This window comes from Mytilus californianus, unplaced genomic scaffold (genome assembly GCF_021869535.1).
Source record: "Mytilus californianus isolate M0D057914Y unplaced genomic scaffold, xbMytCali1.0.p SCAF_14, whole genome shotgun sequence".
NCBI classification, from domain to species: Eukaryota; Metazoa; Mollusca; class Bivalvia; order Mytilida; family Mytilidae; genus Mytilus; species Mytilus californianus.
Window position 1 is genome coordinate 12402088 of NW_026262626.1, and position 144179 is coordinate 12546266.

The window sequence follows — 144179 nt, forward strand, 5'->3', positions numbered from 1 at the left end:
AATATCATACTTTTCTGAAAAAAAAATATTCTTCTTCAAAAATTAATTAAATTCTTCCAGTTTCAATAACAAGGGAATGATCACTAATTCTAAATTTGCATATAAGCTTTCTTGTATCAAGATTAGGGTATGTCAAATAAAAATTCTTGTTTATATTCAGTTTGTATAAAAAAAAGTTTACTATTTTTATCAAGAGATGATATCTTATTGTCATATATTTCTTTATATCTTTGCGGAAATTCATTTTTATAGTATTTTTTACTGTTTCTTACAGGCTCTGTATTTGTTTTAGATTCATGTTTGGATTTGCTAATAGTATTATCGGACCTTGTATGATTTACATATGAGTACCATGAGTATATACCTTGTTCATGAAGTGACTTTGAAAGAGAATAACACTTTGTAAGTAAATTAGATGCGTTTTCACTCAAAGGTCGGTCTTCAAACAAAAGTGACTGTGTGGCAATGAAACAATAAAGGGGGAATCTTCCTTATTCGGATATAGAGGCTATGTTACTGGCACATTTCTTTATTCCAAGTGTAAATTTACAAAACTTATTGTGAATTTTTCGGGGGGGACTCTTATCTATAAAATTGAGTTTATCCAAAGGAGAATTTTTTTTTTCTTTTTCTAGTAATTGCATTATAGTAATATCTGTACACATCCATATACCAAATTTCATAATGATATGTAAGAATAGGACGGACTAAAGAATCAAATAAATGAACAGATAAATTTGCTGGCAATTGGTTTAGACCACTTGTATAGTTTTTGATAGAGTACATATTAACTTTAAGAGCTTTTTTCGAAAGTGCTTCAGCAGATGACAATAAATTTCCATTTTGTGAGAGCAAGTTGCCTAAGAACTTAAATTCATTTACTGATTGTAGAACAGTGTGCTTGTAATTAAATATTGTATTTTGCGTCTTTTTATGACGATGAACAAGAACCATAGCTTTAGTCTTTTTACAATTAACAGTGAGTTGCCATTTATCACATTAGGAAGACAATTTATCTAAGCTTTCCTGAAGACCTTCTTTTGATTATGACATTATTAATAAATCATCTGCAAACATTAAACTTCCAATAACAGAACTTTCTAAGGTTAGTGGTTGACAATCATTTCCTGAGAATAAATTTGGAACATCATTTATATATATGTTAAAAAGGGTAGGGCTTAAAGAATCCCCTTGCTTAACTCCTCTTTTTATATCAAAGTAGTCAGTAAACCAATTGTTTATTTTCAGTGCTGACATTGTCTTAGAATACTTACATGTAATCATATTAATCATCTTATTGCCGACTCCTGAAGACAAAATTTTAAAAAATAAAGCTTTACGCCACAGAATCAAAAGCTTTGAGCAAGTCAATGTTTATAACATAAAGTTTATTCTTAAGGATGCCATAGACAATGTTAAGCTGAAGTTGGGAAGTGTTGAACGTACAAACTCTGATATAAAAGATACGACAATAACATGATTCGGGAGCACGGTTGTAAAAATTGGCGTGCAGGGATATTTTCTTTTCAATTTCAAGAAAATAAAATCTAGCGCACTTGCATTAAAAGGACGCCCTATAACGCAATGTTTAGGGGAGAGACAAAGGGTTGCCTTGTAACATCCTCTTTGTCTGGTGAAATGATTTTACTTCTTAACACAAAAGATGATCTTAAATATATATCTGACACATGGTTCTTGGATAATGTTGGAGGTATTGAAATTTATAGGATAGTATCAGTTCCATAGTCAGTATTTCGGTACCGATATGAGCTAAAACAACTCTTTTAGAATTTTCCATTGATAAATTAGGAAATTATTCAGAAAATGAGGCATGCCTAAGAAGATTTTGGCTATTCTATTTTAAAATGCTTTTGATCAAATAGCTTTGCTTATTATCCGTTACCCAGGTTCCGATTAAACAGCGATATATCAGATGTCCATTCCTAGTAATGAAGTTCTTGTGATATTGATATAAAATGGAACATAACTAACTAATGATGCTTCACCGTTAAGCAGGCCGCATAAAGCATTTTGTAAAGGAGTAAGAGCAGAAATAGTCGGCTCCAAGTCAGTCTAATGTGTCCGGGTAGAGTGCCCAGAATTCTTGCAAACTATTACCGTGTGAAATTGCACATTAAAAATCCGGCTTAGCGTGTCGGTCTAGTACAAAGCATGGTTCATATTCCTATCTTATTAACATGTTCTCGTCCTGAATATGCATTTAATTTGCAACTGGACGTTAAGGTACCACTATACCAAACGACGTAACGTTATGAGTTATCTTTCATAGATACCAGTCAATAGAGCAGGTTCCGTCGTGTTTCTGGCTGTTGACGACACGATACATGTAGGCGTTACTTTTATTGCGAAATGAAAAAATAATGAATTAATCGTTTATTCTTATAAACATTTTTAATAGTAACTTTGCATATATGCAGAGTGCTGAGGGATTTGATGCAATATACGTTATTTGACATTGATTGCTTCGTCGTCTTCCTCCCATTCTTCAATCTTCTCCTTCATTTTTTTAAATGTTCTGTTCCTATTGATAAGTTAGCATTTGTACAATTTATCTATATGTGTTCTTATGCATAACAGAGTGAGATTTTTATTCTGGGTTGATTTTTTTGTAACACATTCTTATTAATGATGCACACCGTTTCCCAATGAAATTTTGTTTTGAAATTAGAAATCCAAATTTTAGAAACGCATGATAATGTATGAAAATACGCGGAATTGTACCACAATTAATGCAATTCCGCTAAGAAACCCATTGTTTTAAAATGGTCACCCCGAAACTCTGCTAGCAAAATAGAAACAGGAAATTTATTTTGAAAAGAATACGGATAGAATTTAACGAAAAAAAAGCACCGTACAAGCACACGTGGAAACTCAGACAGAAAATGGATTGTTGGCATGGAATGAAAAAAGAAGAGAAATTGAACTTGGTGATTTAGTTCAACAACTTTCTTTATGTTTCAAGTGTAAACAGTCTTTGAAATTTATTGGACTGTACGGCAGAAATCCGATATGGTTTCGGAAGCTTGTCTAAAATAAACTACTACCATTATAATCGTATAAGCACAGTCTACACAGGACAGCTACATCGGAGTGTGGAGAAAGTTAACAAAGGCTTAAACATATGGGAGGTCAACACTAAATGTGCACCCGGTTAGGACGAAATAAAATTGAATCATTCAGATCCATTACATTTTTTTTTCAAATCCATTCTGAAATAAGTTATTTTCTCGATATTTACAATCAAAAGATTCATTAAAAACCTGTGGCCCCACAATAAATGAATGATCTGTGCTTCGAAAAAGGTAAATCTAGAAAATAGCTTCGAATATTTCATTCAAACGGCAAAAAACAAGCTGATTAAAAGAACGGAGTTAAAATACCCCCCGCGTTGCATATATTCTATCTGTCCATGGACATAATAACTAAAACAAAATCTGCTCTTTAATTTTTTTTTTTTATAAATATCGGTAATAGAGAAATGAAGGCTTGAGAGCAAATACAATGCAATTTCCTATATACTTAATATTTCCAAGGGGCATAAGACCGGGCAGACAAACGGACGGACGGAATGACGGACGCCCGGTATTTCTATGTCCCCCACAACGCGTTGCGCGGGGGACAAAAAAAAACAACGAGATCTTAAAATCATTTTTATTTTAGATTCATATGAATTTACACTTCGGTTTACGGGAACGAGTGTGATTTTGGTGTTTCAGTTTGACATAATGTACAGGTACAGCTGATAAAAAACGCACCTTTTCACAAAGTGGGGAGACAAAACGACTCAATGACGATTAGCAAAGGTGCCTTTTTGGGGGATATGCATAGTGCTCACATAGGCGTCGGGAAAAGCCCGAGAGTATTTGCAGTCTTATAAGGAGTTTTTACAACAAGTATACAAGAGTGTATGTAAATTAAAAGGGTTGTTATTTCTTTGTGTGCATAAATGGAGATGTGGGATATACAATAAAACAGCAACTGAGTAATTAACGACACACAAAATCAAAGATATCTAGATAACACGTGACTAATCAGGATGGACGAGTAATTTTGTGACTTCTAATTTGTAGTTTAAGTAAAGATGCGTTGGTCCCATGAATAGGAAGTTAATAAGTATATTTAGTATAGCAAGTATTAAATATATCAAATTATAACATCACATGTTCACCAAAAAAGTCAGATTTTAACTATAACAGCAACATATTTCAGTCTCCTAGAACGTATTTGTTAGTCTTTTAACTTCTTGTATTTCAGGAAAAAACTCAAACCATTATGAAATAAGGAGATGTGGTATGATTGCCAATGAGACAACTTTCCATCAAAGACCAAATGACGTAGTCTGTTAGCCTGCTTATATTGCTACATGTGAGATCTCCCAAGTACCATTTCACTATGAACTGCTTGTTCAAAAAGATATTTTGTCACCAAATGCCATAAAATAGAACATCATCATATATGCTAATATATATTTTGCTCCCTCGACAAAATGCTGGGAGCATATTGTTTTACCCGCGTCCGTTCGATAGTCCGTCCCGCACTTGGTATATAGGGTTTATACGGCTGATTTCTTTTTTTTTAAGCTTAAACTTCTAAATGATGTACCTGGTGTTAGTACATATACAAATGATGCGCATCTTGTCAGATTTTTATTTTTTTTAGTGACAAGTTGTTGAGTTTGGCATTTTGTTATTATATTGCGCCGAGTGTTTTACCTATATTGAGGGTGGATATATATTCTCAGGATATTTTTTGTTTTAATAATTTTCCACAAATGACAGCATGTTGAACTCTTGTCCTTTTAAGTGAAATTTTGCATACAGTTTGCAAGGATTTCCGACTAACTACTCACACAACTTATACATTTACACCACATAGAGAATAATATATTTAGAATGTGCATTTTATCAGGATGGTAATTTCCTTTATAATTTTCACAATTAACAGATTTTTTGACCTTTTTTGACGGCTGCATCAAATACGTCTTTTAGACAACTATTTCAATTGTATCGTCATGCAAATGCATGAAATATTTGCCACTGGACGTTAATCAACAATCAATCAATTCAAATTGTACTTCAACACCACTGTTTACCAAATTAATTTTTTGAAGCACTTAATTTTATTCATGCATGTATACATAGGTAACATCAACTTTGTCTAGTTTGGTAGGGTTTAGTTGAAGATTCAGTTTTGAAAAGCTAAAAGTGCACCCAGTTAGGACGAAATGAAATTAACTCAGTAGAATGTTATATTGAATTGATAGGGAATTTAATAAAATAACGAACACCATTCAGACCCCGTTACATATTTTTTCAAATACCCTCTGAATAAAAATAACGTTATTCTGTATTCAGTGATGTCACACGTTTTCTGTCAAATTCTAAGCGTATCGGTCAACTTTGAAGCAATGTATCTTAAAACAAGGATGGTGACATATGTGTTTCTATACGTGCATGGATGCAGTATACAGTCCTGGATATCATGTTAGTTTTTAGTCTTAGTTTCTCCGTATATAAGAACATAGCCATCCATTGAAAAATCTGAAAAACATAAGTTTAAAAAAAGGCATTTTCCCTATACATCTACAATGTATGTAAATTTGTCGCCAAAATTGACGTTTTCTTATAAAAATTACAAAAAAAAACAAAAATGGTGATCCCCATTTTCAATTTCATATTCCGATGTAACTCGAATCAAAGTACAAGTGTGCAAAAAACAATTAGAAATCGGGAGATATGCCATTTGGTATCGTGGTACCTTAAATATACACGGTCTCTAAGCGGTCGCTTTTAACCAGTGATATTCCTAGAAATGTGCAGGAGGTAAGATAACAAAGTTATGTAGGAATTGATTTTTTCCAACATGAAGAGTAACTCTTTGTTCAATTGTCTTTTGAATAGACAAGCACCTTAAATAAGTAATCACCTTTTCTGGAGATAGAACATTTCACGACAAACATTGTAGTTTTAAAAATTAATCCCTTTATTTCTATTGGAGATAGATCATGGATTTTTCAATTGATATCGGGAATGCTAATGGTGCTAAAAAGCACTCGTAGATTGAGTTCAAACCATGCAAACAATTTAAGCATAGTACTACTAAGAAAATTTTAATAACAAATATTTTACAGCAAAAATACTTGACAAAATTGGAGATACAACACTTTAAAACTATTTTTCTTTTAAGTTCCGGTGTCCAACTAGGTTAATAAGCTATTATAAATTCAATAGGGGTGGGGGAAGAACAGTATAGTTCTGACAAAAACTCGTAGAATGTAGACATCTCGTATTATAGATATATAGGAATATAGATCATTTCACCTGGATATCATATACATAGCTAGCTTCATTTTATCAGAAGTGGAATATCACACTATCAGAATCACACGACGTTATGATATTGGCGGGTATTGATGACAATTTCAATGTAAAAAAAACAGTTGCGGTGCTAATTGCTCAATCTTTTAGTTTTTTTTCTTGTGTTGTGTTTTTTGGACGATTGTTTGTCTTTTCTCTATTCGTCTTTTTTTTCAGATAAAGGTGTCGTCTGCTTTAGCGATTTTTTGTTTTTTATTGTCAAATCAATTCGTATCTTCTCTTTTTAAAACGATTGCTTCACCGTGAGATGTTTATTAAATATATTGATTTTAAATATTTTTAAGCTTTTTATCTACATATATTTTAACGCCTTTGTTCACGATGAATGTTTGTCATGGATGTTAGATTTTTAGTTACAAGAAAAGTCTTCTATTTAGTACATGCTCCTATTGAAACAGTTTGACTTCGTATACATTAGTATGACGACCGATTTAGTCATAACAGGACACGCTTAGTCTGTCAAGCCACTGGCTGGAGTTCATGCAAATTGCTATGCCCCGCCGTAGGCAATGGGGGCATTAAATGTTACATTTGATCGTCCTTCCGACCTTCCCATTTTCGTTTCCGCACTCTAACTGAAGTTTTCCCTCATCCAAATTTTATGAAACTCATACACAATGCTAAGAACCAAAACTTGCAGACAGAGTTTGGGCAGTGGTTCACTTGCCGTTCTAGAGTTGTGCACCTTTAACTTGGAAAATTGCAATGCTTGATTGGTACATTCGTGTCCACAGACACATTCTTCTTTTATTTATTGATTTGAACTTTGTTAAACTACTGTTGCCTTCAACTCATGCACTTGAATATTGTGATATAGACTTGTTATTTTTTTGAACATTGTTAAACTACTGTTGCCTTCAACTCATGTACTTGAATATTGATTTGAACATTGTTAAACTACTGTTGCCTTCAACTCATGCACTTGAATATTGTGATATAGACTTGTTATTTTATTAATCTAAAATTGGGAAAGTGTCAGTTAGAATACAGTAAAAATATTTTTATTAAATACAAAGATATATTCGGAAACGTTCATATGTCAAGGGAGCGGTGCTTTGAATTAAATGTTTTTTTCTCGGTTTTACTATTTTGCCTGAAGTAATAATCACTGACATTAACTAGTCTTCCGAAATGTCCTTCAATGATGCATATAAATTTTAAGAAAAAGTTCAATCGAGCTTAATTTCAACAAGAAAAAAACCAACAAAACGCAACCATAAACAATGCCTTCTAGATGTCTTTCGAGGTTTAAGACTTGTATTGTTTCGTTGACTTATACTCCACATGTATTTCATTCCTATGCGAATATTATTATATAACCTTCAGATGTAGCATACCTTATATCATTAGGTACATTTAGTTACCAGAAAGAGGAAAGAATACCAAAAAATGTGCAAACAAAAAGCATAAGTCGAAAAGAAACCGACAACAGCATGGCAAAAACCGACGAAAAGAGAAACAAAACTTTACAAACACTACATGGAAACTGAAAGGCTGACTAACACGAGCTCCATCTAAAATCGAAGTTGAACTCCGGAAGGGTATTCAGATTTGTTCCACATGTGCCACATAAAGTTTGTAGTCCAATCCCTTATTGTATATGATATCGAATATACAAAAATGACACTATACGTAAATGGTGAATCGAATAAAGTTATACATGTACCTATGACATACAATTAGTTTATATGTCGTGATCAATTATTTGTCTCGTGAATAAAAACAACACAAATTTAGAATTGGCGAATTTGTCATGGCTTTAACTTCACAACAACATCATAACAACAATCAGATTTTCAAGAGGCCAAAGAATAAATCATTCAATGACAATATAATTATGTTTTTCTTTGATTCAGTAAAGGGCAACCAGCACTGAAGAGGTGGTAATTGGGCTTCCAGCACCTAAATAAGATAAATTCCGCCATACACATTGATTGTTCAAATGGATCACAGCACCATCCATCATATGTCATAATGATCAAATTATTATTCTTCAAAGCCATGACGATTTGGTAAAGACTGCATACAAAATCTGTAATTATAAAAAATATCAGCAGCAAACAAATAATTTTTAGGGTAGGGTGTGGTGGGTTATTTTGTCCTTCAACTCCGTCATAAGTTTGTTAAACAATGAAACAATATGTCTGAAACAACTGGTTTTATTATTGTCATAATTCCCGCCTTTTAATGCACGAGCTAATTGCGTATCGCTTGGGTACAGAAAAATATATAATATAAAACCGGTTTAATATGTCGCTTGCAACAATCAAAACTTTTAAAAAGGGAGATAAATCAAATACTTATCAATTCAATAAATAAATTTAATTTATATTGATTAAATTACATTAATTAACAGGTTGTGAGCATCTACGATTATAGATGATAATAAAATAATTACAATAGACAAAGAAAACTTTGATAAAGTACCCAACCTGACATAAGCAAATATAGATAAGTGTGTCAAATGTTATTTTGTCGAATCACACAATAAGCGGTTTTCTTAGAGCAAAGAATTGTAAAACCTAACCAATTTCATATAATTATTAAGGATCTTGTAAACAACATGTGTAATATTCTTTTTTCTCTTACAGAAACAATGAATATGTTGCTGCTGTTATTATTTACCACAATTTTTCACGTTGTATATTGGCACCGCTGTAAAATTATTGATAGCAGTTTCAAAATAGCTAGTTGTCGTAAACTTCATTTAAGGAAAATTCCACAAAATCTGTCGGAAGACATTGATATTTTGGATCTTGGTGAAAACAGCTTTGTTACAATTTCGAATGAATCCTTCGGCCGTTATAGCAATTTAAAAGTCCTATAATTAGTTACATGCAACATTGAAAGCGTGGAGTCAGGAGTATTTAAGGGCATACGATACAGTTACAGGGGAGGTATTGACGTTGCTAACCTAAAATGTTATTTTCGCGACGTCAAACTGTGGCATATCGGGAAAAGATGCATATGTCGACTGATTTTTATCATTCAGACTGATTTAACTTGAAAACGAGTTCATGTACTCCTCTTTTTAAAAATTACATTAGGTTTGATTACGTATAAAGATTATTTGTACCAATTTTTATAAAAAAGTCACCGATGAAATTTTTTTCAAATTAGATAAATATACAGCAAAAATTACCGTTTTTTCTAAAATCATGAAACTTTGATAAAAATCAATTATTTCCAAAGAATTTTTTACAAATTTAGAGCATACTTATGTAAAGAAGATTTTCAAAATATTTTTACAAAAATCCGCTTTTGTTTATCTTTTGAAACAAAAAAGTTAGGTATGTCAATCCAAAGGATAGAAATGCCCAAAAAACATTATTGACCTCGACTTTAGTTCAAATATAGAATCGGCTGATAAAATAGGACACTTGTTGTATCCAGGAGCGGTATTTCAGCACTTAAAAAAGCTACAAAACTTGTCCATAGATTTGTATGGATATCCCGTTTTTTGGACCTGAATTCAAGCACTTACCATTGAAGTATATCAAGTTCCAGAGCTGTTGTCTTTAAAATTTAAGAAATGACACATTCAACAATTTTCCAGATACTTTGTCAGAAATACATTTGTCGAAATGTTATTTTATCAATACTTTTCAAATTGGAGTTAATGCATTGCAACCGTTTAACTCGCTTTCTATTCTTGACATGTCATTGACTTGCGTTACTCTAACGAAAGGGATAGAACTATTGTATCCATTAAGAAATAGTACAATGCGATTGGTAGATCTATCACACATGATAAATTCAAAATACAACAGATTTGATTTGCTTTTTATGACATCTTCCTCACACCGGAAATGATGAAACATTTGAACACAATGTGCGTTCAAATTCTTATCTTAGCAGATAACAACATTGTTGATCTTCTTCCTCGCTCATTGTTTGGTTCAAAACATCCGGAATGATTTGAACATCTTGATTTAAAAGGCAATCGTTTCGGATTATTTTTTATCAAATATGAACTTCCACTTTATGCTCCTAGACTTTCACGTCTTAGAGTATTCGATTTTTCATACTTGGCGTTAACATATTTGGATGCAATTTACATGCCAGCAACGACCAGTGTCGAGGCATATCATCCACATATCAAAAAGAAAAAGAAACAAAACAATTGTGAAGGTGACACTTCCGTCAATGTAACTATTCCATCAAAACTAGAAGTATTGCGTATAAACCATGTTTTAGGAGCGCCTCTTCTTCCAAAGTTAACTATTATGAATAATATAACTAGTATATCAAATGCTTTCCTGATCTATTTGTACAATCAAGACATACAGTTAAATTTAAGACATCTCAGGAATTGACTGTGAACTTAACTTTAAGAAGAAAAACCTGCCTTACTTTCCTGTGCTCAAAGAACTGTACATAAGGGATGCACATTTCTATCGTGCTATAGATAAGAACATTAATATATTTACAAATACTCCAAATTTAAAGCGTTTGGATTTATACTCTAACTATATGTTTACTTTGCCATCATCATTCATAAGGCATTTGGACATTCTAATTCACCTACGACTTTCAGAAAATCGTCTGAGACATATTTCTACTGTTATTACAGATCTGCCAAGACTAAAATCGCTGATTTGAAAAGGAATAGAATATTTACTCTCTTCCCAGAGTTTACTTCAGGGCTTAATGCCCAGCAAGTTAACTTGGAAATTTTTCCCTCAAGATACAGAAAAATGATTTCTCTTGTTTGTGTGAACACAGAGAATTTCTTCGATGTTTGAATAGTACAATGGTACATTTGGACATTAAGACGTACTATTGTCGATTGATCAGTGGATTCTTAAGTAACACTGACACGGTTTTAATGAATGACAATGTAATTTTTAGTAATTGCGATGCTTTCGTTTGGTTACAAGTTGGCGTCATACTTGTTCGTTACAGGCCTGCTACCTTCCATTTTTTGCTATTTTTTTCTCGAACGAAAAAAAACAAAACAAAAAAAGCATAGCACGGGTCGCCGTCGTAACATTTTCGTTGCCAAACGACGGCGTACCCACAAAAATAAGTCTCGTTCTTTATGGTTCTTCTTTCTACTATAGTAATATACAACTTCCGATGGAGAATCATATTTTTCTGCTACCGGAAGTTTCGAGGAATGAGGTAAATAGCTTGAAGTTGAATTATGATTATGACGTATTCATTTCTTATGGATATGATGGATTTACATGGGTTCTTGAGACTTTAATAGAGCAACTGAAACAAAATGGGGTTTCCGAGTATGTATAGAAGATAAGAATTTCATAAGTGGCAGATCGACGTTTGGACAAATAGTTATTGCATGTTTGCGCCTGTCCCAAGTCAAGAGCCTTTGGCCTTTGTTAGTCTTGTATGTGTTTTTAATTTTAGTTCATTTATATGTTTAGGAGTTTAGTATGACGTCCATTTTCACGGAACTAGTACACATTTTTGTTTAGAAGCCTTTGGGTGCGTGATTTTCTCGCTGCTGTGTTGAAGACCCATTGATGGCCTTCGGCTGTGTTTTTACTCTTTGGACGGGTTGTTGTCTCTTTGACACATTTCCCATTTCCGTCCTCTATTTTATTGCTATCAACAGAAGTCGCCAAATCATTTTCATCGTGACCATCGATTTTATGTCTAAACTTTGTATAGCGTATGAAATAGACCGGACAAAAGAAACAAGGTCATCACGTTCGCTACTGAATATAATTGTTATAGCCCTAGACATAAACATTGAAGACATACCACGAGAATTACAGTCACTATGGAGTGATGTTGTTGTTATTGAATGGCCTCGACATTCAAATGATGTTAATTTGGCTTTAGACAATCTGAAAACAAGACTTCTGCTGAATTTTTGAGACACATCTGATGAAAATTTTCGTATCTGCTATAAAAGGATAGAATGAGCAATGCTAAATAAATTTTACTTTTCATTTGTTAATTTATAAAACAAAATAAAAGTGGTAGAATTTAAGACTTTTACTGTATGACAGCTAAACAGGGAGCTGAAAAACAAAAGGAGGACAACTAATACCCTATGAGAATTCTTCCGATAGAGAGGTGCAACAACTTTTTATAATTGAGTTCAATAGCTTATAATTTCGGATTGTTGTTACTAGTCTTAGTGAAAACGCAACCATCATGTACAATTATCTAGCTATCACCCAAGTGCTAGTAAATCAATATCAAATACTTTTTAGAGAGAGACAAAATTAATTTTGACGTAAACGTATTTTGAACATACGACTCATTATCTGAAATTAAAATAGATTTACCGGAGATCACTCCAGGTTTTTGGTGGGGTTCGTATTGCTCAGTCTTTAGTTTTTATACGTTGTGTTTTGTGTACTGTTGTTTGTCTGTTTGTCTTTTTTTTTTAGTCACGGCGTTGTCAGTTTATTTTCGACTTATGAGTTTAAATGTCCCTTTGGTACCTTTTGCCTCTCTTTTATATGTTAATATATGTATTTCCATTATTATGGTATATTATTTACAAAATGATTAGTGTCTGCCTACCATGATGTATAGATGGCGTGATTTTATATTATTAGCTTAACATTGCAAATTAATACAGAAAAGGGTTTTATTAACATCATCTACAATGTTTAGGGGCCTCGGTGGCCGAGTGGTCTAAGTAGTTACTACTGTAATCACTAGCCAGTCAACACTGAGGTTGTGAGTTCGAACCCCGCTCGTGCGGGTGCACTCGACTCCAATCTTAATTGACTAGGATTGTCAGTTTTCCTATCGAAGGTCGGTGGTTTTCTCCGGGCTTCCTCCACCAATAAAAACTGGCCGCCACAAAATATCCCAAAAGCGGTGCTTAAAAGTGGCGTTAAACACCAAAAAAATCAAAAATCAAATCAAATCTACAATGTTTGTGTGTGTGTCTCTCTTTGTCAATTAATGTTGTCTGTGTTTATGTGCCGTGGTCAATACAATTCAAACCTGGCTCCATTTAACATTGCATGAACATTTCTTTATTAATTCTGTGCGACCGAAGTGCATTTCTGTACTAACTTTCATCAGGGACACTCAAACCCCCCCCCCCCCCCCCCCCCAAAAAAAAAAGCCAGGGGTGTATAAAAACTATAAACGTGAGGTATATGACACAACTACATTTGTATTTCATAACGCTATATAATATAACTAGATGTGACGGAACGACACGAATGGACCCGCTCGCAACAAAAGCCTGAAGCCATAATTAAAAGTGGTAATTTGAGAATGAAAGTCCGTATAACTGTTATTTTCACGAAATTTTCAAGATTCCAAAGCCAGTGATTTCGGCACAAATCAGCGGAGCAGGACCAAACGTAAACTAGCGGAGTAGAACCAAACGTAAACTCAATCTGAAATTCATCATAGTAGACTCACATACTTAAAATCAGCTCAATATGTGAGTCGTTTAGAAAAAAAAATTCGTATAACTGTTAATTTCACGATATTTTCAATGTCCAAAGCCCGTAATTTCGGCAAAAATCAATGGAGCGGAACTAAACGTAAACTCGATCTGTAACTAATCCTAGTAGATTCACATACTAAAATCAGCTCAATATGTGAAGGCGTTTAGACAAAAATCCGTATAACTGTTATTTTCACAAAAAAGTCCTAAGCCCGTAATTTCGGCAAACATCAGCATAGCGGAACTAATCGTAAACTCGATCTGTAACTCATCGTTGAAGAATAAAGGCAACAGTATTATACCGCTGTTCTATAGTCATAATTCGATTAAGCAAAAAAAAAAAAAATCCGGGTAACAAACTTAAACCGAGGGAAACACATCAACTATATAAGAGGAAAACAGAACAACAGAAATACTGAACTACAACAAAAGCAAACGCCAACATACATAAAAACGGACTGTAGATAACAAATGCCATATTCCTGACTTGGTACAGGACATTTAAAGAAAAAATGGTGGGTTGAACCTGGTTTTATGGCTAGCCAAACCTCCCGCTCATATGGCAATGTTGAAAATATCGCTAAAATGACAATACTACGTGACAGGAATACAGTACAAACAAACGCTAGAACACTCAGCATAGAGAAATACATAAATAAATAATATAATAGTTCATTACAATATGTTTACCGTAGAATAACAACGGACACCTCCCATAAATTTACGACAGCACACCAGGACACCACAGACGAAATATAAACTGCGCGTCACATGAATGGATCAACATCACAAAAGGTGACGTATTTTTGTGACGTTTATATTATATGTATTACAGGTAAATTTCTAAAAATAAAATAGACACGTACAAGAATATTAAATTGGTATTGAGTTTGTAATGGTGTTATTTTATGTATTTTGTAATCATGGCATACTTGTTGGCATGACACGGGTTATGTTCTTCTCATATATGTTATGATGGTATGATACTAAACCCCTAACGGGAAGGATTGTGCCTGATATTCATATGATGAAGACATAATCTTTCAATCAGTTTAATTGAAGTCTGGAGCTGGCATGTCAGTTAACTGCTAGTAGTCTGTTGTTATTTATGTATTAATGTCATTTTGTTTATTTTCTTTGGTTACATCTTCTGACATCAGACTCGGACTTCTCTTGAACTGAATTTTAATGTGCGTATTGTTATGCGTTTACTTTTCTACATTGGCTAGAGGTATAGGGGGAGGGTTGAGATCTCATAAACATGTTTAACCCCGCCGCATTTTTGCGCCTGTCCCAAGTCAGGAGCCTCTAGCCTTTGTTAGTCTTGTATTATTTTTAATTTTAGTTTCTTGTGTACAATTTGGAGTTTAGTATGGCGTTCATTATCACTGAACTAGTATATATATTTGTTTAGGGGCCAGCTGAAGGACGCCTCCGGGTGCGGGAATTTCTCGCTGCATTGAAGACCTGTTGGTGGCCTTCTGCTGTTGTCTGTTCTGTGGTCGGGTTGTTGTCTCTTTGACACATTCCCCATTTCCATTCTCAATTTTATTGAAAATATTAAAATGAAATTCTGTTTGTAATGGTGTTATTATTTGTATTTTCTGACCATGTCAGTTTTTCTTCTAAATCAAAACTGTGCATAAACAAAAAAACTCATGTGCATATAGTTGTTTTAAACTTAAAATCATATAAATGAAGTAGCTGATGTTAATCTTAACTTTTACATACATATATAGAAAATAGAAATAAAATAACTGTGATATAAGGCAAGATCATATAGGACCAAACAGTAAACACAGAAAAACAAACAACATAAAACAAAAACCCTGTAGACGAACTACGAGTATCTCGACTATACTGACAAATTAAAACAAATGTAAACTGTACCGAAAATACAGAATTAAAACCACAAACGAAATAAACAGACAACAACTCAGCACAAAATGACCCACCGGACCCACACGTATAAGAAGGTACAACAAAATGCCCGAAAGCGGGATATATAAATACCGAACCACGTCGTCTCCAACAGCGAACATAAGATATAACAAAATATCCAACCGGACTTACAAAAGAAACATCATAACTAAATACAGTTTTGTGCATGAATGTTGGATATATAAATACCGAGACACGTCGTATAGCAATGTGAATTCACACTCGGCAAAACAGTCATATTCGGGAATAGGTCACGTTCGGTACGTATACTAAGCAGACCAGACGACGTAGATGGTAAACCACAATCTAAGACGTGGTAAAAATGTCGTTAGTTAGTTAAGACACAGACACATCGTATAGATCAGCCAATTCGTGATGGTGTCCATAAAATTTACGGGAGTGTCATTTGTAATCTTTCCTCCTCATAACTCTGTTGGAGCAGTTTCTCCGTAAGGAGCACACTCCTGTATATGAAATCCGTATAGTGTGAACATGCACGAGCATAACGTATCAATTGAGATATGTAAACACCATACGACGGGGGCAGAAGGTATGTTACTGCTGAGAAATGGGAAATTGATAATTGGGAAGTTGAAATCATCCCGTTCGTCATAAATTTTAGTCTGAAGTCGTCCATCTGTGCCAATATTGAGGAAAAGATCAAGGTATGAAGCATTCCTTCTATTATCTGTAGTATCCTTTATTTCAAGTTCACTGGATATATGAGATGCAAATACTGACTGAAATATGGGTTATTCAGTGATAGGACATCATCAATATATCTGAAAGTAAAATTCAAGAATTTCGCAAGGTGCGTTTTTTTTTCTTTTAGAAAGTTCTGAATGAATTCTGCTTCATACGAGTACAAACACAAATTGGCTAGTAGGGGTGAACAATTAGTATCCATTGGAATACCGACTGTCTGTTGAAATATCAATCCTCCAAACTCAACAAATATATTGTCGATCAAAAAGTCCAGAATTTGATAATATCATCTTCAGTGTATTTTTTGATAGAATCAGTGTGGTTCTTCACAAAATAAGAATTGTGATAACCCGAAACAAGAAATTTATATCTACGATTCCCATTTTTATAGAAAAAGCTCTGTTTAATGAGATGGTGAAGTCGATCTTTCAATTGAGCATGGGGTATAGTAGTGTAAAGCGTAGAAAAATCAAGCTCAATATGTGAAGGCGTTTAGAAAAAAAATCCGTATAACTGTTATTTTCACAAAATTTTCAAACTCCAAAGCCCGTTATATCGGCAAAAATAAGCGGAGCAGAAACAAACATAAACTCGATCTGTAACTCATCATAGTAGACTCACATACTAAAAATCAGCTCAATATGTAGATGCGTTTAGAAAAAAAGTCCGTATAACTGTTCGTTGCGGAATGACGGAATGATGGAATGACAGAATGACAGAATGACAGATAAGGGTAAACTTTATAAAAACCGCAAGCACAAACCAAACGATAATGAATACTAGTTAACAATACCGTGAAAATAATTGCATGTAGTGACTAAAAGCAAGAGAAAAATTTAAGAAATCATGCTGTCTTACACAGTCATAGCTTATATGATGCATGACTTTTGTGATAATTATCATCATTATACTTTATGCAAATTTCTTATATTATCCATTCATTTCATTGGACACGCGGCATTTGTTAATTTTCACTAACCTTTCATAAATATAATAAAAAAACATACTGCCCGTGGATAAACGTGTACTGTCAATAAGGATATCAATACTTAAGTTAGGTATGTTGAATTTTTTTGTAAATATTATGATAAAAGGTTCCATCATGTCAGTGCATGTCCATGGCTGTAAAATGAGACTTTCTGCATGAAAAAAAATCACCATCAAAATAACTTTATATAGATATAGACTTAATACATGTAATAGAGAGTACCATTATGATGGTCTTCAGTGACAAAAGTTAAAAGCTTTAAAAAATATGTCACACCAGATAGATACATGTATTTTCAGTAACACTTAACAAATATTTTGTTTTTTTAAACCTAGATTTACAGAATGGACTTTGACTTATCAGAGTGGACGGTGGATAGCAATGCGGTACAGTTAAATAAACAATTATTTGATTCTGCAGGCGGTCCCTTAATTAATGACTTATTTCAAAAGGTAGGGAAAAGTGTAAAAAATGCTGTCTTTTCATTTATATATTTTATGTGAAAAAAAGTAGGTTATGGGTATGCTTCAGTGAGAAAGCTTTGCTTTCTTTTCTTATTAAAATCAATATTTTAATTCTAAGTGACTCTCAGTTTTGTATTAGAAATGAGTATGAAATTACTTAGTTATTCAAGAGTGTAGCAATGAATAACATTTTCTGTTATATGTTACTTGTAAAATGGCACAAATGTAGTTTTCAATTTTTGGCGCAAATGAAAAATTGGATTTTGTAAAAATTGGCGCAAATGCAATGTGCCCATTCTGTACAACCTGGTAGTTTGAGTCTTCAATCCAATTTAAATTTTAAAAGTTATCTCATATTATTTATATTATAGAAGAATGATTTTATGAAAGCTTTATGTAAGAAAGTTTAATCCAGAAAATTGTTGATATTCTGTCAATAGTCAATGTCACACTACAACAATGTTTATTTTATGCTGAAAAATGATTTGTTTAAGCAATTTTTTTTTATATGAAAAAATCTTAAGCTCCTTTCCCATTTTCCAGATGACAATAGATGTATTCAGTGATTACAAAAAGTAGTATTATTCTGGAGATGGGGAAGTAAAAACTTGTATACATGGGATTAAACAATGGCATGACCTTCTTATGGTGTCTTCAAACACTGTCAATAGATACTGTTCTGTTTACAGTAATTTTTCATAGTGGTGTATATAAACATTAAGAAAATTATATATCATGGTTTTATTTATGAAATTGTAAATTTCATTTGACAAATGTGTATTTTACAGCATCAACTTACTCCCTCACCTGGTGTGAAGGTAAAAAAGAAAAAAAGACCAAATCAGTTCTAGGTAGAACTGTCAGGATCAGTTCTAGGGTAGAACTGTCTAAAACTGTTCTAGGTAGAACTGTCCAAACCTGTCAGGATTGTAGAACAGTTCTAAATGACGTCACTGCAATTTTTTAATATATATTATATTATTTTGACCTATTTATATTTAAGACAAAGAGTTCTTAAAACTGTTCTATGGATAGATCTGACTAAATGAATTCTAGCCGTAGAACTGACCAAATCAGTTCTAATCGTAGAACTGTTCTAGCCGTAAAACTGTTCTAGTCGTAGAACTGACCAAATCAGTTCTAGGTTAGAACTGTTCTAGCTAGAACTGTCTAAAAGGTGTCAGGATGACAGTTCTACATACTGTCCTAGAACAGTTCTCCTGAAAAGTTATTTATATGTTTGGATCAATGCCAATCTTGACTTGTGTGGTCAAGCGTAGAGTTTCCTACACTGACCTCTGAGTATAGCTGTCTATAGGTTATTGCGACCAGCAGTCTAAGAATATCTGTTTTTCAAGTTTTCGCAGCCAGACCCTTGAAAGTTGTGGAGTTGGGTGTAGCCCGTCGGTGTATAGTGAGAAGGCTGTTTTTATTTTTGGCGTTGGAGGGCCTGTTCTTCCTTGTGTGCGCACCTTACAGGATTTGTATATATCTTTGTTGAAGTCTGGAGTTGTAGCCTTTGCTTCCTGATTTAATTGTTTGATACGCGTGTTTACATTAAGGATTCTTGATCTGAGTTCCTTATCATGATCTGTAAAATCTGGCAGACTCTGGGGTGATTTATTTCTAAAGCTAAATATTACACTGTTATATTTTGAGATGGAGAATAGTGGCGTCGGTAATATGGTAACTGATGAGGGTGGATACTGTTTTAAGAGCTGACTTATTTGCTGGTAATGGTTTATAGTGTCGTCTGATGTATCTTGTTGATGTAATGCTATTGTTCCATCTTTAAAATTAGTTTTAGATGTGAAGTCACACGTGCCTACCCAAATATAGAGGTGTATATTAACTAATAATCTAATTTTGTTAGGAAGGTTTTCTTGTAGCCACTTTAATGTTTGTTCTGTAGTGCGACCAGTCACCTTTGGCACACCACCACAAGATGTTGTTTTCTACTTGTGTCATCAGACAATTTTTCAGCCTGAAACCCTTGCTGTCGGAGATGATAACTGGGACACTGAATTTACGAGAGTTTGCAGGGACCTCTACCGCATGATGGTCATTGAGGTACTTGTTCAGCTTACATAAACTCATGTAGAGAACAAGAATTAACGTGAATTATACTATTATAAGTAAATCAGTAAATCAGTTTAATAAAAGTATATTTATATAATTCAAAGATGGCGCCAATTATTTTCGTAAAAAAATGGCGGCGATGTTGAAAAAGAGACGATTTGATATTTCGTAAATTACTTTGTTATATTAAATCACTCAGTTGATATAGCTGATAAATAAGTGTAAGTTCAGTCTTGAAGGCTATTAGGAAAGCTATAAGCAGTTATAACAGGGAATAAGGGGCAGCCAGCCCTCCGATGGTTCAGCGAGAGACCATCAAAGTTCAACAGTACGAAATAATAAAAATATGAGGCGTAATCTTATTATGTACAGTTCAAAAGTTACATAAACACTAAAACGTGTTTCTTATCAATGTTTTCAGTGAAAATATTTGTGCGGAATTTATGAAAACTTAGAAAAACTCTATTTTTTGTGCTCTGGTGAAAAACGTGACTGCTTTGTTCTTGTCTCGTTCTCATTGTTTGCTACCAAAACTTTTTACTGAATTTCGTGTTAAAACTCCTTGTAGCAAAATATGTTTGAGTGTAAAAAAAATTCATTGGAATAAGATGATAATTCTATTCTCAGACTTGGGTTGCCTGTTGTGTGATTTTGTGTCCTGTCATGATAATGATAATATTGTAATTTGTAAAAAAATACTTTTATTTACTTGAACTAAACAATCGTGAATACAGTAGACAGCGAACGGTAAAACGTTTAATACCTTCCAGATTAATAGCAGTTATCAACAATTAATCTTAGAACGAAAAACCACCGTTTGAAGGAGCAACAGGTCCAACATGTCTGCACGGCAAGAAGCATTGTACTTTCCTTTGGCCCAGGTTAATAAAGCTCAAATTTATTATTTACATCATTTCTTTTCCTCCCCACAAAAAATAACATCATTTATATCTACATAATACTTCTTAACTTCAATATGTTGAAAATTACAAAATAACAAAATTATTTCTAAGAGGACAACCATTGGATTTTTTAGTTGAAAAGGAAGGGGAGGAGGATTTTGAAAAGGAATAGCTGTGCCTGGTGAGAACTGCAATGAAATAGATGACTTTGCACAAGACAGGATGCCAAAAAATATTCTGCAACATAAAATGCAGAATAGTTAAGGATACAAAAGTGAAAACAAATTTTATCACGGCAAAGAAAAATAATCATGCGTAGCAACAGATGAAAATAACATAACTGAGCAGTTTGGATAGAAAAAAATCAACCTGAAACCTACCCCCTCCTTCCGCGGATGAAAATAAGCATACGTATCAACAGATGAAAATAAATGACCAATTCAGAAAAAAAACACCTCCCCTCCCTCCCTCCCCGCCCCCCCCCCCCCCTTAGGAAATCAAATGGTCGTCCCCCTAATCTGCGGTATTTGACAAGGTTAAAAAGGTCATATATATAAACATGTAAATATCGAACAAGTACACAGCATGTACATACAAAATCACTTGTAGTGTTTTTTTGCTATATATTTCATATGAACTGTTGACTTAGAGATATGTCTCGCCTGCCGGCATAAAATTCAAAAAAGACAATCTGATGGATAGCAACATTGCTTATTAATTCAGTCGCCTTACCATGATCTAGTGGGCAGGGCCTGAAAATGGTCGACAAACTGAGATGTTCAGACAGAAAATAATGTATCTTTATAGAAAATATATGTCTATTGTAAGTAGTTCCTATCAATCTAACTTAAGCAGAAAACTTAATATTGAAAACTGCTAATTAACTCAAAGTCACTGGACCTAGGGGGCAGGGCCTCAAAATAGTTCTCAAACTGATATGTACTGATATTAATGCAACTTGATAGATAATATCATTGATCTATCACAAGTAGTTCTTATCAAACCAACTTTCGCAGAAAACTTAATAATTGTTGACGCCGTCATCGCCGTCGCCGGAAAAGCAATCCCTGTGTCTCGCTTTCCGCAACTTTCGTCACAGGTGAGACAATATAACCATTTTTTTGAAAGGGAAAACATGTTATTTGGTGTAACTTAAAGGGTTACAGAACACCTAAGTTAGTTAACTCTTTAAAAATCAGCCAGGGGCGTAGCTACCCGGAGGCACGGCAGCAGGTGCATCCACGTCGTTTTCACCAAAAAAAAACAAAACAAAAAAAAAAAAAAAACAAAAAAAAAAAAAAGAGAGAGAGAGAGAGTGAGGGACAAAGTTAACATATAGGAATTGGTCTTTCTATGTATGCATTTTAAAAACTACACAAAGAATAAAAGCAAGAGGAATACACATGCAGCGGAATTTTTAATCCTGTAAGACATGTATGTGTACGATAATTACATACAACTGGTGTAAACTTAGAGGAGCTTTTTATATTACGGGCATTGTTTAGAAAATACCAGCTACATAGTTGTTGGTACCACAACCATACCGTATACTCGCTTTGAGTGTAAAAAAAACATAATCCCTCTAGGGTTAACAAAAAAACTTGAAGATTATTATTTTCCGCTTCGCCCCAAAGCACACATCTTACTAGAATGAAGACTCTTCAACTCGTATCGATCCGGGAATAATGACTGTAACCTTGTGAACTAGTTCACTAATGACTAAGTATGTAGGTCTTGACAACACAAATAGTTCATTTTCACATCACGTCAACGTATCTCGTCCTGTGTGCATGTAATATTTGCTACCGGACATTAATAACCATTTAATCAATCAATAGTTTCCGTATACTAGTAGATGAGAAGTTGGAACTGTTGTTATTATAAAAAAAAAGTACACATTTTCCAGTACATGTTTTACGTTTTTTATTTATTTTACAAAAAAAAACTTTTATATAGATTCGATAATTCGAAGTCGTTTCTATATGGGCCGGCTATACGAATGGTTGATTGTAAAACCATTTAAATAAATTGTTAATTCTAACTCGTTTTACTGGACTATTAGGTCATTCAATTTTAAAAAGAACTGTCTGTCAGAGTAGGACACTAAACTGCTGATTCTTTTTCGAAAGATACACCAAACTTTTATTACACGTATCTTCACTGTTATCATCTAGATATTGCCATACAACTGGTCGAATGCATATGCATTTGTAAATTAGCTGGCTAATTAAAAACGCAGATCATGAAAAAGATCGTGATCAAAGTACCATTTACTCTGAAAAAGTTCATTAATTTCAACTTCGAATATTCCTAACTACGTAAAATTCGAAATTCCCATCTCTCTCTTGTAGAGTTTACCCACAAAATGTTTAAACATCTAAATACATATGTTAAGCAAAATATATGAGAATGTTTCCACCAAGTATTTGGTATCCATGATGTTTTGCTAACAGAAACTCCACATATAGTATTGTGTTTATGTTTATTGTTTGTTTTTTTAAATCTACTTTGCTCAATACAATTGTGAAATACTAGCATATGGAACTAATCTCCGTGATTTTAAAAGCTTTCACGTACAAAAAAAGGCAAGCGACAATGTTAAGTCTTCATTCGACTCGAAGTTAAACAAATAGTTGACCAAAAAACCACAACAAAAATGTCCAAGTTTTATTTCGGTTGTGATTGTTTTGAAACGCTATATATGCGGAGCCCAGACCCCTCGCCCTATAGTTTGTGATTCCACTTCATTAAGAAGGTAGCTACGCCCCTGTCAGCTTAACTTTTTAATCACATACTGTTCGTATAGAGAAATCAAGCTTGTCAATGATCAAAGTTAGTGTTTGTCAAACTGCTATATATCCACAGAAATTATTCCTGTAAACTTTGTGGTTCAAATTTCTTGAAATTTTCGTATTTTTGTCAACAGGCCAAAGTAAATATTTTGTAAACATTTTATGAAAATTAAACGAGGCAAAACTATTTTAGTCAAAGTGTTGGGTACCCTCTATAAATATATATCTTAAAAATATAAGTAGCACTGAGTTAGATCCATCTTTCATAAATACACTTTTTTTACACTAAATGTATCTCCTTGTCGCAAATTAGTATTAAAGATCGTTTCTTTATGTTTTTAAAATTTACGATATCAAAAACATTTCCTGTCATAGAATTTTTATACATGTACGTGTACATTTACCGTGAAAGGACACTTTCCAAGATATATACACTGTCAAAATGTTTTAACTTGCTCTGGTTATATTAATTGATTTGCAACTAAGTGTAGCCCATCTTAACTGCTTGTAAATAGATTTTATGCATAAAATATGATGTATGTGAAGTTAGCAGCCGGTTCGTTATTCGATATTCGATATTCAATATCCAACCGGCTGCTAGCAGTCGGTTGGATATTCAAAATTTAGTTGAAAATCATAAAAAAATTAAATACTTGATAATATTAAAAGCGCGATTTTCATAGTTAAGAGGACTGATAAGATACGTAGGAAATCGTTTAATGACCTCTTCAAGCTGTCGTAAATTTTCTAAGTTGCATATTTGTCTTTATGTAATATAGATTTTTATCAATAAAACAACTTCAAATATGTACTTTTATATATGATATTTCTTAACACAAATGGAAAAACCTATAACTCTAGAAACATTTAGAAATATGAATAGAAATATTTATGGAAAGCCCAAAAAAGAAATATATAGTAAAAACCTACCTGAGACCGCTTAAATGAGGGTGAGACCCCCCTGGTCTTTCAATGTCCATAAAATTCAACTTAATCATAGACTCTGTATATGTAAAGGTTGTATTAGATTGATTTCCCAGAATGATGTCATCTTCGATATCTACGGAGGGCTTAGATTGTCACTTTTCAGCTAAAAATTGTCAAAATTTTAGGACAAAGGACACAGGGCAATGATGAGATCCCCCTGATCTCTCAATCTTTCTAATATTATACAGACATTTAGTTAATAGGTAGATACAAACGTGACTAAAAGGAATTTGGGTAAACTTCCTGTCTTCTATGTTTACGGAGCGCCCAAAGTGCAAGTTGGATATTCAAAATATATAGTGAAAACCTACCTGAGACCGCTTAAATGAGGGTGAGACCCCCCTGGTCTTTCAATGTCCATAAAATTCAACTTAACCATAGACTCTGTATATGTAAAGGTTTTATTAGAAGGATTTCCCAGAAAAATGTCATCTTCGATATCTACGGAGGGCTTAGATTGTCACTTTTCAGCTAAAAATTGTAAATTTTTGGACAAAGGGCACAGGGCAATGGTGAGAGCTCCCTGTTTTCTTAATCTTTCTAATATTATGCAGACATTTAGTTAATAGGTACATGTAGATACAAACGTGACTAAAAGGAATTTGGGTACACTTTCTGTCTTCTATGTTTACGGAGCGCCCAAAGTGTCAGTTAGATATTAAAAATATATAGTGAAAACCTACCTGAGACCGCTTAAATGAAGGTGAGACCCCCCTGGTCTTTCAATGTCCATAAAATTCAACTTAATCATAGACTCTGTATATGTAAAGGTTGTATTACAAGGATTTTCCAGAATAATGTCATCTTCGATATCTACGGAGGGCTTAGATTGTCACTTTTCAGCTAAAAATTGTCAAAATTTTAGGACAAAGGGCACAGGGCAATGGTGAGAGCCCCCTGATCTCTCAATCTTTCTAATATTATGCAAACATTTAGTTAATAGGTAGATACAAACTTGACTAAACGGAATTTGGGTACACTTCCTGTCTTCTATGTTTACGGAGCGCCCAAAGTGCCAGTTGGATATTCAAAATATAAAGTGAAAACCTACCTTTGACCGCTTAAATGAGGATGAGAGAGATCAGGGGGCTCTCACCATTGCCCTGTGCCCTTTGTCCTAAATTTTTGACAATTTTTAGCTGAAAAGTGACAATCTAAGCCCTCCGTAGATATCGAAGATGACATTTTTCTGAGAAATCCTGTTGATACAATCTTTGTTTATACAGAGTCTATGAATTCGTCGCATTTTATGGACATTGAAAGAACAGGGGGGTCTCACTGTCATTTAAGCGGTCTAAGGTAGGTTTTCGCTATATATTTTCAACTGGCACTTTGGGCCCTCCGTAAACATAGAAGACAAGAAGTGTACCCAAATTCCTTTTAGTCACGTTTGTATCTACCTATTAACTAACTGTTTGCTTAATATTAAGCAGATTGAGAGATCATGGGGCTCTCACCATTGCCCTGTGCCCTTTGGCCTGAAATTTTGACAATTTTTAGCTGAAAGTGACAATCTAAGCCCTCCGTAGATATCGAAGATGACATTGTTCTGGGAAATCCTTTTGATACAATCTTTTTTTATACAGAGTTTATGAATTCGTCGAATTTTATGGACATTGAAAGAACAGGGGGTCTCACCGTTATTAAAGCGGTCTAAGGTAGGTTTTCGCTATATATTTTGAATATCAAACTGGCACTTTGGGCGCTCCGTAAACATAGAAGACAGGAAGTGTACCCAATTCCTTTTAGTCAAGTGTGTATCTATCTATTAACTAACTGTCTGCTTAATATAAGCCGATTGAGAGATCAGGGGGCTCTTACCATTGCCCTGTGCCCTTTGTCCTGAAACTTTGACAATTTTTAGTTGAAAAGTGACAATCTAAGCCCTCCGTAGATATCGAAGATGACATTATTCTGGAAAATTCTTTTGATACAATCTTTTTTTGTACAGAGTCTATGAATTCGTCGAATTTTATGGACATTGAAAGAACAGGGGGGTCTCACCGTCATTTAAGCGGTCTCAGGTAGGTTTTCGCTATATATTTTGAATATCAAACTGGCACTTTGGGCCCTCCGTAAACATAGAAGACAGGAAGTGTACCCAAATTCCTTTTAGTCACGTTTGTATCTACCTATTAACTAACTGTCTGCTTAATATTAGGCAGATTGAGAGATCAGGGGGCTCTCATCATTGCCCTGTGCCCTTTGTCCTGAAATTATGACAATTTTAATTTAGCTGAACATTGACAATCTAAGCCCGCCGTAGATATCGAAGATGACATTTTTCTGAGAAATCCTTTTGATCCAATCTTTATTTATACAGAGTCTATGAATTCGTCGAATTCTATGGACATTGAAAGACCAGGGGTCTAACCCTTAATTAAGCGGTCTAAGGTAGGTTTTCGCTATATATTTTGAATATCCAACTGGTTTTTTGGGTCCTCCGTAAACATAGAAGACAAGAAGTGTACCCAAATTCCTTTAAGTCACGTTTGTATCTACCTATTAACTAACTGTCTGCTTAATATTAGGCAGATTGAGAGCTCAGGGGGATCAGGGGGCTCTCACCATTTCCCTGTGCCCTTTGTCCTGAAATTTTGACAATTTTTAGCTGAAAATTGACAATCAAAGCCCTCCGTAGATATCGAAGATGACATTATTCTGGGAAATCCTTTTGAAACAATCTTTATTTATACAGAGTCTATGAATTTGTCGAATTTTATGGACATTGAAAGAACAGGGGGGTCTCACCGTCATTAAAGCGGTCTCAGGTAGGTTTTCGCTATGTATTTCTTTTTTGGGGCTTTCCATATATATTTCTATTTATATTTCTAAATTTTTTCTAGAGTGATCGGTTTTAGTTTTTGTTTTAAGAAATATTTGATATAAAATTACAGTTTTGATGTCGTTTTATTGATAAAAATCTATATTACATAAAGACAAATATGCAATTACATTTATTTATTTATTAAGCATTGATAAGGGTTTATATTTGAGGACACCGAGAGTTTAAGACAACTTGAAGGGGTCATAAAACGATTTCCTACGTATCTTTTCACTCCTTTCAACTATAAAAATCATGCTTTTAATGTTATCAAATATTATATTTTTTATGATTTTCAACTAAATTTGAATATCGAACCGACTGCTAACAGCCGGTTGGATTATGAATATCGATTATCGAATAACGAACCGGCTGCTAACTTCACATCCATTAAAATATGTTAAATATGATAATTTTTAGTAAGGCCATCATTAAATCAAAGTTGATTGGCTGTTTCTTGACCCATAATGTATCAACTGGTTAGATAGGTATGCAATTCTGTTTCTCAAATATCCTTAAAAGACACATGTTTAAAACATGTTTACATTTAAAACATGAGAAAAGAGTAAAAAGAAATGTATAAACCAATATCATATTGAAGTGCCAATTTTGTTAAGGTTGGACAGGAAACTGTAAACAAACAATTTTCTATTTATTGCTTGGGATGTCTTTTAAAAAAGTCATACATTCCTTATTTGAATGAAGAAATTGTCTTTTATACTTTTAGTTGCAAAAGAGGGACGAAAGATACCAGAGGGACAGTCGAACTCATAGATCGAAAACAAACTGACAACGCCATGGCCAAAAATAAAAAAAAACAAACAGACAAATAATAGTACAGATGACACAACATAGGAAACTAAAGACTAAGCAACACGAACCCCACCAAAAACTGGGGGTGATCTCAGGTGCTCCGGAAGGGTAAGCAAATCCTGCTCCACATGTGGCACCCGTCGTGTTGCTTATGTTATTACAAATCCGGTAAATAGTCTAATTCGGTAGGTCACATTCGTGAAAAGGGAAGGGTATTGTAGTTACGACATAAGGAACATATCCGATATCATCTGTGAAACGGTTATTCCATAAATGCAATTTACAACTGATACAATAGCACCAGACCACTTAGATGATCCACAAATGATGCCATTCCAAAGAAATGGACTAGAAGATCAGCAAAAGAGGTAAAAAAATTAAATTTTTGACAATACTCTGTTCAAGCAGAGGACAAAAAAAATATTCTGAATCCAAATTTTCCCCATGCCTTATAGTGTTATATTTTGACTAAATAATTTTGATTAATAGCATTGAAGTGCTTCACGTGTAAAAAATCTGTCTCAAACAAAAACCATACTCCCCCCTTTGGAGCTAAATTGTTGCTCCCTTATTGTTTTCTGCTGAAAATGAATTTATTGGTGATTTATATAAATGACAATGCTTACAATCATTAACTTGTGCATTTTCGTATCCATTTTTCTTTCTTTGCAAATTTTACAAAATTTAAAACAATAAGACATTTGTTTAATTTCAAAACTATGAATACTGTTATACAATCCATAACTTCATTAAATTAATTTTTTGTTGATTTTCATGAAAAGGTGGAGGATTTGGAATATATTTTTCATCAATATCTAAAAGTTGTAGCTGTTTTTTTTATTTAGTGTTGCAAACAACGCTTTCTGTTTGTTGAATTATTTTTACTTTCTAAATTAGCTGTTTGTTCATATTGTATTCCCAGTTTCCTGCATCTCATATATATGTGATCAGCAAGAGGATCATTCTGGTTGTTAAAAGAAGAGTTTGAATTTACAGTGAGCCTGTTTAGAATAATGTTTTGATCAGGTTTTTCATTTACATCTAAGCATATAAGGAACCATAAATAGGATTGTTAAGTTGATAATCTAAAGATTTTGCTATTTTCTAGGATGTTATTTAAAATTTGAGGGGAGAACACTGCTCAGCAGTATAAATATATTCCGGATCATCTTCTTTTTGTGGGTTAATTTCTACATCAATTTCATGTACTAATTCAGAGTCGGTTTTATGTCATTTCTTGCATAATTTGTTTTATTAGCTTACTTTTCAAGTTTTTATACGACGGCAAAATAAAATTGAGAATCGAAATGGGGAATATGTCAAAAATTTGCTTTCGAGTAATGCTATCATGTCGCTGTTGCTGTCCGAAGACACATTTGGTTTCCGGACAATAACTTTAAGTAAATGGATCTCTATGACAATGTATGAAATTGTACCAGAAGGTTCAATACACAAAAGGAAGGTTAGAATTGATTTTGGGGTTTATGGTACCAACAGTTTAGGAGTCAGTGGTCAAAAACAACATTTTTGGTTTTTTTTCCATAATTTTTGGGTTTTTTCTCCAAAAATTTACCATTTTTACATTGATTATTTCTCATTTATGTATAAATGCAACAAATACTGATATGGCAGGTGATACACACCAAACAGTGTGTGTACATTATTTTATCGGTAATTTGTGCATTTTTCCTTTGATGTGTACTCCTTGTCCTTGATAATGTCGACGTCATTATCAGTGAACTGGTCATGATAAAGAAAATATATTGGGTTAGTTCGCAATTGACATGCACAAGTGCACCGCAAAAGGATCTTCTTTCCCTTTAATTCACAAAATTACACATGTTTTTTTTCGCAGAAATGCACACGTTATTTCATGAATGAAACACTTGTCATTGTTTGAAACTTTCAGTAATCAGCTAATAATAAAACGTTAGTTTAGCCTTTTTGAACGATTCACTGATTGTGTGAAAATTTGAACAGCAAATGTACGATAAACCTGATAAAATTGCAGAATTATTGATAGCTTTCCTTACTATTCACAAGGACATATCACTAACATATCTTCCATGCTATTCCGATTTGCCTGAGTTTTTATTCCTACATAGTCTGGCATGGCTGGTGCTGTTCCAAGTTGTCTTCTTTTTCTGCATGTTTCTTGAGAAGTATTTGTTTGACCTGGTCAGTCACTATAAAGTGTTACAATTCATATTTAGACGCAACACATAAATAGTGACCAAAAAGGTACCGCTTTCACATGCATGCCATGAGAGAATCTAGAAAAAAAATTAAATGTACACATTTTCAACATTTTTGTGGGACTATCATATGAAATTAAGGAGATATGTAGTTGGAGACTGCTGCTGAATAGAAATGTTTGGGCTCACCCGATACCTGTTTTCAAATTAGTCCATATTAAAGTTTGAAGGGTCCAAAATTAAAATATGTTTGATTTCAACTGACATAAAATTTTTTGTGTTTTTTTATATGCTAAATCTACATCTGTGGTTGTATCAGGCTGTGCTTGGCGAAGCATTTTATTGCTGTTTTGTTTGTACTTTATTTTATTTTGGTCATGAAAAATTAACTTGTAGTTGTGAAGTTGCTAACATTTTTAAAAGATGATAATTAGATAACTTCGCATGGTGACGACACTGATGTTTTCGTAGATTTACTTTTTCCCAGGAATGCTTCATCTGTTGATACATGTATATTCTCACTGTGAACGATTTGTATATATTTAAATATATTAACATATGTTGAAAGACGTGTATAATGTCAAATCATAACAATACAAATTGTTTTGTCTCAAAAAAAACTTGTGATTTCTGCAGTTATTTTTGTTGAATACATACATAAATATAGGTTGAAAATTGGGTACTTGGTGCAATTTAGGTACTGTGACGTTATAGCCATAATTGTTTATTGCTTTAATTGGTTGAAATGTGCACCTGATTAAAGTATTAGGTAAAGTGAAAATGTTTTGATCAGGTTTAAACTGACGCATAAAATATACAGGTGACTGCGGGAGGCAAATATTTATATTGCCTCCAAATAATGTGTCTGCAGCTTGAATTTCAAAGGATGTATGAAGCCCACATACTTCCAAGTAACATGCTCTATACCTATCAAAAGTCATGGTATTATCATGGGTTATCATAACTTCATCGTAATTCCCATAAAATCCAATTTTGGACAATATGGGAGCATACAAATTATACCTAAATGTATCACTCAGACTCAAGTCTCCTTTTACTATGATTAAACTTAGAGAGTGAAAAAAAACAGTCTCCATCTCCTGGGACTGTTTAAGGTAGATATGTGTCATAATTAATGACAAGATTTGTTGAGAGTTTGTCAAAGGAAGTACAGTGACAGTATACAAAATTAAAAGATTGTGAATTTGAATATATATATTTTTTTTTTAAACTTTTGTTAAGTTTTGAATTTCACCTGCATTTGTCTGTTAGCTAGGAATAACAGTGACCACATACCACAGTATAACCAACTTCATTATCACTGTAACTTGATATGGATTATGGGAAATTCTGTAGCAGATTTTACTATCTTCACCTCCGGCTACGTTTCTCCTTAAATTTATTGCTTGCAGAGGGTTTTTCTGTGTTCCCATGGCTGGACGGAACTTTTAAACTACAAATGTTATCATTAATTATGATATTGTGACTTTTAAATGAAGTACCTGTGGTAATTTAGGAGATTTGTCACTGATAGTGGAAAAATGAAGCAGACGATGAAATATATGTTACATGGCGTAAGATGTTGTTGTCCAAACTTCGGTTATTTCCGTGGTACAATAAAATTTAAATAAACTGCACAAGTTACTAAAATTTCTAAATTCTTGTTTTTGTAAACAAATAAAAATTCATGTCGTATTTAACATCGAATTTATTCCGTTTTGTCCCGTTTTTTCAAGATCGCGATTAAACGAGAATCTGGTAGCCATTAAAAATATAAGGGTTAAACTAATGTCCTGAAATAAACTGGCCACCCGCTGATTGATACTTCGACACAAACAACGGGTCAGTGGTAAATTGATATCGGCTGATTAGACCATCGCATTGGTCAATTGACTTTTCAGTGACTCTAGAGATATTCCGATACGCAGCGTCCTAGATAAACATGGCGGACTTTGAAAAGAAAATTAGACTCGTGAATGAAATAAAGTTAGTTTTGACAACCATTAACAAATTAAGGGGCACTGAATTTAGAATTTTGAAACCAGCTCAGTTTCTGTGTATCAGAGAAGCGTTGATTCGGGACACATTAGCCGTTCTACCAACAGGATATGGAAAATCATTAATATTTGAGACACTGCCGTATTTCAGAAATTCATCTATTCTGGTAATTTCTCCGCTGAATTCTATCATAGAGGAACAGTTAGTACGCTATGGAGATAAAGCTGTACATTTGAACTCAGATATTGTACGTTGCTTAAAAACTGGTGTATTATCTGAGGACTGTCAAGCTGACATTGAAAAATTGAAAAGTTGCAATTTTTCATACATCTTGGGTCACCCAGAACAATTTATTGATAAAGCCGTGTTTGGACTTTTTAAGTCAGAGAAATGGCAGAGTAAAATCTCACATATAGTTGTGGATGAAGCACACTGTGTAGTTCAATGGGGTCATGGATTCAGGGAAAAATTCACTGAACTTGTAAAACTGAGGTCAATGTTTCCAAATGCAAGAATGTTGGCTTTGACTGCAACTGCTACAACCAAAATGCAAAATGAAATAAGAAAACAGCTTGGAATGAAGAGCGCATTGACTGTCCAATCATCAATGGACCGACCAAACATAAAATTGACATTGGTCAAAAGACCAGCTGGATGTGGTGGAAAAAACACTGTCCAGGAATCATATGATTTTATCTATCAACCATTAGTTGATGAACTACGGGCAGACAAGTCAAGTTTTGAAAGGACAATAGTTTATTCGAAAATAAATTGGTGTGGCTATGGTTATGAGGAAGTGGTCAGGCCATTGAAAAATGGAGACAAAGAGGACAATATTGAGAAATGTGTTGCCCAGTTTCACAGCCCATGTACATCAGAGGTAAATGTCTTATAACTTTCTTTGGTGTCATTAAAGAAACTATTCAAATTCAAAAGAAATTAAAGGTTTCTGTCCCATATCATCAAAATAAGAAATTATTTAAATTGCTAAAAATATATTTATTTTCCAGGCTCCATTTATGCATGTACATGTATGTTCAGCTGGGTCTGTCCAGTCATCCACTTTATCACACCATTAATTTTAAAACGAGATTTTAAATCAAATATGACAAATCAAAATTACTTTTAAAGCTGAACCGTAACAGTATAATTCTATATAGCTATATATATATATATAGTTCCATGTACATTGAGATTTAAAATGAACGACAGCTCTGTCAAGCCTGTCTGTATGATGTACCACACCATCAACAATTTTGAAAACTGAACCAGAACATTTACAACAAACATGTTACTGTACTGTTACTCATTTAGTCTGAGATTAAGAGTTGTCACTTCAGCAATCATACTTTTTTTTTTGTTTTTTTTATTGTTAATACAGGTATATTGCATCGGTCTGACAATGTACATGTACCCATAATTTTTTTTTGTGTTATTATAGTATGATAAATTTTCAAATATTTCTATTTTTTCAATTTTCTAGATGAAGAGCAAAGTTTTGAGTGACATGGCAAGTCCTGGAAGTGACCTTAAACTGCTTTTTGCAACGGAAGCATTTAGTATGGGTACAGATTCACCAAATGTTAGAAGGGTTATTCATGCTGGAGTTCCAAAAACACTAGAAAGTATGTTTCAAATACAATTGCAAATTAAGTAGTCTATAATAAGATATAAAATTTCACTGATCACTCGAGATGAATTTCATTGAAAATTGGATTTTGTCCTCTAACTATATGCTTTCAGATATCACACCGAACAAAAAAAAAAGCCTCATTTTCGACCTGTACACTTGACAAGTTTACGATAAAAATTAAAACAAACAGACAAGTTACTTGCATATTTATAGTTTTTTAATATATATACATGAATGTATTTCAAAACATCATAATTCAATGGTACAAAAAAAGCAATAAATAATATGCATATATATATATATATACAATGTCTATACATATGTACAATTAAATTCATCAATTTATACACACACAAAAAAACAAGTTAAATACTGTAATACAGTATTGGAATGTCCATTTATAAAATTTTGTATAAATTTATCGTTTTATACAAAAATCTACCAGTAAAAACCTTTGTTAACGTTTCAAAATTTGGAATGTTCTTAATTTAAATTAACCTATATATATGTACATGTATGTTATACATGTGTTTTTACATGTATGCAAACATAAACAATGATAGATAACAATTAACAGGTTAATTTATTTTCATTTCAGTATACATACAAGAAATAGGCAGAGCTGGAAGAGATGGTAAATCATCAACAGCTATTTTGTACTATAACAAATCTGATATTTCACAAGCTGTTCCTGGTATGACAGATGGAATGAGAGATTATTGCAATTCAAAAACTTGTCGACGTGCCTATTTATGTGAACATTTTGGTTGTGAATTCAGTGAAATGAATTTCAAGCATGAATGTTGTGATTTATGTGAAATGGAATGCACATGTAATCAGTGTTCTGAAACAAAAAGTGAAATTCCAAGTGAAATGGAACAAAGAGACAATATCATTGATGTGCCACAATCTGCTACTGATGTTGGTTTAAAATGTTCAATATTAGCAACTGTTATCGACTATTTTGAATCAGAAAACGAATGTCTTAACATGCCAAATGCAGCAATTTATACAGGTCTCACCAAAGAGCTTGCAAATTTGATATCTGAGAACTATCAAGCCTACCTTTCTGGTACCATTATACTAGAACAATATCCTAAAATTGGTCCAGAAATTGCAGAAAACATTTCAATCATTGTTCAAAGTATTGTGCTAAACAATTCATATTATTAAAATCTTAATTAATCATCATTATTTATTATTGTATTTTTGCAGACCAGCAGTTGTATAGATATGGTTTTAGGCTTAACCAATTTGATTTGTACTTTTTTAATTCATGCACTAATGCTGGGGAAAAAAAACCATTAAGGTGATCAAAAGTATTTTTTCTGCATTTAATAAAGAAATGTCAAGTCAAAGTATAAAGAATGGAACTGTGGAATGTGTCAAAGAGACATCAACCTAACCAAAATATACAAATTCAACCGAATGCTATCAATGTGACTTAAGTTTATTCTTATGAATCTTGTGTCATACAATGTAAAATGCATGTTTAAAGACTTTGAAAGTGATGCCACGATGTCTTGATCTTTATTCCATACAACTATAGGAGCCAAAAAGAATATTTGAATTGTAATTGAAAGTATAGCATATATATATAGCTGCAGTGCGGAAACATGCCCCCAAACACCACACTGAGGAATAAACCTTATTTATTAAGATAACTTTTTAGAAAAAAATGATTTGAAAAAGAGAGGATCTTGGATAAACAAAACAAATTTTATCACATTTTAAAAAACATATAGATCGATTCTTTATATCTATATATATATATATACATTACATGCATATTGGTAACACATTAAATAAAATGCTCCGCTGGGGCGCAGCTTGATACGACCGCAGAGGTCGAACCCTGAACAGTTGGGGCAAGTATGGACACAACATTCAAGCTTCATACAGCACTGAATTTGGATTGTAATTAAATATTTGACACAGCATAGGTTTCTGATACAGAATGAATGTGGTCTAAGAACTTAAAATTTTTTAATTTACCTATTCAAACCATATCATTATTATTTGCTTTTATATATATAAATCAAAAATAACCAATTTAAAATGGAAAATTTTAAAGAAAAAAAAAAGGAAACCCCCCCCCCCCCAAATTTTTTGAACCCCCTTATGATTCATCACCCCCAAACTCAATCCCAGCCTTCCCTTTGTGGTATGGTACCTTGCAGTACAATTTCAGAGAGATCCATACACTTGAACACAAGTTATTGTCTGGAAACTAGAAACATGCTTGTTTTTTGGCCCCAAATTCCTCAACGTTTAGGGCAATTACCCCCAAACTCAAACCCATCTTTTTCTTTATGATATGGAACCTTGCAGTACAATTTCATAAAGATCCATACACTTACACAAAAGTTATTGTCCTGAAACTAGAAAAATGCTTGTTTTTTGCCCCTTAATGGCCCCTAATTCCTAACATTTTGAGGCAATTACCCCCCAAATCAATCCCAGCCTTCCCTTTGTGGTATGGCACCTTGCAGTACAATTTCAGAGAGATCCATACACTTAAACTAAATTTAGAGTGCGAAAACCAATGTGTCTTCGGACGACGACGCCAACGTCATACCAATATACGATTTTGCAGTCGTATAAAAATGTTAAAGTTAGCATGATGAGTAGAGAATTAATTTCCGAGTTCAGTAGCATGTTTGTATACATTGCTTTCTATCCAAGAATGAAAATGATGCACATCCAAGAGCTTGTCCATTCTACTAGATATTGTTTTAAATGAGTCATGAGATCTGCCTGCTGTAAAAGTGAAAGGATTTACATTTTGCAGGTCGAATATTATGTCCAATTCATCCTTGATGGCATCAATGCTGGAATGTTTTTTACAACGGATGATTACTCCTGAAGTTTTGTCAAAATTTTCAGCTATATCCTTTATTGCTGGAAGAGCACTTGTTCTTGTCGTTATGTTTTTATCGGTCTTATTTGAAAACATGTGTTTAATGTTACGTTTTACGGACTTCACAATGTATTCCATTTGTAAATCACATGGTATATGGCTGTCTATTTTCCCTTTAGTGTTCACGAATAGTCCATAAAACTCTTCATGTGCCTCCTGCTCTGACAATATGCACAACTGATGAACCAATAATCTTAAAATTTCATAGGCATACTTGGACAAGTTGTTGTTTGCCTTGAAATGTATCATGCAAACTTTCAATAGTCGTAGACCACGATCCCTATCTGGCAGTTTGCAAAGATCCAGTATTGCCTTGAACTGTAACCCAAGTTCAAGACATAAATGTCCATAATTTTTCACTTTGTCTTCTTGCGGTGTTTGTGATTTCTGCGCCTTTTTAATTACATAGGACCGTCTCTTTCCATTACTTAGTTGAATTGGAATGACAACACCATCAACTGAAATGATAAAATTATTTGTAAAATACATTCGAAATTTATTAAAGGGGCATGTTCACCTATTTGACACAAATTCTCATATTAGATTTATAACAATCATATACACAATGTTAAACATTTATCCAAATTATAAAAAGTGTAAAATAATCAATTTACATTGAATTTTTTTTTTCTCTTCCTATTTTGAGTTTTTATTATCTTCACAAAATTGCAATTGAATGAGAATAAACATGATAAATTGATTTTAATAATCATAATTCCTATTCCGGATATTGTTTTTATTCAACATTCCATTATTTTTTTTTAATTTCTCAAAATATTTGTTTCTGTATTAACCATGTTAACCTTTTGCCCATTTTGTTTACTGATCAATTAAATATTAAAATTATATCAGAATTTCACTATAAGAAGCTACAAAATGTATAATGTACCACTGATTTCAAGACTTCAAATAAAACCTTAAATGCTCAAATTAAGAAGTAAGGAAACAAACTCCATTTCTCGATTTCAGTAAACTTTTTATGTATATTAATGATTTAACATACCTTCAACATTATCCTCTTGGTTTTGTTTGTTCTCTTTATCCCACACATAGATTTCAACAATTTTTTGGAACATATCCATCACCCATTCCTTCTTTTGGTCCTCTGTACAAACATTGTCTGGTAATACATTTTTTCTTGGTGCAGAAAACACACTTTCCATATCAAAAAAATGGGTAATGGCCTCAACAATATATGCATCTGTGAATGACACAATAAAGTCCTTATCTGCATCAAAATGCTCATTAACATTTGGGTTCAAACTCGTTCTTAGAACCCTATTTGCTTCACATTTTAGGGTGCCTTGTTCCTGCAGTCCTTCTTCACTATGCAAACGTTTGAACATCAATTTTACATAGTTCATTTGCATGTGAAACAATTCGAAAGTTATTGGTGATAAATGTTCGAATCTATTGGATGGTGTGGCAGCTCCTGATCTTAATCTCTTTGCTCCAGAATACCGTTCACGCGTCAACTGGTCACCCCCACAATGAACGTGCGTATTGTTGTTAAAGTCCAATCCAGCTTTTTCATAAGTGTCACTTAGGAAATTTTCATAATAGTCCATAATCTGAACAACATCATCATATTTCTGTTCATTCAAATGGAGCACGGGTAAAGGAACAACCTTGTTTTTCTTCTTCAATTGCTCACTATATTGACCAACAATCTGTTTTGTAATTAATTTTTCAAAAATCTTAAAGTAAGGAATATGTTTGAAGGCAACATGAAGCATATGTATGGCATATTCCTCCTTGATATGCTTCCATTCTTCCGACGAAGGAAGGAAAAGCTGATGGTCTACTTCATAGAAAAGTTTTTGAGGTTTAATTCTGCTTATATTGTCAAAAGATAGGGTCTGAACAATCACAGCGGATCCAAAAGCATGATGCATTTTACCATGGTTGTCTTGTCTCTCGTCGTGAACATTTGTCTTCCAATTAATGTTGTCTCCTACCAAGCGAATCCTTTTCTCATCTTTCAGAGCATCAATGACAGTGGAGTTGAAATTTCCAGAAAATTTGTCCAATATGGTCAAACCATGACCATAGCTCAAACAGACACCTATAGGTTGCAATCTGTCAAATACCTGTTGATGATAAATTCACTTGTTAAAAATGATTTTGTACCAATGAAAACAACTTGACAACATTTTTTATATTCATTCTATTTGCACCGGTGAATAGGCTGTTTTAACCACAGTTGCTTGTGGAGTGGACCTCCCCCTTTTTTATTTTTTGTGTCTACTATTTTTTATTTAAGGAATGACTGTAATATTTTTTCTGTCTATGAAGAAATAACATCAAAAATGTGGTGCACACTGAATAACCCGCGTAGCGGGTTATTTTAAAGTGTGCACCACATTTTTTATGTTATTTCGAATAGACAGAAAAAATATTACAGTCATTTCTTATAATTTAATTCTAAATTCCATTTTAAACCTGAGTAAACCATGAAAAAACGTTGATGACGTCACGGTCACATGACAAAATTATGTATATGAGCTGATAAACAAAACAACGTCAGCCAATGAGAAGACGCGTTACATCCAAAATTAAATTATTTGAAAATATTTTTTCATATAAACTTATTTTAACTTATTCAGAGTGTTCTTACTCTTAAATTAACTTAATATCAATGCAATTTAACCGTTTCTTTGTATGTCATGTACGTTGCACCTCTATTCTTATTTTCCATAACGGTTTAACCTACTTTTGTATTACAGTGTAGAAATCTTGTATTCACCCATTCCACATTAAAACAAATGTCATTTAATTCCACTATGTACATTACATGTATGTAGTCATTCAAATGCTTTGTTTGTAAAGCTTCAGTTAAAAATAATTGACATACTCAAATTACCTTTGACATTTATTGTCCTATCAGAATAAAAATATAATTCATGGTTGCCAGCTTAAGTTTAATTTATTTAAAAAAAAAAACAGCATAAAAATGCCTCCTATTATGTACAATATACCTAAAAATTATGGCTACATGACCTTGAATTATTGCTTAAATAATATTTTAATGCATTCAATTTACAGAAATACATACTTCTTCACTGCTGTTTCATTTCTTTGATTCATGCTTGAATGAATAAAACTTCAATTTTCATACATGCATTCAGTCCCTGAAAAATAATCAGCATACTGGAGAATGTTACATGCAATGCTGTTAACAATGGTTAATGTGCAAATCAACGGAAAAAAATATTAAAAATGTGTAAGCACGATGGCTCAAACCAAATAATCTTGTGCTTGTGTTGTGTGTTATCTGCTTTCCACATATTTGTGCAAGCAAACAAATATTGGCAAACATTAATGAACTCTCAAAAGTCAGATACAACCTGTACAACATTGTACATGAAAGGAAAACAAATATACATGTATGTATAAAATTGAGAATGGAAATGGGGAATGTGTCAAAGAGACAACAACCCGACAATAGAGCAGACAACAGCCGAAGGCCACCAATGGGTCTTCAATGCAGCGAGAAACTCCAGCACCCGGAGGCGTCCTTCAGCTGGCCCCAAATGCTTTCAAGTTTGACCTTTTATTCTGCATTGCAATATTTAATTTCTTATCAGGAAACTTAATTATTTCTGAATTTACAGTTTTATATATGATATCATTTTTACACTAGTCATTTTTAATAGAGCTTTTCATAGCTTGACCTGTAATTGCGTTAACTTTTATATTAAGTCTTCGAATTTAGCACAAGACTGCCAGCCTCTAGCCTGTGAAAATCTTTTCTGTCTTGTTGATTTTTGTGAATTTTGTAATACAATCTTGAGAAAAATGTGGAGAATAATGAATTTGGTCCTGGAAATGCCAAACCACAATTTATGACTGTATATTTACTACTTTAGGTCTTTGAAGGAATGTTGTTGCATTGGCAATCATATACCACATCTTCTTATGTTTTAATATTACCATTACATACATGTGCATGTAATGTACATGTACATACTGAGATTGATAACTTTTAGAGACATTGTGTCAGTCATGACAGTCTTAAGCCAAGGACAGACATACAAAAACCAGGTGTGATCTCATGCTGTTTTTTAATTAACGTTACCTGAATCAAGCTACATGTGTAGGAGCATGATATTTGTTTTAAATATATATGTCAAATATGAATAAATTACTTAACAGATAAACTGTTAGATAACATAACCATGATAACTTTAAACCTTGTTTACAATTATGTAGTATTAGAAATTTTGCTTCTTTTACAAATATTATTATCCAAACATTTTGCCAAAGGGGAGGAAGAAAATATTATTTATATGAATTTTGCATTTTTTTTTTTTTAAACTGAGCTTTTTTCATCTAATTTTCTTCATCATATATTTGTATGTAGGTAGAATGTACATTTTTAAAATGATAATTCTAATTTTCTGTCATGACTAGTATTTACTGTTGAGCATACATGTATACATATACATGTACATATACATGTATGAATGTAATCCTCTGATAAAAATTATTAATTTGGTGAGTTAAAACATTTCAAAAGGCAATGGGTTAAATTTTCAAGCAGGTTCACATACATTGTATCAGGTATAAAAAAAACTGAAAAAAAAATGTTTGTTTATCCGCTTTTTACCCAACCTAATGTCCAAATTACATGTACATACAATTTTGATCTGACAATAGAAAGAAATTGTATTTCAAAATTTCAGAACTCAATTTGTTCGAATATTATTGAATTTTGATTTCGTGTCAGATTGATATACATGTATATATGTGTGTTACAGAAATAGATTAGTCATCACACTGTTTCACACATTATATATACATGTACATGTGTATGTCAGCTGCATGTTAATGTACATTGTATGTACATGTACAATGTACTTGAACATGTCATTTGTGCATATATATACATGAATTTGGTACATGTAAGTCACTGAGTTGTTAAACAAACATTTTTTTTTAACCATTCAATTAAAATCAACAAGCTATATATAGCAAATAAATTACCTTTTGATCACACAGGTTGTCAAACAGGTTGATGCTTATAACTCTCTGCACCTTACTCAGTTCATGATTTCTGCCCTGTGCAAGAACGGAATACAAAAATCCAATTCTTGGAGTTAGAGATGCAACTCGTTCTACTTTAGTCTTTTGTTCCAAACTGTCAGGGACTAAAAATGCCAGCAAAACATCAACAAGAAGAGGGAATTCTGTCACTGCCTCATTTACAATACTGTCCCAAGTAAACTGTTTTAAGTCTTCAAAATCCTTTGTCATTAATGTGCTTATTTTTCCATGCTTTCTGTTTTTCAAAATTTTGTGTTCTTTTGATAACTCCGAAAACAGTTCTTCTTTCACAAGAGTTTTAATTTCAGCAAATTGTAATATGGTGTTAACCAAAGTTTTCCGTGATCTTGTTGGCAAAACAGAAATAACAGTTGAGAATTCCTCAGAAGACAAAATGTCACAAATTTCTGGTTGTTCAAATAATTTCTTGTGTAAATCATTATTTTCTGATGTTTTCAATGATGATTCAGAAGGTTTTTTTTTCTTTCTTGAACATGCTTTCTTTCTGTTGAATTTCTCTGAAGCACTGCTTGCATAGTTGTGCTCTTGAAGTGGCAACTCATGTTTTTTGCTTAATTTTAATTCTGAACCTCTGTTTTCTGGTTTTGGAGTTGACGTTATACTGTAATTTAAATAAAATAATACATATAAATAATAAGGTAAAATATCAATTTAAAATATTCAGATACATGTACACTGTACATTTACACACATGATTCAGACATGACAGGTCATGCAGTTAGTACATGTACATGTATATAAAAAAATATTTTCTATATTAGGTACAAATAACATAAATAATGAGATGTGGTATGAGTGACAATGACACAACTCTCCATCCAAGACGCAATGTATTAAAAGCTAGCAATTATAAGTACGGCCTTCAACAAGGAGCCTTAAAAAAAATTGCTCACACCGAACAGCAAGCTACATTGTATAAAGGGTAACAGGAATGACTGAATTACACCATTATTATCAGAATAACACTTGTACTGACGGAATAAGACTCGAAACTTTAATATTAACACATATTGGTGACTTTTAAACATTGATTAAAAGGGCCCCAAAATGAACAGGAAATTCAAGGGTTTAAAGTTTGAGGGGCCGGACAGTCCCCTTTTCTTAAGAGGGATATATCATAGATGCAAAACTGTAATATTAAAGAATTGAACTTACCATTTACTTTGCACTGTACTTTTGTTGATGTCTGCTATGGTGCCAGGGGTTGTACTATAACTCTGGAAACTTGGTTTTGGAAGAATAGGTGTTAATAATGTAATGTATCCAGAATCTGAAGAATTAGAAAAACTCAGCCTCGGAGTTGTTGGTATCACATTCAGCACAGAACTGTCATTTTCTTTATCCTCTGTAATGATGCTGCATGTTCCACTATCTGGAGTATTTGGGAAAAGTTCAGTTTTAGCTCTTACTTCTATCGACTCACTCCGTCTTTTTGTTGCCTTAGATAAATGTTCTGACATGCAACGTTTACCACCTACTAAATCTAACTTTTCATTACATTTTGAACGAAATTCTGAAACTTGTTTGTCTATACTCAGTAGTTTTCTTTCACAGTTTCTACAAACGACACCTTCTAAAACATCTATTTCGCCGTATTTCAGAAGCAATGTTGACAAATTTTTCTTAAGACCAGCATCAGAATTTAGGTGTCTCCAAGTCGATCCATTTGGTAAATCAACAATCTTGCATACAGTACATATATTCTTTCCAATTTTACGAGGAGTCATATTTACTTGTTCGGCGCCATTTTCAATGTTTATAACTATCAACTCTCGTAATTAACGAGAGATAACGGTACAGCCTTAATCGTGGCTGTCTTATATTAGCGCTGACCTGTTGTTTGTGTAGATAAGATTGAAACAACAGCAGGGGTCCAGTTTAGTCCTGAAATTGTCCTTACGGATATTCCAATGATAATTTCGTTTTCAATATTTGAAGAATTGACCTTATATTTGGAGCCAAGCAAGAATACAATGTTTATTTAATAAATATAATGAAAAAAAAGAAAACAAATATTTTTAAGAGTTAGATAACTTGACTTGATCTACTTCGAAAATTTAAAAAAAAAATCGTACGAGATTTAACGAGAGTGACGAAACTTTTTAGATTGCTCATGTAGTGAGAGTTATCGTTCTTTATTCCAATTCGATGCTTCTACCATAAGTGCCAGCTAAAGCTGGCATATTAATGCGTTCCAGTTATGTCAATAGAGAGAAAATTTCAGAAGGCAGAAGTTAATTGCTACAAATCAACTAGTCATTAGATACAAAACTTATCTATACTTACTTCAGTTATTCCTCTTCTACAAAAGCTGGCTTTCGATGTATTACCAATCCCCGGCACTTCTCCTACTCCAATACCTTTCATAGGCCTGCCAACAAAACTGACATGTTTCGCTGTAACACTTGCTTTCTCAATTGTTGTGATTAAAACGAAGATCTGAAGACGCTGTAAGTTGGACAAAATATGTGTTAGACTGTTAGTCTTTACCTAAAGCTATGTTCAATGTGGTTTCTGGTGTATTATAGTACAGTTTATAAGAGAGTTCCGGGATAGTTGTTGTTTCAATGTGGAGTTTGAAAAGTGACATAATTGATAGCATTCGTATTTCACATAAAGGGAATTAAGCAAAAGGAACGAATTAAATAGATTTACGCGTCAAACTTTCTATCAAATTTTGCTATGCTTATCCGCTTATCCTCATGAAAACCTACCTTTAGGTAACATCACCAATCAGTTGATGTTTTTATAAAGCGACGTTGTATCGATTTCAACAATGCATAGATTTCTGACGTTATCACATGTTGTTTGTATGTAATTATAGAATAACTAATCGAAGAATTCAAATAGAGAAAAATATTCAACGAGTGACCGAACAACACATTAATTCATGAATGCGCGTAGCGCATGAGTTAATTATCAGTGTTGTTCGGTCACGAGTTGAATATTTTTCGATATTTGAATTCTTTGATTAGTTATTCTTTTTATTACATTGGCAAATGCTTTTTTTTATGAAATTAAAGTAGAAAATGTAAGGAACTATTATCTTTTTCTACGCATTCATAATTTGTTTTGATCCGACGTTATCGACGTCTTGACAACGCCTATTGTTGTATGACGTCAGAGGAGTGAAATAACCACGTTTATTTCACATGTGAAATTATCGGTTTTTATTTCACTGGGAAATCAATGTAAATCATTGCAACCAATGTAATAAAATGAAATCTCGGAACAGAAGTTTTAATACCTGTACTACTAAAAACGACCTCGACTCTTTTGTCTGCAATCACATATGTCATTTAGTCTCTGGTGGATATTTGTCTCATTGGCAATCACATTTTCTTATTTTTATATTCAGTCCTACTCTTCGTCTAACATATTTATGTAAGAAAAAAACATCCGTTTTTGTAAGACTAAAGGTCACATTTGAGTGGTCAAAATCGGTAGGCTCAATAGCCGTTTTGGTCAACTTTATCAGTTATGACATGTTCATAACGTCACAATGAAATTACAAATGACATATCTGGTTATTGCAGGTGATCCAAAAAGAAAATCGGAGATATTCCGAATGACGAAATATACTGGAATGGTCAACAGAGATGCGTTCGGAATCCGCTTCCCTACGCGACATTTATCTTAAACGTGACGATGATGTCCTATTTTGTTTTGCTGAAAAATGACTAAGTTCCCAATTCTATAATAGCTTTGCATAACTTCAACATAAATGTATGTGCATTTTTCTGTGTGGTGTCTGGTATCTGGGTTGAGAACTGTGAGAGAAGTTGATTACACAAATTAGTTACTTACTTTTCCCACGCACGCCCGCACGCCCTCCCGGTCATCACCATATTTTAAGCCGGGTTGGGACTTCGTCCAACCCGGCCAAAACAATATATATATAGAAGTACAAATCCAGGTAAACATTACACAAATAAGTTACTTACTTTTCCGTCGCACGCCCGCACGCCCACCGGTCATCACCATATGTTAATTAATTTTATTATAATAAACTAACAGATTACAGATGTTACAGTAGGTACAACAGCAAACAATGGGGAATAAATATCTCAGAATAGAATCAGAGGCGGATTTAGGGGGGTCCCCCTTATGGAGCTACATATATGCTAAATGCGTAGACTTTGCATGTCTAACTCCTTACGTTGCCTAGTTTGCCCCCCTTTCAAAATCGTTGATCCGCATCTGAAAATTACCTTTTTTGTTCAAAGTTTCTATAAAGAAAGATGATAACAAAATTTAGATTAAATTATTATAATTTATGAATAGAAAAAAATGGATCAAAGATTCAAATGGTCGGGTTGTGCAGAGTGTTTTATTAAACAGTGGAGAATTGTCATTCCCAAAGATTAAAATAGATAAAAAAATATCAAATGGAGAAATGAAAAAAAATCTTTAAACAACTCGATAATGAAAGGTGCACAGCTCAATAAGGTTGTGAAGTTCCAAAAGATCTGGGATAAAAAAAAAATGGTTATCATCTTTTAAAAATTTTGCTGATTAAAGGTCTGGAAAATTAGGTAAAAATCGTCAAACAATTCCAATATAGAAAGTGCACAACTGCAATGAATGTGCCATTATTCTATGAAAAATCAAGGATGCAGTAGGAGTTGTTTACACCAATTATAGTGCATTTTTTTGATTTTTTTTTTCTTCATGAAGATAAACGAATTCCGTAAGATCGAAGCAATGGTAAAACAAATTCCTCAAACAATTTCATACAAGTAGGTTAAAAACTTCGGCACGTGTTATCAATTCTATAAATACATGTAGCAGTTGCCTAACTTCAACATAATTATGTGCAATATTTCTGTCTGGTATCTAGGTTAAGAACTACCTAGGAGAAGTTGATTAAATAAATTATGTGATTATTTTCCAACACACGCCCGCATGCCCAACCCGGACAAAAAGTAAAATAAAAAAAAAAACTTTTAGAAGGAAGATTGAGCAAAAAGAGCCAAATAAGTTTAAGAAGAAATTCATTTCTTTTACATAGGGAAATTAAGTTTATTTTGATTTTTTTTTATAAATACACAATTTATAGAGTTAATTAATATAGATTAAATATCACATGTATCAAGCCAAGATGATAAATCCCGACACTATACAAATAAACTTGAATCCTTTTTCAAAACGGTTCCGTTCTAAAACCGAGTACAGGGGACTCTCAAGTTTGAATTCAATAAAGGGCACAATTAACAATAACATTTTTGTGTTGTTTGTTTGTTTGGTTGGTTTTTTTTCTTTTAGGGGATGTTGTCTTTAGTTTTTTATTTCTGTTTCATCCGGATACGTATTTCTTCAGAATACGAACGGATCTGGTCGTAGCTTACTTTGTTTTTTTGAACTAGTCTTTTTCTTTTGAAATAAATATCATTTTTCGTACATGTTATCTATGCTTGCACAAGATGTTGTTACTTTACCTGTCCAGACACATCAACGTCGTCTATGCAAGTCATTAAGGCCGTGTTTGATTACAAAGAATCCGGAACCGGGTTTGAAAACCAAAACGCTATTTTACAAGAAACCAAAACCGGATTTTCTCCGATTCAAGAAACGGTAAAACCTGCCCTGAAACAAGATTTATCGGATTCAAGATGAGCGGGGTTTAACCGGTTCTCTTATCATAGACCAGTCCATCTATAGACAGGTGTTTGGGATAAACTCATCAATGAAGTCAGTGTCCAGTAATGGTCATTGATCCGGTTAAAATATGTAAACACTATATGTGTATTCGCAAAGTAAATAGTGTGACACAGCCGTTGATTTTCTTGTAAAACGGAGTATAAAAATATGTTAAAATTGTCACATTTTGGAAATTATGGATATGAAAGTATAACTATGACGACGGCAGTTGCTAAATAAGCATTTGTCGCTATTCTATAACGTTTTGATATACTTTTTTTCTTCATTTTATTCCGAATGCATTTTTTGGGGGGCGGGGACAGGGAATTCTCCATATAGTAGAGCCTCGCTATCCAGGGTAGCTTCTGCAGTTCTCTTTGTAGAGGCATTTAGTGGAGTGGCCGTCGGTTGCTGAACCTGCGACTCGAAAAACTTTGACACGTTGTAAACTATTAAAATTTGACTGAGAGGAAAGTATCTTTTTACGCTCTGCCATGATTCGTAATACAGAATGGTTTACCCGAACTAGCAGATGTGCTTAAATAGAAAATCTAATAAGCAGTAAAACATACACGCGCAAATCGAAAAATTCTTTTTTTGAAAGCTGTATATTATGATCATATTTAAGTAAGGAAAAATACGGTGTAAATATTTTATTTTTTATATATAATTTTCATAAATCACGTTTAATATTGATCTTGCAAATAGAAAGGTTTTAAACAGAACTATACAATAGTCGATACTTTAAAATACCTAGCTATAGCACATATAAATGCTATCAATTTTAAACTATTTTATTCGTCCCATATCATCATGATAATACTCTCAGTTCTTTTGTATATCCGTTTGGTGACACTGATAGGTAATTAGAAATCAGTAATACTAATTATAATGACAATCATCCTTACCACACACATGAAAGCCATATATATATAACTGTACTGAACTGAAAATAAAGATATAATTATTAAATCAGAATAGGGTTCTTTTCCTAATGTGCACAGAGTCTTTTTGTAGACGAATATATTCTAAATAAGTCTAAATCTACAAGAAAATTTTGTAACCGCTGCCATTTCTACCCGACGATATATAAGTTGTTATTTGAAAAGACATGCAATTTGCCGCCAAAGGAGTTATCTTATCTACGCGCTCGTTCGCATTTTGTCTTTATTTTGCCTACAAGCAGTTTCCCGAGGGAAATAAGGGGTTATTTTTACGACGTGCATTTTCCCTTACACTTATTCTGCCTACGCGCAGTTACCCGCGGGAAAGAGGGGTTAATTGTGCTGATTATTTTATTAGTGGTTTATAGTAAAGTATATTAATATCATAGTTGTGTGTACGGTTTAGATACATTATTGTTTCGTTAGATTTTTTTTCAATACAGAATGGCTTTGGTTTTGCTGATTTTTTAATACAATCCTGTCTTGTCCTATAGTATAGAGGACATACTAGTATTCATTTTCATCGTGTTTTTTTTTAGTTATTGCCAAGCTCAGTTTTTCATTGGTCTTCCACTGAAAAGCTGAATGGACAAAACTACCGACGGTTGCTGTTTATGTGTATTCGTTGTTTATAACATAATTTTTTCAGCGGACACAGGCTTTTACCTCCGCCATGAGGGGTTTTTTTACAACATTGTCACCTATCATGCACACAAATTCTTCAAACAATGATCTGCTTACACAGAACACAGATCTGAAGTCATCTATATTATAGAAAGGTAGCTCATTTTTAACATAACCTTTAATACGTGGTTTTTTGTCCCTCTTTGTTCTTCCAGCAGCAATTAAATTAATCATTGGTACAAAATTTAATCATCATCGAAAAGAAAATCAAGCACAGGATAACTTGTACTATCCATATTCATTAATTTGATTTAGAATATTCTTTGGTCTCCTGATGAAATCAAACACTGAAACTAAAATCGGTTTTCTTTAACAAAACCCGTATTTAGTTTTAGCGTTTGATTTCATTTGTAAGTTTTTGAAAAACCAGATTATGAAACCGTATCTGGTTCTCTTGTAATTAAACACGACCTAACTGTTGTGATTTAAATGAGATCATTTTGATTAGACGGTGTAAATAGGGGAATTCCGTTATTCCAAAAATAAACGATTTTCACATTTTCGGGAAATTGATCATTTCTAAAAAATGTCGAATTTCGAAATTGAAGAAAACTTACTAGTCGATTGTTTGTAAAAGAAATAGAATGATTTGTGTTATTTCAATAACAGAAACCCATTGAAAATAATAACAGACGTTTCAGTTAGGTGATATACTATTGCCTTTGACGGGGATTAAACAAGACAATTCATTACAAACTGTACATCTAATTTGTTCTCACATCATCTTACAATAACTAAACAACAAAACAGTGTTACTGGTCCGACCTTACACCATAATAACATGGAATAGCCCGACCTGGAACCGGATTCAACCGTACTACATAACATAGGTTTAATTAAAAGAGGACTTTAATGCATTTAATCACTGCATGAAAACATGCATTTACATCAATTTGGGCAGGTATGTTGTTACAATCAGGGAAAATGCTGTCAAATATGTGTGTTATATTAACAATCATTTGTCTATTTAGTTCAAGTATATACAATTCTGCGTTTTATTTGCGAAAACTGTGTTGCTTCAAAGTTTGATACAGAGATATAAATATTTGCAAAATATATTTACAAAGGTATAGTAGATCATAGTACTGCAACCAGAGTTCATTTTTTAAAACTTTAATGTGCCGGAAGAACACACACCTAAATTATGTATCGATGGAAAGAGGAAAATGTGTACAATAAGAAAAGTTTGGTCGTTAAAACCCAGAGTGGTCACATTTTTGTGAAATTGGGGTCAAAGGTCAAGCCTAAAAATATCATTAATTCAACCACGAGGAAAAAAAGGAGAAATTTTCTGATATATATCTTTAGAATGCTACAAAAACGATTTAATCACAAGCATATGCTGCAAAGGATGTCAAAACGACAAATTTGACTATTTATAGGAAGAGCTGCCATTACAAAATGGCGTTAATCTTGAACCTTCTGATTTTTTTTCCATTTATGACATAGCAAATGTAGAAGTGGCCTTGACCTTTTCACATCCATTAACTTTCCAAATGCTTATCATTTTTCACTTCAGCATATAACAGAATTAATTTCTAAACTGTAAAACACCAGTTTATCAAGTTATTTCAATAATTTTTCTTTCTTTAAAAAAAACAAAATTCAAGCGCTGAAACAGTGTTTTTAATTTTGCATCCAAAAGGGTGGGTATTTCTGAAAAATTTTATCTGCATGGTTATAGATAAATAAAGATTGTGTATTTGCAAAGTCGGACAGACCAGTTACATAACACAAAAAATATCATAGTCAACCGAGGCGAATGCGAGGTTTAAGAAATAGACTCATCATTTTTTTTAGGGAAGTGATTGATAATAATGCTAATTTGCTAATGTTGTAATTTAAAATCGGTCAAGACCCTTATAAAACTTGTCCTTAATCTTAAAGGTTGGTGACGATTGACATCCCCACTGTCTGAACTCTTCAAGGCGTTGCATCAGAATGGTTCTCACGACACTCAGAGTCTCGTTTATAGATTTATTATTGTGCTGGCCACTTTTGAAATTTGAGACCACCTCAGACAGTAATGACCAGTCATCAAATCATTGTCTCTGCACCATTGTAAGAAAGCGGATAACCACAAAGCAACCAACGCCTCATACAGAACAGATAGTGCTCTTACAGCACGGTTGAGATGTTTCCCACACATCATCTGATCAACGGTCCCTACTGCATATACAGATGAGTCAATTAATAAATCCTTCAGACCACCATCACTCCAAAGTTTCCCAATCGACGCAATGAAACATGAGAGAGTATGAAAGCCACCTAAACGAAGAATGTGCGTTTTTTTATGTTTCTGGCATTGCCCATTCTACCTGTTTCGCAATTGCATAGAGCTGTTGGTCGAATTTTTGAATCGAATACTTCTGACCCATAGACTTTGTCATATCTGAACATCGTTTCATAGTCGTGTAAACTGTTGACATATCACTTGGTTTTACGTCTACAATTGGAGCGTACAACACCACAAAAAATCAGGCAGAAAAGTCAGAAAGAGTGCTGTTATATCCGGTCCAAAATGGAATAAGTTGATGGCCAAACGTTTCTAACTGAACAGGAAAGTTTCCAATATCTCTTGACATGGAGCGCAAAATTATCCAAAGAATCTCCGATGTGTTTTCGATTTTTTCAGCACAATTTGAAATGTTTTTGAAAGCATTCGGAACACGAACAGGAACTCCTCTTACCTTTGGTTTTATGAAAGGTAGAACAGCCGGAAACGATGATGCATTGTTAGTTAACTGAAACGTTCTATCTTGACCTCTCTTCACTTTCATCTGACGTAAACTCGAATCAATTGTAGACTGACAAACCTGAAAGACTGCTCGTGCCATGGAATGGAACGTGTCCTTACCATCAATTGTCTCCATGTTGAGGTCTATATTGTCGGCACCTTCTTGTATCAAAGACCCCCCTTTTGAAACAATGCCGTCTGGGACGTAAATACCGTATTGAATACGGTCAACCTCGGGCATGGCAATGCTTGTCAGGTATAATCTTACCTCTAAATAGGAAGCACAAAATCCATCTGAATACAAAGTTTCTATCAATGTTCGTGACCCATATTCATGATATAACTGCACGGCCAGTCCCAAATGGAATGGGGTGAATGTTGATTTTGCTACAGATTCTGTAATAGCCATACATTTACGCATTTTATTTTTTAATATGGACAACATACGGTTCAGAAGCGCCTTTGTGTGATTTTTCATCAATCAACCAACAAATGAACTTTAGAAGCGATGCGGGCATCTTTTCCATAGAAGCACCCAACGAGGCTTCATTGGCACTAGGGTAGTCATCAGAGGAAATAGCAAGGTTTTCAATATCGCGCCTAAGAGCGGTAGCGGCAGTGTAAAGTAATTGATCTTCATTTAATGTATCCTTGATATCTGCAGACACACCTTGGTGTAGTTCTGAAAGTCTTAACATAGACTTCAATTTTCCAGCAGCAGATATGGCCTCCCCTAAATAAGCTCAGAGCTAAACACTATATTTGACATCCTTGTCCCCGCTGTGTCTGAATTGTAATTGAGCTGCCATAATAACTAATTAGTTTGTTCTGAAGTTTAACAGATGGGTAAGTATCGGAGAGAAGAACAGATCATCATTAACAATCGTTATTAATGATTTGCAAGCAAGTTCGTGTTCTGATTCTCCAGTTACTGTATTGCCTGATTGCACAGGTGTTGACTTCAATAAATACTTGGTAATGCATGCTGAATGGTAGACTGCATTTGAAAAAAATCTGTACTCGCGGCTATCTTTACCATGGATAAATCATTACTCACATTAGCGCACCTCTAAAAACTGTCAACACGTTCACGCGACTCGATTTTGTGTAGTTTTCTGTCCTTTTTAACGGTTTTGTTTTTGCACAAAAAACATTTTTTCATATCCAAACTACAAGGAGGAAACTGAGCGCGAGTTCGTAAAAATGTATCAAGTTGTGAGGATACATGTGGATCAGATTGATCACATAATTATTTGGCTTTCTGTTTCTAATGTAAAGACGCTACAATTTTGCCTGATGGTGTATATCTTGTAACATGACCGATGATACACAAGTCTTTCATCCAAGGAAAGCAGATTATCAAGAGAAGCTAGTTGTTGCATCACCCTGTCGCACACCAAATCTCTGCGAATATCCATAGCTTCAATAACACTTTTTCCCCGACAGCTCGCATGCATATTAATTGCTCTGGAGTTGAACATTGACACACAATGCAATTTTCCCCACACATTATCATTCTTTCTCATATTGCAACTAGTAGGAGTAAACTTTACAGGACTACCATAACTAACCATTATCCGGAAAAAAATCTTATCCAAAGGATTCGGTTAACTTTTATAAAAAGTCAAAATTTAATGAACAAAAATATAATTTATTTACAGAAAATACACAAAAGAACAACAATATAAAATCAAATCACACTTCAAAATCTCAAAAATGATTAATTAATCAAAGAAAATTTACAAAATCACATCGAAACTATCAAATTCATTGTGAAGCAAAACAACCTATTAGGTGGCACGGTAGTATTTACATTCCGGAATTTAGGTTGCTCCTTTGTGTACCCTACTTTTAAAAGTCAATATATCTGAACAGTGTGATTGGACAAAAAAATACAGTATCTACTGAACATACTTTCCCAAACTGAGGGATGAATCAGGTGTAGAAAAATATGAAATAATTTTACATGCAGGTGAAAATGAATTTTGAGAATTTTTTAAATTTTGTATTCACTGCATGATAAAAGACCTAAAAGCACAAGTGGCCTTATATTTATAAAGATAGCAAAAAATGTAAACGGTCATGCTACATATTCAAATTCATTTCTGAATATTATAATGAAAGTACTTCAGTTAAATGTGTATGTAGAATTTTGGGCAGTGTTAGAAAGTGGTGAAAATTCTAAAAAGGATATCATTATCCCTATGGGAAGGAAATATACTACCGTGCCACCATGAACGAACTTGATAGATGATAACTATAAATGATGGAGCTGATTGACGGATATGAAATTTCCGTAATAAAAAAAAGTACAAGTGATGTTTTTATTTTTGAGTTTTTGACAGAACTGTTAAGAATTTGACCATCTAAATTTGCATGCAGTATCACAATAATATATTGTTTCCTCTCAAATGTCAAATACTATTTTTGAATCATATACGTTTTCTCGTTTTCAAAGAAAAATGCGTTAAATTTCCATCTAAAAAACTGCCAACTTTAAGTTTAAAAGTTTTATTCGGGGATGGTATTATATTTATTTCTTCATCATTCCGATGATCCTTGATGATATGTGCATCGAAAATATATACGAACAGGGAAACATTCTTTTGGGGGGATTTTAAGGTGACTACCCAAAACCGTAAATTTAGGGGTACCCGATAAACAGGCTAAATACAAAAATGTGACCAAAGAAACTTTGTACGACCAGACGGAAATCAAAATATAGATATTATTCTTTCATTTAAAACAATTGCCAGCCATGTGTTATTCCGGTACATTAAACTCGTTCATTAAGCGTCTTTTTCGTGGTCAGTAGCAGTACTAGTATGTACAGTTTTGAGAGATCACAGTTTACAAAACATTTAAAACCAAAGTAAATGCTGTCAAATAGTTATGTGATATTTGAAAACATTTTTCAGTGTCGATCATACATGTATATGTTAATCTATGCATTTTATTTGCCAATAATTTCTTGCGTAAAAGTTGTATTGGAAATATTTATATTTGCAAAATAGTTTTGAGAGTCCGCGGTTTAATTTAATTTTGTATTTGTCGTTTTTATTTGTAAAGATTTGCATGCTATTTAGGAAACCCAAAAAGATTTTTAATCATCTATATAGACTCAAACTTATTCATAAGAACAGGCAGAATTTATACCCAAACTTTAAATTTTCTTTAATATAGTTTCATTATTTAATAAATTTTGGAAAGATGTTTCCTTTTGGCATGTGTAAAAATTCATTTGCGATAATACTCCAGAGGTGGAATGCACATTAATGGAGGAAGAAGAAGCCATATACACTTATGTGGAATGAACAAGGACAATGTAAAAACGTATTGCTAAAAATATAAACAAACATGTCGGAGTTTCAAAATAATCTAAATTTGAGATAAATAGTTAGAGCTTAAAAATGTATCTGGTCTAGATACGTAATGTCTATTAATATGCTGGTGAAGTGTGGGACAATTGTGGTATTTGCTATTCTAACAAATTAGAAAAAAAATATATGTTTTTCCTTGTGCATCAGTAGGTGGTTTGCTCATATGATGCAATGAAAGTGGCACCATTAATCCTGTGTTATTATTTAAAGAACAGACGTTTACACATATATAACTTTTAAAACGATACTGATCACAGAGACATTTAAAACCTCAAAGACGACTTTTAGATTCAAGCTTATAATATGAAAAAAACAAACTGGCAATGCTATTGCAAAAAAAAAGACAAAAAGAAAAACAACAGCACACAATACACGAGATAGAAAATTAAAGGCTGAGCAACAGGAACCCGACAATAAAACCGGGGTGATTTCAGGTTTCCGGAAGGGTAAGACGATCATGCTCTACATGTGGCACCCGTCGTGTTGCTCGTGTAAGTACAGACCTGGTGGTAAGTCTAATTCATAAAGTTATATTAAAGAGCGTATAGTTTTTTCTTCTCTTTTGTAAAAGAGAGGCGAAAGATACCAAGCAGAGGGACATTCAAACTCAAAAGTTGAAAACAAACTGACAAAAAAAAGACCAAGAGACGAACTATAGTACACAAAACACAACATAGAGAACTAAAGACTGAGCAACATGAACCCCACCAAAAACTTAGGTTGTTCTCAGATGCTCTGGAAGAGTAAGCAGTTCCTGCTCCACATGTGGCACCCGTCGTATTGCTCATGCTAGTACAAACCCGGTAATAAGTCTAAATCGGTAGGTCACATTCGGGAAAAAGGGACGGGATTGTAGTTACGACATTAGGAACATATCCGCTATCATCTGTGAAACGAATATTTCATAACGGTCAACCAACACGTGATGGCATCTGTAAAACTTACGAAGGGATGATTTCAACTTCAACACATTGAACTCTTGGTTGAATAGCTTCCTTGTGAGCTGCAACCCTCTACCAAGGAAATCATTATAGGAAATACAAGCCCTGGAATATCGTATCAACTGGGAGATATATACTCCGTATGCAGGCGATGCTGGAATGGTGCTACAAAGAAATGGAAAGTTCACAATTGGGAAGCTGAAATCATCTCTTTTGTCGTAAAGTTTTGTTTTCAACCGACTTTCATTGTCAATTTCTAGATGTAAGTCAAGATATGTACCATTATATCTGTTTCAATAGCAACTCAAAAGTCATTTCTCATCAGTAACATCGTTAGCAGCATGTGCTCCTTACCAAAAAACTGCGCCAACATAGTTATGAAGAAAAAACAAATAAAATCGACACTATATAAAGTCGACGGTAATTGTATAATTACACCCAAAGTTAATTCTCTCTATATTTACCCTACAATCAGCCAACTATTGTAGAAATAACATGTATAAAAATAATGTTTTGCTTTTTCTTGCATAATATACAAATAAACTATTGTTCTATCCTGCTGCGATGTTAAACGAAGGGTAATATTAAATTATTGTTTGCGCTAAGCTCATTTTTGGATATTCTTAGCGGTCCACAATAAAGTATAGAAAAAATATGATATACACATACAAGCAACAACCTTTGAATTACAGACTCCCGACTTGGCATTTTAATGGCTTGTTTTATCCTGCAAAAACAAATATATGATTCTAGTTAATCATACTTGAGCGTCCAATATGCACGAAATAGACCATACAAAAAATGTTTTTGCCGAGGCTCGACAAGATTTCTGTGCGAATAATATGTGATTCTGAAATATATTAACCTTCAAGAGGAACGCTCGTGACCTTCGGTTTGTAAGCCAAGATATGAATCGCATGAAAACATAAAGAAAAAGAGCCAAAACAGTCTAATGGAAAGCTTGCTTGAGGAAGTTTCAGCAGAGTTACATAATCTGGAAATAAGAAAGAACAAAAGTATCATTTAGATCAAGAAAAACCGAAGTAAATGGTAGAGTCCGAGAATACCATCCCATCTGTAAGTTACAGAGCCGAAGCCGAAGGTATCGACCCTGTGACAGTAAAAAGCAAAGAGTAAAATTTTCGTGTTTCTAGAATCATATGACTAAGGACTGACAAGTATAAACATTTATCTATTTATTGGTGAATGATAAGAAAATTAAATGGTTTGTGATATGTCTATACTTTTCGTTTCTAAAGATGCTGTTCGGCCCACTCATTTAAAGCGTTGAATGCATCAGTCTGTTGCTTTTCGTTCATTCCGAATTTCTGAAGAAAGTTTTTGCACTTTTCTTTGTCCATATTACGTATTAGGAAATGGCCCAAAAGCTGTTGTGCCTAAAATAAGAGAAAGTATTACGTTTTACAAAATTGTCTAAGCAAAAAGGAATACCAATAAACTGGACTTTTATTTCTTTCTGGGTTTTTTTAAAAAGAGATTAAAAAAAGTATACGAGTCTTAAGATCAAAATGAACTTAGAGTGCTCTAGTTAATAAACAAGCATAACAACAATAGCATTCTTATCAAATAATTGATGCTAGTAGACAAGATAGTTTCATAACATCCCTTTGTGTAAGCATTTTATTGGCTATGCTTCTATATATCTATATATATATATATATATGTTACGGTGAATTTGTAGAATTAGGGATTATGTATCATCACTGGTAACTTTAGTGATTATATATAATTACTAAAATTTTCAGGAATTATATATAATCACCAGAAAAATGTCAGGGAGTATGCATAATAACTGGAATGAAGAGACAATGAATAAAAGTACAATAACTCATTGTATAAAATCTTTAGAAACATAAATATCAAAATCTTAAGCACAATATTCTTATACAAATCAATTATTTTTACAAACTACATTGTACATTTGGTCGATATGTACTATGTGGGTCTGGATAGGGGGTTCCTTATTTTTTTATTCTTTAATTATTTAGAACATTTTTCTCTATACTTTATTTATTATTCTCTATTCTGTATATTTTAGCACACTGTTATTCTCTATTCTTATTTATTCTCTATTTTTGTCTATTCTTTATTGTTTAACCCTTTTATTTTGCACTGTTTATCCTTTATGTTCTCTATTCTGTAAACCACATCCAGACTCTTTACTATTGAATATTGGCTCTGATTATCCTTTTTATTTTTGCAACAACAAAAAACACCCAAAAACCCCCTTAGACTTTACATATTGAATCTGCACATGGAAGAGAAATAAAGTGTGCATTCGAAATATCTGAAGGTACTTAAAAAGTCAATCAAACACCTCAATTTGATTCCTTGTGTATTATCTAAGCATAATTTCATGTTTCGTAGTCAGCCATTATCCTTTCAGCCCTTTTATGAACGATGGCCATTATGTTTTTTTTTTGTTTTTTTGTTGTTGTTTTTTTTTTTGGTCTCCCTTTCCATGAACAACATCCGGAATTGGTATTACAGCCTCCTCCAAAATTGTGTTCAATCTTTCAAGCATGTGTTCTGTTTGTGTTTCTGGATGTTTAGTGTATTTCTTTGCTTAGTTCGAATTCCTTGTTTGTTAACTTTCACCCCCTTTATTTTACAGAAAATTACATGATCTATGCATTTATATTGGTAATTTTAATTTCAATTTAAGATACTTACTTGTTTATGCGTTAAAGTGGTTTATCGCAGTTAAATAGAATATCACCAGAGAAACTGTTCATTTTATTAAGATTTGATAAATGGACAGGGAATGAAAACTGTCCACTTAACCCATAAAGAGGTTATGATTTATTTATCTGTATTTGATTTTTTTTTACCAAACAGATAATCTTTGTATTATTGATTATCCCTGAAACATTCCAGGGAATTTGTAAAATAATTCTTAAAATTTTCAGTGATTATGTAAAATCATTGGTCATTTTCAGAGATTATATATACTCACTAATGATGTTAGTGATTATGTAAAATCCCTGAAAAAACAGGGATTCTACATAATCCTTGATTATACAAATTCACTGCAACATATATAAGATAAAGACAAAATGTAGTTATTCTTACTTTAGTGATTTCCTCTTTACTGAGTCTTTCTTTTGATTTATCACCGATTCCTGGTACATCTTCAACTCCAACACCTTTAATAGATTTACTTGTAAAAGTTGCATGTTTTGCTGATGGTGTCGCCATTGTCGTGGAAATATTGAAGATCTGACTGATCTGTAAGTTAAAGAAAATATATACTAGTCATTAGCAGATGCATGAAACTCACTCTATATTATTCCTCTGTGGAACGATAACTTTAAATTCCCCAGTAGAAAGTTTCTTTTCCCGACAACTCTCAACTGCAATGTCATATGAACTTAATATCTTTAAACGTAACTGCAACTTTATTTGTACAATCTGAACACTCTTTCGAGTTAAAAAATTAAAGCTTTAATGGCTATAATAAAGATATCGATAAACATCATTATTCGCGTATCTTTAATAAATACGAGTAATATGACAAAACTGAGAAACTTTCCTTTTTCTGCTAATTATTGTTGTTCAAAATCAGCACCAACTCTTGAGTTTTTTTACGCTCCCTTTTAAATTGTCCGGTTTTCGCTGTATTTGTTGTCGTGTATAGGGTGCCATAAGAGGATATCTATAACGATATATTTTATCAGCCAGAAAAACTATCCCTTCAGGAAAGTCAAGCTCTGTATTTCTACCAGTTGACCTCATCGTTGCTTACTGCTGCTCGTCATTTTGATGTCCCAGAAACCCGGAATCAATATAACAAATGTTGCCTAAATTATCGATAACGACCTTAATATGGATGCAATGAAAATGGCAATGTCCCGATAAATAAAGCTTCTGAGTTTCAATTAGTGACCTGTAAATTTCCATTGAGTTACCGTCAATAGCGTCCCCTGCCATTTGGAGTTTTTCCCAGTTTTTCATTTTTGCTCTCCATTCATTTAGAGATGGCAACTGTACAAGATTGAGAAAATGTTGGTAAAACATGGAAATGCATCAATTAATTTCATCATGTTTTGTGGTGACGCTTACGTCAAAAATTAAAGTTAACATATGATAATACGGATATGATCTTAGCTGAAGCATGAACAACTTTACTCTATTTATAGGATAAGTGTGTGTGGCCTACCAGTGTTACGCTGGAATATATCATTTCCAATTTGTTTTAAAATTTATAAAAGGATTTTGGGTGATTCTCCACTTGTTTGATAAAAGTAGTATCTTTGACGTAAAAACATTTGATAAAAAGACTATCTTTGACGTGAAAACATTTGAAAAAAGGACTATCTTTCACGTGAAAACATTTGATAAAAGGAGTATTTTTGGCGTGAAAACATCTGATAAAAGAACTATCTTTGACGTGAAAACATTTGATAAAAGGAGTATCTTTGACGTGAAAACATTTGATAAAAGGAGTATCTTTCACGTGAAAACATTTGATAAAAGGAGTATCTTTCACGTGAAAACATTTGGTAAAAGGAGTATTTTTGACGTGAAAAAATTTGATAAAAGAACTATCTTTGACGTGAAAACATTTGATAAAAGGAGTATCTTTGACGTGAAAACATTTGATAAAAGGAGTATCTTTGACGTGAAAACATTTGATAAAAGGAGTATCTCTGACGTGAAAACATTTGATAAAAGGAGTATCTCTGACGTGAAAACATTTGGTAAAAGGAGTATCTTTGACGTGAAAACATCTGATAAAAGGAGTATCTTTGACGTGAAAACATTTGATAAAAGGAGTTATGATTGTGGCCTGTTATATATTCCTGGCATGAAGTGATATTTCTCGTATCACACTGCACTCTCTCATTGTTTTCGTTTATTAAACATGTAGCCACATCTTTCGAGACATTGTGTATTATGGGATGACCAACAGGTAAGATTACCTGTGAATAATTTTCAACCTATAAGTTATTGTGAACTTTTATTTCCGAAAATGTCTAATATTAAGAATAAAACAAGGAAAGTTGAAGTTTCAAATGTCCTCTTAACATGATTAACAGGATGTTTTTCTCTTTACTTTTACATTAAAAAAATATATATTAAATCTACTAATGTTTTTAGGTCTCCTAATATAAAAATTAGGTAAAGCGTATTTTTTTAGGTAAACTATTTCTATCATATTCATATTACCTAACATAAAACCAAGAGGATAAGGTACGATTGTTAATGATACTTTGGGTCCTCAATGCTCTTCAACTTCGTGCTTTTGATTCGAGCGTCACTGATGAGTCTTTTGTAAACGAAACTCGAGTCTGACGAACAAGATGTTAATCCTGGTATCTATGATAAGTTTATTTTGGTATTTTTTAAATACTCCGTCGTAAATTTGTAAAGTAATGTGAAGAATGAGCAGGAATTAATGTTACTTGGGTTTGTACTTTCATGAGCAGAACGACGGTTGCCACATGTGGAGCAGGATCTGCTTACTTTTCCGGAGCACCGGAAATCACTTCCAGTTTTAATGGGGTTTTTTGTTGCTCAATTTTAGTTTTCTATGTTGTTTTTTGTAGACTATTATTTTTCTTTTGGTTGTTTTCTTTTCTTTTTTTTTTTTTGCCAAGGCATTGTCAGTTAGTTTCGACTTATGATTTTTTTTTATTCCTTTGGTATCTTTCGCCCTCTTTTACGTGTCATTTGGACCACTTCAAAACACCTCGTGGGTGTTGTCTTCAACCCGAAATAACAGAATCCTTATGTAATGTGTACAAAATGTGACAAAACAGTCCACTAAAATAGCAAAACAAAAATCTTTGATTTCAAATCGATGAAAATTACTTACATGCGCAAATTCTACAAGAAAATTGCAGTTTCACTATCCTTTTCTGTACTTAATTTTGTAGTTTTGGTCTATCAAATTGAAAGTCCAATATGATAAAATGCGACTGTTCCAGGTATTTTTCTACCTGTACCATGCATGATGGGTCACATACGTATTTGGGACGTTTTAAAAAAATGTTGAATTTTCAGTACACCTTCTTTTATATGTTTTTTTTTTTTTAATTTTTCATGGACAAATGCAGATGTAAGTGTTTAGATATAGGTTAACAGGATTTATGAGTCGGAAAATCAATAATGAATACGATTTATTATATCTATTTTGATCAGATTAAAATATATTTAAGTCCGATTTTTGCGTAATTTATGTGCGTACAGTGTCAGGGTAACACATTACAAATGATTTTTTTCCTATTTTCTGTTTGCATTGATATCTGCAACGGATTATTTTGGAGTATAAAAGATAACTCTAACTAAAAATCACAGCTTCTTTATTAGTATATGTAACATGTGTTCTTTATAAACTCAGCGTACATCCTGTTACCGACACTAGATCAACAGTTAAATCCCCCCCCTTTATGAATATAGAACTATTCATCGATGATTTCAAAACTACGAAGGGTCCTAAAAAGTTAACGCACCACGTTTCTAACAGTCTAGAGAAAAGAAAATTTAAGACATTTTATGAAAATCATTAGTGGTTACCCTTATCTCACGTCTATGCTGTTACCAACAAATTTATTAATTCCAACAATATTATACTTGTAAAAAGTGCAATAACGTGATGAAAACCCAAATCACAACAGAGAAACCTTATAACTGCATCAGAGGGGATAGTTATTTCACAACATCATTCATATTTGAAGAAATTTGTCTATCCTGTTACAATGGTTAGAGCAACATGAGAGACCAGATTTGACTGAAACGTCTTTAAAAAGTATATAATTACATAAACTTTTACACATAATGAAATATTTGGTTGTTTGAGATCATTTTAAGGTTACAACGTCTTAATCTTCGCAATTTAGCATATACAAAATGCAATACTGTTATTGGTAACAGGATAGACAAAAAGGGTAACAGGATAGACAAAAAGGGTAACAGGATAGACAAAAAGGGTAACAGGACAGAATGTGATATCATGGTGATATCGTTAACGTACTTTCCTGTTACCAAAATCAAAACGACAAAAGTAAGCCATTATGTGAGGGAATTATTTGATGTTAGATTTATTAGAAAGAGTAAAAAATGCTGAACATTATGAATTGCTATATGAGACTAGCCTTACTGATGGTTAGTTTTATGACCTTTGAAAACCAATTGTTAGAGTTATTTTTCAGTTCAACATTGAACATTGACTAATAATCTATCATTACACAGAATGAAAATATATAGAAGTTTTTACTCTTGAAAACCATCTTATTGACCATGAAAAACAAGCTTAAAATTTTATCGAAATCTTTTCTAAATAACCAAAAATATCTTTTGAACATGGTAGCGATAGACAAAATATTGCACCACCTATCAAAAATGTTTCCATACATTTTTGTATGACATTATCAAGATTGTATCTTTTCATAAGTTGTTCCATAAGTATTGTTTGTTTTGATTTGCTTATGAAGAGGTTGGTTTGAATTAGTAATTTAAATTCAATTTTGCTATATCAAGATTCGACATTTGTTGAAAATGACCCAACTTTCATTAAACCCATTTGCGTCAAGGCAAAGTATATAATTGAGCATGTATATCATGCGTGTATAATATTTATTACACATTAAACATGTTAAAGTAGATTGACATGTGATAACACATACATGAAGCTATCATGTGACCTTCTAATTTTAAACATTTTTATTCAATATTCAATTAATTTTACCGTATAATGGTATTATTCTACATTTGTAAATGGAGGCTTAGCAGTTTTTCTAGTTTCTTTTTTATATGTTTTTTTTTCTGGCAAATCTGTAATTAGATTTGCACTACAGGAATCGGGGTTGAATTAAAACAAGTACTTGCTACATATACAAGAGGGTCTGGAGGGGGAGGTGTCCTTTATTTCTTTTTTTAAATTATATCTTAGACCATTAGCAAGTCTATTCTTCATTTGTTTTGTGCATTTTTCTCTATTCTTTACATTTCAAAACACCATTTTAAAATATGTTCTTTATTGTTGTTTGCCAATTTATTTCTTTTCTTTTATTTCATAGCCAATTATTCTTCTTATTATTTTTTTTCCCTATTTTTCTCTACCCTGCAAACTCCATCCAGACCCTCGATCAACTATATAAACTAAACAGGATGTGAGTAAAACAGTCGACTATATCATATCCACACGATGTCACTCTAGTATTACATTTTAATAAATAAAATAATAAAATTTAAATCATTATCGAAAAGAAAATCAAGAACAAGATAACTTGTACTAACCATATTCATTAATTTGATTTAAAATATTCTTTGGTCTCCAAATGAAATTAAACACAGAAACTAAAACCGGTTTTCTTTAACAAAACCCGTATTTAGTTTTAGCGTTTGATTTCATTTGTAATTTTTTGAAAAACCGGATTATGAAAACCGTATCTGGTTCTCTTGTAATCAAACAGGGAAAACGGTACTATTTATTCTGCCATAGGCGACAATACTAACATTTTCTAAATTTACCACTTTTTATAATAAAAACCTGGATAAAACAGTTATGTGTGGTGTTAGCACTTTATTATTCTATTTTAAAAATTGAAGCCAAATAGTATCATGACCAATTTCCAACGGAGCTTGTTTATGTTATCCATGCCCACCGTCATTTTACACCAAATTTATGAAATTTTGGAAGCCTTTTCAAATAATTCTCTAGAAAATATTTCAATAGGTATTAAAATTTATATTGTAAATATACACACTGCAGTTATTCATAGATAAATAAAAAAATATATTGTACCCTTACATCCAATCACAGCGCTCCTAATTTGACTTCCTTCACCTGCCTGGGAAAATGTAATAGTACCGTTTTCCCTATACTGTGACATTAAGATATGAAGAATTCTTATGACACCATTAATGCAATACTGGGTTATTGTGAAAACCTTGGCTATAATAAATACTTGTATGTCCCCATTACTTAAAGAAACATGGATCATTTTATGTCCCCACCCCTACATGCTGGTTTACCTCTTTCTCTACTTCTTTCATAAAGGCTTAATAAACAACCTGTATTCAATCATATCTTATCTTTTAAAAAAAAAATTATAAACAGTTCCATTTAAACAGATAAAAATGACATTTCCATTCAATTTGTATTCATTTTATCCAAAATTTATCACATAAGTACAAATTCAAGATTTTTCATACTAATCTCCATTCCATGCTTTAGTATATGCCATATTGTGGTTCAAAATTTCAGAGCTTGTTATAAAATCCATTATTCTGTCTTGAGATGATAAAAACAAAGATATTAGACACTTAAAACATTAAATATGCAAAGTACTCAGCTGTTAAGTTGCCTTTGTTGCCTGAATTAATCTATGAAAAAGCAGAATTATGTCCCTTGGGAGTATTGATTTCCAACAAAAGTCCTTTCACACAGAAGAAAATGAAAAATAATATATGCCTGATATAACAATAGATAGCAACTACAAAATGAAGCACTATTGAAATATTTGCTGCATGAATTGCCAAGAATGTGAACAATTCTTTACACAGGATAGCATAAATTCTATCTAAATTTAGCCTCAAGTGGGCCTCTTTCTTTCTTAAATGGACAATTTCAACACTGAAAATGCTTCTAGTATGACCAAATATTGCCTAACCCCATAAACAGTACAAACTTAACCCGACAATTTGCCATTTTAATAGATTATGCCTAGAGAAATACCCAAGTGATACATTTAGGGAATTACACAGCAAAAGAGGCAAATATTTCAGTTAAAAATATTTGTCGCGACTTGAATTCTGGTGTTTTCAATTGAATTAATCATTGCGAAAGGTGAAAACAACTACAAAAGAACCATAGTTTGGTGCATTTTATACAATATAGTTAATATTGAAATCCTAGAATAAAGTTTTATATCAGTACCCATCAATTTGACTTATTATGATGACTCAGCACTTTTCTCAACACAGTATTGTTCTCAGTTAAAAATTTCTATTCTTTGTGATAAAAATCAAATGTACTTATCAAATGCTTCAAAATAGTAAAATATGACTGAAGTTTGATTGATTTTGATTTCCCTTGCTATCTTGAGTATAGGGAAAACGGTACTATTTATTCTGCCATAGGCGACAATACTAACATTTTCTAAATTTACCACTTTTTATAATAAAAACCTGGATAAAACAGTTATGTGTGGTGTTAGTACTTTATTATTCTATTTTAAAAATTGAAGCCAAATAGTATCATGACCAATTTCCAACGGAGCTTGTTTATGTTATCCATGCCCACCGTCATTTTACACCAAATTTATGAAATTTTGGAAGCCTTTTCAAATAATTCTCTAGAAAATATTTCAATAGGTATTAAAATTTATATTGTAAATATACACACTGCAGTTATTCATAGATAAATAAAAAAATATATTGTACCCTTACATCCAATCACAGCGCTCCTAATTTGACTTCCTTCACCTGCCTTGGGTACACGAAAGGCCAACCTAATGCTGGGAAAATGTAATAGTACCGTTTTCCCAACACGACCTTACTGTTGTGAATTAAATGAGAGCACTTTGATTGGATGGTGTAAATACGGGAATTCCGTTATTCCAAAAATAAATGATTTTCACATTTTCGGGAAATTGATCATTTCTAAAAAATGTCGAATTTCAGAATTGAAGCAAACTTGCTAGTCGATTGTTTGTAAAAGAAGTAGTATGATTTTTGTTATTTCAATAACAGAAACCCATTGAAAATAATAACAGACGTACATTTAGGTGATATAATATTGCCTTTGACGGGGAATAATCAAGACAATTCATTACAAACTGTACATCTAATTTTACAAGCACAGTAAATATAGATAAATATTTGTGTAGAATTTACAATCCTTGGCTATGTAGTTCATGTATGTAAAGATATGCATTTTACTTGCGAAAACTTTTTTGCATTCAAGTTTGTTACAAAGATGTTAATATTTGCTAAATATCTTTACAGAGGTATGTATAATTTTGAGCGACCGCAGTTTACACAACATGTACATTTACAAAAAGGGTAAATGCTGTCAAATATTTGTGTTATATGTGCAATCCTTTTTTTTTTTTTGTAGTTCAAGAATATAAAGTTATGCGTTTTATTTGCAAAAGCTTTCTTGCTTCAAAGTTTGATACAGATATATTGTTATTTTTTTAAATATATTTACAGAGGAATGTTTAGTTTTGAGAGACCGCAGTTTACACAACATTTACAACTAGGTTAAATACTGTCAAATATTTGTGTTATATTTGCAATCATTTGTCTGCATAGTTCAAGTATGTACAGTTGTGCGTTTTATTTGCGAAAACTTTCTTGCATAAAAGTTGTTTTGGAAATATTTATATTTGCAAAATAGTTTTGATAGTCCGCGGTTTAATTTTGTATTTGTCGTTTTTATTTGTAAAGATTTGCATTCTATTTAGGAAACCCAACAATATTTTTTGTCATCTAACATGTCTAAATAGAATCAAACTTATTCATAAGAGGAGGTCAGAGTTGTTACCCAAACTTTAAATTTTCTTAAGTATAGTTTCAATATCTAATAAATTTTGGAAAGATGTTTCCTTTGGCATGTGAAAATAGTCATTTGCGATATTACCCTAGAGGTGGAATGCAAATTACTGGAAAGAAGTAAAAGAAGACATATACGTACACTTATGTGTACCCAACGTGAAATGAACAAGCACAATGTAAAAACGTATTGCTAAAAATATACACAAACATGTCGGCGTTTCAAAAAAATCTAAATTTGAGATGAATAGTTAGAGTTTAAAAAATGCATCTGGTCTAGATACGTCATGTCGTTTAATATACGTGTGAAGTGTGGGACAATTGTAGTATTTGCTATTCTAACAATTTAAAAAAAAATATATGTTTTCCTCATACATCAGTAGGTGGATTGATCATATGATGCATTGAAAGTTACACCATGAATCCTGTGTTATTATCTTAAGAACAGAGATTTGCACACATATACCTTTTGAAACGATACTGACCTTTGGACCACTTCAAAACACCTCGTGGGTGTTGTCTTCAACCCGAAATAACAGAATCCTTATGTAATGTGTATGCAATGTGACAAAAGAGTCCACTAAAATAGCAAAAAAAAATCTTTGATTTCAAATCGATAAAAATTACTTACGTTCGCAAATTCTACAAGAAAATTGCAGTTTCACTATCCTTTTCTGTACTTAATTTTGTATTGTTGATCTATCAAATTGAAAGTCCTATATGATAAAATACGACTGTTCCAGGTATTTTTCTACCTGTACCGTGCATCATGGGTCACATACGTATTTGGGTCATTTTCAAAAAATGTCGAATTTTCAGTAAACCTACATTGTATGTTATTTTTTTTTAATTTTTCATGGAGAAATGCAGATGTAAGTGTTTAAAAATAGGTTAACAGGATTTACGAGTCGGAACACCAATAATAAATACGATTTATTATATCTATTTTGATCAGATTAAAATATATTTGGTCCAATTTTTGCGTAATTTATGTGCGTACACTGTCAGGGTAACACATTACAAATGATGTTTTTCTATTTTCTGTTTGCATTGATATCTGCAAAGGGAATTATTTTGGAGTGTTAAAGATAACTCTATAGCTAAAAATCACAGCTTCTTTACTAGTAAATGTAACATTTGTTCTACAAACTAAATTCAATCAGCGTACATGAAGTTCATGTCCATCCTGTTACCGACACTAGATCAACAGTTAAATCCCCCCCCCCCCCCCGCCCCCTTATGAATATAGAACTATTCATCGATGATTTCAAAACTACGAAGCATCCTAAAAAGTTTACGCACCACGTTTCATGCATAACAGTCTAGAGAAAAGAAAATTTAAGACATTTTATGAAAAACATTAGTGGGCACCCTTTTATCACGTCTATGCTGTTATCAACAAATTTATCCATTCCAACAGTATTACACTTGTAAAAAGTGCAATAACGTGATGAACACCAAAAACACAACAGAAAAACCTTATCACTCCATCAGAGGGAGTAGTTATTTCACAACAGCATTCATATTTGAAGAAATTTGTCTATCCTGTTATGTCTATCCCGTTACTATGATAACAGTTACAGGATAGACAAGATTTGACTGAAACGTCTTTAAAAAGTATATACATTTTTTTAATTACATAAAATTGTACACATAATTAAATATTTGGTTGTTTGAGATCATTTAAAAGTTACAGCGTCTTAATCTTCGCAATTTAGCATATACAAAATGCAATACTGTTATCGGTAACAGGATAGGCAAAAAGGGTAACATGATAGAATTTGATATGGTGATATCGTTAACGTACGTTCCTGTTACAAAAAAAAACGACAAAAGTAAACCAACATGTGAGGGAATTACTTGATGTTATATTTATTAGAAAGAGGAAAAATGCTGAACATTGAGAATTGCTATATTAGACTAGAGTTGCTGGTGGTTAGTTTTATGACCTTTGAAAACCAATTTTTAGAGGTATTTTTCAGTTCACCATTGAAAATTGACAAATAATCAATCATTAAACAGAATGAAAATATAGAAGTTTTTACTCTTGAAAACTATCTTATTGACCATGAAAAACAAGCTTAAAATTTTATCGAAATCTTTTCTAAATAACTAAAAACATCTTTTGAATATGGTAGCGATAGACAAAATATTGCACCACCTATCAAAAAATTATTCCATGTATTTTTGTATGACATTATCAAGATTGTATCTTTTCATAAATTGTTCCAAAAGTATTGTTTGTTTTGATTTGCTTATGAAGAGGTTGGTTTGAACTTTTAATTTTAATTCAATTTTGCTATATCAAAATTCGACATTAATTTTACCGTCTAATGATATTCCCTCAAATGGAGGCTTAGTAGTTTTTCTAGTTTCTTTTTATATGTTTTTATGGCAAATCTTTAAAAAGATATGCACTATAGAAATCGGGGTTGAATTAAAACAAGTACTTGCTACATATACAAGAGGGTCTGGAGGGGGAGATGTCCTTTATTTCATTTTTTATTTATATTTTAGACCATTTACCAGTCTATTATTCATTTTTTTGTGCATTATTCTCTATTCTTTACATTTCAAAACACCATTTTTCTATATTCTTTTTTTTTCTTTGCCAATTTATTTCTATTCCTTATTTCATAGCTAATTATTCTTCTTTTTTTTTGCCTATTTCTCTCTACCCTGCAAACTCTATTCAGACCCTCGATATACTATAAAAACTAAACAGGATGTGAGTAAAACAGTCGACTATATCAGACAAAAGTAAACCAACATGTGAGGGAATTACTTGATGTTAGGTTTAGTAGAAAGAGGGAATATGATGAACATTATGAATTGCTATATTAGACTAGCGTTGCTGGTGGTTAGTTTTGAAAACCAATTTTTAGAGGTATTTTTCAGTACAACATTGAAAATTGACAAATGATTTATCATTACACAGAATGAACATATATAGAAGTTTTTCTCTTGACCATGAAAAACAAGCTTAAACTTTTATCGAAATCTTTTCTAAATAACTAAAAATATCTTTTGAACATCGTAGCGATAGACAAAATATTGCACCACCTGTCAAAAAATGTTTCCATATATTTTTGTATGACATTATCAAGATTGTATCTTTTCATAAGTTGTTCCATAAGTATTGTTTGTTTTGATTTGCTTATGAATTAGTAATTTAAATACAGTTTTGCTATATCAAAATTCGACATTTGTTGAAAATGACCCGGCCACTTATCAACTTTCATTAAACTCATTTGCGTCAAGGCAAAGTATATATTTGAGCATGTAAAGTAGATTGACATGTGGTAACACATACATGAAGCTATCATGGGACCTTCTAATCTTAAACTTTTTTATCCAATATTCAAATAATTTTACCCTATAATGATATTATCCTAAATGGAGGCTTAGCAGTTTTTCTTGTTTCTTTTTATATGTTTTTTTTTGGCAAATCTGTAAATAGATATGCACTACAGGAATCGGGGTTGAATTAAAACAAGAACTTGCTACATATACAACAGGGTCTGGAGGGGGAGGTGTCCTTTATTTCTTTTTTTTTAAATTATATTTTAGACCATTAACCAGTCTATTCTTCATTTGTTTTGTGCATTATTCTCTATTCTTTACATTTCAAAACACCATTTTTCTATATTCTTTATTTTTGTTTGCCGATTTATTTCTATTCTTTATTTTCTAGCCAATTGTCCTTATTTTTTTTTTTTGCCTATTTTTTTCTAGCCTGCAAACTCCATCCAGACCCTCGATCAACTATAAAACTAAACAGGACGTGAGTAAAACAGTCGACTATATCAGATACACACGATGTCACTCTAGTATAACATTTTAATAAATAAAATAATAAAATTTAAATCATCATCGAAAAGAGAATCAAGCACATGATAACTTGTACTATCCATATTCATTAATTTGATTAAGAATATTCTTTGGTCTCCAAATGAAATTAAACACAGAAACTAAAACCGGTTTTCTTTCACAAAACCCGTATTTAGTTTTAGCGTTTGATTTCATTTGTAAGTTTTTTGAAAAACCGGATTATGAAACTGTATCTGGTTCTCTTGTAATCAAACACGACTTTACTGTTGTGAACTAAATGAGACAACTTTGATTGGACGGTGTAAATATGGGAATTACGTTATTCCAAAAATAAACGATTTGCACATTTTCGGGAAATTGATCATTTCTAAAAAATGTCGAATTTCAAAATTGAAGCAAACTTGCTAGTCGATTGCTTGTAAAAGAAGTACTGTGATTTTTCTGATTTCAATAACAAAAACCCATTGAAAATAATAAAAGACGTAGTACATTCAGGTGATATAATATTGCCTTTGACGGGGAATAAACAAGACAATTCATTACAAACTGTACATCCTATTTATTCTCGCATCATCTTACAACAACTAATAAAAAAATAGTGTTACTGGCCCGACCTTACATCCTAATAACCAGAAATAGCCCGACCTCGAACCGGATTTAACCGTACTACATAACATAAGTTTAATTAAAAGAGGACTTTAATGCATTAAATCACTGCATGAAAAAATGCATTCAGCCAGCTGAAACCCGTCTTCGGATGCGGGATTTTCTCGCTGTGTTGGGCTGTTTTCTGCTCTTTGATTGGGTTCTTGTCTCTTTGACACATTCCCCATTTCCATTCTCAATCTTATGTAAATCAATTTGGGCAGGAATGCAAATGTTTATTAAAGCTAAGTACTTTTTTGCCAGATATATTTACGGACGTACATATGTACTGATAAATATATCATACCTTTAATATTATTTAAAAGGTCTTCAACGATATGTTAAATAGAGCAATTTTATTTCCATAGCTTTACACATATTCTAAAGATATGTAAAGATAAGCCTCATATTTGCATATATTATTAAGGATATTAAAGGTAATCAAAGATAAAAATTTACAAAACTTCTTTATACTGGTGTTGGCAGTTTTGAGAGACTGCGGTTTATGAAGAATTTACAAGCACAGTAAATATAGATAAATATTTGTGTAGAATTTACAATCTTTTGACTATGTAGTTCATGTATGTAAAGATATGCATTGTACTTGCGAAAACGTTTTTGCATTCAAGTGTGTTACAAAGATGTTAATATTTGCTAAATATCTTAACAGAGGTATGTATAATTTTGAGCGACCGCAGTTTACACAACATGTACATTTACAAAAAGGGTAAATGCTGTCAAATATTTGTGTTATATGTGCAATCCTTTGTTTGTGTAGTTCAAGTATGTAAAGATATGTGTTTTATTTGCAAAAACTTTCTTGCTTCAACGTTTGATACAGATATATTGTTATTTTTTAAATATATTTACAGAGGAATGTTTAGTTTTGAGAGACCACAGTTTACACAACATTTACAACTCGGGTAAATGCTGTCAAATATTTGTGTTATATTTGCCATCATTTGTCTGCATAGTTCAAGTATGTACAGTTGTGCGTTTTATTTGCGAAAACTTTCTTGCATCAAAGTTGATTACAGAGATATTAATATTTGCTAAATATATTTACAGAGGTATGTATAGTTTTGAGAGACCGCAGTTTACACGATATTTACAACCAGGGTAAATGCTGTCAAATATGTGTGTTATATCAACAATCCTTTGTCTATTTAGATCAAGTATGTAAAGATATGCATTTTATTTGCGAAAACTTTCTTGCTTCTACGTTTGATACAGAGATATACATATTTGCAAAATATATTTACAAAGGTATGTATAGTGTTGAGAGATCACAGTTTACAAAACATTTACAACCAAAGTAAATGCTGTCCAATATTTGTGTAATATTTTAAACATTTTTCAGTGTCGTTAATAAATGTAAATCTATGCATTTTATTTGAAAATAATTTCTTGCATAAAAGTTGTTTTGGAAATATTTATATTAGCAAAATAGTTTTGATAGTCCGCGGTTTAATTTTGTATTTGTCGTTTTTATTTGTGAAGATTTGCATTCTATTTAGGAAACCCAACAATATTTTTAGTCATCTAACATGTCTAAATAGAATCAAACTTATTCATAAGAAGAGGTTAGAGTTTTTACCCAAACTTTAAATTTTCTTAAGTATAGTTTCAATATCTAATAAATTTTGGAAAGATGTTTCCTTTGGCATGTGAAAATAGTCATTTGCGATAATACCCTAGAGGTGGAATGCAAATTAATGGAAAGAAGTAAAAGAAGACATATACGTACACTTATGTGTACCCAACGTGGAATGAATAAGCACATTGTAAAAACGTATTGCTAGAAAAATAGACAAACATGTCGGCGTTTCAAAAAAAATCTAAATTTGAGATGAATAGTAAGAGCTTAAAAAAAGGCATCTGGTCTAGATACGTCATGTCGTTTAATATGCGTGTGAAGTGTGGGACAATTGTGGTATTTGCTATTCTAACAAATTAAAAAAATATATGTTTTTCCTCATGCATCAGTAGGTGGATTGATCATATGATGCATTGCAAGTTACACCATGAATCCTGTGTTATTATCTTCAGAACAGACATTTGCACACATATACCTTTGAAACGATACTGACCTTTGGACCACTTCAAAACACCTCGTGGGTGTTGTCTTCAACTCGAAATAACGGAATCCTTATGTAATGTGTACGAAATGTGACAAAAGAGTCCACTAAAATAGCAAAAAAAAATCTTTGATTTCAAATCGATAAAAATTACTTACGTGCGCAAAGTCTACAAGAAAATTGCAGTTTCACTATCCTTTTCTGTACTTGATTATGTATTTTTGATCTGTCAAATTGAAAGTCCTATATGATAAAATACGACTGTTCCAGGTATTGTTCTACCTGAACCATGCATCATGGGTCACATACGTATTTGAGTCATTTTCAAAAAATGTCGAATTTTCAGTAAACCTACATTGTATGTTATTTTTTTATTTTTATTTTTCATGGACAAATGAAGATGTAAGTGTTTAAATGTTGGTTAACAGGATTTATGAGTTGGAACATTAATAATAAATACAATTTATTATATCTATTTTGATCAGATTAAAATATATTTAGTCCAATTTTTGCGTAATTTATGTGCGTACAGTGTCAGGGTAACACATTACAAATGATTTTTTTTCTATTTTCTGTTTGCATTGATATCTGCAAAGGGAATTATTTTTATGTGTTAATGATAACTCTAACTAAAAATCACAGCTTCTTTATTAGTATATGTAACATTTGTTCTACAATCTAAATTCATTCAGCGTACATGAAGTTCATGTCCATCCTGTTACCGACACTAGATCAACAATTAAATTTGTTCCCCCTATGAAAATAGAACTATTTAGCGATGATTGCAAAACTATCAAGCATCATTTAAAGTTAACGCACCACGTTTCTTGCATAACAGTCTAGAGAAAAAAAATTTTAAGACATTTAATGAAAAACATTAGTGGGTACCCTTTTATCAGGTCTATGCTGTTACCAACAAATTTATCAATTCCAACAATATTATACTTGTAAAAAGTGCAATAACGTGATGATAACCCAAAACACAACAGAAAAACCTTATCACTGCATCAGAATGAGTAGTTCTTTCACAACAGCATTCATAGTTGAAGAAATTTGTCTATTCTGTTATGTCTATCCTGTTACTACGGTTACAGTAACAGGATAGAAATGATTTGACTGAAACGTCTTTAAAAAGTATATAACTACATACCATTTTACATATAATGAAATATTTGGTTGTTTGAGATCATTTAAAGGTTACAACGTCTTACTATCCGCAATTTAGCATATACAAAATGCAATACTATTATCGGTAACAGGATAGACAAAAAGGGTAACAGGATAGAATTTGATATGGTGATATCGTTAACGTACGTTCCTGTTACCAAAAACAAAACGACAAAAGTAAACCAACATGTGAGGGAATTACTTGATGTTAGATTTATTAGAAAGAGGAAAAAATACTGAACATTATGAATTGCTATATTAGACTAGCGTTGCTGGTGGTTAGTTTTATGACCTTTGAAAACCAATTTTTAGAGGTATTTTTCAGTTCAACATTGAAAATTGACAAAAAACCTATCATTACACACAGAATTAAAATATATAGAAGTTTTTACTCTTGAAAACCATCTTATTGACCATGAAAAAAAGCTTAACATTTTATCGAAATCTTTTCTAAATAGCTAAAAATATCTTTTGAACATGGCAGCGATAGACAAAATATTGCACAACCTATCAAAAATGTTTCCATATATTTTTGTATGACATTATCAAGATTGTATCTTTTCATAAGTTGTTCCATAAGTATTGTTTGTTTTGATTTGCTTATGAAGAGGTTGGTTTGAATTAGTAATTTAAATACAGTTTTGCTATATCAAAATTCGACATTTGTTGAAAATGACCCGGCCACTTATCAACTTTCATTAAACTCATTTGCGTCAAGGCAAAGTATATATTTGAGCATGTATATAACCAAATAACACAAACTAACTTATATCATGCGTGTGAAATATTTATTACACATTAAACATGTTAAAGTAGATTGACATGTGATAACACATACATGAAGCTATCATGGGACCTTCTAATCTTAAACTTTTTTATCCAATATTCAAATAATTTTACCCTATAATGATATTATCCTAAATGGAGGCTTAGCAGTTTTTCTTGTTTCTTTTTATATGTTTTTTATTTTTTTTGGCAAATCTGTAAATAGATATGCACTACAGGAATCGGGGTTGAATTAAAACAAGAACTTGCTACATATACAACAGGGTCTGGAGGGGGAGGTGTCCTTTATTTCTTTTTTTTTAAATTATATTTTAGACCATTAACCAGTCTATTCTTCATTTGTTTTGTGCATTATTCTCTATTCTTTACATTTCAAAACACCATTTTTCTATATTCTTTATTTTTGTTTGCCGATTTATTTCTATTCTTTATTTCATAGCCAATTGTTCTTCTTTTTTTTGCCTTTTTTTTTCTAGCTTGCAAACTCCATCCAGACCCTCGATCAACTATAAAACTAAACAGGACGTGAGTAAAACAGTCGACTATATCAGATACACACGATGTCACTCTAGTAGTACATTTTAATAAATAAAATAATAAAATTTAAATCATCATCGAAAAGAGAATCAAGCACATGGTAACTTGTACTATCCATATTCATTAATTTGATTAAGAATATTCTTTGGTCTCCAAATGAAATTTAACACAGAAACTAAAACCGGTTTTCTTTAACAAAACCCGTATTTAGTTTTAGCGTTTGATTTCATTTGTAAGTTTTTGAAAAACCGGATTATGAACCGTATCTGGTTCTCTTGTAATCAAACACGACCTTACTGTTGTGAATTAAATGAGACCACTTTGATTGGACGGTGTAAATATGGGAATTACGTTATTCCAAAAATAAACGATTTTCACATTTTCGGGAAATTGATCATTTCTAAAAAATGTCGAATTTCAAAATTGAAGCAAACTTGCTAGTCGATTGCTTGTAAAAGAAGTAGTATGGTTTTTGTTATTTCAATAACAAAAACCCATTGAAAAAAATAAAAGACGTAGTACATTCAGGTGATATAATATTGCCTTTGACGGGGAATAAACAAGACAATTCATTACAAACTGTACATCCTATTTATTCTCGCATCATCTTACAACAACTAATAAAAAAATAGTGTTACTGGCCCGACCTTACATCCTAATAACCAGAAATAGCCCGACCTCGAACCGGATTTAACCGTACTACATAACATAAGTTTAATTAAAAGAGGACTTTAATGCATTAAATCACTGCATGAAAAAATGCATTCAGCCAGCTGAAACCCGTCTTCGGATGCGGGATTTTCTCGCTGTGTTGGGCTGTTTTCTGCTCTTTGATTGGGTTCTTGTCTCTTTGACACATTCCCCATTTCCATTCTCAATCTTATGTAAATCAATTTGGGCAGGAATGCAAATGTTTATTAAAGCTAAGTACTTTTTTGCCAGATATATTTACGGACGTACATATGTACTGATAAATATATCATACCTTTAATATTATTTAAAAGGTCTTCAACGATATGTTAAATAGAGCAATTTTATTTCCATAGCTTTACACATATTCTAAAGATATGTAAAGATAAGCCTCATATTTGCATATATTATTAAGGATATTAAAGGTAATCAAAGATAAAAATTTACAAAACTTCTTTATACTGGTGTTGGCAGTTTTGAGAGACTGCGGTTTATGAAGAATTTACAAGCACAGTAAATATAGATAAATATTTGTGTAGAATTTACAATCTTTTGGCTATGTAGTTCATGTATGTAAAGATATGCATTGTACTTGCGAAAACTTTTTTGCATTCAAGTGTGTTACAAAGATGTTAATATTTGCTAAATATCTTAACAGAGGTATGTATAATTTTGAGCGACCGCAGTTTACACAACATGTACATTTACAAAAAGGGTAAATGCTGTCAAATATTTGTGTTATATGTGCAATCCTTTGTTTGTGTAGTTCAAGTATGTAAAGATATGTGTTTTATTTGCAAAAACTTTCTTGCTTCAACGTTTGATACAGATATATTGTTATTTTTTAAATATATTTACAGAGGAATGTTTAGTTTTGAGAGACCACAGTTTACACAACATTTACAACTCGGGTAAATGCTGTCAAATATTTGTGTTATATTTGCCATCATTTGTCTGCATAGTTCAAGTATGTACAGTTGTGTGTTTTATTTGCGAAAACTTTCTTGCATCAAAGTTTATTACAGAGATATTAATATTTGCTAAATATCTTTACAGAGGTATGTATAGTTTTGAGAGACCGCAGTTTACACGATATTTACAACCAGGGTAAATGCTGTCAAATATGTGTGTTATATCAACAATCCTTTGTCTATTTAGATCAAGTATGTAAAGATATGCATTTTATTTGCGAAAACTTTCTTGCTTCTACGTTTGATACAGAGATATACATATTTGCAAAATATATTTACAAAGGTATGTATAGTGTTGAGAGATCACAGTTTACAAAACATTTACAACCAAAGTAAATGCTGTCCAATATTTGTGTAATATTTTAAACATTTTTCAGTGTCGTTAATAAATGTAAATCTATGCATTTTATTTGAAAATAATTTCTTGCATAAAAGTTGTTTTGGAAATATTTATATTAGCAAAATAGTTTTGATAGTCCGCGGTTTAATTTTGTATTTGTCGTTTTTATTTGTGAAGATTTGCATTCTATTTAGGAAACCCAACAATATTTTTAGTCATCTAACATGTCTAAATAGAATCAAACTTATTCATAAGAAGAGGTCAGAGTTTTTACCGAAACTTAAAATTTTCTTAAGTATAGTTTCAATATCTAATAAATTTTGGAAAGATGTTTCCTTTGGCATGTGAAAATAGTCATTTGCGATAATACCCTAGAGGTGGAATGCAAATTAATGGAAAGAAGTAAAAGAAGACATATACGTACACTTATGTGTACCCAACGTGGAATGAATAAGCACATTGTAAAAACGTATTGCTAGAAAAATAGACAAACATGTCGGCGTTTCAAAAAAAAATCTAAATTTGAGATGAATAGTAAGAGCTTCAAAAAATGCATCTGGTCTAGACACGTCATGTCGTATAATATGCGTGTGAAGTGTGGGACAATTGTGGTATTTGCTATTCTAACAAATTAAAAAAATATATGTTTTTCCTCATGCATCAGTAGGTGGATTGATCATATGATGCATTGAAAGTTACACCATGAATCCTGTGTTATTATCTTCAGAACAGACATTTGCACACATATACCTTTGAAACGATACTGACCTTTGGACCACTTCAAAACACCTCGTGGGTGTTGTCTTCAACTCGAAATAACGGAATCCTTATGTTATGTGTACGAAATGTGACAAAAGTCCTATATGATAAAATATGACTGTTCCAGGTATTGTTCTACCTGAACCATGCATCATGGGTCACATACGTATTTGGGTCATTTTCAAAAAATGTCGAATTTTCAGTAAACCTACATTGTATGTTATTTTTTAATTTTTATTTTTCATGGACAAATGAAGATGTAAGTGTTTAAATATAGGTAAACAGGATTTATGAGTTGGAACATTAATAATAAATACAATTCATTATATCTATTTTGATCAGATTAAAATATATTTAGTCCAATTTTTGCGTAATTTATGTGCGTACAGTGTCAGGGTAACACATTACAAATGATTTTTTTTCTATTTTCTGTTTGCATTGACATCTGCAAAGGGAATTATTTTTATGTGTTAATGATAACTCTAACTAAAAATCACAGCTTCTTTATTAGTATATGTAACATTTGTTCTACAATCTAAATTCATTCAGCGTACATGAAGTTCATGTCCATCTTGTTACCGACACTAGATCAACAATTAAATTTGTTCCCCCTATGAATATAGAACTATTTAGCGATGATTGCAAAACTATCAAGCATCATTTAAAGTTAACGCACCACGTTTCTTGCATAACAGTCTAGAGAAAAAAAAATTTAAGACATTTAATGAAAAACATTAGTGGGTACCCTTTTATCACGTCTATGCTGTTACCAACAAATTGATCAATTCCAACAATATTATACTTGTAAAAAGTGCAATAACGTGATGATAACCCAAAACACAACAGCAAAACCTTATCACTGCATCAGAATGAGTAGTTCTTTCACAACAGCATTCATAGTTGAAGAAATTTGTCTATTCTGTTATGTCTATCCTGTTACTACGGTTACAGTAACAGGATAGAAATGATTTGACTGAAACGTCTTTAAAAAGTATATAACTACATACCATTTTACATATAATGAAATATTAGGTTGTTTGAGATCATTTAAAGGTTACAACGTCTTACTATCCGCAATTTAGCATATACAAAATGCAATATTATTATCGATAACAGGATAGACAAAAAGGGTAACAGGATAGAATTTGATATGGTGATATCGTTAACGTACGTTCCTGTTACCAAAAACAAAACGACAAAAGTAAACCAACATGTGAGGGAATTACTTGATGTTAGATTTATTAGAAAGAGGAAAAAATACTGAACATTATGAATTGCTATATTAGACTAGCGTTGCTGGTGGTTAGTTTTATGACCTTTGAAAACCAATTTTTAGAGGTATTTTTCAGTTCAACATTGAAAATTGACAAAAAACCTATCATTACACACAGAATGAAAATATATAGAAGTTTTTACTCTTGAAAACCATCTTATTGACCATGAAAAAAAGCTTAACATTTTATCGAAATCTTTTCTAAATAGCTAAAAATATCTTTTGAACATGGTAGCGATAGACAAAATATTGCACAACCTATCAAAAATGTTTCCATATATTTTTGTATGACATTATCAAGATTGTATCTTTTCATAAGTTGTTCCATAAGTATTGTTTGTTTTGATTTGCTTATGAAGAGGTTGGTTTGAATTAGTAATTTAAATACAGTTTTGCTATATCAAAATTCGACATTCGTTGAAAATAACCCGGCCACTTATCAACTTTCATTAAACTCATTTGCGTCAAGGCAAAGTATATATTTGAGCATGTATATAACCAAATTACACAAACTAACTTATATCATGCGTGTGAAATATTTATTACACATTAAACATGTTAAAGTAGATTGACATGTGATAACACATACATGAAGCTATCATGGGACCTTCTAATCTTAAACTTTTTTATCCAATATTCACATATTTTTACCCTATAATGATATTATCCTAAATGGAGGCTTAGCAGTTTTTCTTGTTTCTTTTTATATGTTTTTTTTGGCAAATCTGTAAATAGATATGCACTACAGGAATCGGGGTTGAATTAAAACAAGAACTTGCTACATATACAACAGGGTCTGGAGGGGGAGGTGTCCTTTATTTCTTTTTTTTTAATTATATTTTAGACCATTAACCAGTCTATTCTTCATTTGTTTTGTGCATTATTCTCTATTCTTTACATTTCAAAACACCATTTTTCTATATTCTTTATTTTTGTTTGCCGATTTATTTCTATTCTTTATTTCATAGCCAATTGTTCTTCTTTTTTTTTCCTTTTTTTTTTCTTTTTTTTCTAGCTTGCAAACTCCATCCAGACCCTCGATCAACTATAAAACTAAACAGGACGTGAGTAAAACAGCCGACTATATCAGATACACACGATGTCACTCTAGTAGTACATTTTAATAAATAAAATAATAAAATTTAAATCATCATCGAAAAGAGAATCAAGCACATGATAACTTGTACTATCCATATTCATTAATTTGATTAAGAATATTCTTTGGTCTCCAAATGAAATTTAACACAGAAACTAAAACCGGTTTTCTTTAACAAAACCCGTATTTAGTTTTAGCGTTTGATTTCATTTGTTAATTTTTGAAAAACCGGATTATGAAACTGTATTTGGTTCTCTTGTAATCAAACACGACTTTACTGTTGTGAACCAAATGAGACAACTTTGATTGGACGGTGTAAATATGGGAATTCCGTTATTCCAAAAATAAACGATTTTCACATTTTCGGGAAATTGATCATTTCAATAAAAATGTCGAATTTTGAAATTGAAGGAAACTTGCTAGTCGATTGCTTGTAAAAGAAGTAGTATGGTTTTTGTTATTTCAATAACAAAAACCCATTGAAAATAATAAAAGACGTAGTACATTTAGGTGATATAATATTGCCTTTGACGGGGAATAAACAAGACAATTCATTACAAACTGTACATCCTATTTATTCTCGCATCATCTTACAACAACTAATAAAAAAATAGTGTTACTGGCCCGACCTTACATCCTAATAACCAGAAATAGCCCGACCTCGAACCGGATTTAACCGTACTATATAACATAGGCGAGGGAAGAACAAACAATTTGCAAAAGCAAATTTACAGATCTAACATTGTTGGGCTGATGTTTAGACGAGTTGTATATACAGAATGTACACAGCCATGTATCACCATCACTGCTGGTGATCTGATGGATAAATCTGTTGTAGAGTTGTCACTGGTTCAGACGTACTTATATATATATATATATAAGTCTAAATTGAAAACAACGTTCAAACATATGATTGCGTTAGATAAAAACCGCAATTTTTATACGTGTGCATGCAAAACAAATTTCTTAGTAGAGGGATCTAAATACAGCACAAACAACTTGTTCCAAAAGATTAAAAAAGTGATTTATATTTAAACGAAACGCATTTGACTAACAGGTCGAACAACGGATGTTCTTAAACCCTGCTGACTGCCATTGGCGATTGCCAAATAAACGGATCACAAGATGTAACACAATGGATCTTTATTTAATTTATTATTTTAATAATACCAAACAGAAAACAATAAGCTTGCGGAAAAGATGGTACACGGCAAACATGAGGTGCAAAAATTTCTTAGTAGAGGGATCTAAATGTTCCGGAAAGTAAACGATCACTGTACAGAGTTTGGTAATGTGTATGAAATGTGACAAAAGAGTCCACTAAAATAGCAAAAAAAATCTGTGATTTCAAATCCAGTAAAATTACTAACGTGCGCAAATTTTACAAGTAAAATTACAGTTTCACTATCCTTTTCTGTACTTAATTTTGTATTGTTGATCTATCAAATGGAAAGTCCTATATGATAAAATACGACTGTTCCAGGTATTTTCCTACCTTAACCATGCATCATGGGTCACATCCGTATTTGGATCATTTTCCAAAAATGACTAATTTTCAGTACCTACGTTGTATGTCATTTTTTTTAATTTTTATATTTAGGAAAGCTCATATAAGTTTGGTTTGCAATAAAAGTTTTAAGAACATGATCGATATTTAATTTCGTCGACGTTTATGAATTGGGAAATAGTTTTTAAATAATATTGTTTTTCAAATATTATTATCGTACGGCCTTCTTCAATACTTCAACCATATGGTAAGGTATAAAAGTCTTCGACATGACAAAATAGGAATCAATTGAAAAAAAATTACTCCAACGTTCTGATTAATGCTAGAAATAAAACTAAAGCAACAACAAATAAAGCAACCAACGACAACCCCTGAATTACTGGACCCGACTTTGAATTCAGTTATAACTTATAAGAATGGGGAATGTCAGAAAATGTATTTATAAAGGATATTCGGGGACACGTGTATTTGTTTACTTTAAGCACGTGTGTTCAAATCAAAACATGTTTATGTTTAATTTGATTGGACAAACAGTATGTTATTACCGGTTTAGATAATATTAATCATGATAACTTCATGCTAGAATTTAAGCGCTAAATTATAGTATTATAGTCTAGAATTGTCATTCGAGGTTCGTCTATCCGACAGTACAGTATCGTTTAATAACCCACCCACCCTTTCAAGACTTCATAGGAAAGATCATAGTATGTTATGTAGTAAATAGTATATATGATATGTATTACTGTAAAGATTTGTTTCTTCAACTTATAGAATATTTTTCTATTGTAGATTGTGTTTATATGTGATGGCGGTCGATGACAGCAAATTGGACATTTGTGTTTTTATTTGTAATAAAATAAGCTTCCTGTGCTGTCGGGGCGAGCTGATAACCAAATAACGGTGTTGAGTTTTTCTTTATAAATGATTTATGTTCGTTTGAAGTATTGAATAAGAACATAACTTCTTATATTTGTTGTTAGATTATTGACTATTTATACTATACATGCTATATCTTGATGATATTTATTCGTTAAATAATCAAGAATTCTGTAAATATACTACCAAAATTTACCCAAAGTAACCTGTTAAGTCTATGTTATATAGGCACATACGTTTTATAATGTATTTATATTGTGTCATAGATCAAACTTATTCGTTCAGTGTATGTTTACTTGTTCTTGTTTAAATGTCTTTTTGATCGAGTTAAGCCATTTCAATTGATGTTTTATAGGATTAAGGTTGGCGCCTGTTAAAACGTTAAAACCTGCTGCATTTGTATGCACCTGTCCTAAGTCAGCAGCCTATTGTTCAGTAGTTGTCGTTTGTTGGTGTGATTCATTTTGGGGCCCTTTACAGCTTGTTGTTCGATGTCAGCCAAGGCTCCATGTTGAAGGCCGTACTTTGACCTATAATTGTTAATTTTTTATAAATTGTGACTTGGATGGAGAGTTGTCTCATTGGCACTCATACCACATCTTCTTATTTATATTACTTTAAATAAATCAATTATTAACAGCAATGACTATTTTTTCCTAGATTTAATTTTCTAGTTGTACACGAGAAACTCTACACAAACATTTACGACAAAAGGGACGATTTGTCTTTCGCTATGGTTAATTTTCCTTTTTTGAACGGTTTCCTTTGGCACTGTCTTACGGGGTTTATATATCCCATCTCGTTCGCTATGCCCGTGTCTGTAGTGACGTTTTGGATTTCAATGAGCGTAATCTATGTATTACTAGTAATTATTAAGTCAGGGATTTCGTTACCACAAATTACTTTAAAACTTTACTAAATTCTTCCTTAGATACAAAGATTTGGTTTGCAAGTTTGTCTGTACCTGTACTTATTTCAAACGGAATAGCACATTCCAATTTTACGGAATGTTGGTTACCGAACCCGGATATTTAGATAGATAGATTGTTTATTCACATAAAACCATGCAAGAACAAAGGTTACATAGAAGTTTAAAACATGCATACAAAATATTAGATGTGATAGCATAAAAAAAAATTAATAAAAAAAAATTTAAATAAATAAAAATAGATAAAATAAATGAAAATATAAGAATACAAATAAAGTAAATAAGCATGTTTAAAGAAATAGTTTTAGTGTTTAAATATGTTGAAATTATGGTTGAGAAGAAGGAGTAATTTTACTATTGATACATCTTGTGAAATTGCAAAGCTGTCTGAGTGTCTTTGGTTTTTTAGAGTTAAACAGTGTCTTGAATTTTAAAACATTATGTCTGCTTATTCGTTCGTTTAGTATCAATCTTTTCCATTCATCTTCTAAAGCCGGGCAAACAAAAATATAGTGATATTCGTCTCCGATATCTCCATTCTGGCACTTCTGTGAATATGATACCATCTCCCCTTTTCTATTGGAAGTGAATGATTTGAAGTTCGGAATTTGCAAAGTGTATACTAGTATATATCTTGGTCATTAGTAATATTGAAATAATTTTCTAATACCAAATTTTCCTTGGTATGATTTAGATACGATCCGGGTAAACTTACCTATCCTTTAATAAACTTATTTGTGTAGAGTTTTGGTCTTAGATACATGATTTTTTTATTAGTTGTAATCGGCTTTGAACTAGCTCGCAGTAACTGCGAGTACTCTCAGATCTGTTCTTAGTGTCTTTTTTGTTCTTAGGGATGAGGGATGGATACAAACCCTGCCAAGTCCTGTCTGTGCTTTTGTTTGACCAAGTGTTGTTTCTTTGAAGCCGATCCATAATCCAAGATGGCCGCCAGCGGGGGACTTAGTTTAACATAGGACCCTATGGGAAAAACATACAAATGTCTTCTTTTAGAGAACCACTGAATGGAATGAAACCAAACATGGCATGAATGTTCCTTATAAAGTGCTGACCAAGTGTTGTTACTTTGAAGCCGATCCATCATCCAAGATGGCCACCAGCCGGGGACAATGTTTAACAAGGGACCATATGGAATATACATACAAATGTCTTCTTTGAGAGAACCACTGAATGGAATGAAACCAAACATAGCATGAATGTTCCTTATGAGGTGCTGACCAAGTGTTATTACTTTGAAGCCGATCCATCATCCAAGATGGCCGCCAGCGGGGGAAATAATTTAACATAGGACCCTATTGGAGATACATACAAATGTCTTCTTTAAGAGAACTACTGAATGGAATGAAACCAAACATGGCATGAATGTTCCTTTCGAAGTTCTGACCAAGTGTTGTTTCTTTGAAGCCGATCCATAATCCAAGATGGCCGCCAGCGGGGGACTTAGTTTAACATAAGACCAATGGGAAAAACATACAAATGTCTTCTTTTAGAGAACCACTGAATGGAATGAAACCAAACATGGCATGAATGTTCCTTATAAAGTGCTGACCAAGTGTTGTTACTTTGAAGCCGATCCATCATCCAAGATGGCCACCAGCCGGGGACAATGTTTAACAAGGGACCCTATGGAATATACATACAAATGTCTTCTTTAAGAGAACCACTGAATGGATTGAAACCAAACATTACATGAATGTTCCTTATGAGGTGCTGACTAAATGTTGTTACTTTGAAGCTGATCCTTCATCCACGATGGCCGCCAGCGGGGGGACTTCCTTCAACATAAGACCCTATGGAAAATACATACAAATGCTTCTTCTAGAGGTGCACTGAATGGAACGAAACCAAACATGGCATAAATGTTTTATGAGGTGCTGATGAAGTGTTGCTACTTTGTTGCCGATTTGCTGTTTAAGATAGCCAGCAGGATTTTTTTTTTAAATTACAGGGCCAATATTAAACCAAATTTGGCCTCACTCGTTATTAGGGTATCTGTTATGATTTTCATATATTTTTACATGATTTCCAAAACCAAAGTAGAATCAGGTGAGCGACAGAGGCTCTTGAGAGCCTCTAGTTTAAATTCAAAAATCAGGTCGTTAGTTGAATATGTGAAAGAATGGGTAAATTGAAAAGTTTGTTACAAGATAATTTGCACATAACTTTGTATAGTTATGTGAATATGTTTATTCGTATGTAATAATTTTAAATGCATTTTTGAGACTCTTATATTATTTGAATTGTCTTCCTTTGACCAGAAAAATATCACTACGTCACCAGAGTTTGTTTAATTATTACTAAAGAATTCACTAAAAGAACAACAGGCATGCATTTCTGAGACTCTCGCACTATTTGAATTGTCTTTTTTTTACCAGAAAAATATCAATACGTCACCAGAGTATGTTTAACAGTTACTAAAGAATTCTCTAATAAAACAGCAGGAAGAACATACATTGACATGTCTTCATCGACAGGGTAAACATCCCACAGTGACACTATGCATGCATCGCCCGCTAGTGAATCCGGACTCAGTCGAAAATATCACGTAAAGGAATAGGACCTTTGTTTGATTTTGAGAGGCATTTTAAGGAGTTTCAAATGCACAGAAGATTTTTTACAAATCTGAAATACCGTCCAGTTATGACTACTACCTCCTAATTAATTGCCAGAGTTTAACAACTTAAAAGCAGCCATGCATAGAATACGTCTAGTATACTGTAGTATTTTAACAAATTGCTGAAACTGTCGTTCAGAATACCCACTCTTTGTAAAAAGTTGCAGATGAAAAAAAAGAAAATTAAGTTACCTCGCATGAAATGCATGGAGAGTGAAATTGCACTTTAAATGCTTACAGAGTCAGGCTTTTTATGAATTGCGTATATAATCAGACTTCGCATGGACTTCGTATAGCTTGAAACCGCAAATGAACAGCGTAAAGAGTCAGACATCGCACGAAGTGCGTAAATAATCAGAACTAGCACGATCTGCATAGAGAGTCGGACCTCCATAAACTGCGTGAAGAATCAGACCTCCCATTAACAGCGCATAGAGTCGGACCTCGCATAAACTGCACACTGTTCAGACCTTGCTGGAACTCAGGCTTAAACGAGAATAAGTCTTCACATGAACTTCAGAGACCTCGCAGTAACTGCGTATAGAGTTAAACAAGGTGTGGCAACGAATTTACAGTGAGCATTTCATGGAATGTAAGTAACACCTGTCAAGCAATTTTTAAAATCATGTCAAGAAGTAAGTGCTAAATCCTGGAAAAAACAAAACACGCATTAAAAACAACAGGCTGATAATTTTGTATGCTAGACGCGCATTTCGTCTTTTTAAGAATTACTAGTAAACTTATCAGTGGAACTTAAATCAAAACAGGTGAAAGGTCAAATCTAATAATAAGTTGAAAAGCACCGAATGCCAAATACTCCAAAAAGGTATTTCAGATATGGTTAATAGATATAAGAAGATGTGGTATGAGTGCCAATGAGACAACTCTCCATCCAAGTCACAATTTGTAAAAGTAAACCATTATATGTCAAAGTACGGTCTTCAATAATGCCTGGTGATAAAAAAGTTTCGAACTATTTAAAATTTTTATGAACAGTAAATTTACAGAAAATGACTGTGAATGACATTTCATTTCAGTGCAAGAGTGCTGACTACTAGGTTGGTTAGACCTGGAGAATTAACGTCCACAAGCAATTCTGACATCGACCAAAACACCTCAAATATACCAGGTTTGTAAATTAAAACTTCAGATGCAAGTTTCGTCTACCAAAGACATAGAGGCTAATTATGTCTGCTTAATAGCGTTGTAATAGATCCACGTTTCTCTAATTTTCATGCTATTTTCACATTTCTCGATCAATGTGAGAAAATATTTCTCATCTCTAGAGAAAACTTTGTTCTCGGCAAATGATAGGTAGAAATCAATTATGACGTCAAATTTTCTTGGTTTTTTTCTGAAGATCCTATTGTGACGCCATGAAAAAGGCGACCATGCCAGATGACGTCACATATAAAGAACACAACTTTCTGTAAGTCTTTGAAAAGGAAGGATTTGTGAGAGATGGGGCATTTTTTTTTTATCTCTGTAGAAACAATTTCATTTTTTTTACCAGATGTTTTGTTTAAATTCAATGTCGTTTTTATTTTTTTCCTATTTTTCACTTCCCTTTTAACAAAAATATTTATTCAAGGAATTAAGAATGAACAACTAAAAAAACGTACCCTCACAAAAGGCAAATGATCGGTTACTTAAAATCTTGTACCTGGTTATGCATGATATATGTGTTGCCTGTTGTTAAAGCGGCATAAGCTACGAATTAGACAAAAGAATAAGACACGATTTTGTTTGGTTTCAAATTTATTAAAGCGGGAAATAGAAATAATATTTAGCGTTTAACCGTCAATTTGGTTCAATTTCGGCAAAATCAGCTAAAAAACATCGTATTACTGTATTGCAAGTCAATAATTCAACTTATCTAAATCCGAATTCATGCAACCTTTTAATCTGACCTTTAGTGTAGATGATGTGCATGTGTTTACCGTGTGTTTCATTCATATAAAGAAAGAAAAGAATGTCAACATTGAAAAGTGAAACAAGGAAGCCATCAGGAATAACCGTTAAGTTGACTGATCCGGCTTACAAAAATCATTGTTATACAGGTAAAACGATGATTTATATATATTTTTAACCTTTAACATGAAATCAATCAGACCTTGAAAAATCCAATTGCACGTGCTTTTATTTCTATTTCTAAAGTGCGTGATAACATTTTGTGAGGGAATTCGATGTTTGCTGTACCACGGTTCATTTCAACACATTTTATGACAATACCACTAAACCAATCAGAATGAATTTTTTTACAGTCTTTTCAGAAATGATTTTAGTTAGTATCCATGTATTATATGTGAAACAATAGATGTTTTAAAAGAGGGAATTTTCTGTATAAAGTCAATAATTAAGTAGACTTTTAAAGCCCAAACTTTATATTGCATCAAATGCGTAAATGAAAGATCCGAAAACTAAACCAATACAGAACGACATGTTATTGTTATAGGAAAACTTTTGGTTGACACATTTTTATTCGTTATTACAAAAAAAATGAATTTACAATATCTGTCATTTTCTCCCTAACTAGTTTACCCCTACATGTTTTACTTATTATGACGTGGACAAGTCATTGTTATTAAATCTTACGCAATTTGAGTGGATTAATTTTATTATTGATTTACCCTGGGATTATTATTTTTATGTCCCAGATTTACCTTTAAACTGTTGAATTTTTCATACATGCATATTGATTATAAATCAAAACCTGCATGAATGTAACAATAAAGATGAACAATCGGTGCCTTATTTTTTTATGTTTTTAATTTATAAAAAGTGTACAAAAAAAATGTATTTGAAAAGTTTGTCTTAAAGCATGCAGGCGCGTAGCTACTTTTAGGTCAAAAGGCCCGGGGCGTGCACATGAATTTAGGAGGGAAAAATATTTTGATCCAAATAAATTTAAGGAACTGTTTAAATTACACGAGCAATTGTAATGCTTTCTTCGATGACTCGTAATTGAAGATAAAAATAACGAAATTTACTTTTTAATCAAATGGTATCATATTATATATTTGTTCATTTTTATTCTACTCATATTACTATTGTTTAAAGCAATTAATTTAGTATCTGCTGGGATATAATATGTGTTGTTTGCATTTTTATGTCACATCTGACCATCTATGAAAATTAATTATTTCATGCGTCCATTAACGAAATTAAAAAGGTGTGAAAATTATATGAAGTTGAAATAATTAACAGAACGATAGACTTGCTTTTTTTACTATTTTTATAAAGTTTTGATTTTTTTGTCGATTGATTGGTTTACATTGTAACCCGACATCTCCTTTTTAACATATTCTAAAGTAACTGGTTTGGACTTTTTTCTCTAAAAAAAAGGACCATTAAATTCCAAATCAACACAATGAAATCAACATGAAAAAACCCCAAATCAAACTCTAAAGGAGAGGCGAAAGAGACGAAAGGGATATTTACACTCATCTGTAGAAAACAAACTAACAATGCCATGGCAAAAGATGAAAAACGACGAAAAGACAAACAACAGTACATAACAGACAACATAGAAAACTAAAGACTAGGTAATACGTACCACACCTGAAACAGTGGTGATCTCAGGCGCTCCAGAAAAGTGTAAGCAGATCCTGCTCCACATGTGGCACCCGTCGTGTTGCTCATGTAAGTAAAAATCCGGTGATAAGTCTAATTCGGTAGGTCAAATTCGAGGAAAAGAGGACGGGACTGTTACAACAATAAAACATGTCCGTCGTCATCTATGAAACAGTCAACCAACTCGTGATAGCAATCTTAAAATTTTCAAAGGGATGCTTTCAACCTCACCACTTGGAACTCTTGGTTTAATAGCTTCCTTGTTAGTAGCAACCCCATTCAAGGAAATCATGATGGGAAATGCAAGTTCTGAAATATCATATCAACTGGGAGATATAATTTTACTCCATATGCAAATTCTACCGGAATATTGCTACATATAGAATTGAAATTTCACAACTGGGAAGCTGAAATCATCTCATCTCTTTTTCACGATAACGCGTGAGCTCCCGGGGGTTTCGACCCCTTCCCGGAGGTCCTCTGCCCTGGGGCTGCTGGGGACCTTCAGACCCCTTGCCGAGGTTCGGGCTTACACTTAAAAATGGCCTTGCTACGCAACTGATTTAAACTGAATTATAATAACTTTTCTTTTTACATGTACACACACGTGTACAGTAACTTAAATGACGTTCAAACTGGATACTGGACGAGTCTATATCTTTTAAACCAGGTAAAATTATTGTTTATCTTAACAAAAAAATAAATTTTTATTCTAATTATAATGCTATATTTACAATCAAACCAAAACAAAAGTAGTCAGTAAATTAAGTCCGATCTGTTTATTTGTGGACATCAAAATTCAATACGATAGTTTTAAGGTCAATTTCGTCTACCTCACAAAATCTTGCTAGGCACTTTTTTGTATGCCCCCACAACTGAAAGTTGGGGGACATATAATTTTACCCCTGTCCGTCCGTCTGTCCGTCCTTCCGTCTGTCCGTCCGTCCCATTATGGGTATATAGCTATTCCAGATAACTCCTATACAGTTTAAATGCTAGTTTTCACTTTGCTGGCTGTTTGTACATATATTGAAAGTGTGCAAGTGGTCAGGGTTTTGATTTTTATTGATATTGCTCTTTTGGGAGATAGTTGAACTTTGTCATTTTTGGAGTATGTACTTGCATAAGAGGTGCATAGTTATTCCAGATAACTACTCCTACAGTATGAATGCCAAGAAGTTTTCATTTTGCTGGCTGTTTGTCAATATGTTGAAGGTGTGTATGTGGTCAGGGATTGGATTTTTAATAATATTTGCTCGTTTGGGAGATAGTTGAACTTTGGAGTATTTACTTACAAAGGAGGTGCATAGCTCTTCCAGATAACTCCTCCTACAGTTTGAATGCTAGGAAGTTTTCACTTTGCTGGCTATTTGAACATACATTGAAGGTGTGCATGTGGTCAGGGTTTTGATTTTTAATAATATTTGCACTTTTTGGAGATAATTGAACTTTGTCATTTTTGGAGTATATGCTTGCATAAGAGGTGCATTATTATTTACGGATAACTCCTCCTACAGTGAACCACAGACCTATGTGCTCCCATGCTCAACTTTTTGTATTTTAAATTAACACTTTGCATCTGCGGGGGCACCAGACACAATAATATCTCAAAGAAAGTCCTACATTGACTTTGTTATAATTCAGTTACTTCAGAGTAGAGTCTAGTTTTATGATTATGTTTATATCGGGTTATATGACCGTCGGCAGTCTTTGGGAGTCATATCGATGGATAATTAGATTATGTATGGTCTAAAATACGTACGTACTGCTGATGCATTATGGACAGGCTATGATTTGTTAATCGTTTCATTTGGAATTTTTCTAATTTGGATAAACTTTTAAGTATGTGATGAATAAAATATAAGAATTTTGGTCAAATCGGTGAACAAGAATTAGAATGATTTAAATTTAACCGCGTATACCAACTACAAAATGCATGTATTTAAAAATAGATGATATAATGCGCAGATTTTAGTGTCGTTGATAAACGGTATGCATATCTTGGAGTAGACTAATTGTACATTGGTACCGCACACAATTAGCTTATATACAGGTAAGTTTTATTGTAAAAGATATTTGACATACTTTTTGGGCATATGGGTCGATACAATTATTGCCTAACTTTTATGTTCTTCAGAAAGGTAAACATTTTGTTGATCAATATTTACATGAAGTACAAGTAATAGCTTTTCTAAAAAGCTTGTCGTTTTTAGCTTATTATGTAGAAAATTGTTGTTTTGCTTTGTATTTTAATCCATTCAGAATATTGCTCTGCATATAAATAATAATGGGGGGGAAAAACATTGGAATAAAGGAAAGGTCAAAATAGCATTTTAAGGGTTACAATTTAAATTTTTGTCATTGTTAACTCCTGAAAAGAGCTTAATTTCTAAATCACTTGCGTGTTTGCCTGTACTTATTTCAATAAACTTTTTTAATGAATCAGTTTTTCAGCAGATATGTCATTATTTAATCTCTGTTTGAAAAAAGTGTGATCAAGATCTTTTCATTAATTGTCCTGATAAACCAACTCACAAACGTTTTAGATCCTATTGAATCTGAATTATACCGGAAATTATTGTTCCTATATCATACTTAAGCAGGTTCCAGTAGCGTATAAGGTTACTGATGGAAAACGCTTAAGGAGTAAATCGGTTTAAAGTCGGTTCTGAATAAAATTGACAAATTGGTATGTTATGAAGTAAGGTAAATACATGTCATTGTATGACTATCTGATCGTTACTTTCTGTCTATCTTCTTTTTCCCGGTTACGAGTCGGACTCTGCAATTGAGTGTAATTGACTCGGACGCATCTCAAACAGACTGGAGGCAACTCATTTGGCCAAGAGTAAAAGTCCGGGAAAACTGGATTGTATTAACATTAAAATCAGTAAGTGTGTATTCACAAATATGTGCATTGGGTATCCTGCTGTTTAATTGAGATGTGGCTGGGTCCAGGAGATGGTGTTTACTCCGGCCCTGAAGTCCTCTATTGATCCGGACTCCACTACAGATTCTGGTAATTTATTCCATTCTCTTGTTGTTCTCGGAAAGAAGGAGTGATAATTAACATCTTTCTTTACTCTAGCTTGTCTGGGATTATGGTTGCCTCTGGTCCTGCTGTCACATGATGTGTAATATACTTGAATATATCAATGGCAATCAACTGGTGTTGGGTCCTATAACACAGAGACTAATTTCCCATCTTCTGTGCTGGAGTGATTCCCACTGACGTTGGTTCAATAATTTAGTTGCACATCCTGAAGAGTTGTCCTGATAGCAGCTATAGACCAAGCGAGCTGTTCGTCTTTGTACTTGCTCGATATCTCGTGTGATGGTGATTTGGTGCGGGTTCCATGCTGGAGAAAATAGGAATGAAAGGGTGTGGGTTATCCATACAGGACACAAAATCAATAGGTGCACAGCAAAAACACAAAAAGCAAAGGAGCAGCGTTTTTAATGATGTATGTTGCGGTTTAACACCACTGTCCCAGGTTAGGGGTAGGTTGGGCATCCGCAAACATGGTTATCCCCGCCAAGTTCGCTGTGTGCCTGTACCAAAATCATGAGCCTGAATTTCATTAGTTGTCGTCTGTTGCTGTGAATTACACCTGCTTTTCGTTTATATATAATTGCTTTGTACATAAATAATGACATGCCGTATGAACTTTTTTACATTTGTCATATCGAATCCTTTTATAGCTTACAATGCAGTATGATTATTTCTCATTGTTAAATGCAGTAGAGTGACGTATATAATTATGCTAACATCTATGCCATTTTGTCTCTGGTGAATAGTTACCACATTGGTTAATCATAACATATCGTCTTATTTGTATGTTTTAAATATCTGACTGGCTAATTTGCTGGGCCGTTGCAAAAAAAATATACTAAAACTATGGTTTAGAACATTTGCAATTATTACTATTCATATGCATCGATCAAAGTTCAACTATATACCATCTGTTGTCAGAACATTATAATACAAACATGTACATGCATCTGTGATTATTGTTTTCTCAGATGTTAGCAAACGGAGTTCGTTCCTGTTCATTGCCTTAAGGTCTCCTAAATTTAATTTTGCTATATATTTAAGGGATTTTGTGTTGATTGCATATTTTTTAAGTCTTTGTAAAATCATCCACAAATGTTTATTTTTATTATTTTTTGAAAATTTAGAGCTTGAAATATTGTAAAAGACATGTGTCTATTGAAGATACTCGAGTGTTAACCTTATTTAGGTTTGGTGTAAAGTTGGTTGCCGTCTTAATTATGATACCTTCATCTCCTTTTATTTACACAAGTAAATCTGGGAACGCTTTGAATACTTTTACATACATGTATACTTGCTTTCAAAACAGACCTTTACCGACGCCTATGTGTATAAAATACGAATATGAAGTCTTATGATTTCCCCCTTTGGAAATTGTCCTAAGAAGTAGACCGTTTTGTAATTAGAACTTCCTTGTACTTAGTCCGAAAATTTAAAACGTATTTTAAAAAAAAAATTTTTGAAAGGCTGTTTTGATTTTTTGCTGTGATGCCGTCCCTAATTATTCGGACTACACTGTACCGTGATGGATGTTGGCTTGATAAGGAATTCGACGACGCATGTTTACATCAACCCACCTCACCCCAATATTACCCAATCAGATGTTAAGAAAGCCTTTACTTCATACGGATTAAGCTAATATTTACCAATGAGAATCCATTAACGGATTTTCTCCATTGTGACGCGAAGCGTATGACTAATTAGACCGGGTCTCAAGTGACCCGGTTATGATGCATGTTAACGTGACCGTTATAACTACTTTTACTTAACGCTCCCTCAATATTTTATAAGTGTGTGTGTGTGTGTGTGTGTGTGCGTACGTGCGTGCGTGCGTGCGTGCGTGCTAGAATAATGTGCTTCACTTGTAATGTGTATTCAACAGGAAATTTCCTGCTACCTTTTCATGCTATTATATTAAGCCGAGTTTCGAAAGTACGAAATAAAAGTTGGAGCGCAAACAATGTGATGATATTTGCTTTCATTCCGTAATAAAATCGTAGAAAGCAGCAATCAATTCTTATATTTTCATCTCTTCGAAATCAAAATATATAACATATAAATTTGAAAATGAAAGTAAATACTTTACTCGATTGTTGTTTGATGTACGTTCAGCGCATCATATTTCATGAATGTTTAGGGCGATGATTTTATTTTCGTGGGTACTAATTTTTGTGGATTGAGGAAATATTAAATATCGTGATTTTTTCAAGGTTTGCATGAATGCTGATACTGAACTTAAACATCACTGAACACTTAAATTCGTGGTTCACCTACATGTATCCCCACGAATTGCAAGAAAATTGGAGAGAGAAAATTTGGATCGCAAAGAAGAAAATTTGGATTGCAACTTACGGAAACTGTAGAATCGCTGTGCCTTTGCCGTTAGATTTTCCATGTATTTGTAGTGAATGTGTTTCATGGATTAATACGATATATCGTTTAATCTTTTATTTATTTTAATACCATATTATTTGACCTTGGGCATTTATAATATTTTGTATAATTAATGCAATATTTAATATTTATTTGTTTTAGGATAATGGAGACTAATTTGACTATTTGTGGTATATGTAATTTTCGTCAGATAACTTAACCATCAGTAGTTTGGTGTTCCGAATGTGACGAAGGTCTTTGTCGAGAGTGTACCGAACATCACCGCATCTCCAAGGCAACTAGGGGACATAATACCATTTCTATCGATGATTACAAGAAACTGCCACCAACAATTCTAGAAATAACACAAACTTGCAGAGACCACAATGAAAAGATTCAAATATACTGTTATAAACATGATTGTCTATGCTGTAAAAAGTGCGTTGTGGAAACCCACAACGTGTGCAAAGAACTTTTTGATATTAACGATGTCGTAAAAGATGTCAAATCATCAAATACGTTCGTGGATATCGAACAGACCTTAGCAGAAATTTCTGAAAATTTTAAAAGAATACGAAAAGACCGTGAAGAGAATCTGACCGCAATCAAGGAAACAAGAGAAAAAATAGAGTTAGAAATAAAAATGACTAAATTAAAGATTGTAAGTTATCTTGACAAACTCCAAGAAGAAATATTGAAAGAACTCAGCAAAACAGAGAAATCGGAAAGCAAACAAATACACAAATTATTAACAGCAGTACAACAAGCGGAAAAAGACGTTACGGAATACCAAAATAACATAGCGAACATAAAACAACATGCATCAGACCTTCAGACATTTATTGCGCTCAATCGAATCCAACATGATGTAGACGAAAAAGATAAATTTATTCAAACATTAGTTAACAACAAAGATTTAAATCACGCTGTTCTGTCTTGGAAGATAAGCTATGATGTAAAAAATGCCAATACCAGTATCTCGACATTTGTAAAAATTGTTGTTGAGTCCAAATCAAGTGGCATAGTTATTGCAAGGAGAAAAAACCGGCAAGCCCAGACCATGGTTATGGATCCGGCTTTGAGATCTGTCGACAATCCTTTACGTAATTGGATGAGGAGAGCGAAAGGCGATCCTAACTGCAAACAATCTTAACAATAAGGCATGCGACCTAATAAGTCAACACAACTTCACGAGAGCCGTTTGAAAAGGAACGGTAGTTATCACTCAGTATTGCCAATTTAAACCGCCAACCTCCAATAAACTTTCAAACACCGCCCAGATAAAGCACACGTGCGTATAAAATACAATAAAACAAACAATTAATCTGCATCCATGGTCTTATTGTATTCACGAATATGTACATGGAAATACTGTGATAATTATATCGTATATTCATGTCTTAATTGAATTAAATATCTTCCAGTTAGAGGATTGTTTTTTTATTTTTTGTACGGGTAAATCTGGAATACAAAACCGTCCGTTCATATTTCTATCCGTAACACCCGTGCACATGCATCTGAGTTAAGCCACAGCATTATGTGTATGCTTTATTTTTATCTTGTCTGCAGCAAATCAAATAATACAGTTGACTCAGTTTGAACGACAGTGGATCCAGTCCTCGATGTAACTTCTAAGTCGCAGATTCCAGGGAAGGGCTAGAACCGAGAAAGGTCAGTTCGGAAGTCGTAGGGATAGAAGAAGAAGAAGAAGAGATTTTTATTTCCAATTATGGGCCCCTAAGGACAGAAACAATACAACATCAATAATTTTCACAATACAATACAAGCAATGAGATAAAAAAAACAAAACAAAAAACCATAATGAGAACAAGATATATTTCCGATTTGGATGACACGAGTAAGTCACATATTTATATAGAAAAATGGCTGAAAGGATGTGATTGAATCAGATTTAGTTGTTGCAGGACTGGAACAATTAATGTCATATCGTTTTCAAACATTAGAGGAACGGTTTGCTATCGACCAAACGGAAAATAATTTTAAAGCTTAAATTCCACTCCTGATCAATAAAACATGGAAAAAGAGAGGGGATCGGAAATTCTTACTGTGCAATGTTTTCTTTTAACTTAAAGACGGTAGAATCAGTCATAAATCAGTTAATCTACTTAATACATGGACAAATACTTTACCAGCCTTGGTCCAAACTGGAATCGACCCTGAAATCAAATTATTATTAAACAATGACACGTCTGAAATTTTTTTCAAATCTTATATTGTACTCAGTGGTACGACTTTTCAACTTTTTCAACCTGCAAATACATTTTTTTAGAACATTTTTTCTTCAAATAAATCATAAAGCACCGTCCATGCATATTTTGTGATGGAGTGGGTTTTCTTTCATTTTTTACAAGATTTGTTCTTTTAAACTCAATGTCTTTTTTATCGTAGTGTTCTAATTTTTGATGGATTTCCCCTATTTTTCACTTCCCTTCTTAAAACATATTTATTAAAAAAAATAGGAATCAACAATAAACAAAAAAAACAAAAGACAAAATTCTTGTTCTGGTTTTACATATCAATTTCATACCCGCGTATTCCTACTACTATAGTATGTAGTGCGTCGGTGATTTTCAAAAATAGATAAACTAAATAAAATTGATACGTGCACACGTTTTATTGGATGTTAATTTATCGTTGATTAACGCTGTATATGCATCTTTAGAAGTAGACTATTGAGGGGGATGACCAACTTTTGGGATATGGGATATGAGGATAAAATATTAGGGATATAGGGGGTAAAAAAATGGGGATATTGGATATAACATGGAAAAAGAAGGAAAAAATGGTAGGTGGAAACTAATTTTATCAAGCTGGACCTGGGAAATGAGCATTCATGTGTACACGATTTTATATTGGACATTGTACACAGACATGTATATATTATATAAACCTGATTATTAAACGGATAAAGACAAATGCTATATTTACTTTATTATACGTTCCAACAATTTTCGTATTTACACATCTTCAAAATACAAATACATGACTGTGGTTTTAATTTTCTAGTGACATGAAATCTGTATCATATCACGTGAATCTATTTGCGCATTGCCTTGTTCATTCTGTTGAAGGAATTCTAGTCACTTTGCACCTAGTCGCTGGATGTCACAATTTCTTGTTTGCTATGAAGTCAGGATTACTAGCCTAATTAATCATGTCAATTCAATTCTGATATATAATCAAAATTAGACATTACAAATTTTTGTGAAAATAACCAAACGTATATTTAATAACGGAATTCATCATGCGTGCGGATGGAGGTGAATAAATAAACGTCCATTTTCATGTTACATTATCGATCCATCAAATATCATTTGTTATCAGAGACTTGGTGTATTTACATGACTGACTAGTAACATTAAACTTTTATATTAATAATATCAAAATTAACAAGTATTTTTTTCAAAAATGATTTTTTTCCAATTTTATTCCACATTTCAATTATAGGACATTTTTTTTGCTACTGCTGACGTGCATGAAGTTATTCGGTTTTTTTTTTTGGCACGATGCGAAATTCTTTACCAACTTACATTATCGTTAACTTAATTGTCTCTGAAAACAAACTACATATTTACCTTCATATAATTACATTACATGTATGTTTCATTAAAATACGCTAATTTGATTGGCTAACAGCAATCTCGCGTCATTCTGAAATAATGGTTCATTTCAAAATGAAATGTAACATTTATTATGACACGATCTTCCCCAATAAACATGACAAAGTGCACAGGTAACAGAAAAACTTGATAGACATCGTGTTTTCATGATTCTTGCAAAAAATGTATTTATAAGTATTGAATGCTTCTTTTAATAATTGTATAAGTTTGTATTGAACTATATAAATCTTAATCTTATAAGAAAGAAAAAAAATACTACTCAACTGAGTCACAACTGATGCATTGCATGTGCAAATGACGTGTGTCAATTAAAATTACACGATCGGATAATAAAATGTATGTTCAATCTTATTTTCTCAGTATTCTTGTTGAAATTTATGACCATAGACGGTGATTCAATTAATGATGACCATTTTAACAAGACGTTAAGCTTCACATCATGATGACTTCTATGAAAACTTTAAGAAAGTTTATGGTAAAACTCTATGTTACGAAATGTCTATTGGAATTTCTAGGGGGAGGGACGGTTTTTTTCGTGGATTGAATAATCATTTTCACCTGATCCTATTATGGCATTTTTATTTTTTCACGCGGCAATTGTTTTTCACTTTTGAACAAGGCTACTTCCTACGTTGTCCTGTATTTTGAAGATCAATATTCATTTCCAACCTGTCTTGGATAATGTTATTTATTATCAGTTACTGCATACTAGAATATTAATTTCCAAAATTTTCCTGCCACGCCTTTTCCAGAACATCAAATGGTCGTCAACTTATGGTACCATATTTACCAAATGATTAAACAGAAACCAAGAATTGGATCTAGTAATTTCTTGAACCCTTGTTCTTACTGTACTTTAAAACAGAAGATTCTGGTTGTAAAGAACAATTTATTACAGATTAATCGACTCTCGTAAATTCGAAACCAACTCGATAATATTTTGAGTCAACCGAGTTTGAGAAAACAAGAGTCGTTCTCAAACATACCGAACTCCAAGTAATACTCAAATCGGAAAGTCCCTTATCAGATGGCAAAATCAAAGGCTCAAACACATCAAACGAATGGAAAACAACTGTCATATTCCTGACGTGGTACAGGCATTTCCTTATATAGAAAATGGTGGACTAACTCTGGTTTTATAACTAGCTAAACCTCTCACTTGTATGACAGTCGCCTAAAATTCCAAGGGGCATTTGGTAAAAAAACTCATCATAGACACCAGAAATTTTGTATTTGCGCCAGACGCGCGTTATGTCTACAAAAGACTCATCAGTGACGCTCGAATAAAAAAAAGTTAAAAAAAGCCAAGTAAAGTACGAATGAAAATATTGCTAGATTTGACTACTTATACAGGTCTCTTCTCTTTTACTGATAAGATTTTAGTATTTCATTCCTAGAAAACAAAATTATATTTGATTTTCATCAATTTTCAACGATCGACTTCATTCTATGTTCCCCCAAGAGCGGCGAAAGATACCAAAGGGACATTCAAACTCATAAGTCGAAAATTAACTGACAACGCCATGGCTAAAAAAAAAAGACCAAAAGACAAACAATAGTACACAAAAAAACAACGTACTAGAAAACTACAGACTGAGAAACACGAACCCAACCAAAAAATGGGAATGATCCCAGGTGCTCCGGAAGGGTAATAAATCTTTTTCGAAAGATTCAATATACTAATAAGTATTCTGTTCGAATAAGATGAACATAAAAATGAAAATCTATATCATGAATACCTTTGGACAATTTAATACATATTGAAACTAAATATGGAACCAAAATTATGGTTTTGCCTCTTCAAACAATTATTACTTATTACACTTTAATCCGAATTCCTAATTCAAATCTTTTAAATATAGAATTTTAAAGCTAGTGCCTAAAAAACTTTTATTCAGAATTTGGATACCTTTAGGCCCTATTGTTTTTTTTTTAATTTAAAAATGTCTGTATTCTAATAGTTTTTCATCTTGTATCAATTTCGTATTTCAAAAGATTTGATTGATATTACCTGAATTATTTAACTTTACATTAAATGTCAGCTGCGCCTCAGGATGATTGACATTATAATGTCTAAAATACAATCAAACACCAAACTTACTGATAATAAACTCATCATCACCCACCAGAGACGCTGGAATAAAATAAGTTTAAAAGATAACATAAAGAGCATTGATTACCCGACATTCCGAAAGATTTGCCGAATACAGGCAAGATGTTTTATTCCTGTGGTAGCAAATCCCCTTAGTATTTCGATAAACTAATAAGTTTGTTGTTCAATTTGGAAGTACATAAACCTGAACTGTCATAGATTTAATACAATATTGAAACACATAAATAACAGATAGTACAAAATGTATGCATGCATGTCATATTTCAAATGATTTGATAAACACTTTAAGCTTACTTTCAGCAAAGTCGGGAATCTGGGCATACTTTTTTTATACAACAAAATCAAACACGAGATGCAACCTTTTTGCAAATTCTCATTCTCCGGTTTTCATATTATTTCTGAAGAATTTTTTTAATTCATTGCCAGCTATATGTAGGTCTACTACTATTTCAATACGAAACAGTATCCCCATTCACTGACCAGACACCACAAGTCCTAGTCCACACTTGTATTCAAATAAACAAACCGCCCTTAAAAAATAGTCGCGTTAACAGTTTAGCAGGAAATGTTTACCCTTTCCGGAGCACCTGATATCACCCCAGTTCTTGGTAAGGTTCGTGTTGCTCAGTTGCTCAGTTGTGTATACTATTGTTTATCTTATGGTCTTTTTTTTTTATTTCAATGTCGTTGTCAGTTTTATTTTTGACTTATGAGTTTGAATGTCCCTTTGGTATATTTCGACTCTGTTTTAAAAAAAAATAAAAAGGTACTGAAATCCAAGGCAAATTAAAAGAAGTGGAAGTCCATACAAAATGACAAATTCAAATGCTATCAATCAATTTTAAGCTATATTTCATATATAATTTTGGAAAATTTTCAATTTATGTGTTTTGCACTCTCAGACTAGGTAAATTATATTTATAGTAAACCTTATACAAGTACCCTGGAATGTTTGAAGGCTAGTGTATGTTTCATTTAGTTTTTTAAACAGTTAAATTTCGTTCATTACCCCACTGCCAGGGTATTTGCTCAAATGAAATCTCTTTGTTGCCTTCTGTGTTTTTGGTAATTGCTAAACGTATTTGTTTAACAGCGACACTTGATGGATGAAATTAATAACGTGTTATTTTCATTTTTTTTTTTTTTAATTATATACGCAATACATTAAACACATTTTGCATACGTCTTGAAATCGAATTAATTTCGATTGTTTAACGAAAGCATTACTAATTCAACTTCTTACTTTATTTGGCCTTTTTAACTTTTTTGAATTCGATCGTCACTGATGAGTGTTCAGTAGACGAAACGCGCGTCTGGCGTACCGAATTTTATGCCTGTTATCTATGATGAGTTTATTACCAAGAGGGAATCAATCACAATATTAAAATTAATAAAGTCCAGTCTTTAAGGATCTGCTCAAATCAAATTGATACTTTTAAGTTTACTTATATGTTCCAGTGTCGTTTTGTCTGTCATATTCTAGACGGTTTTGAATCTTCTATATCATTAAGTCACATTCAAAAATGTTATGTGTATATCCTCAAGTATCTGATCGTATGCTTAATTTTGTATTTACTTTAAATATAAGAAACCGTATAAACATGTGATATATATATAGATAAAAAACAAACACAAAATTTATTTGAATAAATACAAGCAAAAACAACTGGAACTTTAATTAGAACTTTTAGAACTATACTGTAAACCAACTTATTTCGCGTTCAGCCCTTTCCAACCCATTTCGCGGCGATTTTATTTCGCGATTGTAAAATTTACTTGATGAAGATAAATAAGGAAAAATCCAAGTTTTACATATTCGAGACGATTTATATTCGCTCTACTTTTTTACTCGCGAAAGTCGCGAAAATAAATCGCTCGCGAAAATTAGTTGCTTTACAGTATTTCAACACTCATGACACCTTACACTGTAACAAAAGGGAGACGAATAATATAAACAATATATTACAATGGTGAAGAAGATAAAATAAGTAAAAAATAATGAAACCAGCTGTCAATTTGTAATGTAAAAGTATACTTTTGACCTAATCATATATACAAGATTATACATTTCAATAACACGTGCAAATACACTCATCATAGATACCAGCATTATTTTTTTTTTGTCTTCAAGAGACTCCTCAGTGACGCTCGAATAAAAAAAGTTAATTAGTCCAAATAAAGTACGAATTTGAAGAGCATTTTGGACCGAAAATTCCGTAAAGTTTTGTCAGATTTATAAACGCTGGTTGAGCTGTGTAACTCCTTTCAAATATACATAATCACAAATATTACATAAGTTTTTGGTGAAAAATGACGAATTATCAAAGACTTTTACATTACATAAAGACAGCATACCTTTCATCTTATCTTCTCTAGGGTTTACAATATAGTAAGATAGTATATATTTAGGTCTTAATCTTGTAACATCGTCATTATGACACATAAATAAACTAAGTCCCTGTTCTCACGTCTTCAAGATTACAAAGCAATTTGTTCTTTTCAATTAGTGTAAGATTTGAGAGGTCTGCCAGTAACAGCAATAAGATTTGAAAGTACAGTTGAATTTCTTTAAGAATATCATTAAATAAGTAGAACAAAGATACCAAACTCAAAGGTCAATTCAAGGGAAATACAATAGAAACTGACAAAAATAAACGTATGACTTTATCAACCAACGGGCCAGGACGAATGGAAATCAACGATTTTTACGTATGTTAAAGCTTTTTTGACATAAAAGAAATAACAGTTTATTAGGAACGCATTGTATGTCAAATATTTATTCAAGAACATATATATCGTTTATCGTGGTATCTAAGATGAGTAATGTTTATTAATAACTACTGCTTAGATTTCATATTCAAATGGGAATGTTGTCTTATAAATACTGGTAAACAATTCACAGAAAAAAACATAATTGTTCTTATATAATTGGGAAGGTAGCAATATGTATTTTATAGTGAGTCTTTATTACATTATGACAAAGGAACTTTTAAAGCATAATAAAAGTTAAAATTCGTATTATATGACCAATAAAGTAATACATCGAGTAAAAATCACATGAATGTTGCAATATTAATTTCAATGACGTCATGGACATTTAAAATTGACAATTATTATTTTTATTACAAATTTTTGATTTACGGAAAGGTAAGCCTTTATCACAAAAAGACATTTAAAAGCCCCTTTTGTTTGAGAAGTCATGGCAACAACAAAAATGCCAGTTATTTTATTACATAGATGATTTAAACATCTCTTGTGCATAATAAGCAAATAAAGAGAAGTATTGATCTATTTAAAACTTAATATATTAGTAGTGTCTGATGAATCTACCTTATCTCTGTAGAGAATTCGAATGTTTGATTGGACAGAAGACTTTAAGTATGCATGTGTATAGGTATATATTGTCAAAACATAACTAAATTAAAATGCATAACTGTGTTTTACTATTCAATCGAGGTAAGTCTACACAATTTACACTTGATCAGTTTTTTAGATATAATTTATTATTTCATATTTCATTATTGATTGAATGGATATATTTAATCTTTTTCTATTTTACTATATATTGAATGGATATAATTCATTATCTTATACTCTAGTATCTATTGATTGGATACAAATACTAAAAATGAAGTCCTGCAATCAAACAACTATTGTGCAAATACATGTATACAACTATTAATTTGTTTGATATATTTGCACAAATTCTCTTGTTTTCTTGCTTCTTTTTAAAGAAAATTGTAATGTTTAAATTACTATTTACATCACAGTTTTTGATGAGGTTCGTGTTGCTTAGTCTTTAGTTTTCTATGTTGTGTTATGTGTACTATTGTTTGTCTGTTTGTCTTTTTTTTTAGCCATGGCGTTGTCAGTTCATTTTCGATTTATGAGTTTGAATGTCCCTCTGATATCTTTCGCCCCACTTTTTAAGCCATGTCAATTTTTTTTAAAGAATCAAAACAGTCGAAAAAACTATAGTAGAGCGTCAGTTTTAAATTGCATGATAAAAGCAATATATTTAAATCATTTGTACATGCTACAAAACAGCAGAAAATCCCCATGAACCTCGCTTTTCTTCCTTACTGTAAATTCAGAAATTATTGCGATGTTTTTATTATTGCAAAAAATGCGACAGGGTTATAATCGCTATAAAGCTCGTACAAATCAATTCTGTTTTTCAGACAATGTACATATATTGTATCTTTAAATGATAAATAAAGGCAACAGTAGTATAACGCTGTTCAAAATTAATAAATCGATTGAGAAAAAACAAATCCGGGTTACAAAAACGGAGGGAAACACATCAACTAGAAGAAGAAAAATAATGGAACAACAGAAACACTGAAGTGTCTTTAAATGATAAAAGGATATAATAAAAAGTAGATTTTTTAACAGTCTAAAGAATATACAAATACATAAAAAATAAGGAGATGTGGTACGATTGTCAATGAGACAACTAGTACAATTGGCGTCAATATAAGCACCTTCAGGTCAACGTAAAGTCCATGTAGTATTTGTGTACCTTGTATGGTTGTCAAAAACTGTTACTCTGACTCACTGTAAAACATTTCAATGCTATTGTACATTTTCATCATAGTCGCAAACTAAATACTTAACCAAGACCGATAACGAAACCGAAATCAAGGATAGTTGAGTGTGTTGCAATTCTCCTCTGTAAATGTTAGTGTGAGCTCAATCAGTGTATGCATATTTATATTGTTGTAAATGTCTATATTATATCCATATATAATTATTTGACTCATCAATTCACTAGAACCTTTTTAAATAGTGAAGATTTATTTAATCTTAGTTGAATACATTAGTACAAGTTATATACAATTAAAGATGTCGATATGACTTTATTTATTTTATACATTTGTCATTAAGCATGTTTCGTCGCAATACATATTTTGTGTTCAAACTTTTCTTGCAAGATTTGACATCACTCTGGGATGTTCTTTATTAACTCTTCTTGCTCGAATCTTTTCGTTGTTTAGTTTGTATTGATCGCGGATTATTAAATTTTGGTAGTTTTAACTGTCTGAAGGTATTTTGTGTAACAATTAGGTATTCAGATAAATATATACTTCAACACACCCGCGAAGTAGCGGGCATTTAGAGCGTGTTTGAAAGTATGTAAACTGTTGTAGGATGAATTTTTGTAAAAGAGTTTATGACTGGAGAATTTCAGGAAAGGTATCAAAAGTATCTTAAACATGAACTGATGTTAATATAACATTTTGAATTTTACACCAGTTCAAAATATTGGATGTAAATCTAAAGAATGTTAACGCAAAGGTCAACTATTTTTTGTAACATGAACGCACAATTTTTAGGAGGCGAGTTGCCTTGTCACTATGCTTTTTGTTTCGTTGTGCAGAAGACATAATAATCGATATGTTAACCTTTTCAATTTCAGTCACTCGAAACGGATTCCACTAATGAAATCAGATTATGTGATATTTGCAAATAAGATTGGAATTATGAATAGAACCATAATAAAATACTCAATAAACAATGCATTTGTGCACAAAACCGTCATTTTTTTACTGAAATCTGGAAATGGCGTCAGACTTAATAAGGTGTTGACTTTTAAGAAAGCAAATTAATTCTAATATTGGGTGCTTATTACGTCATATGAATAGAGCCATAATAAAATACTCAATAAACCACAACCACTATAAATCGACGACGTCACAATGCGATTTGCGCACAAAAACGTCATATTTTACTGAAATGGTGTCCGACTTTTCAGCGGAAAACTTTACTATTATATTAGTATCAAAAAAAATCATGCATTCCATAGATTTGTTTTCATTTTCACATGGTCTGGGTCGTTATATTCGTTAATTTTATCCCTTGCTTACGCTCGGGATAAAATTTCAATATAACGACCCAGGCCATATGAAAATTGTCAACAAATCTATGGCTTGCATGACTTATTTCTTAAATAAAACATGATTATATACCGGTTCCAAGGGTCCCAAGAAATCGGATTTTATCGCTTCCAGGGACGGAAGGAATGTTTGATACCGGTTCCTGTAGCCCAAGCACCCAAAATATTATATTTAATCAAGTTAGGAATAAAGGGTTGTAATTTTTAACAGTCCTACAGGGAAGTCTTGTCTATGACTTAAAAGTCCGTCCGATGACGGAAACAATATCCGGACGTATTTTTTTTTGTTTTTCCTCCCAAAATAACCCAAACGGAATAATCATAAGCGAGGATGGCAAATGCGACTATGCATGGTACCTATAGGACACAGAGGCATGATGATTGATTTATTGTGGAAGGAAGAGAAGTGACACACAAAATGGGGTCATCTTATTTAATATTATAGATTGTATCAACAAGCAAGTGACAAACACGAGGACATGGTATTGTCTCTTGATTATTGACTTCCGTTAATCTGTAAGTCATTGCGTCATATTTGTCACATAGGAAGCCAAATTGTAGATATCTTATTTTATTAAGGGTATCTTTAATGTCTGATTATAAATTCAATATATGTAGTGATGTCCACATAACACATTTTCGCAACTTTAAAGGTTTGAACAAAAACGATGAACACGGAAAGGCACAGACTACTTGTTTTTGGCTATATGTCATTTCATATGATCTAGTCAGATCTTTCCAAGCCGATTGTTACCTGCTTAATTCCATAATCCGTATCAAAGCAAAAAAAATAGCCTAAGGGTTTTATATATATGAAGCGTCTGAAGCCATTTTCTAGATCTCCCACAATCAGGAACGCTTATACTAAATAACCGAAAGCCAAGGATTACAACATCCCGAATACGAGAGCAGAAAACAAGTGAAGGAGACAAAAGGAGTAATGGAACAAAAAAAAAATATTTGATGCCTTTCATAAATTCAGAGCACACGAATTTAGCTTCCTCAGAAATATCGGCGAAGCACTTGATAGTTTTAGTGGAGTGTATTGCATCCTCGCGACAGCGCTATAGAGGAAAAGACAAATAAATGCAGCAATAGGTCTTTGATACGGTAAAGATGTTATCCTACATTTGAACAACTATTTTTCATGTTTGATGTTAACAAAGGTTTAGTTCATAAAGCTATCCACCAATGTTTGCCAATTCTTTTTCAGGATTTTAATTCGATGACTGTAAAGTAGGAAACTATTGGGAGGGTTTTAATAATGCGACTAATGCGACCACTTGTGTATCGCAATAATAACAGCTCGTTTTCTGATATCAAATAATATCTGCATGTAAATAAACTCATCATAGATACCAGGATTGAAATTTTGTATTAGCGCCTGACACGCGTATCGTCTACAAAAGACTCATTAGTGACGCTCGAATCAAAAAAAGTTAAAAAGACCAAATAGAATACGAAGTTGAAGAGCTTTTTCTAAAATTGCAATGATAAAACTTGCTTTTTTGTTTTGAATGGGTTCTATGTTGTGTTTTGTATATTGTTGTTTGTCTTTTGGTCTTTTTTATCCATGAGGGTGTCTATTTTGTTTCGACGTTTGAGTTTGAATGTTCATTTGTTATCTTTTGTCTTTCTTGTGATCTATTGATTGCGTCTCCAATAGAAAATGCTATAAAACCGCCTAGAAGAATCATTAACATTTTCTAGTAGTTGTCGCTTGATTGTTGACACCATATACTTATCTGAATACCCCATTAGTTTACCACATACATCAAGAACTTGACGAATACGTCATCAAAATGCGAAAATCACGTTAAACGCATAACTTGTCAACGAAAAGACGTGAGTAAGAAAAGTAAATGTAGAAATCCCATTAGACGAACGAAAATTTATAAAATCATAAGCAATATTGCACCAATTGTATAACTATTTGCAGATATCCCTTCCGGGAAACATTTTATGATTAATGCTTGATTAGTGTATTCAGTAAAGGTTGAAATAATAGTCTTCACTTTTTAAATAGCTTCATGTGAATTGATGTTTCATGTAATAATTGATGTGATATTTTCAGCATTAGAAAATTATTAATGAATAAATGGAGTGAGTAAATTCTTAAAAACATAATAACACTAAAATTCATACAAATTGAACTCACTCAAATATCTTTGGTTTCGGTTTCGGGTTATGGTGAAGGTTTTTTTGTATAATTCTTTACACGTATTTATGCCAATCATGTTCGTTCATACATGTATATCAAATACAATAAACTGTAAACTAAAATTTAATTAGTTAACTCAATTAAATTCTAATTCTTCATTAATTTGACAAATTGTTGACCAATGCTGTCGGTATAAATTTTACCGTAGAATCGAATGAGATACGTTATTTCTCAAAATTTTGATTTTTAAATCGGAATGTTTGTAGATTGATAGATACCAGGCTGTGTACGTTAGACGCACGTTTTGATGTACAAAGGACTCTGCAGTCTAAACTGGAAAACTGTTTGGAAAGTCGTCTCCCATGAGATATCTCGACAGACATGCTTAAATCGGGTTGTTCACAAATTCATAATGCTAGATCAAGTTTCTGCAAAGACATTAACATAGTAATATTTTCACTTTTTAAGGACTGGGAAGATACCGTTTATGGTGGATTATTTGTCGCCGAGGGTATCAAGCACTCCAGTAGTATATCGGTATATCGGTATATCGCTATGATTTTTATGTCTCTTATGGTCAAATCGCTCTTCACATGTTTCGGTTTGAACTGATGCATCCTTAACTTTCAAATATTTGTCTTGAGCGTTCCTGTGAAGGGTAAATCCAGAAAAACGTTTTGAATGCATACAATTTATGAAGTGCTGTTTTCTGTTTTACTCCTTGGGTGTAATTCTCCGGAATGTAACTTAGTTTAATACATGTTACATTGTATATCAGTTTCTTAACAAAACATTACTCCCTGAAAAATACAAAACATGATAATTAATTTAAAATCATTTAAATAAAAAAAAAAATGAACAGCAAAATTTGTCCGCAGTTATTGAAATTGAGTATTGCCTAACGATGATGTTTTATTATAGTGTAAAACTGAGGTATAATTTTAATATTTATATCATAACTTGCCTTGTGATACAGACTCTCTATTTAAAAACAATACATAGAGCGTGTACAAAAATACAATCGAAAATGATTATGAACGGAACAGCCAAAATCATCTTTGTTTTTGTCTTTGTCTTTGTAAATTATTACTTTAACTGTTTAGTCTATTTTTGGTAATATTCATTTGACGTGGCTCGGTACTTATACATCCCGTCATATATTGTACTATGGTAAGTTTTTGTATTCTTGTCTTTCGTTTTACTTATGTGCTTTAATTGTCTATATGCCTTTTTGTTTTTCTTTGTGGACATATTTGTTTGTTTTTATAGTGTTTCAGTTTATAACCCCTATTTTTGACATTTTTACCTATTATGTCTGTTTGATTTGTTCACATATTGTTCTCAATATAATGGAATTTTATGCGAATGTCACACAAGTGAGAGGTTTAGCTACCTATAAAACCAGGTTTAATCCACCGTTTTCTACATAAGATAATACCTGTACAAAGTCAGGAGTATGACAGGGGTAATCCATTCATTTGATGTGTTTGGGCTTTTGATTTTGCCTTTTGATTAGAGACTTTCTGTTTTGAATTTTCCTCGGAGTTCGGTATTTTTGTTATTTTACTTCTTGCCTATTGGAGTTGCAACCTTAGTATTCTTATATTTCTTTTACTTCGCTAGAGTATACATATATTTATATTGTAGTTATTTTTTTATTGTAGATATTTATAACGCAGATAACAGATTCCGATCTTTGTTCATTCCGACGGCTGTTGGTAACAGTTGAAATCATTCGAAATGCTAATAAGTGAAAGTCTGAACAGCTTCCAGCAATTAAAATTTCATTGATGGCCCTGTGCATTCGTAGTATTGCTGACTATTCGGAAATTTAAGATCGCATTTTCGATGAATGACTCTGGTTACCATGACTAACTCTACCCTGGACCAGAGCAGTGGTTTTCCTGTTATTTTAATAGTTTTTATAGTTTTACAACAACTAGTATTTATTACTGCTCTTCTTGGCAACAGTCTTGTTATATTTATATTCATCAGTAAACTTAAACTTAAAACCAATACAAACAAGTTTGTGGTAAATTTAGCAATTGCTGACATGTTAACTGGAATAGTAGCAGGAATACAAGTATTTTATTTTATGTATCCAAGTATCGCAAATAACATGACAGTTTGTTTTCTACGTTACCTGCTAATCAGTTACACGACACTGGTATCCCAATTGACAGTCTTGTTCACAGCGCTAGACAGATACATAGCAATTTGTCATCCGCATCACTACGCAAAAATCCTGACAACAAACGCAACAATCATTTTGTCTCTGTTTCCATGGATATTCTGCTTATTTTTTGTTGCTCTCCCGTTCTGGGGTTTGCACGTTTGGAGCCCTGGTTTTCCATGTGAATACTTATTTTTATTTCATAGGGGTTTCTACTTGGCATCATCTCTCATTGTGTATAGTTTTAGCATGATAACCTTTGTAATGTATATTTTGATACTGAAAGCGGCATGGCGGTTTTATTCTAGAGTTGCACCAGTGAGTGGCGGTTCCGTGAACAATCAGCAAACAGCGAAATCTAAGAACATGGATCGTGATGTACGGAGTGCAAAAGTTACAGGTATCGTTACGTTGGCATTTTCGTTTTGTTGGCTACCATTCACGTCGTTTCCATTCAGGAAAGGTATCGGAATTGATCAAACGACGATAACAGAATTAACTGTGATGAATTGGTTGGTGTTTCTTGGCCTTTTAAACAGTATAATAAATCCATTTATTTATGCTTGGAAACGTCGGGACTTTATTAAAGAATGTAAAAAAACGTTTAGGTGCTTAAAGAATAATAATCAGGAAGAAACAGTTGTACATGTTACTTCCCAACCTTAACGACATTCGCTAGGTTTGAGAATGAAAGTCGTTCCTTTTATTTATAGGAGTTAAAAGTCTAATAATAGGGATGAAAAGCCTGTAACTAAGAAACACTGATTTCAGTCGGTTTGATCGCTTAATATGCTTGACAGCCTTGTTCGAACCCACCTTCAGCGAAACAGTTTCATGAAAAAACAATATGTACAATATTATACTATTTCTATGAGCTGGTAAATTTCAGATCTGGATATCGACTTCCGACTGCATTGCAAAGCTTCGGAAAGGACGCATCGTAACAATTGCGTGAAATCGGGAACTGTGATGGCCTAACTTACATATCTTTTAACTTTAAAAACAATGGAACGGCTTAAGAACTATGTAGCGGATACCACGACATATACATTGATTTATCAAGATTTTTTGTAGTTTGAAGAAACAACGACGGTTTATTAGTTTAGAATAAAATCGTTTTAAAATGTTATTTTCTATGTATTATTTGAATGTAAGTAAATTTAATGTGATGGTCTAGCAATTGATGGAAGCATTCGTGATACTTGTGTTCGATTTGACGTAAATTCTCTCTCTCTCTCTCTCTCTCTCTCTCTCTCTCTCTCTCTCTCTCTCTCGTTTACCGTTTGGACATGTTTTATTTGATTTAAATTGTAAATTAAACAAAAATAAGGCTTTCTGTTAAAAAATAAGTATGTAAATGGTTGTAAATATATATTGCATGATCGACAATTCGATTACTTTGATAGTCGTTGCTCTATCTAAACGTCGCTTTATATTTTGTATCATTTTATTACATGTATATATGTTGATGCTTAACGACAAAAGTATTAAAGGACTCAGGTCGAAACAATTCACAGACAGAATTTATGAGGAGATAAACAAAGGCGAGAACAACATGTGCAATCTTAACTATGCCTCCTTTAACTTGATCAACGCGTAGTTCTAAAACAAAATTAGCAAATTCGTTCCTTAAAAAATCAATTTTCCATTGAATATAATTTTTAGTAGCAACCAAGTCTAATGGTGGTAGGGTTGCATCCCTATATTTAAGAAGAGACTGACGAATTGACGGTTTATAATTAAATGAAAATATATATCACAGGTAATTTGACCTTTGGTGACCTTAAATGCAGAAACAGTTTTCATTCCTGTATCCCAGTGACTACAACGTTTATCCATTCTCGATACTTATTTCTTTCTGCAAGTATTATTCGCATAAAAGGTAGCAGCGTAGGATATTTGGACACCAGAGGACGGTGCCATTATGTTATAAGAAAATTTTTATTTATATAAAAAACTCATTAATTAGTATATATCTTTCATTGAAATTTGTTGTTATAACAGTGTAGTATGTGTGTGGCGTTGAAATCAAAAGATATATACAGATCAATTAAAGATATGTAATATAAATAGATAATCTTAAGTAAGATGTATGTATCTAAATAACAAATAATTTTAATCAAATTAACATTTTCTACACTAAATAGGCAAACGTTGATCGTATATTGTTGTAATATAAACCAGGCTATTTGGTTTCTCTTTGTCTTATATTTTTTCCATTGTTAAATACCTTGCGGTGACCAATACCTGTTCATACCTTTGTCCTTTGTATTTAATGGAAAGTTTCTTTGGAAAGCATATCGTATCTCATCAGATCGTTACGTAGGAAATCAACACAAACGCCAACCATAAAAGCTTTTGTAGCTTATAAAAAAAAGTTCAATTCCATCTTGAACTGGATAGTAAAACGATCACACTGTCGATGACCTTTTTCTGTGCTTATATCCTTTTATAAGTATATATTAATCCTTTTAATACATAGTTATCTATCAATTCTTCTAATGCAAAGCTCAAATTGAAGTTTTTCGAAGAAACCTTCCGTAAATTAAAGATTGCTTATTATTTGTTCTTTAATCTTAACTTGGATTTTCTTTGAATTATAAAAAAAGGGTGTAGAAATAAATTCCACAGCAGTCGTTAAGATACCCAAAGATCTGTCTTAAATGTGCTTATTATCTATAATGCTGTTGCATTGACGACTAATTCTTTGTTTCTTTGGATTAATTTTGATAATCATGTCATTTCACTAGAATCTTCATCTGTGGTATCAAATAGATAAAGGAAGATGTGGTATGAGTGCCAATGAGACAACTCTCCATCCAAGTTACAATTTATAAAAGTAAACCATTATACATCAAGGTACGGCCTTCAACACGGAGCATTGGCTCACATCGAACAGCAAGCTATAAAGGGCCTCAATAAATTACTAGTGTAAAACCATTCAAACGGAAAAACCAACGGTCTAATCTATATAAAAACGAGAAACGAGAAACACGTATGAACTACATAAACAGAGCATATATATCTTTGTATTCTTGGAAATGTATTTGTGTTCTTTAAAGCTATATTATATAATATTCACTATTTGATTAAATTAAAGGTTGGTTTATATTTGAAATTCATTACAATGTACCTACATATATTAGTATCCATAATTTCACATACGCATTCGATATTGCCAGTGCTTCAACGTTTTGTTAGTGAAGGATAAAGAATCTTAAAGGAACCGGCGAGAGAAATTTGTTTGTTTGTTTTTTTTTGTTTTTTGTTTTTTGTTTTTTTTTCGTGCTAAAGGACTTTCCTTTTGTTGTTTTTGGCTGTGCATGTACTGATTTTGTGTCATGGATTGATTGTTGGTGTCTAACGCCATTTTCACTTACTATATATTTCATAGTCTCATTGTTGGTCACTTGAACTTAACATGGATTCTCTGTAAATACCAACCATGTCAGATATAGGGTGTGGCACGCATAGTCTCAGAAAAGCTTCAAACTTTGTCATTTATCACACTTTGATGAATAAATAAAAAAATAATAATCATAAGGTTGCTATGGACCGCGGTTGCTATGGCAACGGACTATTTTATTTTCCCCTCCAAAAATGCTTTTTTTACACTATGAAATAGGCGAGCTTCAGGCATCTATATTCTTTAAAATACCACAATCTTGGTTTAAATACCAATGATATATGTTAATATCATTAAAATTGCACACAACGACTGAATTTTAAGTCAACTGAAATTTGATGTTACCCTTACCAGACCACTGGAAATATGGTAGGGTTCAACACAAGGTTGGCTAAAAAGTGGACATTACTAGTAATGACCATGTCGGTGGTAAATACCGGGAAATACCGGGAAATACTGGCAAATACTGGTCGATTGAAATTTTGAGTGGACATTACTGGCTGAAGACCACATTTAATGACCCCGCTTTTCGTTGTCCACGAATATAGTTCCTTTTAATTAGTGTGTATTTTTTCTTAATTTAATCTTTAATTTTTTTTTCACTTCCTCACTCATTTCTTAGCTTTTTTGGGGGTGGAAATGAAAGAAGAGAGGTGAAATAAACTTTTGGATGTTGTATTTTAAATGATTTTGATATGGAAAGAGTGATTAGGCCAAGTACAAAGAGGTGATATTTACAGTTTTCGGAACATCTCTTGACTTGTCCATAGGGGTATGGATGTGTATTGGCTAAATTTGTAAGAGTGATTGGTTCAATCTTTCTGAATTTTGGATATATTTTTGGACTAGTACTATACATTACACACACAAAAGATTTGACAAAAATGCATGGTGCATTGTTTTAATGAAACAAAACGTTACAAAGAACTAATAGAGGAATTTAATTGTGGTCTGTGGCCTAAGATTTGAATTCAGGAAATATTGAATTTGTACTTTGACAACTTCCCTGAATGATCTATTGGTATTAATTTGTCAAACTACATGAGAATAAATGATTTCCACTTTTATTTGATAGAAATTTTGTAAAAAAGTGACATTTCAGCCTAAATGCCAAAAATTGAAATTTTTCAGTTGTTTCAATATTTTTACAAAAGTAGCATGCTTACTTTCTCTCTGACAGATTTTTCTGATTTTCTATTTGTGTTTGTGGTATCTAATGTAGATGTTTAACTCATTTTTGAACACTGAACACAAAAAAACGTAGATAAAATCAGAATAAGAGTGCAAAATGTGCTGCTTTAATGGTCTTAGTCTAACGGTCAGTATGAAGCAAGTGAAAAATGAGGTTCTATGCACATACAAGTTGAATTCCTTTTAGCAGATTTCCCTGAATCTGTATCAAAAGCACTTATTACTGGTTGTTTGGCCTTGTCTGTTTCACAGACTACCTTTATTTTCTTTTGTTTGCTAGTGGTTAAAATATTGGCCTTTTGAGGCTGAAATTTCATGCCGGTTTTAAAAAGTACAGTAAATAAATTTGCATCAGACCATACTGTCTACATTTATAGTTGGAAGCGACAGTGTTGTTACATCAAAGCTCCATGTTATATCATATCTAAGCAAAGATTTGAGCAAAAAGAAGCATATCTCCATCTCCCATATTATTATATGCTTTTTAATATGCAAATGTGGGGAACGGCCTATATTGACAACCTAATTTTTAAGCTTGACATTGCAGAAGACCATTTTATCCACATGTGTTATGCTATTTGAAACTTATATTTCCATTAAAAGTACACTTATAACATGTCAAAGGTTTTTTTTATAACTTAACAACTTCAGAAAATTGTGGTAAGTGAAAAATATTACATTTCATATAAGGCCTCACTTCATTTGAAAACCTCTATTTTTTGGCACATGCTCAAATAAAATTAACTTCTAGCCATTTTTTATAAGTCTGATACATGAAGTATGCTATCTGTTGCTTTTAATAGGTGATAACTTATACATCGAGACATTAAAAGGTTCAAGTTTTGGTATCTTTTGGTTTTTAGAAGCCAAAATTTGATAGTTGAAATTGTTCTAATTCAACGCCACAATTCAGCACCCAAAGTTCTGATATAAAAAATGCCACATTTTTTATAATTGGTATCATATGGCTTTGAAACTTTGTAAACAGTTTCATAATACACTAAGCTTAAATCATGCCAAGTTTTCTCAAAAATTATTCAAGTTTTAGACCCCTAATAGGCTCAAGACCACAATTAATGACCCCGCTTTTCGTTGTCCACGAATATAGTTCCTTTTAATTGAGAGTATTTTTTCTTAATTTTTTTTTCTTTCCCTTCCTCACTCATTTCTTAGTTGTTTTTTTTTTTGGTGGAAATGAAAGAAGAGAGGTGAAATAAACTTTTGGATGTTGTATTTAAACTGATTTGAAAGAGTGATTAGGCCAAGTGCAAAGAGGTGATATTTACAGTTTTCGGAACATCTCTTGACTTGTTTATAGGGGTATGGATGTGTATTGGCTAAATTTGTAAGAGTGATTGGTTCAATCTTTATGAATTTTGGATATATTTTTGGACTAGTACTTTACATTACACACACAAAAGATTTGACAAAAATGCATGGTGCATTTTTTTTTTAATGAAACAAAACGTTATAAAGAACTAATAGAGGAATTTAATTCTGGTATGTGGCCTACTGTAAAAAAACACTCTCTACGCGGTCAATTAGTGTTAGTAATGAAATAATGTAAGTGGTAAAAGCCATTTCTAAATTTTCTCATTACTATTTTTATTGTACATACTTAATAAACAGTGATTTACAATGATTCATATTTACAAAAGAAAGAGAAAACAGTTTCGCCCCTGCCAAGGGAAATCGTCAGGTGGCTTTTGCACTGACTATAGCATTGTAATCATTACATTTTGCATTGGTTATGTTGTTGTCGTTTAATATTGTATAAAAGTTCCTAGTAGGGTCTTTATGGTTCATTTTGGTGCTTAAGGTCAAGGTGGTTGTACTATGTGTATGTAAAAAATGATTATGTAAAGGTAAAATATCCTGCAGGAAGATGATTTTTGTCTTACAGTTGAATAAACAGGAAATATTTTATTATTTAAGGGCATCTTCAAATATCACATTTATTACTTTCAACCCATGTTTTGTCATCATTTATTGGGGACTGTTGTTTTAGTAATTAAATTTTCACACCTAGCAATGCCATGTGATGGGTAATAAGACACCTGTAACTTCATTTACCTGTAAAAATTATGCATTTTCAATAAAAAAAATATCTGGATTTATAAATGTTGAAATAATTAATATGTCAATTCTTTATATATCTAAGGTATGCAATATCCATGATATCATAATGTATTAGGACTAAATTAGGAGGTATAAGTGTTAAAAATGAATAAAACATGATAAAAGATAAAAGTTTAAACATATCTTACTTTTTATCTAGTTTTTACCTCAATAAATAGTAAAAACCACAATGAAAATTTCAAAAGACCAGTATTTGCCAGTATTGACCACTTGAGGATTCCCGGACTCCCGGACGGTAAATACCGTTAAATACCGCCGGTAAATTTCAGGGGCGGTAAATACCACCCAACCTTGGTTCAACAGCTGTTAGAAATACTCAATTTAGACAATATTGTGGAAATATAGCAAACGTATGCATTCATATTAGAATAGAACACCATACTTACCAATAAAGAGACATATCCTAGTTTCGATATATGCAATAAAATTCTTGGGGGAATTTTTGCCAAAGGTGGTAACCATGGAAACAAAAATTGCTAATTTCACATTTTTAAAGATTTTTATCAAGTTCAATGCAATTAAAAGATAAAACAAACTTTATTTCATCTCAATTTTCTTCTTATTTATATTAAAAAGAGAAATACAACAGAATAACAAAAAAACAAATATGTTGCTATGGAAACAGGTTTGTCAAAAAATGTAATTTCATGAAATGAAATGTGAAAATTTGTAATTCTTAAGATTAGAAGAAGAAAAACTACAAAAGAATATAGAAAGACAGAATGACATTAAGCATACTTACATTCATGTTAAAATAATAAACTTGTATTTAGGATTGGTTACTATGGTAACATGTTAATTATATCACAAGATTTACACTAAGTTCTAGGTACATGATGTTTCCAAGGAAATAAATCTAAGAAACCCATGAATAATCTTTATATCTTTTTTTCTTGTTTGCAAATGCACCAATTTAATCATCAATTTGAAAAGTATTTTAGTGTTAAATTAGATCTTGTCTCAAATTACCTGTCCCAAATCAGGAGCCTGTAGTTCAGTGATTGTCGTTGGTTCGTGTCTATCATACTTGTATTTCGTAAATTGTTTTGTTATCAATTAGTAAGTTTTCTTAATTGAATAAAACTCTTGGGGCATAATAGATCCATGAAATAATATGCATCTCATGATTAAATCAAATTCTTTGTGTTTCAACATTCATTATTATTATTAGAAACTCGAATGGTCAATTCGACCTGCTGGCATCATTTGATATTTTTCATCAGTCACCACATGTATACTCTTCACATGTAGAAGTAATTGGTATTTCAGTTCAATATAAAAACTGATCATTCCATTCCAATCGTGCCAAAACATAACCGGACTAAACAAATATCTATTTTCATAGTTAATTTTCAAACTTTTTCTCTTTTTAAAAATTCAAACAATTTTTAAACTTTATGTAAAGGATAATTAAGTAACAACTCATTTTTTCTGATAGCATACCAATGATAATACATAAGCTGCCTCAGATAAAAGACAAAAATAGTACGGAACAAGAAAAGTTATTGATTACGAAGAAAAGAAATCACAGTACTGTACGTTAAACAATCATCAACAAAGCATTATGCAGAAGCATGCATATGTAACAGTTTCAACAACACAGCCAATTATGAACCAGTTTTAAGTGGGATGTGGATTATTTCTAGGTAATGCTTAAAGACTGATACTAAAGTTTTCAGGTTTACTCGATTATTTGTTTTACTTGAATAACCTAATAACGCTTCAGTATATCGCTAGGCTATACAGGGTAATATTAGCATTGGCTGTCACAAAAATATTTCATGTCCCAAGTTTAATTCTTTAAATATTTACATTGAATGTTGATTCATTTATGTAATAATGTAATGCTTCGAACAATGACTTCTCAAGATACCCTTCTATAGTATTATTTAAAAAGAAAAGCTGAATCGAGAAAAGCTCTGACAGCTTTAGGTCGGGAAACCAGTATGATAGATTAATATAATATTTGTCGAACAAAAGGGAATCAAAATAAACATTTGCATTTACTAGTTATATTTGAGTTTGTGTGTATGATTTGTCTCACTTTCGAATGTCTGTTGAGCAGCTATAGATTGTCTTCTTGGGAAGTTCATTTAATTAAAAATAAATTCCATTGAAAATGTGACCAATTAGGGATATTAACCAATACTCATTAAATATCACACTATGATCTTCAAAGTCAATTTGTTTTGGAAGATATTGAAAACAGTTAAATGAAATACTGATATAAAACAGGAGTTCCTGACTAAATTAAGGCGTATGCCAAACTATCTTGATCACAAACGAGTGCACATCATGCGTAGAATGCAATCGAAATGTATTATATATAATATACACATTTTGTTCAACGCGATACGTAATTATTCTGTTCCATTTGAACTGGTAAATAAAATTAATGGATTTGATCACGTAACACTTATATTACCAATCGGTTTAATTTAAATGAACGACATGAATTTCATAATAGAAGCGTGCGTGTCTGCCTGCAGTATGACAGGTTTTTTTGTAAGAAATTTTAAGTAATCTTTGTTTATCGTCACAAGTATGGATCGACAGAGATCAGGAAGATTGTGGAAAGTATTATGTGCATGCTTATTTTGCTATTTAAGTTTCGTTATTCTGTTTGTAACAACATGCCTTCCGTTTTTTCTAAAACTCAAGTCGATTTTTTTTTCATTGCATTCGTAGTTCTATTCATCTGAGATCTCAGTGCATGATTCCATTCTTTATATGATAAATTACCTTAGCGTGCTTTCAAAATAAAAAAATGTATACACAATAAAAAATAATGTCAAATACATTTTTGTAATCTCAAATGTATAACACTAGAAAGTTGAATGATAACAGCGATTATTTGTAGCGCAGTTCTATCGCAATTACTGCTCCAAGTCGAAACACTGATGTTTTGATATCGATCCTCGGAATTTGGAAACATGCAACCATATTTGATATTGATCGACAAAGATTGCAAGTTGTCCTGTCAAAGATCAATCAATCGATACTGACAGCCAAAATAGCAAAGAGTGCTGAAAGTGGCGTTTAATACCAACAATAGATGAATCAATAGAAACATCTTTTCTGGAAAAAATATGTCAAGAAAACGAAATGGTTGGATTACAGCAACCCTTAATATAGACATACAAACAAATTCAACAAAGACAAACAATAGCGAACATCACATGGTCTCAACGCCTATATACCATGGCTAGGTAGAGGTAAAAAAATGTAGTGGGGTTAGTCATGTGTTACGATCGCACAAACTTCCCTTGTCTTTGTGTTTGTTTTATCTTGAAATAGTTCTTTCTGTTTATTACAATCTTAGGAATATGCATACGATGCAACAAGAGAGGAAGTTGTAACGTTCCCAAAACACTTTTTAATGTTGTCCTGTACTATACAACCAAAACAAAAGAGGTTGCGTTCTGGCAAAAAATGCTGAAAATCAAATGACCTTTTCAAAACCTAAACAAAGATACAAGGATTATGATTTGGTATTTCAAACGTACGTTTTTCCTATTTAAGACTCTTCAGTGGTGGTCGAATAAAAAAAGGTTGGAAGGCCAAATCAAATACAAAGTTGAAGGCAATGAAATAAAACTAAACTTACGAAAACTTGTGCAAAAAATGGATTATATGTTCTCCCATTTATTTGTATTGTGGTCCTGTCATGTGATGTTGTCGTTGTGGTGTTGTGCTTGACGTTGCCATAAAAGCGGGAGGTTTGGCATGCCACAAAACCAGGTTCAACCCACCATTTTTTTCTTAAAATGTCCTGTACCAAGTCAGGAAAATGGCCATTGTTATATTATAGTTCGTTTCTGTGTGTGTTACATTTTAATGTTGTGTTTTTGTTGTGTCGTTGATCTCCTCATTTATTTGATGTGTTTCCCTCAGTTTAAGTTTGTAACCCGGATTTGTTTTTATCTCTATCGATTTATGAGTTTCGAACAGCGGTATACTACTGTTGCCTTTATTTATGCAATCTAAACCAGAGGAAAGAAAAACCTTAGCGTTTCCAATAACTCACCATTTTATAAACAATAAATTTACAGGAAATGAGCATATCCACAATATTTCAGGTCAACACAAAAGTGCTGACTACTGGGCTACCCTCGATAAACAACATTCATCAACAGTGGCATCGACACAGTGATTGTATAATGTTCATCTAAGATACCAGACTTATAACTTGGTACATCAGACGTCGTCTACATAAAACTTAACAATGGCGCTCGAATGAAAATAGTTCAAAAAGTCAAATTAAATACAAACTTGAAGGGCTTCACAAAACACAAATTGCAAAAATCTATGTTCAAAACGACTAAGGCAATATATGCCTTGGGATAGAATTATCCTAGTTTTCAGAAACAACCAATATGCAGAAAGTAAACATATCAATTATATTTTTTATTTTATGTCAACACAACAACCTTTAGGGACGAATTAAACGTTCACCAGTAGATGCCAGTATAAACAAAATCATAATATAGCAGGGAAGGTTAATCGTTTTATAAAGTCAGGTGTAATATATAACAGGTATAACAGGGTGCTATAAAGATTCACCGGGATGTCCTGTGCAACCTGCTAAAATGGGGGGACGCAATCATCAGAAAACGTTGAAAGTTAAAAATTCCAACCACAAACTTGTTCTTAACGTTATAATCAAACATAAATTTTAATTATATGTTCTTCAGACTCCATATATTCATTATTCTATTTTTATAACATGCCTTAAACAAAATGTCTGCATTCTTTATATGTATGCCTGTCCCAAGTTAGGAACCAAGAATTAAGTGTATGTCATTGGTTCCCGTCATATGTGTGTGTCGTTCATTGCTTTCAGCATACATCAGGTCATTGGTTAAATCCTCCGTATTAATTCATATTTTGTTATTTCTGGACATTTGAAGATCAATATACAATATGGGTTTACGCGGGTTATTCAGTGTGCACCACATTTTTGATGTTATTTCTTCATAGACAGAAAAAGATATTACAGTCATTCCTTATAATTTAATTCTAAATTCCATTTTTAAGAGAAAATTTTGAAAAAAAAAAAAAATTATGTCTATGAGCTGATAGACAAAACACTTTCAGCCAATCAGAAGACGTGTTACATCCAAAATTAAATTATTAATTGTTAAAGGCCGAACAGTAACATATAGTTGTTTACATCCTTAGCATTCATTAATTTTTGGATATCAATTATATCTCTTTTTGGTTTTGCATCAAATAAACACTTATATGAAAATAACAAGTTATCCTAATACGTTTCATACAGTGTGCAAAAGAACTTTGAGAGCTAAAAATTTCGAAAACCGTATACCAAATTGGTGTTAGCAAAATTAGCGTTGAGTAGACATCTTAAATATTTATGAAACAGTAAGTTTACAGAAAATGACCGCATCATTGAAATCTTGTCTCAGCATAGTAAAAATGACTGCGTAAACTAGGCTAGTGAGTCCTGAGGGACGAAATGAATATCGTAGTTGCAGACAAAAAGGGATTGTTAAGATAGTGTGTTAGATTTAGTCAATCCTAGTGAAACTTCTATTTTTGTCATTTGACCACTATGTATATCAATCAGTTTGAACGATATTTTAGAAATTTCTTTGACAGGTGGTCCTGTTTAAATTTAGCTTCTAGACTGAAGATTCTGAATGGTAAGTATAATGTCATCTCAATTTATATGTTACGTGTACCATTCCGACTTGGTAGACCGTAAAAGAATAAATGTAAAGTTGATGACGACAAATATGTTTTATTTGTCGTTGCCATAATTTTATTTCTTTTTCTCATATAGAACTGATCCCATAATGCGTGTTTTAGTCGCGTTTTTGTTTTGTTTTTTTAACTCGTCACGATTTGTGCAATTTGTAGAACGATAACTGCTAATCGTTCTTTCTTTATGCAGTCTTTATGCTTATTTTGTTAAATGCATTGTGAGCTGTTGTTTTCATGTTTTCATGTTTTCTGTTGTCTATGCCGTTGTCTGTACTTCTTCGAGAAACGTTTTTATTTCTGCATATCCTTCGTCCTCTTGTTAACTTTTGTTTTCATTTGTTAAATTTTGTTTAGATAGTATTGTCCCCGATACACCCCTTCCATATATTTCTTTTAACCTAGAGAGTAACTAAATTTTTCTAGCATTCCATTAACATTTGTGTTGAAAATTTGAATGTAGTTGGATATAATAATGCAATTATGGCATATAAGAGTTGCGAAGGAGAAAGTTGCCTCAATAAGGATTTTTTGATTGACAACATGTTTCATGTAACTGTCGAAATACATATGCTTCCTCTAGATACATATTGTCATTTATTAGTTGGATATATCGTCCGTTGACTTCAAAACGCGATACCTACTACCTCATCACTACACAAGTTTGATCCAATCGTTTTTAAAGGCGGATCAGTAAGCTTGATGGTAACTAAACTTTAATTAACAGCAAAACACACAAAATAAATCCAATAAATTTATTACTAGTATCGAATTTCCATGATATTGTTATTGTAAAATATCAACTGCTCGACAAAATATGAAGCCTTTTTTTAACTCGTGCGATGTAAACACTCCACAATCATTTGTAACTAAACCTAGAACTTATCAAATTAGATATATGTACTGTTATAGACTGATAAATGTGTTCATATTTTCTTTATGTATTTACTTGTGCCTCGTATGATATAGCATATATTGCCGTTTTTGGGATATTGTCTTTAACATACCTAATTGCGATGCTGTATAATTTAGAGCTATGATATACGTCAAAAGCTGCAAATGATTTAGCATTAGTGAAGAAATACAACATGCAGTGTTTGATTATTATCAATATTTTATTGTTCATTTTTTGTTTAATGGTAAACGTTTTTCAAGTCGTATCGAACATATAGTCACAACTAGATGATTAATTAATAACGACCAACTTCAAAGTGCATCCCGAATTCCTGTTCTTGTAGTTTACACTAAATATTCAAGGATTGTTTATTATAAGTGAACTCAGCTGAAGTTTATCTGTTCATTAAGGACCAGTGAGAATTATGCTTTATGTCGCCATCGGCTGAGAAAATTTTAAAAGTTGATGACTTAGAATCAGGTACAATCAAGTCCAAAAGATAAATTGCAAATATCAAATGTTTGTCCCATACTTATTTTGATATCAAACATAATATTCTAAACAAATTTGATAATAAGTGACACTGTAGGATCCTCCTTGTACCATTCGACAGACGTTTCATGTGCTACATTCAAGAGTCAGTCACATTGTTGAACAGTTTAATTAGCTTCAATAGCTGTCGGCAAAAATGTTTAGCTTTGTTGTCAAGTACTTGATAACATTGAAGGATTGTTATATTTAGGTTAGTGATAAATTAGTCACAACATGTTTACTTATTAAACTAGAACTACAAGAAGCCAATACTGATCAACGCAATTCTATCAAAAATCTTGTTTCAATTATTAAAAAACGTCGAAGAAACTGAATTCTGAATAACAATAGATACAACCATTTCAAGGTTTCGGAAGGAATGTTAGATTTAAAGACAATTGTTTGGTTTTAACCTCTTTTCCATTTAACACTTTTAGTCATAGTGAAGACCATGCATGGTAAACGGAGGATGGATTTATCAACTAACATTTTAATTTCAAGACTTTATTATTCCCATGATAATAATTTGGAATCATATATTTTTTTTTAATGAGGTATAAGAATATCTAACTCCTGATTTCCCAGAATTCTAATATTCTTAAATGTTTTTAAATGTATATAAATTCTAGTGATAAACAACTAAGATGCTATAATTTTGACAGGTGTCTACGGAATTGTCAATCCTGATGTCACTACGACGTCAAAAGCCGGGTTTAATTATCTTATTGGACTTTAGTTTTTAGCAAAATATGATGTGAGGATTGTTTTTTTCCAGAAAAATAGAAACGCGAGACTGGCGACAATTTTTTTTATCCATATACTTATGATGAGTTTATTTATAACCATTGTTAACATCTTTGTATAATAAATTTTGAAACAAGGTCTTGGCTAATATCTGAATGTTAATGAGAAGGTCTCATTCTGATGCTTTTTCCGTTTTCCAGCGTTCATAATATGCAAGAAAACCAGCCCTGCAACAAATAAGTAAGACTGATTTAACAACTACCAAATATTTGTTTTTGTTTGATTTAATTTAATTTAATTTTCAACTTACCTTTATGACGGGAGATAACTTTTATAGTCATTTTTTAATGTTAATGAAATTTTCATTTTTTACTTGTAGCAAGAAAACAATTTCGGTGACATCCCTTTTTAATTATATTTTTATTTTTTTAAAGTACTTTATAAATTCTATCTTCTATCCTATTTAAAAATTCCATCGCAAAGATTTCTGTCTATCTACAAAATTTAATGCATGGTCTTCACAAAAAACATTTTTTCATGAATCATTTTGTGCAAATTTTGGCAAGTTGGCACAACTTGTAGCTTGTAAAAAGCAAGGCAAAATCTACATTTTGGCAAAGTAAAAACATTTCTATCTAATGAAATATATTGTGATGATCCACTTTATATGTTAATTTCTTCTTCATTTTCGAATTCCATGGTCAGCAAAGTCGCATTATGATACCTTCTCTTTTCAATTGTTTTTTTTTTTTTTTTACATATATTCATTAACTATAGAACATATTGCAATGATTTTTAGAAAATTATATGAAGTACCAATTACAACAAATCCTTTATCAAATATATATTTGACCTCTTTACTACTTATGCTTAACCCACATCACCTTGAAAATATTTAAAACTGTTCTTGGAAATGAACCTAAAAAGAAACCAACAAAAACAAAAAGAAACCGCAGCTTTCTGCTAGTCCTGATGCTACTGTACCGTTATCTGCAGAGTTTTGGGGAACTCAATTTTTTTTTTTTTATTAATTACTGATATTAAGATCCTCTTCCCTGTGTACGTTTTTAGTATGAGTGGTCATTTTGGATTATTAACAGAATATTTGACAGACTCGTAATCTTAGATATGCTATAGATCTAAGATTAAAATGCAACACTCTTGCAAAAAGGAACATAGAATAATAAAAAACACATACAACACCTTGAAAATATTAAACAGACAACTTAATTAAGATTTACATTTATAAAACTAGGGCAAAATTTGAGATGGGAAGAAGCCCTTACATCACAAGTAATACTAGTAAAATACAGACGCATTTAGAAATCTATACTATTACCTATACAATTAAATTTGTAGATCAAAATTTTTTAGCCGGTTTGTCTCCGACCCGACGATCGTCTGAAGTATTGTATAATAGTAAATAGTTAGTGTATGTAATGTACTTTATAACTTCATATAGTAATTGATTTAACTAGCGTAGCTTAATTAATTAAACGCCAAATAAAGTTCCGTTGTTCGTTCTTTATCGTCTACGTTTTGTAAGTAGGCGGAAATGGTTTTGTATTCAATTTGTCTTGAATTTATGACAACTCAGCCCACGGCCAACTCTCACCACTCAAACACTCTCATGAATTATTACAACTTAGCCCACGGTTAACTCACACTCTCACTAATTATTACAACTCGCACCACTCGAAAAAAAAAAATATACTACAAACTCGCACCACTGAAGAAATGTTTTAAATCATCAGAGAGTTCTTGGTTGTCTTCTCTTAGAAGAGGGCGAAAGATACCAGCGGGACATTCAAACTCATAAATCGAAAATAAACTGACAACGCCATGGCTAAAAAAGAAAAAGACAAACAGACAAACAATAGTACACAAAACACAACATAGAAAAATATAGACTACGCAACACGAACCCGACCAAAAACTGAGTTATTTCCTCAGTTCTTGGAGCACCCGTATCACACAGAGTCAGAACTTGACTCGCACCTTTCGAAAAACAAAATACTACAAACTAGCAACACTGAGAAATGTTATAATCATCAGCTGTGTTCTAGGTTGTCTTCTTGCTTCTCTGAGTTATTTCCTCCGTTCTAGATGCACCTGTGTAACATCGAGACAGAAGCTACTAATTGGACATTCAAACTCCTATAGAAGAAGAACTGACAAACTAATCAAAACTATCTACATAATGCATCAGTGCATAAAAACAGTTTGAAAAACACGAACCCAATCTGTGTATTACCATAAACATTCCAAGTAGTCTTCAAGCCGCGCTCGCGCGTGTTTTTGTCTAGTAAATCATAAACGATGACACGACAGGGATATACATTCGACAAAGGAATATATATCAAGGTCAAGTGTGAAACATAAACTTCGTGATGTTAAACCGAGTCATGATAGTGTGTTGGGGCCGTTTAAATCTATCTATATATATCATGGGAATTAGAGTACACATTCTAGAGACAGCATTCAGAAATATAAGTTACAATTGATTTTATTGCAGAAATTGGACTGAGGTGTAACACATTTGAAGTATTATGGATTGATTGAATTCCTTTTTCTGAACGCAAATTTATACAGATTTGATTTCATTACATTGGTGTTGGATCTTAAACAATTTTGTGTAAAATCAGTTGGTATGAATAACAAAAAATAATCAACAGATTGTCAAAATATAGTCCTAAACAATACACATGTGTCTGTAACACGCAACACAATTCTAAACCAATGCCATATCCTAGAATGATCGAAGTAAAATTCTTTGATATGTAAAATAGAGGCATTAAATATATTTCCTGCACGGATTACTTTGTAATTGCAAAATAAAACTAAAACAATAGTTACGTGTTTATCAAAACAAATCGAAGTTAAAATATCGCAAGTACATTGAAACATGTTGGGTATGCATTGCTAATTAAGCAATTGCTTGAAATTAAAACAGAAATATGTTTGAAATAAATAAATTATTGATTGTATTAGAAAAAGAAATATATACACAAAATCGATAAAAAAAAACCATTAATATCTGATAGCAGTTTTATGTCATCACATATTTCTCCAACGTAAAACACTGGACACTTTTAATTTGCAAAACACTCATTTGCAAATCCGCCGCCGCCTCTCCTTAGACCTACAATGTCGTGTATATAACCAAAATGTGCGGAATTACATGGGATTCAATAATTTCATTGCTTTTCTACTGTTATTATTATATATATTCTGTAATTTGATTTAGAAAAACATGGGATTTTCAATATCCCATGGGATAAGGCAAATCCCATGGGATTGACCATTATCCCATGGGATTTTGGTTAAATCCCATAGGATTTTTTTGGGTCCCATGGGATAATTGTAGTCCCATGGGATATTTGTTGTCCCATGGGACAAAAAAAATCCCATGGGACTATAATTATCCCATGGGATTTTTAATATTCCATGGGACAAAATAAAATCCTATGGAATTCAAATTATAAATATACAGTAATGTGTATGTTACAATGAATTCTGTTTGGTAGTAAAAAGTTTATAATATTGAAATCACATTAATGCAATTGCAAGAGCTTTATGAAGAAATATCACTACTTAAATAATGAAAGAGTTTTTATTATGGAATTCAAATTATAAATATACAGTAATGTGTATGTTACAATGAATTCTGTTTGGTAGTCATGGTAGTAAAAAGTTTATAATATATATATGACATGTATGAGTGTATTTTGGTTTTTTTCATTTTGTCACAAACATGTTTTTAATTTGTTTATATGACAATAAAGATTATTATTATTTTGGAAAGTATAATACTATTTAAAGTCAAAAAATAAAATCCTTTAACTGAAATAAAATGATGACATGTCTTAATAAAAGAAAAAAATATTGATTTGAAATCTTTGTCTTGTTTGTTTTATTATGAAAAATAGAACTGAAAAAAATATTTCATATTCTGACTGAATAAATTGACAAAGCACAGTTAATAGTTTACTCTTTTCATGAGTTAAAGTTTTCTTTGTTATAGTTCCATTGCAATACATGAATATGCAAATGATTTGAATCTTATACCTTTGTGGTGTTCATAATATTACGTTTATATTTGCAAATTTATAAAATAAACACTTTTCCTGTTAAGTTTTAGTTTTTCTTGTTTCAGCTTGCTATGTACAATTATTCAGTCCACTATATAAGAGTCAAGTAAATAAATTATTTCATCCACTAGAATATTCCTACAATTCTAAGACAAAACCTCTTTTGCAATCTGTTCTTCAAAAATCTTCCACCATACATCTTTATTGGATGGAGCGATTTAAATGAGTGGATAAAGCAAGTTCATTTGAACAACAAAATACTAATATATTTTTTCATTACTCCCTTCTTTCAATTGATAATTACGTTGTTGCATTTACATGATTAAGTTCTTGTGCATCTATGATCATGATAATATGACGCCTTTTTGTTTATAGTCATTATGATGAAATTTCCTCTTTCTTATGTAGGAAAAAAACACATTCCATTTCAAATTAATAAAAAAGTCACACTATGTAGAAAAATATCAACTTTAAGTTTTCTGTTCAGTATTGACTTGTTGAATGATGATCATGAAAACCAAGATGTCTGACCTACAAATACACAAAACTCAAAAATTATAAATGAAGCGAAATACAGCAATAAAATGGCTATTTTATCATGTTTATGTACATTTTGATAAAACTTTCATTTGAATATTTAAAATTGTAAGAACTCTTATTTCAGTGCTTTGTGTCTATGGTTTTCATATTAGTTGTTTTTTGTGCCTTGTTGCAGTCTTTTGAGTTAAGCCAATTGCAACAAATGTTTACAGTTTGTTCAAATGTTGTGCTGTTATTAAAACCACTGTCCCAGGTTAGGGGTGGGTTGGGTGCTCACAAAATGTTTATTTTATTAGTTGATATTTGCTTTGAATTAGCTGTCAGTAACTGTCAGTACTAATAGATCTGTATGTTGAGTCGTTTTTGTTAAAGGGAAAGAATAAATTTCCAGCCACACCCGGTCTGTGTTTTTGGTAGCTGTTTTTCTGCTTTGTTGCATTCTAATGAGTTAATAAAATTGAAAATGAAAACGGGAATGTATCAAAATAACCTGACCAAAGAGCAGAAAATAGCCCTTTTCAACTGATTTTATAGTTTTTATATTTAAATGAACTGACACTTACACCACTGTCCATAATTAGAGGAGGATTTGGCGCCAACAAACATGTTAAACCATGCCACATTTTGTAAGTGGCTGTCCCAAGTCAGGGGCCTGTTATTCAGTGGTTGTCAATTGTTGCTATATATCATATTTGTTTTTTATTTTTTGTTTTGTGCAAAAATCAGGCACTTAGCTTTCGCCTTTGTGGTGTTTCCCCCAAGCATGTTTAGCATGGATAGACACCATGCCCTTTTTAAATTGTTTTACATTTGTTATTTCATGGCCTTTTATAGATTACTATGCAGTCTAGGGTTTGCTCATTGTCGAAGGCTGTACAGTGAACTAATTTTGTTAAATTTAATGTCATTTGATCTCTATTGGAGAAAAGTCTCATTGGCAATCATACCGCTTCTTATTTTTATATCAACCCTGCCATATTTTGCCTGTCCAAAATCAGGAGCCTGTACATAGTTTAGTGGTTGATGTTGGTTCAAGTTCGTCATATTTGTTTTTTCATAACTTGTTTTTTTTTATAAATTAGTCTGGTATATTTGAAGTTTGAATTGATGTTTTGTTCCAAATTTTGTTTCTGGTGTCTTTTATAGATGACTATATCATGTATAGGGTATGGGTTTTCTCATTATTTACAGGTCATCATTGGCCTCTAATAAGTAATTGCATTGCTTACATCCACTTAATTGAACTCTGGTGGATAGTTTTCTTATTTATCATACCACATCTTATTTTCATAATAATCATTATTCAAGGGCAATAACTTTTATAGAAGTGGACTTACCATTTAGGCTTTGTTGACGTCTGTAAATCTAATTTTGTTGATAATTTCTTTTGTTTATAGTTTCCCTTTATCTTTAATGTCCTTGCCCTACACATAAAAGTGTAAACATTATCATTTAATGACAATAACTACTATCACATAATTAGTCCTAGTAGGCAACTGACAATTTTGGATCATTTGTATATCTTGTCTTGCTCATCATTTTTGCTGTTTAATAATATTATCAATATTCTATGAAAATGAGGTCACAGCAATATTAACCTTGGCAGACAGACATCTTGTTATTTTTATATGACACCTTGCAGTCATTCCATACACCAACAAGTAGACATATGCTTATAATATCTGATAAAATGAAAAAACCAAGAAAACTTAGCATTGACCAAAGAACCATAAAATGTGGTCATGGTTATATGAATCTGCCAGACAGACATGCATACCTTACAATCTTTACATCCACCAAATATAATTTACCTGTTGCTTAAAGCATATGATAAACTGACAAAACAATGCAAACTTTTCATTGACCAATGAACCATGAAAATGAGGTCAAGGTCATATAAAACATGCCAGACAGACATGTGCTTCTTACAATCATTCCATTCACCAAATATAGGGGCCTTATTGCTAACAGTATCCGAAAAATAGATCAAACCACAAAAACTAAACATTGTCCAATGTACTATGAAAATAAAGTCAAGGTAAGATGAAACTTCTCAGTCAGACATATGCACCTTACAATCATTCCATACACCAAATATAGTTGACCTATTGCTAATTTGAAAATAAGGAAATAGAAAAAGTGACCAAAAAACAAACAAAAAAAATAACATTGAGCAATGAACCATAAAAATGAGGTCAAGGTTGAATAAAACATGCCAGACAAACATGACAAACATACATCCTTAAAAATTTTCATACACCAAATATACTTGACATGATGCATACAGTATTAGAATAAAATGCTCCGCAGGGCCCAGCTTGATACGACCGCAGAGGTCGAACCCTGAACAGTTGGGGCAAGTATGGACACAACATTCAAGCTTGATATAGCTTTGCATTTGGATTGTGATTAAATATTTGACACAGCATAGGTTTCTGACACAGAATGAATGTGATCTAAGAACTTAAAAATTTTGAATTGGACATTCACCTATTATGGTCCAATATCCAAAATCTAAATACATGGTTAGATTCAGCATATCAAAGAACCCCAAGAATTCAATTTTTGATGAAATCAAACAAAGTTTAATTTTGGACCCTTTTGACCTCAATGTGGACAAAAGTTGATAACGGGGCCAAAAAAACAAAAATCTAAATACATGGTTAGATTCAGCATATCAAAGAACCCCATATATTCAATTTTTGTTGAAATCAAACAATGTTTAATTTTGGACCAACTTGAAAACTGGGCCCATAATCAAAAATCTAAATACATGTTTAGATTCAGCATATCAAAGAACCCTAAGAATTCAATTTTTGTTAAAATCAAACTAAGTTTAAATTTGGACCCTGTGGACCTTAATGTAGACCAATTTGAAAACGGAACCAAAAATTAAGAATCTAAATACATGGTTAGATTCGGCATATCAAAGAACCCCAATAATTCAATTTTTGAGGAAATCAAACAAAGTTTAATTTTGGACCCTTTGGACCTCAATGTGGACCAATTAAAAAACGGGGCCCAAAATCCAAAAACTAAATGCACTGTTAGATTCAGCATATTAAAGAAACCCAAGAATTCAAGAATAAAACCCCATTGAAATTGGTCAAGAAATAAGCAATTTATACGAAGTATCTTCTTTTGCACAATACTGTGCAATTAAATATTTCTTGCTATTGCGCAATACTGTACAATTGACAATTTCTTGCTATTGCGCAATATTGTGCTATTGGATATTTCTTGCTATTGCGCAATACTGTGCAATTGAAGATTTCTTGCTATTGCGCAATACAGTGCAATTGAAGATTTCTTGCTATTGTGCAATACTGCGCAATTGAAAATTTCTTGCTATTGCACAATACTTATTATATAATAATTTACACATCCTGTTTGGTGTGTATCTCCTACCATATCATTATTATTTGCTTTTAAATATAAATCAGAAATAACCAACTTAAAATGGAAAATTTTAAAAGAAAAAAAAAGGAAAAAAAAAAAAATCCCCCCCCCCAATTTTTTGAACCCCCTTATGATTCATCACCCCCAAACTCAATCCCAGCCTTCCCTTTGTGGAATGGTACCTTGCAGTACAATTTCAGAGAGATCCATACACTTGAACACAAGTTATTGTCTGGAAACTAGAAAAATGTGTTTTTTGGCCCCTTTTTGGCCCCAAATTCCTAAACATTTTGGGCAATTACCCCCAAACTCAAACCCAGCTTTCCCTTTGGGATATGGAACCTTGTAGTACAATTTCAGAAAGATCCATACACTTACACACAAGTTATTGTCCTGAAACTAGAAAAATGCTTGTTTTTTGCCCCTTTTAATGGCCCCTAATTCCTAAAATATTGAGGCAATTACCCCCATCATCAATCCCAGCCTTCCCTTTGTGGTATGGTACCTTGCAGTACAATTTCAGAGAGATCCATACACTTGAACACAAGTTATTGTCTGGAAACTAGAAAAATGCTTATTTTTGGCCCCTTTTTAGCCCCCAATTCCTAAACGTTCCGGCAATTACCCCCAAACTCAATTCCAGCTTTCCCTTTGTGATATGGAACCTTGTAGTACAATTTCAGAAAGATCCATACACTTAGACACAAGTTATTGTTATGAAACCAGAAAAATGCTTGTTTTTTGTCCCTTTTTTGGCCCCTAATTCCTAAAATTTTGAGGCAATTACCCCCAAAATCAATCCCAGCATTCCTTTTGTGATATGGAACCTTGTGGTACAATGTCAGAGAGATCCATACACTAACACACAAGTTATGTCTGGAAGTTACAAAAATGCTTATTTTTTGGCCCCTAATTCCTTTACTGTTGGTACCATAACCCCCAAAATCAATCCCAACCTTCCTTTTGAGGTATTTAACCTTGTGATAAAATTTCATAGAGATCCATTCACTTAAACTAAAGTTAGAGTGCGAAAACCAATGTGTCTTTGGACGACGCCGGACGACGACGACGCCAACGTCATACCAATATACGACCACAAAAATTTTTTTGCGGTCGTATAAAAACTGGACATTTTTACCTCAGAATAGTGATGTCATGGACTAGGAAAATTAGTCTGGGGACATAAATTACTGACATCGGACTAAATATACTAGTTAATTCTGTATCCATGGACTTTTAATACCAGTTATATTTGTCTGACCAGACAATTTTCATTATTTTTACCAGGACTAATTTATCTCTTACACTAGTTCTCTGAGAGACATGTCACCTTACCTTGACACATTATTCCGACTCTGAACAAACCAGTATTTGCTCTTACACCTTAATAATACAGCGTGCTTAAGGGAGAAGCAGCAAATACCAACTTTAAAGTCTTTGGTTTTACCTGGTTGGGTTCAAAATAAACAACCTTCTGCACTTGAGGTGAACACGCTACCACCAGACCAGGCAGTATAATATAAGGAGTTTACCCAAGATCTAAAATGGACAGTAGATTTTTTTTTCAACATTCTGGACATTTCTACCCTTGTCAGATATTGTCTATCTATTTTGGCCTTTTGTAGCTTATTACGCAGTTTGCCTTTTTAGCCCATTGTTGAAATCTGTACGGTGACCTATGTAGTTGTTAACTTCTACGTCTTTAGTTTCTGTTGAAGAGCCGTCACATTGTCATGATACCATATTTGTATATATTTTTGTCATGTAGGTGTAAGGAGACAACCTTTTGATATTCTGGTGGGATAAAAAGGGGAGACAGATTTTTTATCACCTGGCCTGGTTAGTTTTTCCGGATTCGTAAGGATAGAAAACCCGGTAAATTGTAACAAACCCCTGTGGTACGACCATAAAATTGAGAATGGAAATGGGGAATGTGTCAAAGAGACAACAACCCGACCATAGAACAGACAACAGCAGAAGGTCACCAACAGGTCTTCAATGCAGCGAGAAATTACCGCACCAGGAGGTGTCCTTCAGCTGGCCCCTAAACAAATATATATACTAGTTCAGTGATAATGAACGCCATACTAAACTCCAAATTGTACACAAGAAACTAAAATTAAAAATAATACAAGACTGACAAAGGCTAGAGGCTCCTGACTTCGGACACAATTGTTGGGACAGGCGCAAAAATGCGGCGGGGTAAAACATGTTTATGAGATCTCAACCCTCCCCCTATACCTCTAGCCAATGTAGAAAAGTAAACGCATAACAATACGCACATTAAAATTCAGTTCAAGAGAAGTCCGAGTCTGTTGTCAGAAGATGTAACCAAAGAAAATAAACAAAATATTTGCCAAAAGATTAGTCCAAATAATTATGACGTCTTGCAAGGCTATTTTAACTTTTTTCTGGGCATGTGATAGTCAAAGTTGTGACTGAGTGCGGAAATATGAAGATAGATAGATAGAAAAAAAATTAAAATAGCCTTGTAAGACGTCATAATTATTTGGACTACCAAAAGATGTAACCTAATTCTTACTTGTTTGGGGAAGAGGGGATTAACCGAACCACTATTCAATCTAAATTAGTGAACTGAATTATTGTCTTTTGCAGTAGTCCGAGTCGACATCTGTAACTAATCGTGCAAATTGATAGTCAACAGTATACCTTTTTTCAGAATGTCAGCTTACAACAAAGAATCACTGGTGATAGGGGAGTGTAACCGATAAATTGATCCTGAATCAGATAAGATTTTCCCAGTTACGGAGAACCCCTTTCTTTGAGTGACTATAAATAGTGACGGGGGTCTCACAAATAAATATAAATCTGAATTACAGGAACATCGATTAGCAAAGTAAACTTACATATTAATCTCGAAGTTATTTACGGTAAAGAGAGACTGTGCTCCTGAATTAAGGTATTATACATTTGTGTATTTTACTCGGGGGGGGGGGGGGGCACTTCCTATATACAAGATGATAGGACGTGCCGCTGGAATAGGTCACTTTTTCCTGCTTGAAAATATGGGAATAGGTGCAGGGGAAAACTATCAGAAATATATGATAAGGTCGATAACGTTCCAATTACTAGTATATGAAAAACCCTGTCATTTTTTCACAGCCGAAAGTCTCGCCGTAAGTAAACATTACACACAGAATCTTAGCCTTAAATATTCCACTTTTCCAACACACCCCACGAAACCCAATCAATATGGGAAAAGGTTACAATTTTACCCACGCAATATATGAAAAGGTATACATTTTTAAGATCTAAATTATATGAAAAGGGTGGGGTAACAGAACCCCAGCGACACCCCCTATATCAATTAAATATTGAAGTGCGTAGGTTCATATCGTTTGATTCAACGTTTTTTCGGATATTTTTTAGGACCGTTGTCAACATAGTCAAATCCTACCTGCCACTTTGCAACCTGACCTGCAAAAATATAATTCGACTAAAAACAATGCCAGTCAAAATTGCTTTTTGAGACTGGGCGACTGAAAAAGTTTTAAAATGTGACCTTGTGACCCTATTTTGGATTCTCCATTCGTCAGTGTGGCTAAAAAGGGGGCATCTTTATTAAAAAAAAACCCAAGACCAATCATAAACTTTTTTTTCAAAACTCAGTGTCGTATTTTATTGTCTTCCCAACAATTTTTAATAAAAGCTTAAAATGTTTGTTTCACTTCCCTCCTGATATTTTTTTTCTCAAGAAATTATAGAATCAGTAAATGTATATATATATATATATATATATATATATATGTCTGTGGTCACCGTCATGCATTTAGATAAGAAATTCCAGCATGCATCATCAAATAATTCATGTGTATTTGTGACATAAACATAACTGAAACATTATATTATTTCCCAGTAATTAGGTAAATCATTTTGATTTACAATTATATATGTCTGGGACTTATGCATGTATATGTCTCACAGGCACTTGTCTCAGAAAAAAAATCCTATATACTTTAATAAAGGTATATAGGAAATAAAATTCTGAGACAAATGCCTGTGATATATCTGTCAGTCCCAGAATAATAAATATAATTGTATCTTAATCTTTGGAAAAATCCGATTAGTCAATTGTTAAATTCTTTTACTTCATAATTATGTCAAAGTGTACTTTTAAAGTTTTAAATTTTGAAGTTAAAATGAATATTCCGTTTTGATCTGAGGAAAAACTTTTTAAACTGTAATGACATGGTCAGTCAACTGATTTGTTACATGGCTGATTACAGGTAATTGAAGCATGCAGTAATTTTCCATTACGACAGTGCGTGTACCCTGGGGTGTGTATAACGTATTAGAAATACCATAGTTATCTAGAGAACATCCTGTCTATGTGTAATACAGATTGATGACATTACACAAAATTTCTTTCGTTAAATGTAGTTAAGTATCTGTGTTCATTCCCTATTGCAACACTACAAATTTCGTAGAAAAAAATGTTAAAATTAAAAAAAAAAATCATTTATATAAAATAAAGAAGAAAAAAGTAGCAAATAAACTTATGTAACTACGCATTTAGTAAACATAATTTCACTTTACATGTACAAACCCTTGCGAAAACGTGTATATAGTTGTGTTTAAAAAGGCCAATTCCCAGTGGATTTATTTCACACTAGGACCACAGGCACTTGTCTCAGAATTTTGTTTCCTATATACCTTAATATAACATTAAAAGTACATAGGAAATTTTTTTTCTGAGACTAGTGCCTGTGACTAGGACCTAAGATAACTAGAACTAAGTTCTTTGGAAAGTTTTTTGTCTGATACATGTATACCTATAGATAATGTACATAATTAAGAACAGCTTCAAATATATGCCTATAAATTAACGGTACGTCTAAAAACCGCTCAGGATCTCCTGAGTGCAGACAGGACATAAAAAGTCACTCAGGACATGTATATATGTTTTACGTCTAGTAATTGACTTCTGGTTTTAGTGAGCGTTGTATTATTTTAGAGATATTTAGTTTTTTGTAAAAAAAAAAGGGGGGTTTTCGCATGTCACGCCGTATGTCAGAAACTATTTATGCTTATTGCATAAAAATTCACACACAAGACGACGGGCGTATCATGCGCTCATGGCGCATGCTGTTTATTGATCTTATAATTTTGGTTTTGATAAAATCAAACCAACATTAAAGAAGTTATTTGGGATACATCATGCATAACCGATGATCATATTCAATACCAATCATCATTTTGATTAGGTCGTTTGATCTTTAAAAATTAGGACTGATTGGTGATGGTTATAAACACATACAAGTAAACTTTGCAAAAAAAAGAAAAGAAAGCGTTTCCTTGGAAAAATTATAATAATACATGAATATTGTTTTTACAACAAAATTTTTTTTCGTTTTGTATGTAATAATTGAAGCCATTGAGAAATATAAAAAATCTTCACATAGTCGGGAAATTTTCAATTCAAGTTATTTCATTTGAAAACGTTAAAAAATATAGATCTTATTCGATGTAAAATGTGGGGTCCTTGGAGATCAAAACCCCGTTTAAATAGGGTTTGTCTACTTTCGTCAATGCCGAACATTCTATAATCAAGGATTTGTACAAATCCTTGCTATAATATAATGAATCGCGTCTCCAATATCACCACCATTACATAAAGTACAAATACAATCTTCTCCTAAATATTTGGAATCTAACAATTTCATTAGGAAATTTTGAGTCACGATTTAGTTTTAGGATATTTTTTTCTTTGAATAAACTTAATTTTAAAAACGTTTCAGTATTTTTCTGAAACATTTTTAAAATTAAGGAAACGGACTTGTAAACAAAATTTATTTTTTTATATTAATATTGAACAATGATTGTTAAGAAAACAATCTGCCAATAAAGTGGTTTGGTAATTAACTGGCTTCATGCTGTCAAAAATGTCTCCTTTTTATAAGTTAATGATAAAAAAAAAAACTATTTGAAAGCGAATTAATCATTTCCTCAACTAAATACCATCTATAAATAAAGTCAATTCGTCAAGAACTTTCTCTCATATATTTAAACAATTGTAAAATAATCAATTTAAACTTTGTACTGCGACTTTCTGTCCGTTTACCGATACTTATTCCTTGTTAAGTTTTTTCATATCCATTTACGAATACTTATAATGTGATAATTTTTCCGGATGCTTTTTATCCTATTTTCATATCAAACAACCATGTTACCAGTAGAACGGAGTTAAGTACAAATTTAGGAATTTAGTACTTAAAATTTTCAACAACAAAATTTTACACTTTCATTTACCTGGATTTTTTTCTACGCTTCGAAGCCGCCACCCTGTATCAACATAGCCAACACCTCGCATGGCGTATTCACGATGTTGAGGGATTGACAATATACAGCAAGTAAGTAATTGGGTGTTGAATGCCAGTAGATCTGAATTTGTAGATTTGTAAATTGAAAGTTTAACCTGTTTAGAACGTGTATTGTTGAATTGTTTAATAAAATTACACACACAATCTGGGCTGATATGCATAAAACCACTTTAAGTTCAAGGTATCAATGAAACTGGGTCTGCATGAAAAATGACTTATCACATAGTACCAGAACCTATGTTTACTGTTAGATGATAAGAAAATATAGCTGTAGGCCTAGTTGAAAATCTTTACAAATTATTTATTCTTTAAATTTCTATTTGACTGTCTGGGTGCTTCTTATGTGTTTTAAATGTTTGCGTTTTGTATGCTATAGTAAGTTTTATAGACTGTTGTACGTCATTTGGTCGTTTTTAAGTTTTTGTCATGGCGTTGTCAGTATGTCTTCGACTTATAAGTTTTATATAATCTGCATCTCTTGTGCTGTATGTTAAAATGTATCTACACAATTGCTGCATCTTTACACATTCATCAATACACCTAAAAATATGAATAAAGCTTTCGTATATATAAAAAATAAGGAGATGTGGTATGATTGGTAATGAAACAACTATCCGCCAGTTCAATTCAAAAACCTGATATAAGCAAATGTGACTTACTTACTTACTTTAATCAGAGAGATCTTGAATCTGAATTCAAGGATACGAAGTGGGAAGGGTTTAGAGGTGGATTAAGGTGAGGACATGGGGGCCCGTCCCTTTTTTGGAAAAAAATGGTTTATTATTTAGAGAATCACTGAAGCGGGCCCCCTCTTTATGCATGACAGTTAGTGCCTCCTTATGACATTTTTTGGATCCGCAACTGGTGAGGACTTCATAAAAAAATATTTAGTAAGTTTGTGTTTTGTGATAGATAAAGTATTTACATTCACATAGACAGAAATAGGATAAAATAAACTACCGAAAGCTTAAGTCCACATAAGAGGGTATGGATGGGGGTTAACAGAATAGAGAATAACGGGCAAACAATAAAGATTAAAGAATAATGAAATGCTAAAATATGAGGAAAGAGAGTGATGAGCAAAAAGTGTAAGTTTGTAGAAATATAGCTAAAAAAATAAAGAACACAGAAAAAGAAGACCCCCCTCCCAAGATCCTGACTTCAACTTTAACGCTGCCGGGATATTTTGAGACAAAGTGCACGTATTAGTAGTCAGCCGAAACCATTACTGAAGCGTTTTGCATCCATACGGTTTTTTTTCGGGATACTGACTGCATAGTAAATTATCAATGTACTAGTTAATGTTCTCGAGAGATGACCCTATTACAGAGACATATATACACATATGTGTATATATGTCATATACACATATGTGTATATATGTCTCTGCCCTATTACGTGTCAGTAACCTCCTCGACACGGTACATTTTACGGCGGCTCATTTTTGTCTTAAGAATAAACATAATTGATAAGTTTCTTTCCCCTGCATTCCTCGAGGGTTGCACTAATGACAGGACGATTGCCCGGATAGTGACAGGACGATTGACCGGATGAGATATAAATAGTCAGAACTTTTTTGTTATTCGGTAGATTTTTTTAATATTTGTAGACCTTGGAGATATTAAACTATATTTTATGAAAATCAAACAAAAAAAGTGAAAAAATATATTTTTGAGCAAATAAAGTTCACCGGACGGTATTCACACTCGCCGATGTACGCTATACATATATTCAACTGATCGACAACAAGTGTTAATATCTCTTTTGTTTTACAATATTTGTCCATGAAATTAAGGAATCTGTGAGAATAATAAATATATTATACGAAAATATAAACTTTATAGTAAAAAAAAATGTTTTTCTTCAAAAAAAGTTGACCGGACGGAATTCACATTCGCCGATATATGTTTTAAATATATTGAACTGATCGACACAAGTGTTAATATTTATTTTTTTTTAATATTTTTTTCATGAAACTAAGAAATCTGAGAGATTAATAAATATATGATATGAAAATATAAACTTTATAGTAAACAAAAATGTTTTTCTTCAAAAAAAGTTGACCGGACGGAATTCACATTCGCCTATATATGCTTTAAATATATTTATCGTCCGGTCAACTTTTTTTGCAGAAA

General features: G+C 32.4%; 4 protein-coding genes and 3 long non-coding RNA genes across 14 annotated transcripts; 4 read left to right on the forward strand and 3 right to left on the reverse strand.

Moving 5' to 3' along the window:
• The first annotated feature begins 17473 nt into the window (after positions 1-17473).
• Positions 17474-18717, forward strand: LOC127724850 (uncharacterized). Its single transcript, XR_007992756.1, has 3 exons — positions 17474-17492; positions 17758-17874; positions 18675-18717. It is a non-coding gene; the product is annotated as an uncharacterized LOC127724850 (long non-coding RNA).
• A 13684-nt stretch (positions 18718-32401) lies between these two features.
• LOC127724897 (putative ATP-dependent DNA helicase Q1) lies at positions 32402-35678 on the forward strand. The gene is made up of 4 exons (XM_052231899.1): positions 32402-33356; positions 33960-34101; positions 34708-35034; positions 35659-35678. Exons 1-4 carry the CDS (start codon positions 32421-32423, stop codon positions 35676-35678), a joined length of 1425 nt encoding a protein of 474 aa, XP_052087859.1. The 5' UTR covers positions 32402-32420.
• Positions 35679-36621: 943 nt separating this feature from the next.
• LOC127724207 (uncharacterized) lies at positions 36622-43971 on the reverse strand. The gene is made up of 5 exons (XM_052231105.1): positions 43252-43971; positions 42016-42697; positions 40085-40160; positions 38033-39119; positions 36622-37487 (listed from the first exon to the last, which is right to left on the reverse strand). Exons 4-5 carry the CDS (start codon positions 38922-38924, stop codon positions 36745-36747), a joined length of 1635 nt encoding a protein of 544 aa, XP_052087065.1. The 5' UTR covers positions 38925-39119; positions 40085-40160; positions 42016-42697; positions 43252-43971; the 3' UTR covers positions 36622-36744.
• A 13632-nt stretch (positions 43972-57603) lies between these two features.
• Positions 57604-83499, reverse strand: LOC127724208 (barrier-to-autointegration factor B-like). 7 transcript variants are annotated; one of them, XR_007992389.1, is made up of 4 exons: positions 80602-80698; positions 62262-63069; positions 59516-59671; positions 57604-57819 (listed from the first exon to the last, which is right to left on the reverse strand). XR_007992389.1 is itself a non-coding variant. In XM_052231106.1 (2 exons), the coding sequence occupies exons 1-2, from the start codon at positions 59639-59641 to the stop codon at positions 57676-57678; spliced, it is 270 nt and encodes an 89-aa protein (XP_052087066.1). In that variant the 5' UTR covers positions 59642-59671; the 3' UTR covers positions 57604-57675. The 7 variants fall into 7 exon arrangements, 1 of the variants encoding a protein (XP_052087066.1); XR_007992388.1 differs by lacking the exon at positions 80602-80698 and adding an exon at positions 75495-75592; XR_007992391.1 differs by lacking the exons at positions 62262-63069; positions 80602-80698 and adding an exon at positions 83489-83499.
• Positions 83500-93577: 10078 nt separating this feature from the next.
• Positions 93578-98489, forward strand: LOC127724209 (uncharacterized). The gene is made up of 2 exons (XR_007992392.1): positions 93578-93690; positions 97225-98489. It is a non-coding gene; the product is annotated as an uncharacterized LOC127724209 (long non-coding RNA).
• A 14058-nt stretch (positions 98490-112547) lies between these two features.
• Positions 112548-114175, forward strand: LOC127724851 (kappa-type opioid receptor-like). The gene has a single exon (XM_052231863.1). The coding sequence runs from the start codon at positions 112726-112728 to the stop codon at positions 113710-113712; it is 987 nt and encodes a 328-aa protein (XP_052087823.1). The 5' UTR covers positions 112548-112725; the 3' UTR covers positions 113713-114175.
• A 17477-nt stretch (positions 114176-131652) lies between these two features.
• LOC127724211 (uncharacterized) lies at positions 131653-138460 on the reverse strand. 2 transcript variants are annotated; one of them, XR_007992394.1, is made up of 3 exons: positions 138374-138460; positions 133642-133728; positions 131653-132295 (listed from the first exon to the last, which is right to left on the reverse strand). It is a non-coding gene; the product is annotated as an uncharacterized LOC127724211 (long non-coding RNA). The 2 variants fall into 2 exon arrangements; XR_007992393.1 differs by having other exon boundaries at positions 138246-138460.
• Between the last annotated feature and the right edge of the window lie 5719 nt (positions 138461-144179).

Coding starts and splice junctions, on each gene's coding strand:
- LOC127724897 (XM_052231899.1), top strand. CDS start 32,421: ATGGCGGACTTTGAAAAGAAAATTAGACTCGTGAATGAAATAAAGTTA. Junction 33,357..33,959: donor ACAGCCCATGTACATCAGAG/GTAAATGTCTTA, acceptor TCAATTTTCTAG/ATGAAGAGCAAAGTTTTGAG. Junction 35,035..35,658: donor ACAATCTGCTACTGATGTTG/GTTTAAAATGTT, acceptor ATACAACTATAG/GAGCCAAAAAGAATATTTGA.
- LOC127724207 (XM_052231105.1), bottom strand. CDS start 38,924: ATGCATCATGCTTTTGGATCCGCTGTGATTGTTCAGACCCTATCTTTT. Junction 37,488..38,032: donor CCAAGAGGATAATGTTGAAG/GTATGTTAAATC, acceptor TTATCATTTCAG/TTGATGGTGTTGTCATTCCA.
- LOC127724208 (XM_052231106.1), bottom strand. CDS start 59,641: ATGGCGACACCATCAGCAAAACATGCAACTTTTACAAGTAAATCTATT. Junction 57,820..59,515: donor GTAAAGAGGAAATCACTAAA/GTAAGAATAACT, acceptor CTCTTATTTTAG/GCACAACAGCTTTTGGGCCA.
- LOC127724851 (XM_052231863.1), top strand. CDS start 112,726: ATGACTCTGGTTACCATGACTAACTCTACCCTGGACCAGAGCAGTGGT.